Genomic DNA, 144,179 nt, shown 5'->3' with positions numbered 1-144,179 from the left:
AAGGACCTAAACCGCGATAGTTGGCTCTGTGGCACGTGGCAGACAACGCGTACATCATATAACCTCGATGATATTTGGATTTTCAGAACATCAAAATTAGCATTAGACTTTATTGGTGCGAATAAAGAAACATGAAACATAATATGTCCCTGATATATCGAACAACAATAGTCTCGAAAAAATTAGCATCCGCTTTGTTTTCATCGCATATTTCACAAACGCAGGATGTTGATGTCTTGACACGTTTATCGAAATATTCTTCCGTCGATGATCGTGGGTTCGAATCCCGGTTTGCCCCGATTATGTTTTTGGAAAGTATTATGAAAAGGATACATACTATATTTCATCCATAGTCGAGGGGCACAGGAGGCCCAATCGTCTGAGGCGCTGCAATTAGCTGTGCAGAGTTGCGTCCCTTGTGTACGCCAGAAACCTGTGATCGTTGGTTCGCTCCGATTATATTTCTAGGTTTGTCAGCACCATACCCGTGCTTGTGGGTTTGACCGAAGTGGTTAACGTCTAGACCTGCATCACTTCGGGATTTCCTCCCACATTAAGCTGACACGCCGTGATATAACTGGAGTACTCTGCGGCGTTAACCCAACTCACTCATTCACAGGTCATTCAATCAACGCTTTAATTCTCTAGATTGATCATACTTATTTATTGTACAATTACAGCTATATGACGGCGCCCTTTAAACAATCAAGTATGTACCATGCGTTTTCACACGCATCGATTGAAGTACTTATCATATTTATATCTTCATAAAATATTTATAGAATCCCATGCATTGTAAATTTGTTACTTAATTCAACACAATATTAACAATAACATATCTAAAATAATGCTGTTTAACATGACGCCTTTCCTGTCGGTTACCGGATGCGAAGGAATGGGTGACCGCTTTTTAACGGTTTTTACAGCAAAAACATCAAAATTACTAATTTGAAAATATTTAACAATTATTTCATACAAGCTCGTCATCAGCAGCCTCAACACAGACAGGTTTTATTTTTAAAATGTGCAGAAATAATGAATAAATACATAAATATGCATGGCACTTATTGCTTTCAACTGTAAATTCAACTATTTACCGTTATACAATGCTGAAGAAACAGACACTGTCTCCATGGATTGGTATGTAATAAGTCGGCGTTATAATGCGATATTATTTTAATAACATACTCGCTAAAAGCTGAATAGTGAGGCACTTTACACTCGCATGCCTCAAGCGATCAAGATTTGCTGTTGCATACAATGCCTACCGAATATTTCAATCGGGGATTTGAGCCGCCATATGCACACACTATTTCAGTGATTTAATTACGACAAAAAGACGTATTGAAGTAAAACGGTTGAGGTTTTCAACGCTCGGGAGCCATAACTGTATTTCCCAAGATGAGCTGGGGGTTCCATTCTGCTATAATGTTTCTCAAACATGCGATGCCTGAGGATTGGATTCTGGTTTCACAATCTCTAAGTATACGTCCCTGAATGCGTTTAGTCGGCTTGTTCTGGACGTATTGATGTGGTCATATATCGTACTGGCCACTTATGTGTGGTCGCGAGTAAAATAGCTCAAAATGAAACTGTTTTAATCCCAGTACTTCAAATTGCATGAATAATTGCAGCCCGACATAGGGTTCGCATTTTGAACGCTTCTCCAGGCATGAAATAATTATGTCTCTGAAGAATTCCAAGCTAGTATAAAACGTTCCGCTAAGCCACGAGGGTACAAGGCATAACCATATCTCCGTTGCCATAGCAACAGCGTGACTGACTGATGACGTCAATGAGCATACCCTGTGACCAGAGCCGTGTGTTGAGTATAGGAGCTCAGACTCGGGCTATACAATAACGGATGAATTATACATCTTGCGTATCGTATTAAAACCATTCTGTGTGTGTTGCAACACGTGATATCACCGGGATGCTGTGGAAGTTGTTGGTGTCGCACTAACTCCATCTTCACACCATTGCACACCGTCCCTGTATATATATATATATATATATATATATATATACACACACACACACACATATATATATATATATATATATATATATATATATAGTGGCACAAAGTGATATCACAATAAATAAATGAATAAATAAATAAATAAATAAATAAATAAATAAATAAATAAATAAATAAATAAATAAATATGACACTTCAGGTGCTCATGTTTATCATTTGAAATGTCCATAAGCGTAAAGAACAATTTTAATTTCTATTTCTAATTACAGTAATATTACATAAACATTTTTACATTTTTAAACATACTTGCAATTTTCGCCGCTGTTTTGCATTTTACGTTCAATTGAATATGTTTCGTTGGAAAATCGCGACTGGTTATTGTCTGTCATTGACGTCTTATTTTCACAGTTATCGAAATATCACGGGCTGCCGACAAAACATGTACTTTACAAAAGTCCCTATTGGGATTCTGGGTCAGAATTGGACGCTAGTACTCCTGTTTGTCGTATAAGACGATTGAAATGGGGTCGGTTTGTCAGTCTTAATTGCTTGTCACCGTAAACCCATGGTGTTGTTTATTGTTCGTGTTTTGAGTCACCCGTTTTCTTACTTCAGACTTGATTATTTGTAGGCCGGTGTGAAATAGGTGGCATATCATATGAATGTGATGTTTAACAGCATTCATTCACTCACTCATTCCCTCAAACATTAATTCTACGCTTGAAGATCCGGGGTAGAATAGGTCTTCAGCAACCCATGCTTGCTGTTAAAGGCGACTATGCTTGTAGTAAGAGGCGACTAAAGGGATTGGTTGGTCAGGCTCGCTGACTTGGTTGATGCAAGTCATCGTAAACATTGATATAAATAAGTCAGATACATTTAGCAACATTACATCAATATCACGGGGATTCGAACTCGGATTTGTTCGTACCGAACAAGGAATTAACACCTAAAAATCCCTTCCGTTACTTGGAGAATAAATATGTAGCTTTCAATATAGATATCAAAATCATATACTCTGGATAAAAAAACAGTCATGTTCGAGAAAAAACCCAAGTTATAATATTCGAGATAAGCATTGTGTTTAGAGAAAAAAAGTAAAAAAGATAAGCGAATGTTCGAAAAAGCAGTTATTAGATAAACTTTATAGACAAGGATGATAGTCACGTTTAACTTAATGTCGGAAAAGGTAGTAAAATAAAATAAGCGTTATGGTCGAAGAAAACAGATTCGGTCGAGAAAATCATTTGACAAGATAAGCGTAAGGTTAAAAAAGGAAGCTGTTAGATAACGTTATTGTCGATTAAAGCAATAGTCGAGATAAGTGATATATTTAAGGAAAACAGTAGTCAAAACGTACTGTTGGATATAGAAGAATACGGAGTCGACATTATTCAACACTAAGCAATGACAGTAAGACGACTTGCATCATCACAGCTCCCAGCATTAAATGCCCTTCCAGAATAGGGATCATATCAATTATTCACTCTTGCAGCAAAGCATCCTTCCTAAACACCAGCCTCGGTCTTTACAACATAGCTTTCACTCTGTCTCCATTGTACTTTCTCGGAGATCCAAGTTTAATGGTCAATGGCGCCGTTAAGCTAAACAGTTTACGTCACAGATACGAATTTTAAAATATAGATTTTTTATATTAGAGCTTGAATAATAAACTGATTCTGGCTCCTGAGCTCTGCTGCTGATGCTGAGGCGCCTAGGACCTGGATGAGCAGGAAGATGTTGTCCAAAGACATCACCTACAAACTGGAAATACAGTAATTTCCCTACAGATTTTACTGTCAAATGAATTATAATATATCAACAGTTGTGTTGATTCATTGTTGTTTTTCTGTTTGGCCTCTTTAAAATTCACTTTCCACAGTACAGAGCAATTATAGAGGAACGTTGTCTGTTGTCGCTTCTGTGGTGGTGTTTGTTGTAGTTGCGTCGTCCTCTCTATCGGAGGATGTAATTACCACTTGAGTTGTGCCATCTGCGTCCTATACTTTCACACACGGCTGCCGACACAGCCCCGGGGGCAGGTCTTGCTCCGGCCCTGGCGTCGCAGGTGATGAAACCAGAGTTGTGAAGGAAGAAGCTGTTTCACCTTGGTTATCCTGTAACTGTCCCTGATTAAACACGTGAACGGTGCGGTGTTGATTAAACAGATCGTTTACACCTACGTAACCAGGAGTAGGGAAGAAAAAGGCTGGGCGACCAGGTCTGTCATTAATCTGACCTGTATTGACCCGTCAGGGCATCGCCTTAATGGTGATTACACAAACGAGCATACTATGTATTGACCAGGTCCTTTTGGCAAAGCGGTAACGCTTTCATAAGACAAAGAAAAGGATTAAAATTCTGGGTTTTCTATGAGTGAGTTATTTGAGCAATATGTCAGTTAAATCACCGTGTGTCAGCTTTGCAGACGTTATTAGATCCTGGCGAAGCAAAGGGACGCAACACTATATAGCTTCCCGCTATTTGGTTCGCGGGTCATAATGCTGCGTCACCTCATTGGGATTTCAGGACAGAATAAGGTCCTGGTAACCTATGACCTAATATATCGAGAGGTGAGGCTCGGTCATTGCGTGTCTGCGTGGTCGATGGCTGGGGTGTTACAAACACACGCAAAGGCAGTCAATGGTTCAACTGAAAAACACGGGACCACAGGCAATAACATGACATTATCCTATCGGTGCCTCAACAACTCCAATTTGACATGGACGTTTTCCCTTTTAGCGCATTATTTAGCCAAAGACAATTCTCGTTCAAACTTTTCTAAATAACGCACAAAATGCCCATCACATCTAGTATCTCCATTTCATCACAATGGCTTCCTAACATTTCACTAGTTGCATTATTTCTCTCATAAACCATGAATCTGTTAAACACAAATGACAAATAGCATCTGTGGGACCGCAGCTATATCTGTCTTCATGGCGAACTGTCGAAAGGCCCCTCGCGACGGAGCTTCACCCTCGTAGCCTGTCCTACAAGTGATGTGTCCCCACCTTCAAGTCGTCCCTCGGGAGACCGACAGAAGACACGTGCCAGCGACTGGGACAAATTAAAGGCCAAAAAATTGATCGCGTTCCCCGAATGACGCAAGTCGACGCTCCCCGTGTCAATTCAATAAGTGACGTATATATCTTTTTAAGCTTCATGTAACTTGCCGTGACGTAGACGGTGGTAGGTGGGGAATGTAAACGCCTTGTTCTGTGTAGATATAAACTAAATATGATATATATTTATATATCCTAAACCATCTTATATAACCCACAATGAAAAATATATAGCATTTTGATAAAATGTTCTGATAAAGATTACCAAGCTATATAATTTACTCCAGTCAATATTTTGCCAATTTATTTTCTTTACATTTCATAAATCATTTAAAAAACCTTTCAAAATCTTCAAAATGTAATTTAAAGTCGTTTCTTTATGTCTACATTGGCGAACTCATTGTGATCCAATACAGCCTACATGTATCTTGTAACCATGTTAATCTCGAACATATTAGGCTTTAAGGAACTACTTATTGTTCGTCGGTAAGGAATTTAATCATGGACCAAAAGTATTTTCGGTCAATCTCGAAACGATGTTTAAACCGAACGATTGCCGTAAAAAAATACTGGTAAGTAGTTCATTATTCCTCTATCGGGAAAAACTTCATTGTTCACCTCCGTGATATTGCTGGAATATTGCTAAAAGCGGCGAAAAACCATACTCACTCACTCACCCCCCTCCATTGTGACCTTCGGCGTGAGCTATTGGGAATACAATGGCTTGAAGTTGAACTCCAGTGAAGAAATCAAACTGGTCAGTCCATGCATGCCTCCCTAATATGCTACTTATTGACGGTGCCCGGATGTCAAAAGATCATCTATCTATGATCTTAATCCAGCACTAAGCCAGGCCCGGTCCGCGTATCATATGCAGACATCTTCCATACTTCTCTCAATATGCTTCCGATGTCGCCTGATACCGGTATGCGTGTTCTAGAGCAATAGTGACTAATAAGTGCCTTAGTTTCTGATCAGTAGATATCAGTTAGCAATCCTGTGGATGATTCATCTAACCAGACGTGCAATCAGGTGCGCGAAGCAGCTGTAACTACAGATCTTGGGGCTTTCAATTAAGGGTCAGAAGACGGGATGCTGGTCCCGTCTCGATTGTTTTCAAACACACAACAGCAGCAGCTAAATCTTAAGCACTAAATAACAACAGCAAGAATCAGTCCAAATTGCTGTTCATGTGCTTGTAGGCAACAACGTCCATTATTGATGATGCACGCATGATAAAGGTAGGGAGCTGTCATTGAACAAGAAATGACGGTAGAAGCTGATAGAGAAGAGAGTGACTGAGGCTGTTAAATGATTGATCCCTTGGCACTAGAAGGGGTCTAAAATGGCGCGAGAACGTGCCGTACCATCAGAGGGAAGGGGAGTCAACCAGGCGGAGTCTGGGAGTGTTGCTAGTCTATTGTCCTTCAGCATGCCCTCGGTCTGAGATACAATACGACAAAAATAAGTATCCGCACACTGGAAGTTCTATCTCACTTCGGTAGTTAATTAACACCAGAGTGAGGGCGCTTGGATCGAGGGTATTATTTGGAGCATTGCTTTTGATTTGGCCGTTCCAAAGGTGACGAAAATAACACAATTTGAATATCGATGACTAGATTATAAAGTTTGGCATTAAACCACACGTTCTGCAAATGATGAAAGTTGACGGCAAACAGAAGGACATGATGTTATCGCGTTGAAATATGAAGAGGTGAGGCCTCTGTTAAATATTGAAATCCTCATCTTTGTAATGGCGCGACCGAGTGAGATGAACATGTGCTGGCATGTCCCAGTGGGAAAATGTCATATCTTACTGATAAGAAAATGGCCAATACTGAGTATTTTAGCTAAAATTTCGAAACTATATTTTGGTAATAGCGTACAATGCTCACAGAGAAGTAATTCATATTATCCTGTCAACGAAACCAAGAACACCAATCCCCCCCCCCCCCCCCCCCCCCCCCCCTCCCTCCCTGCATAACCAAAGTTTTTTACAAATTATAATTAAAAGAAAATATAAAATAACCATAAACTCTCGACAAAACAGTAAGCTAACGATGTTTTTACGTATTATTATAAAAATAAACAAATATGTCATCCCTTAGTGAAAAACCCAAAGAACTACTTGCACATATCCAATAAAAAATCAAGCGCCTAAGAGCTATAGACAAAAAGGTATATATATATAGGTCTTTTAAACAAAGATAAGCTAACAAAACGTTTCAAGTGGCAGGTTAAAAAAAACCTCGAAAACCATCTGACTTGAGATACATACTCCTTCGCAAGTAACATGTGAAAATGCCATGAAAAATTCATGGCGGTGGTTGTGCGTCCAGTAACGGCAACATATTTTATCGTAAATTCCGGATCCATGATTTAACACAGGTTTAAATTGTATACTTGAAGGTACTAACTTTGTTGTATACATGTATGTTATAAATAGCTGGTATTGATTTGGAAGTCGTGGCGCCCTTTGCCCGAAAAGAACCATTGATGTGTTTCCCAAATAAACTGACATAGGCCCCTGTCGGATCCAAGGTAAAGGTCACTGTCACCTGGTTAAGGTCACGTGATGTTGGCGTCACCTCTGCATCGACTAGGATGGTGGACTAGCGGAGGAGGTACCCATCTATAGCTCCCACGAGGTCATTGGTGCTAAAATCGATGGCCAAATCTACTTTTCTGTGTAAGCGTGCATCGCAACGGCAGAAAATGTACCATGGAACTAGAATGATTCAAGCATGTCACATGCGTACTCCACATGGCGACTGACAAACAGCGCCACGCCCGTCAAGAATACAAGCGAATTGCGTATATAAATTTATATATTTCACATTAATCATCTCAAATTAATCATTAACATCACATGGTTATCTGTTGATGTCGATGATTAGGTCTATAAATATACAGAAATTAAAAAAGCAAAATGTCCATTAATTATCTGCACAACACGGCACACCACGATAATGGCTCCAAACAAGACTGTTTTATCCATGACCATGCTATTCTATTATCTGAAGCCATTAATACCATTCGGACATCTTTGATGAAAGTCTTTAGAAAACTCCGCGTATCGCATTAGGGCAAAACTTGAAAGTAGTGGCAGCTGTTTGAATTCGTCTGTTATTACGAAGACGAGTCGTCCGTTGCTCGGATTGAGGATCAATTGATAACTAATTGACTAGAATTGACAGGATATGAAATCGAGGCCACGCCAGGCTTTGAGCACATAACGGCATTTGCACGGGTCACATGACCTTCTGGTGAAGGGTCAAGGTCGTGGAGAGAAATTGCAAATACGATGAAAATATTGGACTGGTTCAATCTGTGCATTAATCAATTGGGGTGGTGAAAGGAAATACAGGGTGCCTGTCCTCTCTTGGAGGAGCGTATACCACGATCGGTATTGCTTTCCTCATATACTCGTCTGTGAAATTTACTGCAATTGATCCCCCAACAAAGCCAGTATTGAACTGACAGCATGGGCCACGGCCGCCCCGCGGGGGCATCCTAAAGACGTGACTCTCAATACACTCTTTTCGTGAAAATCCAACATCACTGGTATAAAGCCGAATGTATTGACATTATGGAATTGCCTTTTAAAAACTGTTTCGAACACCGAACTAAATGTTCAGATATAATACGTGTTGTAGTTAAATGTGATGAAGGTAAATATTTTGAAATAGTACACACAGAACTAATGATTTATCATCATCATTATCATCATCATCATCATCATCATCATCATCATCATCAATCAATATTATGATTTTATCATTTTCATTGTACTTAACAGATTAAAATTAATAAATGCAGCAAAAAGGGTTTGGGTCATCAGGCTTGGGAGATTATATAATAATATACAGATTAAAATAAAAAATCGATGAAGAGGGTTTGGGTGATCCTGGCACAGTCAGGCTGGTTAGGCTCATCATCAGCTTAGGGCCCTTGCCCCCCTCTACACGCAGCCCAGACAACAAATAGGACTTCTCCCAGGAAGGGCTGCATTGTCAAACCCACCCAGAACTTTTCGGAGAATGTGAAGACTCCCCAACACTGCATTGCTCAGATTGTCAGAAGGGATGTATTTCTGGCAGCAAACCCGGGCACTCTCCCAATGTCAGTCAACAGATTGGGAGGTACCAAACCTAAGGCACCGAGAACAATGGGGATTCGGACAACCTGGTACTTGGGGTGCAAGCGTGACTTTGGATCTTTTGTTTAAGACCTTAGTGTGTCTCTGTTTGAGTTTGTCATTGGTTTAAATAGTTCTACAGAATAACAAAGACACACATGGCGCTCACGCAACTACGCGTGCCAGACAAGGCCCCTAGTACCGCCAGATTGGCGTAAAGCGACTTACAGTATGGATCAGTCAGTCACAATGTCTGTTTTGTATCAGTATTGCACCAAGAAAAACCGCTGCCCTGAGACCTGGCCGTTTGAGACTCGTGAAGATCCGGGTCACCCATGCTTGCCGTAAAAGGCGACTATGCTTGTCGTAAGAGGCGACTAACATGATCGGGTGGTCAAGTTCACTGACTTGGTTGATGCATGTCATCGTATCCCGATTGCGTGGATCGACGCTCATGATGTTAACCACTGGATTGTCTGGTTCAAACTCGATTATTTACAGACCGCCGTCATATAGCTGGAATATTGCTGAGTGCGGCTTGAACAAAAAAATCAACAACAACAAACAAACAAACAAACAAACAAACAAACAAACAAACACCAGGCTGTTTGAGTATCCTGTAATTCAGACTGGGCATCGTTGCTTACGCTCTAAGCCTCTGGCTTGTTCAGTACTGATTTGAATGCGCTGACTTACCCACGAAATCAAAATAAGTCAGTAAATCTCCTCCGGACATAACCTTTAGAAGTATATCAAATTAAATTCATGATTTAGTACAATGCATATAACAGTGTGACCATTGGGCGCGTGAATGATATCACGGGTATGTTAATGATGATGACGTGTAGACATTACAGAAAAGATTTAAAGACACATTTGCAACCTCTGTGGTCTGTAGCTAGTTTCAGACTGGTGCTGCAACAGAGGCCATTTTTCCTGTCGGTACCGGGATCAATACGAGACCAGGTTTCTATTGCACCGAACTGACTAATTGATTCCTGTCATGAATTTTTTAAACCTATGTGCACGGGGCTTGTCTATTCTAAACAAAATATTTTATCAAACGTTTCTAGTGCGGTGGAGAAAATGACAGTTTCCCAATGTGGCTGAAAACCATGGGTCCTTTAAAATTGAACAGAACAAGAAAGTAATATGACGTATGCATGAAACAAATGAGTGAGTGAGTTGGTTTAACGCCGCTTTTAACAGTATTCCAGTTATATCGCGGCGTGTCAGCTTAATGTGGGAGGAAAGCCCGAAGTGAGGCACTTACCACTTCGGTGAAACCCACGAGCAAACTGTTGCTGACAAACCTAGAAACATAATCGGGGCGAACCGGGATTCGAACCCAAAATCATAGGTTTCTGGCGTGCCCAAGGGACGCAACTCAGCACAGCGAATCGCGGCTCATTAGACCACTGGGCCACCCGTTCAAACATATGACATTAACATGACATATACTGGCCTAAAGAAGGTTAGGGGGTTAGGAAAATTTGCTTTATATGTCGGCGTCGACGTCACAATTAAATGAGCATCTCGAACGCATGCATTAAAATAAATTCTTAGATCCAAATCCAATTGCCTTTGCCCGTGAAGATCCGGGTTAGAATTAATCATCAACCCAGGCTTGTCGTAAGAGGCGACTAACGGGATCTGGAGGTCAGGCTCGCTGACTTGGTTTGATGCATGTCATCGTATCCCAATTGCCTAGGTCGATGCTCATGATGTGAATCACTGGATCGTCTGTTCTAGACACGATTATTTACGGAGCGCCGTCATATAGCTGGAATGTTGCAGCGTAAAGCAATAAGCAAACTATGAATATGTATGGACAGACGGGAATAACTTTACCAATGACAATCTACTTCACCGGTTGTACTCCTTATCAAATTTGAAGACAAAGAAACGTGTGATCATATCATTTTAAAATATCATATGCATCTATGATTCATGGTTAGTCGTTTGTGGTTTAACCGACTCGCCACAATGCCGTCGAGGTCATCTGTCGAAAACAAACATGACCATTGAGGACGTTTTAGAATTTCAATACCAATTTTCTCTGCCTCCATCTCGATAATCTGTCCCAGAAGAGGAGCAGCTTGGATTGTACAAAACATAACTGTGTTGTCTCAGTGTAAATTACCACAGCTAGCATGCCTTGAGCTTCCACAATAGCGCTATATTATGCTTGAGAATCTTTGCCTATTAAGAACTGCAACTCGAATCCCCCCATCGGTAGTTTAGGTTTATAATGTCCAACTTCTTTATATTTCAGAGACCCGTGAAGATCCGGGTTAGAATAGGTCTTCAGCAACCCATGCTCTCCGTAAAAGGCGACTATGCTTGTCGTAAGAGGCGACTAACGGGATCGGGGGGTCAGCCAATTTGGTTGATGTCATCGTATCCTAATAATGTGGATCGATGCTCATGATATCAATTACTGGATTGTCTGGTTCAGACTCGATTATTTACAGCCCGCTGTCATATAGCTGGAATATTGCTGAGTGCTGCGTTAAACAACAAACCAACAAATCAACACTTATATTTCAGACATTATAGCTCGTCACCTCCCATCCTTCATCCTGTCTCCATCAAAACTGCAACCGTCCACCTCCTCCCCCTCCTCAACTTCCCCCAAACCAAACATCGCACACTAGACTTGTACAAGTCTCTAAGGCAATAATTATTAGTTCAAATAATAATTTCTAGATTATGTAAATAATAAGAACAAGTTGTCCCTATAAGAGAGTTGAGTCCTTAGTACTGTCCACATATCTAGACTTGCCTATTAGGGAGATAGAATTACTACACATCCATGGACGTTTCTTTTAGTCCAGCCTTGGAGCAAGGCTAGTCGCACAACTACGCACACCATTCGTGACCAACTCGTGTTATTCCGGGACAGGTTACGGAAAGGCAACGAATGTAAGGGGGCGAGTCTTCTTTCAGGTTACGGAAAGGGGCGAGTGGTGACGAATGCTAAGAAAAGTCTCAAATGATGTGATTGCCTCGACGGCCGATGTATACCTATGCTTATCGTACGGGGCAACTGAATGAATCGAGTGATGGACGCTGCCAATAATATCAATCACAGCATTTTCTGGTCCAGAAGGACATAGCCATATACGGAATTACTGCGGCGTAAAACAACAAATAAACAATCGTATCACCGAAAAAATAACTTTACTGTATTAATAACGACCTTCGTTTATCCCAATCTGAACTCGAAGAGCCATTTGCGTTAGTTATATCCAGAGCTGGCTATGTTTATCCAGATCTAGTGTTCGATGACGCCAGTCAATATGTGAACAAATAGTTTATTTTTGTCCAATAAGAACCTGCTTTATCTGCCAATTCATGAGCTGGTTTACTACAGTTTCCATAGCAACCTTTGAGAGCGACTGTTTGACTGTCATCGTGCCTCGATATATCATTTTGATGGCTGAGACATTTCTACAAATCTCGTTTCTTAAATGAAGCTGTGGCACAGGGGTCGTAAGAAGTGTTTAAATAAAACCGATACATTTCTCTAGTTGCCTAATCTAGAACAAGCACTGTAAGGGGTAACTGAATATTGTGTTATCGCTATGGGCTTCAAGTATCACAATGTCCATTTGAAATTCGAATTTATGCGAATTAAAATTCGTTACTGGTTTATATATGAAATAAGCGCATATCGGGAGCTGTTTTCTCCCGCAACAATTTGATAAGAACATTTTATTTCATTATTTGACCACCGTCGCTGCTAAATCAATAATCTTCATATTACTAAAATCAGAGGAGCTAGTCTGTACTCTGTGTCCCACGCTGCTGGCGATATCGGTCGCCGTTCTTTAAAACTCCTTCATGAGGTCGTCTTCCGTTCACGTCCTCTACCATTACCGTTAGGCTTATTAGAACGAATACACTTCTTGATGATCAGGGACGTATGCTTGAATAAACACACGTGTCTGTATGTATGTCAGGAAAACTGGGTGAGACGGGAATAGCAAATGCAATTTTCTTGCAGGACGTTTCAACTCTCAACCATGACGCACTGGTTGCGGATTTCAAATCCTTACGATCACACAGTTTTGGTTTACGTTTATGGCATGCGGTTTAAATCTAGTTGTTATGTCTATAAGCATATTTCTTCAACATGCCTAGGTCTTTGATTTATGGATAATGTATGGTTCAGTGAAGCCCCGTTAATCCGGATGTTCCTTGTCCGGATTAACGAATTTCCATCTCTGCTATGTAAACTGACGGGCAAAAGAAAGTATACACCCATGTTTGATGGTAGCTTAAAATGAAACAAACAAGAAATGTTTATTCAGTGTATTTGGGTATACGGGTATCATAGTTGTGTTTTGGACATTGCATTTACAGTGTTTCGGCGACTGTTTTCAACCGTGTACCGTTTTGACAATGTTTGTATTAATATATTTTGGTCGGATCTACCTTAAATGTTTCCTTTTTTTTCCCCGGCAGTTTAATTTATTTTATATTGTTGATACAAACATAACGTAAATGAGTAAGTTGGTATGTGGGAAAAAAACAAACAAAGCATAGTGAAAAAGTAAAAATATCATTCTGACACCTTAACCAGTGTCAACATTTCTTATGTAATATAAGCAGTTCAGGCTTTGAATACTAACTTGTCCACCTGAAATATTATCTGCGTCGGGATATTAGGGAAGCTGATTTTTAACACTTCCTGTGCTAATCTGCGGATATACACTGCATACACTCCAGATATGACAAAGTTTGGCAAGCCAAATTTGTGGCTACAATGGCGGATAATGAACATCGGTTATCACGAACTGTTGTCACGGTTGTAGAGGGATCTGTGATGGCCCGGTGCCCCCTCTCTGTCTAGTTTCTGGCATTGTATTTAACACATTGAGTTAATATTACTGTACTTAAGGAAGCTTCCATTTCATTTGTAGGGGGTGAGGTGGGTATGATATATTTTTAAACAATCTGTTCCCCGCTGTATCCAACCAATTATTTATTTACTGACCACCATCATACATATTAACAAACTGTTGATGTGTGGGCATTTTCCACAAAACAAACTATTCATTGTTTTCACCATTGCCAAAAACTATTAATTTTGAGCATATTTCTGAACAATCTATTCATTTAAAATATATTCCCAACCACCCGATAGAAATCCTCACTTTGGTTGTCGCCCGTTGATTCCATTGGCGTTCTCGTCATAGTGTTATCCTTGTACATTAATTCCACCTTGCGTAAACATACCAGCGTGTATACATGAATCTATTCAATTTGCTTACCAAGTCCGTCCAAGAAACTGAGTTCTTCAGACGCGGACATTAGACCCATATCTTACTCAGTATTCGCCTTATGAAGGGGCAAGAAGTGGCCCTTAAACATCATTACAAACAATAAGGTTGTTGTTGTGCATAAAACGAACAACTAATAATGTTTGAGAAACTAGAATCAAATTGGCTCTGACTCCCACATAACCCGAGCCAAGTACCCCTTTAACACAATCCATCAACACCCACTTCTGACGAGAGACACCACGAAAATTGATCTGAAAATAACTTGTGTTCGCCTTTTATCTGTTTGTGAGCTGCCAACTGAAACATAGAGCATTTGTCATTAATTTCATTCGTGACAGTAAATTGACAAATCTTTGGCTGATCACGATTTTAACAATAATTACAGCAAGGGATGAATCGTGTTCATCGAAGACTTAATTCAATTTGTTCGAGCTGTCCTGGATAATTATAGACCCGCGCCCCTCGAAGCCCAGGGTTATGATTAGAGTTCTGTACGTCTCTAATTCAGATGTCCTGATTTTAAATAGGAAGACTTTAAATGTTCTTGTATTTTGATAGTTCAATCTTGTTCGTAGATTGTTTTTTATTGTGCTGTGTTACATCACGTCAGCCACATGAATGGAAAACCAAATGGGTGGATAAAGAAATGAATGGATAACTAAATTGATGGAAAATCTAATGGATGGATAACCAAATTGATGGATAAACGATTGGATTGATAAACGAATGGATGGATAACCAAACTAATGGATACCTAAGTGGATGGGTTACTAAATGAATGGCCATCTCTTACAACAAGCATGGGTACAGGGGACCCCTTTTGCCCCGGAATCACCACGAGGGAGACGAGCCTAGGGTACAGGGGATCTCTTCTGCCCTGGAATCCCCGCAAGGGAGACAAGCGTGGGTTACAAAGGACCTCTCCTGTCCCGAAATCCCCATAAGAGAGACAAGCATGGGACACACGGGACCCCTTTTGCCTCAGAGTGAGTGAGTGAGTATTGTTTTACGCCGCTTTTAGCAATATTCCAGCAATATCACGGCGGGGGACACCAGAAATGGGCTTCACACATTGTACCCATGTCGGGAATCGAACCCGGGACTTCGGCGTGACGAGCGAACGCTTTAACCACTAGGCTACCCGACCGCCCCCTTTTGCCTCAGAATCACCACGAGGGAGACAAGACTAGGGTACAGGGGATCTCTTCTGCCCTGGAATCCCCGCAAGGGAGACAAGCGTGGGTTACAAAGGACCTCTCCTGTCCCGAAATCCTCATAAGGGAGACAAGCATGGGGCACACGGGACCCTTTTGCCCCGGAATCACCACAAGGGAGACATGCTTAGGGTACAGGGGAGCTCTTCTGCCCCGAAATCCTCATAAGGGAGACAAGCATGGGGTACACGGGACCCCTTTTGCCCTGGAATCACCACAAGGGAGACAACAATGGATTACAGGGGACCTCTTCCCCGAAATCCACACAAGGGAGACAAGCATGGGACACAGGGACGTATTCTGCCCCGGAACCCACACAAGGGAGACAGGCATGGGATACAGGGGACCTACTCTGCCCCGGAATCCATACAAGGGAGACAAGCATATATCTACATACTTAGATCACTTACATCATGAATGTTTTTTTTGGGTATTTTGTTTATAAAATTGTGTGCTCATTCTTCACTACAAACAAATATTCATAATCCCAAACTACTTTGCTGAGTATATATGGGGGCGTTTCAGTTTGTGGCAGGTAAATTTGCTGCCATTGTAGTTTTATCCAGTTCCAACATGTTTGTGAATGAGTGAGTGAGGTTTGACGCCCTTTGTAAGCAGCATTGCAATATACCACTGCCCGTGGTTTAGGATGCAGAAGTGATTCTTGCCAGGCCGTTTACCCCTTGACCACAGCGAGCACGGGTACGGGAATGAAAGTGAAAGTGGATGAAATGTAAAGAGCATGAGACTTGACCTGATCTTCAGTGTCGATTCCCTGGTTATTTCAAGAAATGGACCAATCCAGATTGCAAGATGGCCGCCACAGCCACAAGGAGGCTATTAGCCTATCCCTTAATCATTTTTTTAAATCCGTTAAGTATGCTGGTTAAGTTTAAGGACTTAGTGACACAAAGTCTGCTTGACTATGTAATAATGAAGTATTCTTCTCATGTTAGAATGTAGTGCGGGTAATGAATCTTCTTGTTACCATTTTCCTGTCAAGAATAAAGGCGTGTCTTCACTTCAGTGGTGTGTTTGCCAAGTACCAGGAAATCCACGGTCAGAGAAGCATTTGAAAGCATACCGGGGGAGATAAGTGATTCGGAAGGATTCCCAGTCCGGATTCTCCACATGGACACTCTGTGTGAAACCCAACTCACTGGTCAACCACCTTAACATATTGTACATCCCCGTAGGGATTCCGCGTTAGAATTGGTCCCCAGCAACCTATGTTGGTCATAACTGGGGGACTTAATGGATCAGGTTTTCACGTTCAGTGACTTGGTTGATAGCGTGCCACTGTACCCCGACGGCGTGGATCGTTGTTCACAACATCAATCACTAGATTGCTTGGTCCAGGCTCAATTATTTAGAGGCCGCCGTCATATAGCTGCAATCCAGCGGTCGAAAGAGGTGGTTAAATTAAGATCGAGTGTGACTTGGCTGATTGCGTGTCATCGTACCCGATGGAGAAAATGCTGCAATGGGAACTTATCGCTGTTTCACTAAGGTCTCCTGTGAATAGTTCCTCTCTGTTTGACCCTGGTCACGTTGCTGTCATACATCCGTGCTGTTTGGTGCAGGTGGTCATACAGTATTCCTGTTTTAAGCAAGTGGTCATGTATCATTGCTGCTTGAAGCAAGTGGTCATAAATCATTGACGTTTGAAGCAAGTGGTCATATATCATTGACGTTTGAAGCATGTGGTCATATATCATTGCTGCTTGAAGCAAGTGGTCAAATATCATTGACGTTTGAAGCAAGTGGTCATATATCATTGACGTTTGAAGCAAGTGGTCATATATCATTGATGTTTGAAGCAAGTGGTCATATATCATTGCTGCTTGAAGCAAGTGGTCATATATCATTGACGTTTGAAGCAAGTGGCCATGCATTATTCCTTTTTAGAGTAAAGTTACCGTACCAGTTATCATTGCTGTTTGAAGCAAGTGGCCAAGCATTATTGCTTTTTGAAGTAAGGTTACCGTACCAGTTATCATTGCTGTTTGAAGCAAGTGGCCAAGCATTATTGCTTTTTGAAGTAAGGTTACCGTACCAGTTATCATTGCTGTTTGAAGCAAGTGTTCATGCATTATTGCTTTTTGAAGTAAGGTTACCGTACCAGTTATCATTGCTGTTTGAAGCAAGCGTTCATGCATTATTGCTTTTTGAAGTAAGGTTACCGTACCAGTTATCATTGCTGTTTAAAGCAAAGGGTCATGGATTATCCCTTTTTGAAGTAAGGTTACCGTACCAGTTATCATTGCTGTTTGAAGCAAAGGGTCATGCATTATCGCTTTTTGAAGTAAGGTTACCGTACCAGTTATCATTGCTGTTTGAAGCAAAGGGTCATGCATTATCGCTTTTTGAAGTAAGGTTACCGTACCAGTTATCATTACTGTTTGAAGCAAGTGTTTATGCATTATTGCTTTTTGAAGTAAGGTTACCGTACCAGTTATCGTTGCTGTTTGAAGCAAGTGTTCATGCATTATTGCTTTTTGAAGTAAGGTTACCGTACCAGTTATCATTGCTGTTTGAAGCAAGTGTTCATGCATTGTTGCTTTTTGAAGTAAGGTTACCGTACCAGTTATCATTGCTGTTTGAAGCAAGAGGGCCTACATCAGTACTGTTTAAAGCAGGTGGTTAGACATCATACAGCTATCTACATTATTTTGTTTAAAACGCATCGAATTGTTAAGAAGCTGTTAGCCTCCTATCTGAGAGCACACTGCGTCCTGGTCCCAATCCATAAGCCGACAACCCGTAAACGTGATAAACATTAGCCATATGTATATCTGCTCATATGGAGATATATACTAAGGTGGGTGAGTGAGTTGGGTTTAACGCCGCTTTTAACAGCGGACGCAACTCTGCACAGCGAATCGCGGCGCCTTAGACGACTGGGCCACCCGTGCCCCCGTTTGAATAGTGAATGTGTATATGTATGTGTTAGTGTTTGGGTGACTGGAGTGACTTCGTTATTGTTTAACCGCTGTTCTTGTCCATCAACCCTGAACTGTCAATAAAGAGGTTGTTATCCATATTTGCCACTTTGAGGAAACCCAAGGTTGTGATGGAAGAAAAACACGACCAGGGCCCTGTTCCACAAAGCGACCTTAGTGCTAAGTTGGTCGTAACTCCCATACTTTACCATAGGCTTACGATCAACGTAGCACTAAGATCGCTTTGTGGAACAGGGCCCTGAGCCTTGCCCGGCAAAGGGACATAACTCACATGCGGCAACTTCAAACAACATGCTTATCAACATGTTTGACGTGTAGTATTGTTTACGGATCGACAAGAGACCCGCGGAGCGTAACATCATGACACCGTGACGCTCGCTTTCCCAGGTGTAACGGTCGTGAAGAAACAAGGGAAGTACGAAGGTAGCAGGCGCTCAAATAGAGCGTGACGAGGTCTAGCTTTGTTAGAAGTTTGTCAGGTGTTGCCAGTCAGTCTAGTATTGCATCAATAATATATGACGACCCGTATTGTTTCAGCTTTTTAGCGTCACAGTAGCGGAAGCAATGTTTCTTCAGTAGGTGGGATCGCTTGCGGTTGAATACAACATGCTATTGATCTTGTTTATGACCCCATAAGAAGGATTGTAACTAAATAAGCATTACAGATCTACAAAGCTATCACCATTAGATGGATATATTGAAAAGAAAGATTGGCTTCTTTTCTTTGAAGTAAAATGTATTTTTACTGCCCTTTAACAGGTGCGGTGTACTTTTACTGTTATTTACTTAAACACTGTTTAATGAAAACAGAATTCAATTAATTTCGCAAAGGTTTAAACAATTTAAGTTTGTCAGTGTTTTTTGTTTGTTTATAAGTTTCTTGTCATTACAGAAATATACTATGGTTACATACAGTGGTTGTTTTGAGTGGGAAGACTATTTTCCTAAGTAGTTATATTTTCAATATTTTAGGGACATGTATAACACACACAATCATCAACCAACCATTATGCAACGACCCAAGCGTAACAGTCTTTATATACTCTCATATACCGGAGTAGTTACAGTATACAATGAGTGAGTGAGTGAGTGAGTGAGTGAGTGAGTGAGTGAGTGAGTGAGTGAGTGAGTGAGTGGGTGGGTGGGTGAGTGAGTGAGTGAGTGAGTGAGTGAGTGAGTGAGTGAGTGAGTGAGTGAGTGTGGGTGGGTGGGTGGGTTCTTGAGTGAGTTCTTGAATGAGTTCTTGAGTTCTTGAGTTATTGAGTTCTTGAGTGAGTGAGTTCTTGAGTGAGTTCTTGAGTGAGTTCTTGAGTGAGTGAGTTCTTGAGTGAGTGAGTGAGTTCTTGAGTGAGTGAGTTCTTGAGTGAGTGAGTGTGTGAGTGAGTGAATGAGTTTTTACGCCGCGTTTAGTAATATTCAAGCAATATCACGACGTGGGACACCATAAATGGGCTTCACACAATCTACCAATGTGGGGAATGGTCCTTCGCGTGCGCGTTAGAAGTCTGGGGATGTCGTCATGCACGACACTGAAAGTCCTCAAGTCGCCTCATCATGACAGGAGATGCACATGCAAATGAATGTTTTAGAAGACAAAGACAGGTCTTTACACAAGTGAGCGAGTGATTTTGGTTTAACGCCGCATTGAAGAGTATTTCGGCTTTATCACGGCGTATTAGCTTGATGTGGGAGGAAAGCTTGAAGTGATGCAGATCTCAGACTTCTACAAGTTTGGGCGATTCGCTGTGCAGAGTTGCGTCCCCTTTGGCACGCCAGAAACCTATGATTGTGGGTTCGAATCCCGGCTCGCCCCGATTATGTTTCTAGGTTTGTCAGCACCATACCCGTGCTCCTGGGTTTCACCGAAGTGGTAAACGTCTGAGACCTGCATCACTTCGGGTTTTCCTCCCACATTAAGCTGACACGCCGTGATATAACTGGAATACTGTTAAAAGCGGCGTTAAACCCAACTCACTCACTCACTCTACAAGTTTGGTGTGAACATCAAGCAGTTCATCATAATCATAATCTGGGATTCGAACCCACTGCGATAGGTTCTGGTACGCCTTGTACAGCTTGCCCACCCTCGAGACAGACAGGCAGACAGACAACAGTCAGACAGACTGACAGACAGAGAGAATTTTGTATTTACATCTCAGTCGCAATTATATAGGGAGCCACTTGTATTATACAGTAAACTACGGTCATAACTTACTCAAAGGGACCACTAATTTTAGTTCGTAATAACCGTAGTTCGTTATAAGCATATTTACAGCAAATATACAACAAATGTCGGGGACTAAAAGTAAGTTCGTTATATCGGTCAGTTCGTTATAAGCGTGTTCGTTAAAAACGTAGTACAAACATTCCAGTAAAACCTCATCGCGACCAATCACCACGAAGTTTATAAAAGATGAAAAAAACCCACTCATAGTCGTAACTGATAAATAGTTAATAAACATTATCAGAGCTATGACAAATGCGCAATAACGAAATTTATTTGTACATAAAAAAGTCTATGTTCTAAAATGTTGTTACATAAAAAAGCATGTCGTCATTCGAGAAAGGTAGGGCAAGTTGTTGACGTGTAGATCCCATTGAAATCCGGCCATTCGTAAAAACACATCCGCAAAACATATTCACGTAAAACGTATATAAAGGAGCCTCATGACAATTGACAATATATACAGTCAGAGGGGAGAAATGCATTGCCATGACTCACAATGGCTCTGTGTATGAGAAGAATACTTATCGCTCGCTTTGTGAAGATCCGGGTAGAACAGATCTTCAGGTACCCATGCATGTCGTAAAAGGCGACAAAGCTTGTCGCAAGAAGCGACTAACGGTATCGGGTGGTCAAGCTCGCTGACTTGGTTGATGCATGTCATCGTATCCCAATTGCGTGGATCGATGCTCATGACATCGATCACTGGATTGTCTGGTCCAGACTCAATTATTTACAGACAGCGGTCATATAGCTGGAATATTGCTGAGTGCGGCGTTAAACAACAAACAAACACAATCGCTCAGTTTGTTGGTAGAATACGTATTGTTTAAGAGTGATAGTATAGTGTAAAATGTTATTTTATTTAACCAAGAACATGGGTGGCTGAGCGAGTAACCCTTTGGTCTGAAAGCCTAACACGTATTGCACCAAGTATATTTACCGCACTTTTGATATTTTTTATCTTTTCATCATACACATTCTCCTAATACGCCAAGTGTATACTTTAATAGAATGACAGTATTTAATTTGTCCAATCATAAAGTGAGTAGTATTTAATAAACACGTCTCCGACTTGCATCACTCGAAGCTTATCTTCCACATTAAGGCAACACGCCCGATATAACCAGAAAGGGGCGTTAAAGCTAATTCACTCATTACAATGGAGTGGTTGTTTAAGACCATCACATTACTCGACATTTCACATAACAAACGTAATAAGAGAAAGTCAGAAATAACATCACATCAAAATAGGCTTTCAGATCGTTTATTAACTCAACCAGCGGTTCTTGCTGTTGTAACGAGTAAAGTGAGGATGGAATAGCGCGTGCGATGCGGTTTGTTTCAGTCATACCAAGATGATTTGCAGGGTATCCGGAAATGGTATTTGCAGACAGAATATAAATTTCTACAAATAACAGATTACATACGGGAACTTATCTTTAACACGAATTCATATAAACCCGGAAAAGACAAATTCTACGCACAATTAAGTGGTTGAAAGCACTTAGCCGTAGTCTGTATCTTTAAGTGCCATTTTAGCAGCTGTTGTATAAACGACGACTTGTTTCACTGGGTGTCTTCCTAGGAGACCGACACCTCAATCCCCGGATTTAAGTAATCTGTTTTGACAACGGATTATGGCATAGACGTCACCTCACACCCCTCAAACAGATCACGCAATTAAATTAACTATTATTACCAATAATTTATAGCGAACCTTTCTCATACCTATTTGCTTTAAAATGAACAATTTACGCAATTAAATTAATTATTTTGACCAATTATTGACAAATATCGTCACCAATTATTTCTCATATCTATTTGCAATAAAATTAAAATTAAAAATAACCTTTCCATCATTTAAAAATTGCAGATAGATGTAAGATTTCTTCCTTCCAGTAGAGAGGGGGTATTTAGTCAATGGAGGTTTTATATAGTCTAAATAAGACAAAACGTGACGGCGTTGTCAACTGGCTCTGCACCACCAAACACGGTACAGCCACAGCGACAACTGTAAACGACATTGTGTCAAGAACCGACGACAACCACAAGTCCACAAAGACATAAAGTTATATTTCACAATTGAAAAAGTGTTTTGAAATAAAAGAAATTTTAATAAAATGTTCAATACATAAATACATTATAACAAATTATTTAAAAAAAGCTGCATTTAAATTGTATACTTCACAATATTATTACTATTTTTTAGTTTTAAATTCTGCATTTGAATTGTGTGTTTCACATTTTTGTAAGTTTTAGATTCGAGAAACACATCTCTCTTTGAAGACTAAAGCTTAGACTTTACTACGCCCTACGCCCCACGCCTCCACGTCGTACAGATATTTGCTCTCTACATTCTAGCATTCATTCACCCGATGAAGGAGCAAACAGTAAACTACGGTTATAACAAACATGCTTATAACGAACTGACCGATATAACGAGCTTATTTTTTTGTCCCGGCCATTTCTTGTATATATGCTGTATATCTGCTTATAACGAACTACGGTTATAACAAACAAACATTAGGGGTCCCTTTGAGTTCGTTATAACCGTAGTTTAATGTACTAGGAAACTTGTGTGTTCCTCGCAATAAAGAAGATGGCATCCATACATTCTCTATCTCTCTCTTACGATTATTTAGATTTTATGCGTCCAGTCATATTGAAACCGTCCTTTTTAAGGGACGGTTTATGCCTAGAATTTCAATTGATAACAATGGCTTCTCAGATGTTGGTCAAATTATGCAAGTTTTGATGTGCTGACTTACTTAGTTAATTGTTTATTGGCTTGTCAGATGTGTCTGAATCTGGTCAGCCGGGTCTAGAATTTCAATAGCGCTAGCTGATTTAGCATCTGCCAGCTCGTTTGACTGGTTTCGACAGCTTGCATCTCCAAGCGTTACGTATTATGATAGGCGACCTGTAAATTATGTAGCGTTTACTGGCTTGGGAATGTGAAACTTAAATAGAAGAATATATTTGATTTTGATAAAACTTGAAGAAAAATATAATGATTTTCGCACTGTTATAATATGAACAGTCACGATTCTGATACTACTAGCGTCTAAGAACATTAACAACGGAATAATATATTGAGGGTATTTGACACTTTTTGTCATATAACAAGTTCACCCCATCTTGCGACGTGACAAACTAGATATTGTCATGAATAGAAGAGCCACGATGGACAAGGGCAATCTTCCCAGGTCAGAGATGAGAAAAACATATTATTTGAATACAACTTTCAATTATTATCTGTTACTGTTACTTACGATTTTACTCTAAAAAACATTATGTCATTGAAACAGACTGAAAGTAGTTCTGGCAAAATATGTATCGATCGATATATTCCGTCAAATATAACATTTACTTACAAAAAACGTAATAAATGTTTTTCACACGCGCGCGCGCATACAAACACACACACGCACGCACGAATACACACACACGAGCTCGCGCGCACACACGCACGCACGAATACACACAGGCGCGTGAGTGTTGTATTCGAAAGCGGCGAAACATCGAGTGATGTCATATCAGTTCGTAATATCCGTTGTAAAATAAGAATTCAGATTGGCGTGAATGTATCGTCGTACTTTGCATTCGTGACAATTTGGTTTCATTCCGTGACAAGCCAAATGACGACTCTAGTCCCTCTGGTGGCCATTTTATCAATCTGGTTCCGACTTCGCGCAAAAAGCTCAGCGATAAAAACAGTCACACCTGTTAAACCACATCAGACTTGCTGTGGACTTTTTTATGGATCTTTCTAAAAATATAACGGATGCCATTTAAAGCCACCTGATACTCAGTACTGTCAATTTGTTATACATGTATACAAATAGAGTTGTAAACGATAAGCATTAAGGATTTATTTAACCAAATTACCCATACGTGCATTCAGATAGTTTGTCGTATTTCCGAGTCTTTTGGAATGTTGCGGAAAGGGGCGAATGTTGCCGAACGAGAGGCTCTTGGGGAAAAATATTAAATCCAACAGGAAGATAAGCAGGGCTATTCTCACTATTTCTTGGGTATGAAAGTTACAGGAGAATTTTAATAATACCACATATTCGAGATAGGGGCATACATTTATGATCATATGAGACTTCGGGACACCGAGATAATTACGTTGGCGTAAAACGTGTATTCGATCGATGTGCACACTGATCCATGACTCGTGTTCTCGATCGCAGATATGAATACAGTATCAACTACCGGTCTATGGGAGACATCAATTTCGAGACAATTGGAGCGGACTTTGTGTTTATTCAACGGATTACAAATTACAATATAAAGAAATATGTCAGAGCAACCATAACACCATAAGTGGAGCCTGATCCTTCAGAACATATTATAATGACATTCTTACTATTGATAGAACATTCACTCGACATGGTGGCATAAACTCCGTGAGCATGGAAGTTCCTTTATAACAATATAATATCCTTTATAACAATATTATATATCCACTTGCACGCGTGTTTGATTGCCCACTGTGTTTAACTGTTGTGACACTGAATAGATCTTATGTAGCACGACCTATTCACCACATCATCAAGCTTCACAAGAAAGCCAGCTGTTGCCTTTATCGTTATGTTTAAATGTACGGACTTATATAAAGCCACACCTCCCTAATTGATCGCGCCCGACTTCCCGCTGGCTCATTAAATATATATTCACAAACAACCTATTGTTCTGTTATAATTATATTAAGTATGCGTTATATAGAGTCCTCTTGTTCTCTGTGCATATTAAATGTATATTAATGCCTTTGCAATGGAGAGGTCATACAACTGGCGCATACTGAAATTGTCATTCAGTTGTGAGGAGATTGTTAACATAACTTACGTAGTCATAACGTATTTCATTGCATAATTTGGTATAAAAGTGTTTCATATTGTAAATAATGACATTGTCCCTATCATTATTGCATCACATCAATTCTCACGTTCTTTCATTGCATAATTAGTTATAAAAGTGTTTTATATTGTAAATAATGAAATTGTCCCTATCATTATTGCATCACTTGAATTATCACGTTCTTTCATTGCATAATTCGTTATAAAAGTGTTTTATATTGTAAATAATGAAATTGTCCCTATCATTATTGCATCACTTGAATTCTCACGTTCTTTCATTGCATAATTAGTTATAAAAGTGTTTTATATTGTAAATAATGAAATTGTCCCTATCATTATTGCATCACTTGAATTATCACGTTCTTTCATTGCATAATTAGTTATAAAAGTGTTTTATGTTGTAAATAATGAAATTGTCCCTATCATTATTGCATCACTTTATTTATCGTGTTCTTTCATTGCATAATTTGGTATAAAAGTGCTTTATATATGTAAATAATGAAATTGTCCCTATCATTATTGCATCACTTTAATTATGATGTTCTTTCATTGCATAATTTGGTATAAAAATGCTTTATATATGTAAATAATGAAATTGTCCCTATCATTATTGCATCACTTTAATTATGATGTTCTTTCATTGCATAATTTGGTATAAAAGTGCTTTATATATGTAAATAATGAAATTGTCCCTATCATTATTGCATCACTTTAATTATCATGTTCTTTCATTGCATAATTAGTTATAAAAGTGTTTTATGTTGTAAATAATGAAATTGTCCCTATCATTATTGCATCACTTTATTTATCATGTTCTTTCATTGCATAATTTGGTATAAAAGTGTTTTATATTGTAAATAATGAAATTGTCCCTATCATTATTGCATCACTTTAATTATCATGTTCTTTCATTGCATAATTTGGTATAAAAGTGTTTTATTTATGTAAATAATGAAATTGTCCCTATCATTATTGCATCGCTTTAATTATCATGTTCTTTCATTGCATAATTTGGTATAAAAGTGTTTAATATATGTAAAGGTATGTTTCGAGTTATATTCATTCATATAACCATTTATTAATTAAATTTGCCTCATTCACTCATAATTATCTATCTGTTTATTTACGGAACATTTATCGAGGGTATTCAGCTTTTCTTGTCAAATACAGGATGTTAATCTCATCGTGTTGTTTGACAAAATCACTGAAAGTAGTCCCGGTTTAAAGCTAAGTCCCTCGAGTGAAATATCGAGGTAATATTTTCTGAAAATATTCTGTTTCTTCACTGATATATAGTAATAGTCAATACTCACCTTTAGATTTGCAGTCCTATGGGTCAGGGCGTGTACCTAGGCGTTTACGGTATTGATTGATAGTTGCCACCGTAACACTCCATCCCACTAAAGGAAACATGTTTAAGAAAAAATGTAGGTAATTTCAAGATTCTACGAACGGGTTGTGTTATTGTAGATCATAAGGTGCTATCATTTACCTACGTCATCCCTGGAATATATTAAAACTAGATACGATGCATATCATAAATTGATAAAAACTCGCCATGTTTGTAATTACTAAGTAAACAGCCAAACACCATATTCTGGTGTAGACGTGTCGTTTCATTGACCACGTCCCCACGTTAATTGTGTAGACGCTTATGTGGAGAATACAATATTCATTTAACTCGCTCGCTTTCATGGTTACACACATGCTCAATTCAAGCTAGGGATAAAATCCATATTGCAACATTCATTTATAATGCTGTCTGTCTGGCGTGGACTCTTTGTTTACAGGCCGCCGTCAAATGGCAGGGTGACTGCTGTGTGGCGTCATGTAACGAACAAACACCTTCTTACCCACATTGTGTGAATGGCAGATGCTACGGGTAGAGCCGGGTACCCTTATCGCGAACATCTGGTGTCCATTGATTATAAGTCCTCCATTCATATAATCTTCACGGTTATTTGGCCTGTTAGGCCCAATGGAATCTGTTTCGGCAAACAATCGAGACTGATTAGTCTCTGTCGTGGACGTTTAATATTTACTTGTATATTTATAATGCTTTAAACAATATGTCTAATTTTGTGCCTGTTAATTATTAGTGTACACATACACACACGTACACACAAATACACATTACATACACACATACACACATATACACATAAACACATACACACTTAAACACATACACATACACACATACACATACACACACATACACATAGCCACTTATATACATACACAAACACACTTATATACATACACATACACATACACACATACACATACACACATACACATACACACATACACATACACATACACACAAACACATACACAAACACACTTATATACATACACATACACACATACACACACATACGCACTTATATACATACACATACACATACACACATACACATACACACATACATATACACACATACATACATACACACATACACATACACATACACACAAACACATACACACACATACACATAGCCACTTATATACATACACATACACACTTATATACATACACATACACATACACATACACGAACACACATACACATACACACACATACACACAAATACACATTTACATACACACATACACATACACACTTATACACATACACATGCACACTTATATACATACACACACATACACATACACACATACACATACACACATACGCATACACATATACACATACACACTTAAACACATACACATACACATATACACATACACAGTTATATACATACACACATACACACATACACACATGCACACATATACATATACACATACACATACACATACACACTTATATACATACACACATACACACTTATACACATACACATACACATATACACATACACATACACATACACACTTATATACATACACACATACACATAAACATACACCTTTATACACATACACACTTATATACATACACACTTATATACATACACACATACACACACATACACATACACATACACACACATACACATACACACACATACACATACACATACACACACATAAACACTTATACACATACACACTTATATACATACACACATACACACATACACATACACACTTATATACATACACACATACACATACACATACACATACACATACACAAACACACTTATATACATACACACTTATACACATACACACTCATATACATACACACATACACACATACACACACATACACATACACACTTATACACATACACACCTATACACATACATAGAGGTTATCACGCGAGTGTGTTTGGGGATGGTAAAGATCCTGCATTAGGAATAAACATTGTATTTAGCGAGCCTTGGCGAGTTTTCCTGGAATGCACGCATTAATATTTATTACGTCACAGGGTAAGTGATGTGTCAGTCGGACAGTGACAGTAGCCAATATAGTTCCAACTGAAATCTGTTTCTTATACAGTGGGGAAGCAACATATACGCAAAACAACAATTGTTTTTAATTGCCTTTCGCGGCAATCCATCGGTCTGTCCGCTAGAGTAACTGCCCTTTGTCAAAGGGAAGCTACTCTAACCCTAGTCTATGAGACGTCACGGCCACGGTCAGACGTTGTTGACAGTCGGTCTGTCCTGTCATTACAATAAGAAGTGTAGTCAGATGTACACACAGCGACAAAACGAAACAAGGTAACAATTCAAACATATTTCCGCCAAATCCAACTAATTTGTGGAGGAGGTTTCAAGCCGCAGAGGTCTACAAGCACAGATATGGCTACTGATCCCGCTTGGCTAGGCCTCGTGCCCTCGCCAAATTGTTTCGAAATTTATATCTCCAAAGTTGACAAAACTTATAAAATGTCTTAACTACGTCACAGTTAGACACATATTTTCAGTATATTAGACTGTTCTTTTGATAATGATAGCAACTATCCCTGTAGTTTATCCAGATTCCCGATGGTTAATTCTGACTCGATCGTCGAATGACAAGGGCGACGCCATGTTTGTTTATAAACAGTGAAAGTAGTCCCTACTTGACCTTTGATATTTGCATCTCTATCCGCATATGACCCGGAAGGATATCGTTTTTATCCGTTGGCTTTATCCTGCCGAGAAACCTACCCATTATATGATAAACACTTATATACATACACACATACACATACACACTTATATACATACACACATACACACACATACACATGCACACTTATACACATACACATTTATACACATACACACTTATATACATACACACATACACACATACACACTTATACACATACACACTTATACACATACACACTTATATACATACACACATACACACACATACACATGCACACTTATACACATACACATTTATACACATACACACTTATATACATACACACATACACACATACACACACATACACACTTATACACATATACACTTATACACATACACACTTATATACATACACATACACACTTATATACATACACACATACACACACATACACATACACACTTATACACATACACACTTATATACATACACACATACACACACATACACATACACACATACACATACACACTTATATACATACACACATACACACACATACACACTTACATACATACGCACTTATACACATACACAAACACACATACACACACACACACACACACACACATACACACATACGAACATGCATGCACATCGCTATAAAAGTGTAATAATCTTGATTTTTGTTTGTTTGTTTGTTGTTTAACGTCGCACTCAGCAATATTACAGCTATATGACGGCGGTCTGTAAATAATCGAGTCTGGAAAAGACAATCCAGTGATTGATATCATGAGCATCGATCCACGCATTTGGGATACGATGACATGCATCAACCAAGTCAGCGAGCCTGAACACCCGATCCCGTTAGTTGCCTCTTACGACAAGCATAGTCACCTTTTACGGCGTAAAACCCCATTTCATCTCACATTGCTCAATCTCCCCTCCCCTACCCCCTGACACAGCAGCCTCAGTCATGTTACTCAAGAGGACCATCTCCAACACATACAACCTCACACCATGCCGTCCGTTAAATTGCAGAACAGAACGTTAGGCCCACAGAACCAGAGATCACGTAAACACACTTCTACCAGTACAAGGGGCGGTCGGGTAGCCTAGAGGTTAAAGCGTTCGCTCGTCACGCCAAAGACCCGGGTTCGATTCCCGACATGGGTACAATGTGTGAAGCCCATTTCTGGTGTCCCCCGCCGTGATATTGCTGGAATATTGCTAAAAGCGGCGTAAAACCATACTCACTCACTCACTCTACCAGTACAAGAAACACGGTGACGTCATCTCGTCGTAATGAAACTATACCGTTTAACATGCTGACAACGCTCAATGAAAATGGCTAAATTCTCTCCAAACGCCAACAGTTGAGGGTTGTATTCCAGTCGGATAATTCGTTTTAGGAAAATTTGCAGTTTTGCCAAGTACCTATTGTGAAACCTGCGTTTGAAAGTGCCAGTGTTGTGGATGCGGCGCTGGGATGATGACACGGAGAGGCATCTGGCAGGTATCCTTGGAGCTGTGGATAATTAGTAAATTACCACCTAACGGCCGCCATAACGACCAGAAAACGGAACAACGCGAGCAGATAACTGCTGACACAGGGTTTGACACGGGTTATATGACGTTGATAATTTCATTCTTTGAGTGGGCGAGAGAGGAGTGCTGTACGATGCTAGCAACTTACAATGGCTTCACGCAGTATGTCCATGTTAGGAATCGAACCCGGGTGTTAGGCGTGACGAGCAAACGCTTCAACCGCTAGACTAACCCGTCGTTACTCTTTCTTTGAAGCTAGATGACATTTGGGATGCGGGTCAAAATGTGAATTGTTTTTACGCTTTTTATTTTTTTTAATAATACAGCCATATCAAGCCTGGAACACCAGATATGGGCTTCCCATATTGTACCCATGTGTGTGGGGGTGAGTGGATGGGTGGGGGATCAAACCCGAGCCTCGAGGGTAATGGGCGAACACTTTAACCAATTGACTATCACACCGCCCCTTGCAGTATTATCGTTATCAGAAGGTGTTTGGCTTGTCTGGAAATGATAACTATCCTCAATATTTCACTAAAACATTTCTGTAGCGTTTCTGTTGCATGCGGAAGGTGGGGTAGCCGAGTGGTTAAGCCCTCGCTCGTCACATTGAAGCTCCGGGTTCGAGTCCATACATGGGTATAATGTGCGAAGCCGATTTCTGGTGTCCTCCGTCGTGATATTGCTGGACTATTGCTAAAAGCGTCGTTAAACCATCGTCGTATAAATACTATACTCACTCACTCACTCACTCACTCACTCACTCACTCACTCATTCACTCACTCTGCTGCATGTCTGACCAAGTGAGTGAGTGAGTGAGTGAGTGAGTGAGTGAGTATAGCAATAGTCCAGCAATTTCACGGCGGAGGACACCAGAAATCGGCTTCACACATTGTACCCATGTGGGGAATCGAACCCAGGTCTTCGGCGTGACGAGCGAATGGTTAACAACCAGGCAACCCACCGCCCCAGGTGATGAATGAATGGGATTAAACATATTTTTCTGGGTCATCCTCGTCCTCCATATCTCAGTTTTATGCATACTAATAAGGTGACTTGAAACAAACCAACGTGAAAATTCCGGGGTAGAATAGGTCTTTAGCAAACAATTCTTGCCGTAAGAGGCGGCTATGCTTGTCATAAGAGGCGACTAACGGGATCGCGTGGTCAGGCTCGCTGACTTGGTCGATGCATAGCATCGTATCCCAGTTGCGTAGATCAATGCTCGTGATGTCAATTTCTAGATTGCCTGGTCCCGATTCGATTATTTACAGACCGCCGTCATATAATATAAAAAAAACAGGTCAAAGAACGTATACACAGGAAAACTGGATCTGACCAAAGAAATAAAAAGGTTATCAAAACGTTACGAGGATGAAAACAGTCGCCGAAACATTGCAAAACTATTATCGGTACTAAACAAAAATACCTCCAACACATCCCCATCTTGTTTGTTTCATGTTTAGCCACTACCAAGCATGGGTGTATACTTTATTTTGCGCGGTAGTTGATTTGTTGAACGGCATTACAAAAGAAACACACAAACCATCAAACCCAATTATATGAAGGCTATTTCACACACACACACACACGCACGCACGCACGCACGCACGCACGCACGCACGCAAGCAAGCACGCAATGCCTCTGTCTCCTCGTCAGGCAACCGTGCCAACAATTCCTAACTGGCTAAAAATAAAATGTAATTTGAAATTTTAATCAATATTTGAAATATAAATATTTACACAACGTTTCATTATTCTATACATTAAGGCAGTGTATTTATTGACAGTGAGTCGTGAATATCAATTTATACAAAATTTGTGGTTTTATTTCCGATTTTATTCGATACACTTTTATTCGGCCATTTGTGAAACAAGTTGATTGTGTGTGCATGTAAATGTCCTCGATAGAATGAAAGTAGCCGGAATTCACAATGCCGACACAAATTCCTGTCATGAAACCGGTCTGTGTGGTATACTTCCCCCTCTTCCTCTATTATCATAATACGGATTACGGATATGCAAGGAAATTGCCGATCAAGAAATTCGATTTTGTGTTTGCCCCGCGCTTGATCAAACCCATGGAACAGAATGTTAAGCTTATTTTTTCTCCACTAGACTGTAATATCGTTTTGGCGTAATATTTCATCGATGATGCAATTAATGTCGCTGCCCTGATTACTCTCTAATAGCGAATCCCTCACAGCGTTAACGGTGTCCTAACAAACACCCTCTTTCATTGATTATTCGATTAAACTGTTTATCAATTCTTTTCATTGCGTATATTGTATTGCGAAAATATCCCGTTGCGGTGGATTCATAGGTCAGAGGTTCTGAATGTTTCATGAGGGATAGTGTATGAAACGAGTTTCATGGTTGTGTTGTTTTGAAACCATGCGTTGTGCCACGTTTGATGTGAAGAGGGAGCTTGTCATTTCGTTGTTTTGTTTGTATATGTGGTATGTATGATTATTGTTGTGTACATGTGTGGCCATATTGGATGTGTGTTATTGTGTCTTGCACTTTCAAATCACACATGTAAAACATCATGAGTGTACATGTGTCACTACAGGTCAATATATATGCATGTGTATTGTGTATTGTGTATTGACACACATTAGAACGTCACGTATTCACAAACATTACACACCACATCTACACATGGCATGCACTCTACTCATGGCACACTTTTCACACACATCACACATCTACACATGGCATATATTTCACACGCATACACATATAACAAATGAGTCAATCACATATACATATGACACAGTATTTCACTCACATACACATATGACACACACTTCACTCACATATACATATGACACACATTTCACTCACATATACATATGACACACATTTCACTCACATATACATATGACACACATTTCACTCACATATACATATGACACACATTTCAATCACATATACATATGACACACATTTATAACATATACACAAAAAAAGGTTTCAATCACAAATACATATGACACATATTTCACTCACGTATACACATTTCACTCACATATACATATGACACACATTTCAATCGCATATTCATATGACACACATTTCACTCACATACACATATAACAAACGTTTCAATCACATATACATATGACACATATTTCAATCACATATACACATGACACACATTTCAATCACATATACATATGACACACATTTCACTTACATATACATATGACACACATTTCACTCACATATACATATGACACACATTTCAATCACATAAACATATGACACACATTTCACTCACATATACAAACATTTCACACACATATACACATGACACACATTTCACACACATATACACATTACACATTTCACTCACATATACACATGACACACATTTCACTCACATATACACATGACACACATTTCACTCACATATACATGACACGCATTCCATTCACATATACACATGACACACATTTCACTCACATATACATGACACACATTCCATTCACATATACACATTTCACTCACATATACATGACACACATTCCATTCACATATACGTATGACACACTTTTCACTGGCATATACATATGACACACATGTCACTAACATATACATGACACACATTTCAATCATTTATACACATGACACATATTTCAGCCACATATTCACATGACATAATCATACACACATACACATGACACATATTTCAATCACGCATACACATGACACACAATTCACTCACATACACATGACACACAATTCACTCACATACACATGACACATTCTTCACTCACATATACACATGACACACATTTCACTCACATATACATATGACACACATTTCACTCACATATATATGACACACACTCCATTCACATATACACATGACACACATTTCACTCACATATACATATAGCACACATTTCACTCACATATACATGACACACATTCCTTTCACATATACATATGCCACACATTTCACTAACATACACATGACACACATTTCACTCACATATACACATGACACACATTTCACTCACATACACATGCCACATACTAAACTCACATATACACATGACACACATTTCATTCACATAAATTTCACTCACATATACACATAACACATATTTCAGTCACATATACACATGACACATACTTCACCCACATATTCACATGACACAATCATACACACATACACATGGCACGTATTTCAATCACACATACACATGACACACAATTCACTCACATATACATATGGCACACATTTCACTAACATACACATGACACACATTTCACTCACATACACACATTTCACTCCCACAATCGACATCCGATCGCTTCATATAATAGTAGTATTTCATTACAGTCTCTTCTATTGTCAACGATTTAATAATTTTTCAGTTTATAATTGCTATTCAATAAAAGGATTATAATGTTTGAGTAACATTTTTCCGACTTTTATATTTTTGTGGAGTTTTTTGTGTGTGTATGAATCCTTCACTTTTGTAATCAGATAGCGGTCAGATAAAATCTACGAGAGACCTGTATGTGTTTCGCCCACCTCGCACAATGGTGGCGCAATGGATTTCGATACTGTGTATTGAACGGAAACAGCTGTAAGAGGATGATGATAGATTTACTGTCACGCATTTTATATCACAGGTTACAATTAAAAAGGCATTTATTTTGCATCATTTGTTGAATGCAAAAGTCACATCAAGCCGGGACTGCTTTGAATTGAATGTCGACATTCTCAAAGTACGGTTAGTCTCCAATACTGAGTTGACCGTTGTATTCTTGCGCGGTTGTGCATAAAAGAAGTCCTGAACACAAGGTATGCGTTAATGGCACACAGCAGTTTCCACAAAATAATTGCAGCTCTGTGAAAGTCTCAGAGTGGATCATGATGTCCGAAATGTGCTTTCAGAAACAGACACGTATTCAGAGGTCAGAGGTCGGAGCATGGTGGCTGACATCGTATTGTGCGAGTGTAGACTGGACGCGCGGGGGTGAACATAATCTACCAAACACGTGAATTTTGGCGCATATTTGCCCCCAAACGTTATGTTTGGAAAGAAACCAAAGTCACTGTACCCACATTAATCCAGAAAGAATGTTCTCTGAACACTTTATATTCCTGACCTCTGTTAACCAAACATTAGCTCCAGCTCTTCCTAAATGTCCAGAGGGGAAAGAATTCAGTGGACGGGTTGCATAAATATAGGTTCACTTGGGTCACTATAGTGACGTGGGATAAATGCATGTTCATTATAATTATGTATCCAGTCTGAAGAAAAATAAATGCAAGTTCACTTTAGTGACGTATCCAGTCTGAAGCAGGATAAATGCAGGATAATTATATAGTGACTTATCCCACCTGTTGTGGGATAAATGCAGGTTCACTATAGTGACGAATCCCACCTGCTGTGGGATAAATGCAGGTTCACTTTAGTGGCGAATCAGTCTGAAGCAGGATAAATGCAGGTTCACTATAGTGACGAATCCCACCTGCTGTGGGATAAATGCAGGTTCACTATAGTGACGTATCAGTCTGAAGCAGGATAAATGCAGGTTCACTTTAGTGACGTATCCCACCTGCTGTGGGATAAATGTAGGTTCACTATAGTGACTAATCAGTCTGAAGCAGGATAAATGCAGGTTCACTATAGTGACGTATCCAGCCTGATGCAGGTTGACTATAGTGATGAATCCAGTCTGGTGTATGACAAATGCAGGTTCACTCTAGTGACGAATCCAGTCTGGTGTATGACAAATGTAGGTTCACTATAGTGACGAATCCAGTCTGATGTATGATAGATGTAGGTTCACTATAGTGACGTATCCCACCTGTTGTGGGATAAATGCAGGTTCACTATAGTGACGAATCCCACCTGCTGTGGGATAAATGCAGGTTCACTATAGTGACGAATCCTACCTGCTGTGGGATAAATGCAGGTTCACTATAGTGACTAATCAGTCTGAAGCAGGATGAATGCAGGTTCACTTTAGTGACGTATCCCACCTGCTGTGGGATAAATGTAGGTTCACTATAGTGACGTATCAGTCTGAAGCAGGATATAAGCAGGTTCACTTTAGTGACGTATCCCACCTGCTGTGGGATAAATGTAGGTTCACTATAGTGACTAATCAGTCTGAAGCAGGATAAATGCAGGTCCACTATAGTGACGTATCCAGCCTGATGCAGGTTGACTATAGTGATGAATCCAGTCTGGTGTATGACAAATGCAGGTTCACTCTAGTGACGAATCCAGTCTGGTGTATGACAAATGTAGGTTCACTACAGTGACGAATCCAGTCTGATGTATGATAGATGTAGGTTCACTATAGTGACGTATCCCACCTGTTGTGGGATAAATGCAGGTTCACACTAGTGACGAATCCCACCTGCTGTGGGATAAATGCAGGTTCACTATAGTGACGAATCCCACCTGCTGTGGGATGAATGCAGGTTCACTATAGTGACGAATCAGTCTGAAGCAGGATAAATGCAGGTTCACTATAGTGACGAATCAGTCTGAAGCAGGATAAATGCAGGTTCACTTTAGTGACGTATCCCACCTGTTGTGGGATAAATGCAGGTTCACTATAGTGACGAATCCCACCTGCTGTGGGATAAATGCAGGTTCACTATAGTGACGAATCAGTCTGAAGCAGGATAAATGCAGGTCCACTATAGTGACGTATCCAGCCTGATGCAGGTTGACTATAGTGATGAATCGAGTCTGGTGTATGACAAATGCAGGTTCACTCTAGTGACGAATCAAGTCTGGTGTATGACAAATGTAGGTTCAATACAGTGACGAATCCAGTCTGATGTATGATAGATGTAGGTTCACTATAGTGACGAATCCAGTCTGATATATGACAAATGAAGGTTCACTCTAGTGACGAATCCAGTCTGGTGTATGACAAATGTAGGTTCAATACAGTGACGAATCCAGTCTGCTGTATGACAAATGTAGGTTCACTCTAGAGACGAATTCAGTCTGATGTATAACAAATGTAGGTTCACTACAGTGACGAATCCAGTCTGGTGTATGGCAAATGCAGATTCACTCTAGTGACGAATCCAGTCTGATGTATGACAAATGCTTGTTCACTCTAGTGACGAATCTTGTCTGATGTATGACAAATGCATGTTCACTCTAGTGACGAATCAAGTCTGATGTATGACAAATGTAGGTTCAATACAGTGACGAATCCAGTCTGGTGTATGGCAAATGCAGATTCACTCTAGTGACGAATCCAGTCTGATGTATGACAAATGCTTGGTCACTCTAGTGACGAATCCAGTCTGGTGTATGACAAATGTAGGTTCAATACAGTGACGAATCTTGTCTGCTGTATGACAAATGTAGGTTCACTCTAGTGACGAATCCAGTCTGATGTATGACAAATGTAGGTTCACTCTAGTGACGAATTCAGTCTGATGTATGATAGATGTAGGTTCACTATAGTGACGAATCCAGTCTGATGTATGACAAATGCATGTTCACTCTAGTGACGAATCCAGTCTGGTGTATGACAAATGTAGGTTCACTACAGTGACGAATCCAGTCTGGTGTATGGCAAATGCAGATTCACTCTAGTGACGAATCTAGTCTGATGTATGACAAATGCTTGTTCACTCTAGTGACGAATCTTGTCTGATGTATGACAAATGCATGTTCACTCTAGTGACGAATCTAGTCTGATGTATGACAAATGCATGTTCACTCTAGTGACGAATTCAGTCTGATGTATGATAGATGTAGGTTCACTATCGTGAACTGAGAACGACATTCTTCGTGTGATGCATGGTGTTCACACCACAGCCTACTCTCTGGTAATGATGAAATCTGGATACGTACATTCTAAATAGTTGTTCAATCTTCTGATGATATATACATTTGTGAGAGTCCTTTAATAATATACAAATATGCGGCAACGTTTGATACCGAAGAACGTTGCCGAAGATTTGACTTTGTGAAGAGATCCTCCTCATCTTATCAAAATATATCACGAAGTTTATTCCGGTAATACTGATGGATGATAATTGTTTAACTATATGATTAGCATTCTGGTAAAAAAGAAAGCGTACAGCTTTATGGATAACAACTTCTCGTTTATTGCATATAGCAACGTTCCAACTTAAGAACGGTGTAAGAATCTACATCGAAACGTCGCTACTGCAATAAACAAGACGTTTTGTTATCCATTAAATTTTACGGGTTTTTTTAATTTCAAGAAAATCCGTTTATGATATTAAAAAAAAATCAATTTAAGGCAACACACGGAAGCAAGGTTTAACTGTGCGTTAATAATATCTTCAGTAATCCCGCTTCAAAGATCAAACATTAAAACTGAATTTGTTTTTTTATCACGTAGCATTTTGGGGTTGAAAAACATCGGTGTTATGTTATCTTTTGTCACAAATTACCAGCAGGATGGAATCCGCAAACTACCTGGGTAGCCTCCTTCAAACACAGCACCCCCAAGATACTTAAAACTTGATGATAGCTAGGTTCACTAAGTTTAATCCCCAAGGCGTGGGAAGCCAAACACAACCTGTTGCTATGAAGCATCTACTATGAGGTTACATCAGGGTGGATGGAGGTGATGTCGTGTAGAGTGCCAGGTCGTACTACCCTTCCATCAAAAACATTGTAATTTCTCCCGATTATGACACAACACACCACCTGGTCACGGGACACCCACGTCCAGGAGAATCCATGATGACTAAAACCTGTTGCTGCTGTGAGGTTCATTAGCTTCCTGGTTCTCCTGCTATGATCCGACAATTGAATGATGCAACGGCGCTATTTCCACGAAGGGGGCAGTCTGTCCACTCAAGATCCTATAACGCTGTGGCCATTACAACACAACCGACCTGTTGCTCGCAGAGGGGCCGCTAGTCCACTTGGGATTCCGTAACGGTCTGGATGTAATCTGTGTCTTAATGCTACCAGGCTCGGTACATCTCTGCCCGTCTCCACCGCTTCTTTGAGAGTAGAGGGGAATCCCTCACTAACTCCATATTGATCCGGTTTAAGAATGCACGGCCTGTATATCTCGACATCAGAATGCAATTGAGCGGTAACGACCAGAGACTAGCAATACCAAACCATTTTTCTGTGTGAGAGAACGCGCCACACTCTGACGTGCGCCGTCTCGCGAGGAAGCACGCGCCTGTCTTGAAAAACGATACACTTATACACGTGACGTAAATATGTATACTGTATGGGCCAAGACGAATGAAGCTACAGGGCCTACTACAAGACAGAATCTGGAGCTTCACCATAGCGGCGGGTATTGAATTTTGTATGAGAGAAAACTAATTATGCAAACATCTAGCACGCCAATGGCGAGTAGAGCCAGGATCGATACGGCCGCTCTGCACAGTGTACAACGAACGACTATGAAGCCTGTTCGCCTAGTGCTGCTGTAATACTCCTTGCCTCCCGCCTGACTGTACCGCCTCCGAAGCAATGGCGACCTGCTCGCTTCACTGGCAGACAGTCTCTTGCTAGCTCGGTCGGGTTGTGCTGGTTAAACATGCAGACGACAAAGATGTGAATGCCTGCGCGTGAACAAGTGTCGTCTGCTGGTCGTGGATAGCAGCCGGGGATGTTCATTAAGCTGAGGTTTTAGGACACAATGGACAGCCCAGATAATGTAACGCTGAAAGTGCCACTGTGAAGCTAGCTGGTCCACAGGAGGCAAGGCCATTGACTGTAAACCAGATCGACAGAATTTGTCGCCGTAGATCTGATCGGATATATATACTTACTGCTTCACCAATGCCGACGGAGTAAGGCGACGTGGTACCACTTTACTTTTTCTTTCTTCTTCACCCTTCACCCTGTTTGTCATTCTAACAATTCAAAATTGTTTTCCTAGAGGATACAGATCTTTTCTCTTCCAAGGGGAATACAATGGCGTCCGTGGCAGCGTGGCTCCCCTTTGCCCGGGCATCCGCCATAGGTTGGGTGCCCATTTCACAAAACCCGCTCCCCCCGCCACGGGTACAACCTGACCACAAGAGAGGGGACGAAAAGCTCAGCATCAATGTGAGCGGACGTCGCTTTGAAACTTGGAGGACTACACTCGAAAAATACCCAGACACCCTTCTGGGGTCAAACGAGAGGGAATTCTTCTTTGACGAGGAATGTAAGGAGTTTTTCTTTGACAGGGATCCCGATATATTTCGGCACATTCTAAGCTATTACCGAACAGGAAAACTTCATTACCCTAGGCACGAGTGCATCAGTGCCTATGATGATGAGCTCGCGTTCTTTGGAATTCTCCCGGACCTTATCGGCGACTGTTGTTACGAGGATTACAGGGATAGAAAGCGAGAAAATAGCGAACGTCTCATTGACGACAAGGGGTCTGAGAATGGTGATCCAATACCGGCCGGGAACCTCAGGGAACGTATGTGGAGGGCGTTTGAAAACCCTCATATAGGAACGGCGGCATTAGTGTTTTATTACGTGACAGGATTCTTCATTGCCGTGTCTGTTATTGCGAACGTCGTGGAGACGGTGCCGTGTGGCGTCGTCAAAGGGCAGAAGGAAAACCCTCCATGTGGGGACAAATTTCGTATAGCCTTCTTCTGCTTGGACACAGCATGTGTGATGATCTTCACTGCGGAGTACCTGCTTCGGTTGTATGCCGCCCCGGACAGATGTAAATTTATGCGTAGCGTAATGTCAATTATAGATGTTGTCGCCATCTTGCCGTACTACATAGGACTCGTCATCACCGACAACGACGACGTTAGTGGGGCTTTCGTCACTCTGAGAGTTTTTCGCGTATTCCGAATTTTTAAATTTTCCAGACACTCCCAGGGATTACGCATTCTTGGCTATACATTGAAAAGTTGTGCTAGCGAGCTTGGCTTCCTTTTGTTTTCGCTCACTATGGCAATCATAATTTTCGCTACTGTTATGTTTTATGCAGAAAAGAATGTGACAAACACGAAGTTCACAAGTATTCCAGCGGCTTTCTGGTACACCATCGTTACCATGACTACCTTAGGGTAAGTAGTTCTTGTTACTTGACCTGATTAATTCTTCACTAATACATGTCATTAATTATTATCCCCTTCAACAGCAAAACCCTTTACGGAACAGCTTACAGCCGCCATTGACGAGTCCACAGATATTCGAGTCAGGCCGGGGCCATTTGGCGGCAACCCGTGTCCAATTCTATGGTCAATTATACGTGTATCCCACAAAGCACACAGCTATCTTTTTATTTCACCAATCAATTTCCAGCCAATACAAGTATATTCAAGATGGCCCCCACTCACTGTCGCGGATGTTCTAAAAATAGTGTCGTGAAGGCCCTGAAAAAAATAGAAATAATGTTATTATCATATCTCATGTTTAGTGCCTAGTGAGACAGGCTCTTGACTATAGCATGTGCAGGATGGTGCATAACTCTCCAAACTCGAAAGTCATTACACGAAAGAAATGTCCCAGGCCCACGCTCTTGCTGCTGTCATCCCAACTAATTCTTCTCACCAGTCCTGCCGAAACTATCAACCATTACCCTTGTGAACAACCCACCAGTTACTTAACGCTAGCACAGCATCATTTTCTGTACCGTATGCGAATTTCTGTCTAAATAGGTCCCATTTTCAGCTCTATCATTAGGTCATACTAATCTTATGGCTGCTTGTAGTATTATCATTGTGGCACCGTAAGTGTCACAATCGATACGAGGTTTACTTGGAGGGCGCGAGCACATTGCTTGTTCTTCCAAATATGGCATTGTCTATATTTTGTATGTATGTATCGTCATGTACACTGCCAATGTGTGATGGAATATTGACCCACCCGGGCAATCATGTAGGCTAGGAGGGGGTGGTGGGGACTGTCACATATCGATGTTGAATATGTTCGTATGTATTAGTTATTCAGAAATGAAATGTCATATCCGTTCAATTCTCCTCCCTGGACCAATAATCCTGTCGATGGGAAGGGAGTAGCAGAGAGCAATTATCCCCACAATTCCTCAATACAATACACACGTGTGTGTTATTTTCAGAAAGTGCAAGGCAACATGAGGTTTTAATGCATTACAATGAGGGTGGCATGCTCCGGCCAAGTTTAAATTGATTATGCTATATTATCGTTACCGGTGTCGAACCAGGATGATGATGCTCTAATGAGTCGTGAAATTAAAAAATACCTTATTTAAACCATATTTAACTATGGTTACTGCATAAATGAATGACATTCAGTAGTTCGTGCTATAGATTTACTGCAACAGTGTTGAATGAAGGTGTGTAGTAGTCCCTGTTCGAGCGTCACACACGCAACAGCTGCAAACAGATCCTTACCAGAGTAATAATGTAGCTTACATATCATATAGAGCTGCACATGGCCCACTGACAGAGTCACGATACAACTTATATATCATAAAGATCTGCACATGACCTACTGGCAGAGTGACGATACAGCTTATATATCATATAGTGCCAAGCTGATCCCACTAGCAGAGTAACGATACAACTTATATATCTTACAGTGCCACACAGATCCCACCAGCAGAGTAACGATACAACTTATATATCATATAGTGCCACACAGATCCCACAAGCAGAGTGACGATGTAGCTTATATATCATACAGTGCCACACAGATCTCACTAGCAGAGTAACGATACAACTAAATACGAATCTTACAGTGCCACACAGATCTCACTAGCAGAGTAACGATACAACTTATATATCATATAGTGCCACACAGATCCCACAAGCAGAGTGACGATGTAGCTTATATATCATATAGTGCCACACAGATCTCACTAGCAGAGTAACGATACAACTTATATATCATATAGTGCCACACAGATCTCACCAGCAGAGTAACGATGTAGCTTATATATCATATAGTGCCACACAGATCTCACTAGCAGAGTGACGATACAACTTATATATCTTACACTGCCACACAGATCCCACCAGAAGAGTAACGATACAACTTATATATATTAAAGTGCCACACATATCTCACTAGAAGAGTAACGATACAACTTATATATCTTACAGTGCCACACATATCTCACTAGCAGAGTAACGATACAACTTATATATCTTACAGTGCCACACATATCTCACAAGCAGAATAACGATACAACTTATATATCTTACAGTGCCACACATATCCCACTAGCAGAGTAACGATAAAGCCTGCCCAACTTAATACTATATAGAGCTGCATAGACCTCGCTAACTTCTTGCCACGTCTTTGATCATCTCCATAGATACATGCATCGTATAACCCTGGTTATATGGCAGCTTAAAGAATCATGCACTGTGGAGTGGGATAAATAATTCATTACCTCTGTATCAGATATATCTTACATCTGGTTATGTAGGAGATGTTAACAATTATTCACTATTTAGTGCTTACGTATCTCATAACTTCATATCCATCTGTGTGAAACACATTGTGCAGTCAAATGTTTTTATTATAAACTATTCGTGCGAATTTTGCTTTTCGACTGAGCTTGTCATGTTTTGCTTGATATTTCCGCGAACGTGAACACCATAGGTGAAAGTACAGGTGTGTGTTTTTGACTTCAGCACTTTAGGGACAAATTGAGTCGCCAAATGCCAACCATCTTTATTTATTAGGAAAATTAAATAAGATGACATTTCATAATGAGTTGCAGAATACCGCCTACATCTCAAACACTAAGCCAGACGGACCATGGTTAATTAATCGAGTTAACCGTAGTTCGCAACAAACGGAGTGCCACTATAGGGCAATAGTGCAAATATCCTCACGAGATCATGAGGTCGGACAGTTTCAACTGGTTTATATAGTTAAAGGAGTTCGAGTTAACAAGGTTCCTTTGTATATACACTTGTATGACACACTGTACACATTATGTTACATCTTAAGGAGGAAAGCTTTTGTTAATCAATGGTAGCTGTCAACAACAGATGTTACGCTTAGTGGGTTAAGTAAACTGTAGCCAACCAAATTCAACATGGATGTCACATGACATTCACTGTATTCACACATCAAATCATAGCCGATATTTGCAACTAGAAATTGATATACATTATAACCTCTCTTATTGACTCAGTTTAAAACTATTATATCAAGAGAGTTATACATAGTCAGATAGACGTTTTTCTTCTAATTTTATAAAATGTACGATATATGTTCAAATGGACTAACTGTGATTATTTCGATTCAATGCCATCACGATTCTGGCAAAAATGCGATAAAGCAAATATCAAGCTCTGACAGCTTTAAGGGGTATATTCAATGGAAGTATGATGTATAATCCAGGGATTATACTACCTAATTTCACTTGTACCTTCTCATATATGGGGGGCACGGGTGGCCCAGTCGTCTAAGGCTCCGCGATTCGCTGTGCAGAGTTGCGTCCCTTGGGCACGCCAGAAACCTATGATTGTGGGTTCGAATCCCGGTTCCCCCCTATTATGTTTCTAGGTTTGTCAGCACCATACCCGTGCTCTTGGGTTTCACCGAAATTGTAAACGTCTGAGACCTGCGTCACTTCGGGCTTTCCTCCCACATTAAGCTGACACGCCGTGATATAACTGGAATACTGTAAAAAGCGGTGTTAAACCCAACTCACTCACTCACTCTCATATATATGACCCAGTTACATATTTTACCTTAGTGTACACAGTACCCTAATATACATCGTATCTTATTATACTTACATTATACTTTTATATTATACACACTACCTTATTCATATAACCTTTTTGTACAGTTGTACCTTACTGTAATACTACCTGTAGCATATATACAAATGTATCGCACCTAGGTGATATATGATTAATACATAACCCTTGAATGCTCTTCAATGCTGGAGCGGTTCTTGTCCTACAACCTTGTTTTGAGCAGCGCTCTACAGAGATGTTAGGGAGTGTATTAAGTACACCCTCCACACTGGAGTAGCTGTGTTTATTAACCACATGTTGCCAAATGTCGCAAAATGAGCAAAGCCAATCAATACTTTCATTGTTTCCATTTAGGTGCTCCTATGCCAAGACCATTACGCTGAATCCTATAGCCCATATTTTCAATCGAGTTATTTCACGTGCCTCGTTATGTGACTATTTGGCAGTATACTAGTCGTGGGTTATACCAAACTAAGCACATTGTAGTGATGTTAAGTGCCCCCTACCACAAAGTGATCTCAGTGCTGTCTGTCGTAAGTCTATGTTATGTATTGTAGTTACGATCGTCTTAGCCTAAGATCGCTTTGTGGAATTGGGCCTGAATTGTAATGGCCTGAGGTGTTGACGATACCGAGTAGAGTTAACTTTTGATATATTTCCTTATGGTTGGGTGTTATAGAAATATGTAGTTATGTTATCAGATCTTATGTTAATAGGTATTCATGATATGTGACTTGTGTATGTAGGTATTCATATGTTACTCATATATGTAGGTATTCATGATATGTAACATGTGTATGTAGGTATTCATGATGTTTTACTCATGTATGTAGGTATTCATGATTTTTTACTCATGTATGTAGATGTTCATGATATGTTACACATGTATGTACGTAATCATGATATGTTACACATGTATGTAGGTGTTCATGATATGTTACACATGTATGTAGGTAATCATGATATGTTACACATGTATGTAGGTAATCATGATATGTTACACATGTATGTAGGTAAAAATGATATGTTACACATGTATGTAGGTAATCATGATATGTTACACATGTATGTAGGTGTTCATGATATGTTACACATGTATGTAGGTAATCATGATATGTTACACATGGATGTAGGTGTTCATGATATGTTACACATGTATGTAGTGTTCATGATATGTTACACATGTATGTAGGTGTTCATTATATGTTACACATGTATGTAGGTGTTCATGATATGTTACACATGTATGTAGGTAATCATGATATGTTACACACGTATGTAGGTGTTCATGATATGTTACACATGTATGTAGTGTTCATGATATGTTACACATGTATGTAGGTGTTCATGATATGTTACACATGTATGTAGTGTTCATGATATGTTACACATGTATGTAGTGTTCATGATATGTTACACATGTATGTAGGTGTTCATGATATGTTACACATGTATGTAGTGTTCATGATATGTTACACATGTATGTAGGTGTTCATGATATGTTACACATGTATGTAGGTTATCATGATATGTTACACATGTATGTAGGTGTTCATGATATGTTACACATGTATGTAGGTTATCATGATATGTTACACATGTATGTAGTGTTCATGATATGTTACACATGTATGTAGGTAATCATGATATGTTACACATGGATGTAGGTGTTCATGATATGTTACACATGTATGTAGTGTTCATGATATGTTACACACGTATGTAGGTGTTCATGATATGTTACACATGTATGTAGGTGTTCATGATATGTTACACATGGATGTAGGTGTTCATGATATGTTACACATGTATGTAGGTAATTATGATATGTTACACATGGATGTAGGTATTCATGATATGTTACACATGGATGTAGGTGTTCATGATATGTTACACATGTATGTAGGTGTTCATGATATGTTACACATGGATGTAGGTGTTCATGATATGTAACACAACTATGTAGGTATTCATGATATGTTACACACGTATGTAGGTGTTCATGATATATTACTCATGTATGTAGGTACTCAGTATATGTAGGTTATAATTAGATGTTATATACATAGTAGGATATCTTATGATATATACAGAGGTTATCATGATATGATATATTTACAGGTAGGTTATCATGAGGTGTTATGGAAATGTAGGTTATCATGAGGTGTTATGGAAATGTAGGTTATCAGGATATGTTATTGAAATGTAGGTTATCAGGATATGTTATAGACATAGGTAGGTTGTCATGATATATAACATACATATGTTGGTTATCATGATATGTTATAGACATATGTAGGTTATCATGATACATATATAGGGAGATTTACTGTATAAAGAGTGTGCACAAAAATAATACTGTTTCCCGCCATGCCTAGAATCTCACTGCGTTTGTCGACTTGTAGTAGACTGAACTGCCTTCATAACTGCATTCAGAAAATTGCCATATGATAGTCTAAAATACCATCTCGTCAAACTTGCAGAGAAGCAGTTGTCATGGTGATTTGACGTTCTGAATTCTACACAGCAATGACGCCGAACAGAAAATCGTATTAAGCCATACCCATAGGCCAAATCAACTTATAGGAATTCGGTAACACTCGTTGTAACACAAGTATCATATCATAGCCTCCTACATTTATATTTGACTCGCAAATACCTCAAAAGTGTTTATGTGTCTCATGAACCTACGCCTTGTTCAAAACAAATTTTGTACACGAAGCGTCAGATACCTGGCGTGGGTTCTTGCATCGGCCATCATGCTAACACATGTTGCACGGGCTAATCGCTACCACGTGGCCAGGCAATTGTAATCAAATGTTTCATATAAAGGTCACGAAGGGAATGGATAAGCGAGTTTGAACATATCCTTACACCGGTGACCTGGGAATTAGTGACCGATATTATTGGATCCTCTGGGTTTTTTTTATGATTGATGGTGAAATGGGGAATATCGATTTTCATAGCAGCGTTTATTAAAAAATGTTAAGCATACACGTACAAAATGAAAACATAGATCTAAGGATCGTGTAGTGCAGAGTTATGAATTCAACACTCCGACGCTGAAGCATGACTGCACTGAAAGCTTTTATTGATCAGTTTATGCACTAAACATGATATTCAAAAGAATGTTTTGTGTGTTTTCTGTGGATTGTATTTTGGGAAACTTTAACATTTGTGCTCTCATTGTTTAATGTACTTTAACAAAAAAGTTAAATTTATTGGTACACATGTACTTTATAAACTCGTTCTTCTCTCAGCGCCGTCTATTCTCACCTATATATTATAACGATATCATTTACGACTAATACATTTTAATGTTCTAGGACATAACATAAAACAAGTATATATTATGCAGAAACGTTAATCAAACCCACTACAAAAATGAGTGATTTTAGTGTTATGGGGGCTATCTGTACTCAGAACGGTGTACAACAGAGCCATCGTTTGCTTCCTTCTCATCCACGAAATAAGTACAAATAGTAGTTGTGAAGTGAAGTCAGCATCTTACTTTATACCTGATAGTAGTTGTGAAGTCAGCAGTTTCTTACTTTATACCTGTAAGTAGTTGTGAAGTCAGAAGTTTCTTTCTTAATACCTGTTAGTAGTTGTGAAGTCAGCAGATTCTTACTTTATACCTGTTAGTAGTTGTGAAGTCAGCAGATTCTTACTTTATACCTATTAGTAGTTGTGAAGTCAGCAGTTTCTTACTTTATACCTATTAGTAGTTGTGAAGTCAGCAGTTTCTTACTTTATACCTGTAAGTAGTTGTGAAGTCAGCAGTTTCTTACTTTATACCTGTTAGTAGTTGTGAAGTCAGCAGTTTCTTACTGTATACCTGTTAGTAGTTGTGAAGTCAGCAGTTTCTTACTTTATACCTGTTAGTAGTTGTGAAGTCAGCAGTTTCTTACTTTATACCTGTAAGTAGTTGTGAAGTCAGCAGTTTCTTACTGTATACCTGTTAGTAGTTGTGAAGTCAGCAGTTTCTTACTGTATACCTGTTAGTAGTTGTGAAGTCAGCAGATTCTTACTTTATACCTATTAGTAGTTGTGAAGTCAGCAGTTTCTTACTTTATACCTGTAAGTAGTTGTGAAGTCAGCAGTTTCTTACTTTATACGTGTTAGTAGTTATGAAGTCAGCAGTTTCTTACTGTATACCTGTTAGTAGTTGTGAAGTCAGCAGTTTCTTACTTTATACCTGTTAGTAGTTGTGAAGTCAGCAGTTTCTTACTTTATACCTGTAAGTAGTTGTGATGTCAGCAGTTTCTTAGTGTACACTGGGGCGGTCAGGTAGCCTAGTGGTTAAAGCGTTCGTTCGTCACGTCGAAGACCCGGGTTCGATTCCCGACATGGGAACAATGTATGAAGCCAATTTGTGGTGTCCCCGCCGTGATATTGTTGGAATATTGCTAAAAGCGGCGTGAAACGATACCCACTCACTCACTCACTCACTCACTTAGTTTATACCTGTTAGTAGTTGTGAAGTCAGCAGTTTCTTAGTTTATACCTGTTAGTAGTCGTGAAGCCAACACTATCTTACCTTGTATTGATTGCTCAAAGGAAGCCGAGACGCCGTGTAAAATATGGATGACACCGAGGCCTTGTTGTCCGGGTTCAGTGGTCCGTAACGGCAAGGAAACACTTTGAAAGGAGCCTCGTTAATTTTGAATGTGCGTTTCTTACCATTGGCTGGATCGAGTTCCCATGGTTCAGTGGGCGAGACTGTATCATCGCCCGGGACCCCTCGTTTGTGGCTTGAGGTGCAATGGGGCATATCATTAGCATTGCAGAAGCACGATTGGTGTTCTCCATCTCGAAGTTGTCTTGAAGTAATGGGTTATCTCGAAGTAATATATAAATAAGCTGCAATAAACATTTTCATAGTGTTCCCCAATCGAAAGATCCGCTAACGCAGAGTCCATTATACGATTACGAATATATCATGAGCATGTGTTTATGAATCACTGTCAAAAAGGAGTATGGCTAACCGGTGTTCGAGAAAAGGTGAGCGTATCCTGTCCCACCTCGAACTTATGCATACCACGAATACATGTGGTCAGTGTCGTGTTGCTAACGAAGTCTTGGGGCCATCTTACATGTAGTTCGATACAAACGGAGTGACGACATAAGACCATATTTGAGATATTGGAGTTTGACTGAACAAGGTGTCGCTTTCAGCCGTTCAACTCGAGATAAACAGTTTTCTGATATGGAACAAAATCACAACAATTCCAGACCTGAACGCATGTCTGAAAGTCAAAACGTAAATGGACACAGACATTCATTTAATGCTATGTCATTGCCTGACATGTTCAACGGTTAATTTTTTCGTAATTTATATGTAAATGTATATGACAAGAGTCAAGGGAGAACATAAGAGGTGTGTGGGGTGGGGGGGGTGGGGGGGGGGGGGGGGGGGGGGGGGGGGGGGGGGTGGAGTTTGTTGTGTGTGATATGTAGATTACGACTGATATTAATTCACAGTCCTATTTCCAATTCGCAGCTGGTGCAGAATGCGTGCCACCTGTCACCACTCTGCGGAGGAATTCGGCCATGTCACGGCCTAATATTGTAGATAAATGTGAAATTAAAAGCATCCACGTGATCGATAGTTCTATTGTAATCTGTAGATGGGCCCACTTGCCGTAGGTCAAATGTATCGATCTTCATCTTCGATGAGTGATAGGGTGATCATTTTCACTTCATACGATGAGTGTGTTGTGTATCGTGTCTGACGTTACATCGAGATTGGTGTTTATAGTGTTACATGTCTGACGTTACAGCGAGGTTGGTGTTTAAAGTGTTACATGTCTGACGTTACAGCGAGGTTGGTGTTTATAGTGCTTCATGTCTGACGTGACATCGAGATTGGTGTTTATAGTGTTACATGTCTGACGTTACAGCGAGGTTGGTGTTTAAAGGGTTACATGGTCATGTTAACAAAATGTTGTATCCATATAATTAATACGTCACGTCGTGTTAACATAATGTTTTATCCATATATTGAATATATCAGGTCATGTTAACATAAGGGTTGTATCCATATATTCAATACTTGATGTCGTGTTAACATAATGTTTTATCCACATATTGAATATATCAGGTCATGTTAACATAAGGGTTGTATCCATATATTCAATACTTGATGTCGTGTTAACATAATGTTTTATCCACATATTGAATATGCCAGGTCATGATAATAAAAGGGTTGTATACATACATTCAATACATCGCGTCATGTTACAATAATGTTGTATCCATATTCAATACGTCAAGTCATGTTAACATGGGGTATATTCATATATTCAATATGTCAGGTCATGTTAACATGGGGTACATCCATATATTCAATACGTCAGGTCATGTTTACATAGCGTTGGATCCATATATTCAATAGGTCAGGCCATGTTAACATAGGGTATATCAAATATTTAATTCGCCGGGTCATGTTAACAAGGGGTATATCTATATATTTAATACTTCAGGTCATGTTAACACGGGGTATATCCAGATATTCAATACGTCAGGTCATGTTAACATGGGGTTTATCTGTATATTTAATACTTAAGGTCATATTAAAACGGGGTATATCCAGATATTCAATACTTCAGGTCATGTTAACATGGAGTATATCATGCTATTCAATATTTCAGGTCATGTTTACATAGAGGTATATCCAACTTTTTAATACTTCAGGTCATGTTAACACAGAGGTATATCCATATATTCAATACGTCAGGTCATGTTAACATGAGGTATATTCGTATATTCAATATGTCAGGCCATGTTAGCATGGGGTATATTCATATATTCAATATCTCAGGTCATGTTAACTTGGAGGTATATCCAGCTATTCGATACTTCAGGTCATGTTAACATGGAGGTGTATCCAGCTATTCAATATGCCAGGTCATGTTAACATAGAGGTATATCCAACTATTTAATACGTACGTCAGGTCATGTTAACATGGAGGTATATCCAGCTATTCAATATGTCAAGTCATGTTAACATAGAGGTATATCCAGCTATTTAATACGTCAGGTCATGTTAACATAGGTAGGCATCCATATATACAATACGGCAAGTAATCAACACGTTATCATTGCATGAACACCCTTTCATTCAACCCTACGCCACCACGCCGTTGACGTAATAAACACCCGCACAGAAAACGCATGCGAAAACCATAACAAATAGCTCACGTAAAGATGTAAAAGAACATTATGTAGGAAACGCGCATGGGGCTCGCGAGTTACCTTTGACACAGAAGGCAGGGGATATAGCATCTGAACACACATGGGGGGAACACCAAACATGTGCACAAAAGGGGGGGGGGGGGGGGGGCTGACGTCTGTGGGGTACAGCTTTACTCAGTGAGAGGGAAAGAGATGACCCACATAATGTATACATTACACCACCAGGTGGCGCTTGCTTCCTCCACAAACCACCTGTGAAGTATGTCTGATTGCCCCAAGTGAACCGTCCCCCAAGCTACCTAGTTTTACCTTTTTAAATTCTGTTACTTTTCATTTTTGAATCTAAATGAACTACCAACTTCCATAATTGGTAAATATGTAGCAATAAATAGGATTCGGAATGGTTGCAATCAAACTGGTGATGGTTTTATGAGTTCCAGCAAATCTCTTGATACCCTAAGTAGAATATGTTTAATCGTCTCTCACAAAGCATCAAATGATCCGTCATTAACATAATTGCTTATTATAAAATCATGGGCGTTTGGAGACAAGCTAAGTGGCTATATCAATCACGCTAAGTGAACCAACGTAGGTGGTTTATGTGAATTTTCCCTAGTGTTCTTTCGGCTGACGTGACAGTGGTACTGCAATGCCAATGAGTCCTATGGCCAGTCCGTCCTCACGGTATCATGCAGGTATTTGTGTGATTTATAAAACATGAGTCTCTAAGTAAAACCCTTTCAGCCGATGAAACAGTCCCAAAAGTAGGCTTTAGATAATACGGCAGCTAAATGCAAAGAATACCCACTGCATTGAACATGAAAAAGTCATTGAAAGCATTTTAACCTTAGCCATCTTTACTTATATGTTCGTCATATTGAGTCATGTTGTCCTTCCTCAGAAGCTCCAACACTAACGTTGAAATCCATATCATTAATCAAATCAATCTGCGTTGCCATCACCTCACCACCTCAGTCTGTGTCAGCAACTCTGAACAAGCTACGTGTGTCCTGCACCCAAGGTAAAGCAATCCCTGTTTCTGGAGATAAGATGATTACAGTGGAGGTTAATGCGCTAATTAATGACTCTGTAATGACCGTATTGACCAATCGCTACCGCTTGAGTAGCCTTTAACCGCCTCTGTCATTTGCCTGGCTCCACAATTAGCAAGTATCTTTCTAATGACAGTCGTAAATGCCATTTGCCTTTTTTGGCAATGGTCTTTGTAATAACGCTTAAGGCATGCACTAATTTTATTCATTATCAAACAATCAACATCGTAGAAATACCAGTTGTTATAATAACGTATGAATTAGCTGTGGTTCCGTGTAAGTATATGAAATGTATACGCACACTCATGTCCTAATAATGCCACAGCGGTGGTCCTTAGCATGGTCGCCATCTTGCAATGAAGAGTCGGAATGGCTGGTGCATTTGCGAGAAGAATGAAAGCATAGATCCACCGGCGAAAGAAATCGAACATGTTTTATGCATTAAACTGCACGTGGCACGTGCATCAATATGATGTAGATGATGTGAGCACATCTAAGCACACGTGCACATCAATCACGTTAAACACAGAGTATCATTTTACCTCCAGTTTACAAACAGTTGTGTATGTTATCGTTTATTGAAACCAACACAGACGGTTCATGAATTGGATTTTATCACTTGCTGTATTTCCATCGCTGCTTCTGTTGTCTGGGTCTCAAGTTTGCAATTGAAAAGTATTGATTTTTGGGAAAGAAAGGTTGGGGATGTGGGATATCTTTTGGCAATTTCACGGAAGTCATGCCACATGTAAACAAACTGCCTGAAGGATGCGCGGACTGTGTTGTACTACTGAGGAGAACCTCTCGGGAAAGCTGATTTTGGTTTATGCTTTCTGACATTCATCTATCCTGAATCCCGCATCGTCGGCTGGAGGCTGCTCCAGCATAGCTTCGTTCCCAGGGGGAATTCTGATGAGAAAAACCGGGAGCCCGGCTGGGACTTGTTCATTGGGAGGAAATCGTTCCATGAAACGTCGGCAACCTATGACGGTTGTGGTTTATGGAGGGTCGGTCCGTGCCAGGATCTCCTGGAGATATGTAACCCGAATATCTCGAGCTTTTGTCCACAAATACCCCAGAATCCATTTCGTTGTTGAACTCAAGCATCGTAATAGGTGTATGTTTATTCCAAGGAATTCGTAGCATGTTATTGTGTTACAGTGTTACGTTGTCTTGCGTTCATGACTGTCGATAAATGCTTTCAGTTGAATTGTAATAATTTTGTTATGTTCCGACGTTTGACTATGGCAGTGAATACTTGCAGATAAGTAGATGGTAATTATGCGTGTACTTAAGATTGTACAATGTCGATGAAGACTTTTAATAAAGTAGGCAGCCACTAAGCATACGTCCTTAACATTCAGAACGTTGCCTATGAACACATTTCAGTAGGGGATGACGTCAATGCCCACATAAATGAATAAACTCGCTGTCATGTTACACTGCTGCTTTATGTTCTAATAACATTGTGACGTTCAGAGCCACGTGTGCTCAGGCCCTATGCTTAATAACCTACAGTACAGAAGAGATAAATGCTTTGACTTTAGAACGTTTTCCGGGCAGATTATCAATGACCTTGAATTTCCCTCACGATGGCGGTACATGTTATATTCTCCTTATACACCAAAATATTCTCTTTATACACCAACACATTCTCCTTATACACCAACACATTCTCCTTATACACCAAAACATTCTCCTTATACACCAATACATTCTCCTTATACACCAATACATTCTTCTTATACACCAACACATTCTCCTTATACACCAACACATTCTCCTTATACACCAATACATTCTCCTTATACACCAACACATTCTCCTTATACACCAACACATTCTCCTTGTACACCAATACATTCTCCTTATACACCAATACATTCTCCTTATTCACCAACACATTCTCCTTATACACCAACACATTCTCCTTATACACCAATACATTCTCCTTATACACCAACACATTCTCCTTATACACCAACACATTCTCCTTGTACACCAATACATTCTCCTTATACACCAATACATTCTTCTTATACACCAATACATTCTTCTTATACACCAATACATTCTCTTTATACACCAATACATTCTTCTTATACACCAACACATTCTCTTTATACACCAATACATTCGCCCTATACACCAATACATTCTCCTTATACACCAATACATTCTCCTTATACACCAACACCCTCTCCTTATACACCAATACATTCTCCTTATACACAATACATCCTCCTTTTAGACCAACACATTCTCCTTATACATCAATACATTCTCCTTATACACCAAAACATTCTCCTTTTAGACCAACACATTCTTCTTATACACCAATACATTCTCCTTATACACCAACCCATTCTCTTTATACACCAACACATTCTCCTTATACACCAATACGTTCTCCTTATACACCAACACATTCTCTTTATACAACAACACATTCTCCTTATACACCAACACATTCTCTTTATACTCCAATACATTCTCCTTATACACCAACACATTCTCCTTATACACCAACACATTCTCCTTATACACCAACACATTCTCCTTATATGCCAATACATTCTCCTTATACACCGACACATTCTCCTTATACACCAACACATTCTCCTTATACACCAACACATTCTCCTTATACACCAATACATTCTCCTTATACACCGACACATTCTCCTTATACACCAATACATTCTCCTTATACACCAACACATTCTCCTTATACACCAACACGTTCTCCTTATACACCAATACATTCTCCTTATACACCGACACATTCTCCTTATACACCAAAACATTCTCCTTATACACCAACACATTCTCCTTATACACCAATACATTCTCCTTATTCACCAATACATTTTCCTTATACACCAACACATTCTCCTTATACACCAACACATTCTCCTTATACACCAATACATTCTCCTTATTCACCAATACATTTTCCTTATACACCAACACATTCTCCTTATACACCAATACATTCTCCTTATACACCAACACATTCTCCCTATACAACAATACATTCTCCTTATACACCAACACATTCTCCTTATACACCAACACATGTTCCTTATACACAATACATTCTCCTTATACACAATACATTCTCCTTATACACCAAAACATTCTCCTTATACACCAACACATTCTCCTTATACACCAATACATTCTCCTTATACACCAACACATTCTCCTTATACACCAATACATTCTCCTTATACACCAATACATTCTCCTTATACACCAACACATTCTCCTTATACACCAATACATTCTCCTTATACACCAACACATTCTCCCTATACACCAATACATTCTCCTTATACACCAACACATTCTCCTTATACACCAACACATGTTCCTTATACACAATACATTCTCCTTATACACAATACATTCTCCTTATACACCAATACATTCTCCCTATACACCAATACATTCTCCTTATACACCAACACATTCTCCTTATACACCAACACATGTTCCTTATACACAATACATTCTCCTTATACACAATACATTCTCCTTATACACCAAAACATTCTCCTTATACACCAACACATTCTCCTTATACACCAATACATTCTCCTTATACACCAACACATTCTCCTTATACACCAACACATTCTCCTTATACACCAATACATTCTCCTTATACACCAACACATTCTCCTTATACACCAACACACTCTCCCTATACACCAATGCATTCTCCTTATACACCAACACATGACGCCAGCATTGACGTTTCACAAAGTTTTGGGAATTAATTTTTAATTCATCGATGAAGCCCTTTGTATCCATGATTACAAGTCTGAATCCCTGAAAGATTTTTATGTTTTTTTAAAGAAATACCAAACCTGATGCAATCATCTTTGCGATCCGGCAGAGATACAATGTTTCACTCTTTAAGTTCTTCTGTTTGTCCATAAACCATAAACCGCAGTCGTTGAATATATAATATAATCCCTGGACGACGAGATATATTTATCGATAAATCGTGAGTCGCCAGATGTTACTTTAAATCTTGTTTCACGCATATTGCACACTCTGACTCATTATTACCCCAAACTAGCATTGCAACGCTTCAGCGTTTAAACAACGTTTTGTCCCAGTTCGTTGATTTCCACGCTAAGATACTAATCATGCATGTAGCGAGATGTACACATGAAGCAATGTTACCCAATCTCATCTTATAAGTTCGCGAACGTGTAAGATCCCTCTGGCTATAGATCGGATACGCCGCGTATGTTTGCTGGTACATAATCAATTCTTTACAACTGTTGGGACCTACCTAAACACAGGTCATTAACACAGGCATATAATTAACAGGTATTATGCAAGAAAAGCTCAATTTGCACCTATTGCTAGGCAACGCCATTAATGCGTGTGTAGGCACAGGAACTCTACATGATGCATTCAGTATATGCACTACACGGAACGCTTCGTTTTCATTACAATTTTAGCATTACACGAAATGGAAAAAATCGATAATGATATTTTGAATTCTGATATTGGAGTAGGGAAGCTGGGTGCACCTGTTGCAGGCCCGCACGCGGCCACAAGACAGATGTAGCTTACGCAGGATCGGACAGGAATTCCATGGGAATAATTGGCGAAATAATGGGGATATGCTTAGTAGCCGGTTCAGCATTGCAGCGGCCCTGGATGGGAAGCTAGTGTGCTGAGCGTTTGGGCAACTTTACGTCGTAACGTCTCAATATATTGCTTCTTTTCTTTCACGTCTTCCAGCCTTTACATAGTATATTTGTGGATGGGTATAGGTATGTAAGCCTCTCTTAAAAGCGATATTTAGATCAGGAATGTTCTAAGTTGTATAGGTCAAGGTCAACATTCCAGGTTGTGGTAAAGCTTTCAAAAAGTTTTGTGGTAGACATGCGCCGGCATTTTTAAATTTGACGCATCAGTGTCCAAAAGGATGTCTTTTGCAATTCCTTATTTCGATTTGTATCAGTAGATCATGTGAACAATTTACTTGCCTTTGCGTGTGTTTGTGGCTAGTACCACCGGTGGGGCAGGATACGAACGCCTGGTATTATTATTATTTGATATTGATTCATAAACACATGCATATGATATATTCGGAATCGTACAATGGGCTTTTAGCAGAGATTTCTTACGATTATGGAAAGGGTTCTGTAGCTTTTATTTATTTAGATAATTAAATCGGATGCCTTCACAGACACCACGTGCGCGTCTTATTAAAGTTGAAGAATAACTATATAAATTATGCTTTTACAAACTGTATTGCCCTGTTAAAGTAATGATGACAACGGATCATGTGTTTATTGAATATTCATTATTAAATGTATTCACAAACTGTATGTCCCCGTGAAAGTAATTATGACAAAATATGAATATGTTAAATATTAACTGAACGATTATGAGATGTACTATCTGTTTGTTCCTTTTAAGGCAATATGTTAGATGTGTTAATGTTAACGTAGGAAGCTCGTAACCAGAACACCACTCAAGCATACATAACTTGTATTCATGTACGTCCATCCTGTACGGTCATGTGTACCTAGATGTAGTGCGTGGCTACCTTAGTTCAAATTATTTAATAACATACCGGCCTATGAATCATTTAGTAGAACCAACCTGTCAGCACACACGGGATTTCAGAATACACTCAAGTACTTTCAGACCTTAACTATCTGTTATCGCGGAAATGCATCTCGGTGAGTCGGAGATGACAGTAGAATCCCTCCTCTGTTCTGGTGGAAGCTTCAGTTTTTAATTTTTATATGTCAAGAGTTTTGTCATATGCAGCAATGCATAATGCGTGTACCAGCTTCTTCATCAGTTACGGGGGCAACGATGCCAGTAACATCCTCGGAGCATGACAATGAACCACCATCCAGCTATCTCGGTAACAGGTTCTTCTCGAACTCTGAAGGTCAAAGGGGTCACTTGACAGTAGCAGCTTTAATCTATTGGTTCCAATACAGTTGTATTTAGAACTGAGTTTAGAGTCGTCTGGTTCACCGTAATCACATTATCTATAGTCCTAACACTAACACACTAGACGTATAAACCAATATGCTCCCTTCAAACGAATGGCTTCAGTAGTCACATTTACCGAAATACAAACAGTCTGTATAGCTAGTCATCTGTAAATATGGATATTTTTACAGCTAAAGCAAAACAAACAACAGATATTCTTTTATGTAACTATTTGAGCCTGATTTTTTAAAAGACAAAAACCTTGCAACACTATAATGCTTGAGGCAGGCAAATTTTGTTTAAAACTCTGAAGCACAATTATTTTTTTCAATACTTTTAGCGGACAGTTTCTTTTTTTCGATAAAATCCTAGGCCCCCAGAATATCAAATAGTCGGTTCCTAACAGTGTAAGTGATGTATCAGTTCATTAGCAGCTTCATATAGTACAGTTAGCCAGCATGCTGCATCACTCTGCAAGTAGTGATGCTAACATCGGAAACATATCAGACTTGCTATGCCATAGATCGTGCCGATTGTGTTTCACATTCCATTTATTGCATTATATGCGGTACAGTACTTTGTATGTTAGACGTAACATTGAGACTTAGACATATTATATTATATACCGTTATATACCATATAGTTCCCAAACTAAACATCCCCAGAATATTGGTCGTAAAGTTGTGTCTCGTCTTACATTTCTGGCATTATATGCAATATGATGCCTCTAGGTGAACATTCCCCAAGAACGTTGCGGGTCATACACCTACTGCATTCACTGTATGCCATATAGCAATACATTCCCTCTCTGTTTGATAATGTACAGCCGCGGAGGGACAAACAGATGGCGCGTTTGTAGTTGGTGATTGGTTAATCAGCATTAAGTTTAGCAAGAGGATGAGTATTCAGGTACTTTATTTGTATTGCTTGCATTGCGGCATCCTACAGTAAACTACGGTTATAACGAACACGCGTATAACGAACTGACCGATATAACGAACTTACTTGTTAGCCCCGGCCATGTGTTGCGTATATGCTGTATATATGCTTATAACGAACTACGGTTATTACGAACTAAAATGGGTGGTCTCTTTGAGTTCGTTATAACCGTAGTTTACTGTATTTAAAATTAGAAATAGGTCCGAAAGTGTTTGGGCACGTTATTAACAGTTGCCTATTTCCAATGCATGCTCAGTAAAATAAATATATTGATTATGCTTTATGCATATAAACAGGCGATGAATTGAGTTTTTGAAATATAATACGAAATAGGGAATACATATTTAAAAGTAATTCGAGAGCATATTTACCGTACCATATGGCTTTGAAAGAAAGGTGGTAGGAGTATCCTGGATGTGTGTTAAAGAGAGGAGTTGAGGGAGTGGTCATCCCACCGACAATGCTGCAATTGAAAAATCCCAAATTCCCAGTTCTCCCAACCCGCCCACACACGCATACATATGCATTGTCAATATTTACCTGATATCCAAAGCAGTAAATGATTTATGCCTAAACACATGTTTTGGGTGAAATCAATATTTTGAATAATATATGCATACTCTCTCGAGAGATTGTTCGGAGAAAACCAATCGACTGGACAAAAAAACAGAAAACATAGTGCAGACTGTAGTGGCACTAGCGTGTTTACACCGGCCTAGTTGCCAACGGGGCTGATGCCAATACTTTCTTGGCGCTTATTCTCTGCGACATTTGCTTGCATGCAAGCCTTATAATACGGAGCTGAGTATTTACAGCCTCAGTATATAGCCCGAAAATTCCGACCGTTAAGCGTGCTGTCTCTATGCATTAACAGCTTTATGTAATGCCAATGTGTAAAGGTTTTAAGTGACATGGCATTGTATCAGTGACATAACGTAGCTCCATCTCAAACATGTTACATGTGCTTCAGTGTGGAGCAGGGCATTAGCTTGGGGCAGGATCGAAGCCCTAAAAACTCTCATGAATCGAGCGGCTGGTCACCCATCCACCTACTCTCCGCAACCAACGTTGCTTACCTGGCTGATGAATGAATGGGAGCATTTACCCGAAGCATAGTAAACAAAATCAGCATCATTCGTTGCAATATACATTTGCGTCCTAATATGTCTTTGAAGGATGATGGACCCGTGAAGATCCGGGGTAGAATAGGTCTTCAGCAACCCATGCTTGCCGTAAAGGGTGACTATGCTTGTCGTAAGAGCCTACTAACGTGATCGGGTGGTCAGGCTCGCTGGCCTGGTTGATGCATCTCGTCAGATCGCAATTGCGTGGATCGATGCTCACTGTAATGTCTGGTCCAAACTCGATTATTTACAGATCGCCGTCATATAGATGGAATATTGCTGAGTGCGGCGTTAAACAACAAACAAACAAACAAACATAAAGGATGATGCGTATTGTTATTTAAGAACATGTGTTCAATGAAAAATGTTTGGAGCAAATAAGACTTCGTTTATCATATACATTACGGAGGCCTGACATTTCGTGCTATGTTGAATGAAAGATCCGACCCTCTGCCACCAAAACATTGCTTTGATGTGGCCCGAGTTAATTTTATCCGGGGCCAGAACCATCTGACATATATTGGGGTAACACCGACCACTTGCTTTCTTTGTAGACGATAAAAATATGCACAGCCACTATGATGTATGATGTCGGCTGTAAACACGGGGAACCTAAAGCGTTCATGTTATTAACAGACCTTTAAAAATGGAATCTTTCAGATGTTCTTGACGTCGTTTGAATAACAGGCGAAACATTTTGGAGGTTTGGGCGCATTTATAACATTGTTTACGGTTTGGGGCCTATTTCGCGCCTGCCAGAAATTCTGTTTTTATATATAGGTTTCTCAAACACAGGTAAAAGGTCATGTTATCGTTCCAGTGAACCAGATATACGCGTCCCCTGACATCACTGATATATAGGTGTGTTTGTTTCTGAACTGAAGGCCATAGTTTGTAGTACAATAGTTACGTCATTACATGTGATGGGGTGAGTGAGGACCTTTTTCCTTAACGATGCGTGATTGATAAACGATCTAAGGTATGCAATAAATTATAGTTACTTATTGACATAATAATTTCTTTTCGATGGATATTCAGAACAACTGCTTGTAAGGTAACGCGTTCGTAATCCTTTGTAATAATCGCTTCTCGGGGCATGGTATTCATCAAACTTTTGCCATTACAATATTTACATGTATATTCAATGTTGTTATATATACCCTCATAAAACGAAAGATCATAAGTAGCATCGAAACAGTGATAATGACGTTCTAGGTTTTCTTATATTTACACGGCGTAAGTATTTTTAACAATTAAAAAATCGTTTAAACATACGAATATGTACATTTGCTATTCATTAAATTTTCACTTATGTTTCCCGTGTTGGGGCCGTCTGTAAATATTACTCATTTTAAATCTGACAATAGCATATCAACATTCTGAATATCCTGGATATATATATATATATATAAAACAGTGATAATGACGTTCTAGGTTTTCTTATATTTACACTGCGTAAGTATTTTTAACAATTAAAAAATCGTTCAAACATACGAATATGTACATTTGCTATTCATTAAATGTTCACTTATGCTTCCCGTGTTGGGGCCGTCTGTAAATATTACTCATTTTAAATCTGACAATAGCATATCAACATTCTGAATATCCTGGATATATATATATAATATAATAATATATATAATAGTGTATATAATATGCTATTTTATCATCTCACGACAATATTTGAAGTTTTCTTATCTGTTCTTAACTAAGTAATGCCTATCAAACAATTTAAACTGTTGATTAATATGTTCTAGGAATTACGTCCAGTATGCATTTCTTTACAACTACTTTTCAATGCTCTGAAGCCAGGCAGCCACTTTCGCGAACGCTTCATTTGGCAAGGGGAGATTATGGAGCAAGTGTGACTGGAAGCAAAAAAGGGAATTGGTTTCTTTAATAATGAAAATCTATTCACAGATATGCCCTTAATTGACGCTTGAGCCATTTAATTTACCTTCTTACAAACAGAGTATTATCCCACCAATTCACAGCGTGGCCATTCTCCTACTGGCAGCTGATATGTGGAACCGGGAACTTGCAGGAATCTAATAATCAATTTTTGATTAGTGACCAAAAAGAGCCAAGAATGGCGCGAAACTAATTGGAAGCAGACGATAAGATTTGGTACTTGGATGGATACGTAACGCAGAGTTGATACATTTCATACGAATCTACGTGTTTCGTGTGCAAATACAAGTCTAGGGGGAGCTAAGTGCAATCTTATTACACAATGGACAGGAGGAAGTGCACCAGGAGTTATGGCTATGGTGGGATCTTTACAAGGATATTTATTGGAAAGGGTTTTCCAAGACCATCTACAACCAACCAGCAATCTCATCTCCGTGAGCCGTTGTTACAAGAACGCTGGCTTGTTCATTGCGTCTGTTGCTATTTTAGGGGTGAAGAAAAAATACCAGAGGTCAAAGCCCAAGGTCATGTACCGTTCAGCTTGTTGTCGACTGTTGGCACCCAATGTGAAAACATGCCCATCGTGATCTGCCCAACAAACTCCTCCTCCTGTGCTGAGTAGCAAGACTGGGATTGGATTTAATTACAGAATCCTCATGTGCCAACATGCATCGCTAAGGGTGTAGCACTACATTTGCCCCCTCTTCCCTTTTATCTAAGAACTCATTATTGAAGCATTGTAACGTACACTTTTCTGCGAATTATCTTCAACGGCTAACCAAGATATGCATCAGTGCTGTGTACCAGTCTCAATACATGTACATCAACAATTCTTAAGAAAATGTGTGTCAGTTCTTTAGTTCCAAATATAATCTGTTTCATCGGATAATCAAGACTGGTTATTCTCTTGCACTGACATTGCAGCAAAATAACATTATTCATGTTCGATCATGCTGTCACTTCATGCAAACTACCTTCAAAGGAAAATGTACAACCATGTTTGTTCGATGGTGGTTAAAAAAGAAGCAAACACGAAATGGTTATTCGATGGTGATTATTTGATGCGGATGTTATAGTTGTGTTTGGAGCCTCAAGGTTTCATTTTTTGGGCGACTGTTTCAAGCAGAGTAACGTTTTGACAACGTTTGTAATTATTTGGTCAAATTCAATTTTCAAGTGCAAACCTTCTTTTGCCTGTCAGTTTACAATATTTCAAGCCACTGAAAGTGATTCGATGTTTAAAACGTCCACCTATTACATATAGTAAATGTATACCAATTCTACCATTAGGTTAATCAGAGAATGAGAGCCCAGTTACTCTTCCTGAGCAGCTGAGCAACGGAATCCTTGTACCAATATCCCAGATGGAATTCCACGATCAATCAAGCATGGCTTGGCATGCATTCAGCATATACGAACACATGTATGTACGTCCGCACCGTCACTGTAGGCTTAAGATGGTGCGATGTAGTGTACATCAGTGTCATGTCTCCGACACAGGCAATCTCTCTACATACCTTGACAGTATATATAGACCACAGTGGTATTTCGCCACATGTGTTCAATCGCTATGACAGTATGTTAATGAAAGCCACACTGATCTTGGAAGGTACATGACAGCGGGCTATATGGAAAGGTACTACCCTTGTTGAGGACTCTCAATGAAAACCATGCTGTTCTTGGAAGGTACGTGACAGCGGGCTATATGGGAAGGTACTACCCTTGTCGATGACTCTCAATGAAAACGATGCTGTTCTTGGAAGGTACATGACAGCGGGCTATATGGAAAGGTACTACCCTTGTTGAGGACTCTCAATGAAAACCATGCTGTTCTTGGAAGGTACATGACAGCGGGCTATGTGGAAAGGTACTACCCTTGTCGAGGACTCTCAATGAAAACCATGCTGTTTTCCGATGTTGCTCGTTGCTCTTGGGTGCTCTCAGCTATTGGACTCTATGTTTATAGATCGTTCTAAATTGTAATAACGAGGGAGGTGTAAACACATTTGTAGATTGTGTATTTTGGACGTTATTTTAACAGCTTGGTCCCATCGCGTAGAGAGCAAGCCTGCTTGTATGATTTATTTACACGATAAGGCACTAACTTATCCGTCAATTTGGTCATGTTTGTTCTAATAATTATTTACAGGTTGATGAAAACAGTTTTTGTTTTTCTTAGCCTAGCGGCATTCTGAACCTCAAACCTTTATACTGAATCTAAACACATGCTCTCATGAACGATTCAACGTGAAAATCTTCTTGTATTTGTTCACGTATCGTTGTTAAAATATAACAGACGTTCATGACGAGTAAGAGGTAGAATGTTTGATTAATCAAGAAAAATAGATGAATTGTTTTGAACCATAATTGTCCATCCTTAAGAGAACATAATCACAATGCAATTTTATTTCTGGAATAATCACTCGAGTTATCCACATATGCTATTCCACAACAACAAGAGGACGTGATCATTAAAGGGAATCAGTCCAGCATTGGGTGCGGTCGTTCTTTGGTCAATATTTACTCAAATGAAACATTTTTATGTTTACAGTTGAGGTTTCGATGCTGATACCATTGGGATTTGGTTCATATGGTTCACACACATACACACAGACATATGCAGACACACACATACACACATAGACATACATAGACACACATACACACAGACATATGCAGACACACACATAGACATACATAGACACACATACACATACACAGACATGCACACACAGACACACATACAAACACATACACACACTGACACACAGACACACCAACACATACAGACACACATATACATACATAGACACACATACACACACTGACACACAGACACACCGACACATACATACACACATAGACACACATACAAACACTGACACACAAACACACCGATACATACAGACACACAGAGACAAGCATATACAGACACACACAGATACACACACGTACACACACATGCACACACACATACACACACAGACACATATACATATAGACAACGGAATTCATATTTTAAAATATTCTTTGAAAGCATGGCAATCGAAGTAGACATAGTGCTCCATCCATCCACCCATCCTTCCGTGAACGGCAATGAAAGCATTTTGTATTACTCAAACCCTTCATTTCAGACAGGTAATATAGAGGAATTGGCATATAATGAAGAGAGTGTCACTGTCTCATTTTAGGAATGAACACACAAGCGATGACATATTCCCCTTATTCTAATTTACTTTAAAAATGTTAGTACTTCAAAAACTGGCAGGACCCATCGGTCGGTGAACATCCCAGCCCCACGTGGGAGACAGGTCAGTGTCCCAGTGTTGAAATGACATGACTCTTGTATTGATACCATTTAACCAAAAGCATATTGATACCTTGCCCCCTGCTTACTCACTCACTCACTCACTGCATATATACATGTTCAACAACAAAAGAAGTAGATTAATGAGAAGCGTTTAATGATCGCGGCATGCACACACAAGGTGTTGCCAATTTGAAGCCATCTAACAGGTATCGTACAAATACTATCACATTGCATACCAATACTGTATGGCCTTCATAGGCAAGGTCACCCATTCACAACTAGCTCGCTAATTAAAACCTGAATTGATGAATCTCATGTCCCAAGCATCAATTAACGTTTCATTGTCTGCTTGAACGTACAAACACCAAGCGTGACTGTCATGGCCTACTGCGTATCTCAGATACCCAATAAACAAGACGAAATCGATGATCAAAACCATTAGTTGAATGCCGAGCAAGCAGATAAGCTCATTCTGTTCTGTATGTTGACAAGGAATTAAGATTATAGGACCAAGCCTCCTGTTGAGTCGATCTTACCGTAAAGTAACGACGGCTTTGTACTTACTGAAGGTCAAGGACGACGCTTTCACAACGTTGCGCTTTCCGTCTTATATCAATTCAGATTATGTTAAGCACTATTGTGCTCAAGAACCATGGTACCACATTTGTTCTGTGTGTAATTTAGTATATCGATATCGATGAGCTTTTATCCTACACACAATGTTGACTGAGCTTATTGGAAATTTTATGTGCAGCTGACGGTAAAGGTGAATAAGAGAAACAACTATTAGAAATTATTTGCCGGGAATTATAAGACATGAATATTTCATTTTATATTTAGTTGAATGTGCATTTACGTTTGTACTAACCGTGAAAATACTAAGTATAGAAATGGTACAGGCATTAAGTGTTGATACATAGGGAGCCTTTTAATCCAGACATATTGACATATGATGTTTCATAGGCATTGTCAATATCAGCAGTAGAATCGCATTCGATATATGCATTGGTATATTGACAACTAGGTCGTATGGTTAAGTGTTACTCCAATAAGCTTTGAAAGCCTATACACAGTTTTAGCCAGTGTTGTGTGTAATGTCCTATATATCTTTACTCGAGACAAACATGGCTTTTCAGAATGTGTACCATACATTCTTTTCTCCTTGTCCTTCATTTGCTGCATCTTAACGTTTGTGTATTTGACTATCAGAAGCTGATTCCATGAATAAGCAAGTGGTTTTTAATTTGTATCCAACCAAGCAGTATGGTAGCGACATTATCAGTGGAGCAAAACATCCAGGTTGAATTGCAAATCATTTTTATATGTCCTTCTATTAGTAAGAACGTTTGAGAGTTTGTGATGCATTTGTTATTTTTGTATTTTTGTCATGTATTGACACACCGTTATTTATCAGATAGGTATCAGGTTTCGGATTAGAATTAAATGTTTTATCAGTATCAGTTGTCCATTCAGTATCAGTTATTTCATCAGTATCAGTTGTCCATTCAGTATCAGTTATTTCATCAGTATCAGTTGTCCATTCAGTATCAGTTATTTCATCAGTATCAGTTGTCCATTCAGTATCAGTTATTTCATCAGTATCAGTTGTCCATTCAGTATCAGTTATTTCATCAGTATCAGTTGTCCATTCAGTATCAGTTATTTCATCAGTATCAGTTGTCCATTCAGTATCAGTTATTTCATCAGTATCAGTTGTCCATTCAGTATCAGTTATTTCATCAGTATCAGTTGTCCATTCAGTATCAGTTATTTCATCAGTATCAGTTGTCCATTCAGTATCAGTTATTTCATCAGTATCAGATGTTTTATCAGTATGAGTTTTCCATTCAGTATCAGTTATTTGATCAATGTCAGTTGCCCTTTCAGTATCAGTTATTTACTCAGTATCAGTTATTTCATCTGTGTCATTTATTTCATCGGTGTCAGTTATTTGATCAGTATGAGTTCTCCTTTCACTATCAGTTTTTTTAATGAATATCAATTGGCCATTCAGTATCAGATGTTTGATCAATGTCAGTTCTCCTTTCAGTATCAGTTATTTGATCAATGCCAGATGTTTATCAGTATGAGTTCTCCTTTCACTGTCAATGTTTTAATGAATATCAGTTGCCCATTCAGTATCAGATCTTTTATCAGTATCAGCTATTTTATCAGTGTCAGTTGTTTCAGCAACATCAGCATACCGGGCGTCGTTTAAAACACTGTTTCAGAACACTTTCGCAATGCCAACACAGAAATGATGCCATGGCAGCATGACCTTTAAGCAAGCCGAGTGATTGCAACATTGTGATCAACAGTGGTTTACACTAATGCCAGCATATCCCGCCTGCAGCCATTGCCCACTTCCCAGTGTTAGCATCTAATAGTAGAGCGTAAGTATGCAATGGCATGGTCATGTCACTGTGGATGGTCAGTAGGATGACCAGGCTGTGACTGTCGATGACAGGGAAATGTCACCGGTTCCCGGTCAGAAGGACAAACCCTACCCCAGGGCTGTGACTGTATAGTCTAATATCGTGATGGAAGGCGTGGGTGTTTTCAAGCATATTAGTTCCCAGGAAACAAAGGCCACAACCATTTAGCAAGATGAGACCGTTGTGTTTTGCACATACATGCTACGTGTTTGCTTATCGTAATAAATGCGACCAAACCCTTTCCTAAGTAAACAAGGAGGATGGAGATGCACAGCCTCTTGAAACAGGTTTCAAAAGATATAAGAAATCATAAAAAATCTTTAAGATCAGAGTCCATCGTACGACTCCAGCAATACCATAAGCCTATATCATGAATCACTATCAAATGAATATCTTTGTCATTGAGGCGTGGAGCTCTCCTAATTCATATTTTAAGGTTTTGAAGACAGTGGGACCTCGTTATTCCGGAACCCTGTCTCTCCAGACGACGGTTTTAAGAACATCATACACGAACAAACATTACTCGACACCGTAATTCGTTTATCCGGACATTTGAATATCCGGACAATCTCACTGTCCTGATTAACGAGGTCTCACTGTATCCAAGCACATGTTTAACATGTTCAGTCTGAAAGGTCACACGACATCACCTCGTGCATCTTTCACCAAGGTAGGAGTATTGACCAGCAGCTTGGCGTTAATCTGACAAAGCGTCTTCATTAAGTGTTAACTGTCATACATGACAATGGAGCGAAGCCAAGCACCAGCGTCGAGCTATGTTTACCCGACCGACTGGATGGCTTGGTCGAGTGAGGCATCCATACACATATCGACTGATAACTGTATTGCTGGCCGACAGTGTTTATATGATATTTTCAGCGACAAAACGCATTCATACACCTATCTGTCATTCACGCCACCCGTGCTTTGAAACCCGTGGTATCAATAATGAATGCAACGGTGACTGTTAATGTGACGCATAAGTTTGCTCAAAAACACTCGGCTGGTGCGCAAGTCTGTATCTTGGTAGCGTGCGTTACATATCATTAGTGATGGTGTGTGTTTATACAGGGAGATACGGCTTTGTTCGACCAGCGGACACTGTTTAATCATGTGCGCTTTGCTATTGACATTGGACATTACCTGACTATGAGGTGTTTACTATGCTCACTGTATTTTCCTAATAGGTACATCGATACATGTTTTAATTTAACTCGAGTGTGGATGTAGTATTGGTCAAGGTGCTTTGTTTCAGTGAAGGTGAGGATTATTTGCGCTTGTGTCAGTAAAATGTCATAAAAAAAATTCATGAAACTATGTAGCTATGAGAGAGGTGCATATTATTTTTCTTTGTAGTGCATTCGAATACCGTTGTCTCAAACTCGGAAGTGTCGCACCCTCGGTTGTATCGAACTCATAGTTCAGTCCCGGAAACGAACTATTTGAAAACGGCTGTGTCGAATCCCTTGTTGTCTGTAACTCAATATACAATCCAAAGAGATAAAAACAACATACACAATGTGGTACGTTGTTCTTTCGGTTGTATGATGGCTCGGTCAAACGGTAATATGGTCGATGTGTCGAACTATTACTCTGGTCCCCATGAGTTCTAGATTCCAAATATCAGGACTATTTGAAATGAATTGTAACCAGTATACCTTAGTGAACTGTATATCTAAGGATGCACATACTCATGTACCAGTTTGTCTTTTACAATATTTAGAGTCTTTATTACGAAAATAAGTGAAGAATAATGAGTATTTATAGAAATGAAAAGCTGTCGATCAGTCACCGCTTTAGCATATTTTAACAGCGATGTTACTGTTAAATAATTATACATTACGTCAATAATGACTTATGACGTCAAACCTAATGTTTGAATGACGTCACCATTCTTTATTATGCATAAAATCGTTATTACACAGGTGCTTCGTACGAATGTGTATTGACTCTGGTGTTTATATTGGTTTATATATAATTATATTTCCCCTTTGAGAAAGCATCGTATGGATCTATTCCAAGGAATCACGCTGATACCATCCAACTGTATTTTAAAATATCCTCGTATCAATGTATCCATCATGAAATCGCAGTGGGAACTGGTTCCAACTGTTCTGGGGAAAACTCATCAACGACACTAAACCCGCACCTTCAGCAGTTGATCATAAAGCGAGGTTAGCTTCATCCTTGGACGCAATCACTGCATGATGCCTGCATTGACCTTTGGCGTTCCAAGAACACTGACATGTTCATCAGGCCCAGAAAGGCAAATCAGCTTGTTACTTTGAGGAGTGTATTGCTGATGACAATGTTCTGTGATGAGGACCCCTTGTCGTCTCGATTTGCTATAAAGGAACTGACCACGACTGACCAGCACTGAAGCTGTAGTTATGTTTGCTTAGATCTTGAGATGTTTCATTGGCTTCCTGATCAGCGACTCTGGTCAGGCACTCTGGGAATATCCTTAAACCAACATGGAAATCACAAGTCCACGTCCCAAATTGAAAGATAATCAGTCGAATTGCTGTGTTGGAGTTGGACGTTCATTTAAGCAGACCCTGGATTCATTTGGCTTGGGAAAATAACCGCTAGCCGATGGCGAAGCTGTTGGTTTAACCTTGAAAGGTTAAAGTAGGTTTAATAATATGAATACGTCATTGAATTGTTTCTTATTATGTTTATTAGTATTGCTAAACGTTACGGGTTGCAAGTAGTGACGTTTATGCTCCGACGTATATTTTTACCATAGCGTTAAACAAACAAATCAAATAAACCACAGGGTATGTTGTGGTAGGAACAATGCGAGAAGTTTATTGCGATAGATACTATGGGAACAGCTTAAGTAATATATATAAGAAACGGCTGTAGAATGTTACATATATGTTCAATATTAAATGCTTCATTTGAACTAAACAAACAAACTGAGAGATGATCATCTTCGGGTAGACACCACATATCCTGAATGATAAATAGTTCTGTTTTTTATATCTGTCCATCGGTGTTGAAAGTAATGTTTTAACATTTGGACTTTCACTGATGCTCTTACTTCCAGATAACCTTCTTTTGTAGCAGCTACATAAATGGATACGTGATGTGACACGCTAGAATTCTGTATCACATTGAATGAATCTGTGAATCATTCAGGAGTATTCTAGGTGTGTGGCGGATGTTAATTATCGAATCTGGGCCAGGCACACCGGTAGATTAATTGCATTAAGCAAGGATCCAAGATCCGAACACCGGACATTTTTTTTGTTTGGCCCTTACCACAAATATTGAGTAATCCTGACCCGAGATCCTCACGAGGTAACCTCTGGTACACAGAATATTACTTATGTGTATTGAGTAACTATATCAAACCTGGAGAAAAATATCTATAAATGTCCATTAGCCTATTGACATGGTAGACATCCATGATTCACAATTGACTTTCCTTTGCATGTGTTTGTGAGAGGTGTCACCGTTGGATACGCTCACCTCTCCACGAACACCTGGTACCATCACCATTTGAATGTAATTCATTAACACATGTTCACAATAGAGTCGTAATCTGAACCCTGCTTTTAGTGGACATGACATGATTATAGGGGCGATAGTCTAGTGGTTAAAGCATTGGCTCGTCACGCCGACGACCCGGGTTCGGCTCCTACCATGGACACAATGTGGTAAGCCCATTTTCCGGTGTCCCCCGCCGTGATATTACTGGAATATTGCTAAAAGTGGCGCAAAACCACATTCACCCACTCACTTATGATCATGGAAATGTTTATTTTATCCTGTATTGCCATTTATTCAGCGTTGTATCGACAGGAAACGTGTTACAGAGATTGTGCATTTCATTCGTCAACAGAACAATGATTGTGTACAGGTTTTATATTTACAGACCGTTGCCAGTTTGGCAACAGCTGAAATAATAAAACGTGCTGAAATGAGAAACGACGGTTGGGCTATCGCGCGACCAATTCATCAATTTCAGAATCAGTGTTAAAAGATCATAAACATACTTCTTTCAATACCACAGCAATAAAACCATAAATAATAATCATATCTTATCGCCCCGGTGTTTAAATGTATTTACCTTATAACGACAGCTTCATATTTCTATAATTGAACGATCAATCTTTCTTACACATCAATATTCCAGTTTTTAGGCTTAAAATCCTAAACTAATATTTAATGCTCCCATTGAAGAAGATATTAGTAACATGTCGATCCCTTGGTGAATGTCATTATCAACTCGTTGGAAATCACGATGGACTTGCGCTAATGCTCCATTTGTGAGAACGTGAGTAGAATAGGTCAGGCAGCGTTATGGCACGAAATCAATGAATTCTTGTTGACAATTTCTGATGGCAAAATTTGGCGAAAAAATGTCAGTAAACATTCTTTTGACAGACTCGCTGATGGTAAACAATAGTTCCAAATACTGCATATTAACGAGTTGGTGGTAATGCAACTCGCAACATCTTCCTCTTTGGAGGCTGTTCCCTTTCAGTGAGGCTAGGATTTCTTCATTACGGTTTGTTTGGCTTATTTTGGTATGTTCTATTACAAATTTATCCCTCTGGGGGACTCATATTGTGACAGAGTTGGGGTGTACATGGCTCTTTGACTCTGAGGAAGATAAGGCAAACATGCTTCCCCGGAGTTTGGTATGTTTGGCTACATGTGATTCTTTAGTATGCTGGCTTGTGGTTACATATGTTTCCCTGGGTATGCTGGCTTGTGGGTACATATGTTTCCCTGGGTATGCTGGCTTGTGGTTACATATGCTTCTTTAGTATGCTGGCGTGTGGTTACATATGTTCCCTGGGTATGCTGGCTCGTGGTTACATATGCTTCTTTAGTATGCTGGCTTGTGGTTACATATGTTTCCCTGGGTATGCTGGCTTGTGGGTACATATGTTTCCCTGGGTATGCTGGCTTGTGGTTACATATGCTTCTTTAGTATGCTGGCGTGTGGTTACATATGTTCCCTGGGTATGCTGGCTCGTGGTTACATATGCTTCTTTAGTATGCTGGCTTGTGGTTACATATGATTCTTTAGTATGTTGGCGTGTGGTTACATATGTTTCCTTGGGTATGTTGGCATGTGGTTACATATGCTTCTTTAGTATGTTGGCGTGTGGTTACATATGATTCTTTAGTATGTTGGCGTGTGGTTACATATGTTTCCCTGGGTATGCTGGCGTGTGGTTACATGGGATTCTTCAGAACGTTGGCGTGTGGTTACATATGTTTCCCTGGGTATGCTGGCTTGTGGTTACATATGCTTCTTTAGTATGCTAGGTTGTGGTTACATATGTTTCCTTGGGTATGCTGGCTTGTGGTTACATATGTGTCCTTGGGTATGCTGGCGTGTGGTTACATATGTTTCCTTGGTAATGTTTCCTGATCATGATAGTGAATTTAGTTACATGTTTATATATTATATCATATGTATTAATTATACTGCACATGAGTTTTCGAAGGAATGCCACTTATAGAATACATTTGAATTAATTTGTACGTGCAGCTGTATAATGAGTTAGCAAGCTGTTATATTCAAATGGAGTGTATCACTAGACTTGGACTCTCTAGTTATGAGGGTATTATAGTAAGTAATGTTGGACTTTTGTTCATAAATAATGGGGTTTAAAGTACTAAGTGTATTACATTTAGCATAATGTGATGATGGTTGTGAATAATTTCTTCTGTTGGTGATGGGTAGCGAGGTATGAAATGTACGTCATGGCTTCTAACTGGAATATGTTTCAACTCTTGTAACATAACGTTCTACTTGGGATGATCACCACGCGCATTATTCAAATCCAATCCATACATGTGTTTTGTTCAATTCCGACCCCTCTGTATTGTTAGAAGTATATTCTGGTATAAATTAGGCTATATCTACAACACGGGACTGTTTTCACACAGACTATTATGAGGTTCTTGTGTTCTAGACGTTTATGTATCCATGTCGTAAGAGGAGACAAACGGGATCGGGTGGGGGGGGGGGGGGGTCAGGCTCGCTGACTTGATTGATGCATGTCATCGTATCCCAATTGCGTGGATCGATGCTAATGTCAACCCCTGGATTGTCTGGTCCAGACTCGATTATTTACAGACTGCCGTCATATACCTGGAATATTGCCGAGTGCGGCGTTAAACAACAAATAACCTAACCTAACCATGTGGTTCTTCAACAGAGCCAGTAAATAAAGATTTAACAAGATTGTTCTTTTCAGGGAACTAAACAAGACATGATATGTGCTACCTGCAGGGTGTGAGACGAGGCTGAAAGTATATATGACTCGTGGGACTTCACATTGTACATCACATCAGAAATGTACACTAGTGTATACATGTACATGTTTTTAGTCACCATAGACGTATTATTTTAGGAGTCTGTTTTCTGTTCAATGTGCGTGTAATAGCTGTCTTTTTTATCTATCAAACACAATACATATCCTATCAAAGTCTAGTAAGACGTTTTCAAATAAATTAGAAGCAACGTGTGCGCCCTAATCTGAAGGTGTGTGTTTTTCTAATGTTACCTATCGCATCGTGCGATAAGTGAGATATCTCGTGATAATAAAGTATATAAAATTGTTATCAACACTTGACGTAAGGTCAAATTTAGAAGGAGGCAGCCACTATCAGGTTACTCCTTGCATATCTCCATGTTAATACATTCTGTTATTGTCTCCCTTGTTTATAATACCGGTTATTCGACGGTGATGTATCATAATTGTGTTTTGGACCTTTCAGATATCTATTAAGTATGCTTCACAGGAAAATGAGTGGATGGATGGTTCGATGGATGAAATTTTAGATTTGCATTTAAAAATGGATCAATGTAAACATTGTTGTTCTACAGCATAGTAATGTAGCATGGATATGCGTGAGTGTGTGAGTTACAATTTAAAATTTAACGTCGCATCGGCATTATTTCAGCCATATAGCGATGCATTTGTACGTGGATTAATGCACGCATATAGGAGTTGTTCTTTTTGGATTAGTGAATCAGTCAATGTTCATTGTTTCAAACTGACCGGGGGGCACGGGTGGCCCAGTCGTCTAAGGCGCCGCGATTCGCTGTGCTGAGTTGCGTCCCTTGGGCACGCCAGAAACCTATGATTGTGGGTTCGAATCCCGGTTCGCCCCGATTATGTTTCTAGGTTTGTCAGCACCATACCCGTGCTCGTTGGTTTCACCGAAGTGGTAAACGTCTGAGACCTGCATCACTCCGGGCTTTCCTCCCACATTAAGCTGACACGCCGCGATATAACTGGAATACTGTTAAAAGCGGCGTAAAACCCAACTCACTCACTCACTCACTCAAACTGACCGATAATCCTCTCATTCATAATAGTAATTAAAATAGTTAATTAAAAATAACTGCTTTTAAAAAACCCATCATATACAATCATAGAGATGTACCACTTAATGTTATAAGTAACAAGTACACATGTTTGACTATGTTAATGAGATCTTTGGTAAGTTCATTTTTATAAATCAATGGACTATTCACTGTTAGGTGAATGTTCCAAATTTAACATGAAGGTAAAATTAGTTTTTAATGATACTATGCTTGTTCTACAGTGATTTAGTAAACAATCACGATCAATGCAACACAATGTTTATATTCCTAACATAGTATCCCATCACTAGGTCATGAAAGGTTCATTGCTTGTAATAGTTTAATAAGGAGCTGCATTAGCTAAATAAATCAGAGCAAGAAAGCATGACATGCAGTTACCAAAGTACGTTAAGTCTTCAACAGCTGTGAAAATATGTCTGTTTTGTATACTTACACAAAACCTTCATCATTTTCACATTTCCCGCCGCATCTTTTATCAGGCTCCCATTCACAATCAGGAAACAGCTCAAATTGAAAGTAACTGGTAAAACTATCATTTTTGTAGTTTTACACTGCCTCCTCTCTGACTGCTTCTGGCGTCTGATTGCACACGAAGGAAACTTTAGCATGGCTAATGTGATGCAAGAGGTGTGGGAGCTGTTTACGCTAGAACGTTACACGATATATTGTGTACAGGTTTTCAAAGAATGTTCTTGCAGGGTAAGTGAAGATGGGATCAGAAAGCAGAAGTGTTCTCGTTTTGGCAAGGGGCGACCAAAGGGTTTACGTAAACTTGTGGGTGTTTCAGCAGACAGACACGTGATCGATGGTCGATGTTTAGATACACGTTTCAATCGGCATTGCAGGTGCGGGAAGCTTATGAAAACACAGTAAATGACATACAAAATGCAGACGTTGCTCCAGCGAGGGTCACGGCTCTATTTAATGTTGTTTGCTTCGATCCCACTCTTCCTTGAACAATTTTAAGGTTATTTTGACTTATGTAAGTTAAGAAATGCGCACATTCTGAAACTACTTTATTAAATGTTACAGTTAAATGAGTTATCTTATCGTTGATCTTATCTTATCGTAGTAAGTGACCTTGACATTCATGAAATGAGCGCTGTCAAGCCATAATGGGAAAGCTACTATGTACCACTTATCTTGATTGATTAAAATAATGGTTCATTAGTAAATCATGATATGTACCTTGTTGTCAGTATGTAATATTGATCATTATCAAAACAGGGTTTTATAAATGACGTTACTAAGCAATCATGTTTACTTCTAGGCAGCTGGTGTGAATATGCCTCTTTTAACAGGTTCTTGTAATTCTTTATTGGTGATGCGTGGAATACGATATCTATACATGCAGTAAGTGAATGAATGAGTATGGTTTTACGCCGCTTTTAGCAATATTACAGCAATATCACGGCGGGGGACACCGGTAAATGGGCTTCACACATTGTACCAATGTTGGGATCGAACCGGGTCTTCTGCGTGACGAGCCAACGCTTTAACAACTAGGCTACGCCACCGCCCCTTATTTCAAGTGACACGCCCCTTAGATATGGAGGTGAGGTGAGGTGAAATAGGGTTTAACGTCGCGTCCAAGATTATTGCACTTTTATAGCGACGTGCATGCACGTGTATGTGTGTGTATGTGGCTGCTTGTACTAGTCCGGACTGATGCCGATTTATAGTGCTAGCTCACTGAGATACAATGCCGCAGTTTAATATGTATACCCCACTCAGACATTGTATACTGACTCCGAGCCGACCAGTCCTTGTTTTAGTCCCTTAATGCCGAGCGCCAGACAGGGTAACAACAAGTACCATCTTTTAACGTCTTTTGGTATGACGCGGTCGTGGATCGAACCATTAGACCACGGAGGCGGTCCTTAGATAGGGAGAAGCATAACAAGGCAAGGACACGATACACTTTCAGGTTAGATTATCGCAGACCAATGGACTCATTACAGTCACCGTTCTATCTGTAATAGTATTAGGTAAAGTTAGTTTTGTGATGAATAACCTGCACTGCCATTTGATATAGGTAACTAAGTTACACATCATCCAAATGTTATTAATTAATATAATTGTAGAATTATGCCAGAAACATATATCAATAATGTATCTGACAAGTTATTGATATGTCAGTGGTTGTATAATACAATTTATTGTGTGGGAGTAGTGCCATGAGATCCTTGTACACAGCTAACTTAATAGCGGGAATTTGTATCGATTTGGTATTAACTATAGAAGTAAAATCATGGCAAAGTTGTCACTAAGATGTTATCGTGGATTTATTGCATATGTTCAGGAAAGGCAATATTTGATTGATGTGTACTGCTTTTAATATATCAATTAATGATCGATTTGGATTCGTGGAAATAACGGATCGATTTTCGAAGGCATCACCTGTACTATGAATTCAGCTGTTGAGATGGTGTATATCGACGTTAGACAACGACAGGCAATGATGTAGTGGAGAGAGAAGTACCTGGTGCAACGGCTTGACGTTGGAAGACATTAATGTCGGTTATTATCTCATAACGTTATCAGATGAAACATTTAGTATGGAACATATGTTCATTATAGGAGATTTGTTGGAGATATATGTGATACTACTGACTATAATTATGCAATTCAAGCGGTATAAACGTGCTTTGTGCTACAGCGCAATAGACCTAGACACCAAAAGGAAGGCAACCGGGCACCCAATATTGCACCCAGTAGGACACCAAATAGGGCACCCCATTGGAATATATTTTCGCGAACACCAGGTGTCATTACTTATTTTCAGTGTTCCATTTATATATTTTCACAGCTATTTTGTCTTTTTCTCCGAGTGGATTCTGGTTCGGCAGACAGTCGGGACTGATTGCTCTCTTGCTCTGACATCTTGTCCTTCATTACGAAAGGACGACCAGAGTACTAACAGTGCTAATGGTCTTTCGTCCACTGCTGGTCACCATGGATAAGGGAATTTAGCTGACTAGACATTTAACCAGGTTATACATCTCGACACTTCCCTGTTTCAAGCGTGGGCTGATTTGGAGGGACATAGAGTTGTTCCCATACACTGTATATAACATATGAGCTCGTGAAAATCGATTTTAATTTATTTTAAATACTTGCCACACTTTGCAAATGTCGTTCGTCTCAAATTACGTTAGACAATACCAGCTTCTGTGCTTAAACGATCGTAGACACACGAACATCTGTATGTTGAGCTTGACCTTCATCCATGGCGGTGTTTGACCGGGCAGACACCACATGATTACCAATCGTCAACACCTGGTGTTAGTTTACAGTGACTCGTGAGCGTAAATTTACCTTTCCATTTGGGTTTCTATTCTTCTGCTCCCGTGATGTTCCGGGTTAGAATTCTTCAGCAACCCCTGCTTGTTAGTGGCGACTAATGGGATCGGGTGGTCAGGCTGGCTGGCTTGGTTGATGCATGTCATCGTATCCAAATTGCGTAGATCGATGCTCATGGTATCAACCCCTGGATTGCCTTTCCAGACTTGATTATTTACAGAACATCGTCAATATTGTTGAGTGCAGCCTTAAAAATATATATTCTGATATTGTGAAAGATCAAGATATAAATACCCTTGGCCATTAGCGTTTTGATATGCAGACCATATGCACAAGAACTGAAATGAATGGTATTGCTGGTATTAAATTAATCTACTGTTTCTACGTGATGTTATGATTGCCTCGTCGCTCCTGAAGCCCCTTGTGGTCATCCTGGTCGCATCCTCCCACCACATTGGCTCCCAGACCCTGCATGCAGTGATTGTGATTCCTCCTGCCACGGAGTGTACAATGTATGGACATTTGAACAAATGTCAAAGGTGGGACGGTAAATTGCAGGTACCGTTTGGAATGCCAAATCAGACAGTGGGTGGGGATATGTCTGACGAGACTGTGGCTGGGGATTGTTCTGGGAGATGTGGCCATTGACGTCACTGTCATCCCGTATCACGAGGACATGTCGAGGATCAGATGGCTGAGTGGACAGTAGTGTGTGTATGCATCTGGTGGAAGGTGACAGACGCGAGCCATTCTGGTGGAAACAGTTCATGATAAATACAGAGGGTCATATTAGGAAGGCTATATCAGTGTGTATTATTACACCAGGAATCACCGTAGATTTAATATGACCATAGAGCATCAATACCATGATTGCTTACCCACACTAGATGTAGAAATAGCTCGATCCTGGTACTATTAATACAACATCGGTAGTCAAGAGTTTAAATGCCATACAAGCAAATCTACAGCATACCGAAGCATAATGCGCTGTATAATGAGAGTTTATAAATATACAAGGAAACCTCGTTTATATCAACCCCGTTTATCCGGAAACCTCACCTTACTGTAAAAAGCCTTTATAACTTAAAGAGATCTTACCAGATCTAGATCTTTAGGGGTGGTGGGGTAACCTACTGGTTAAAGCGTTCGCTTGTCACGTCGAAGGTCCGGGTTCGATTCCTTACATATGTGAAGCTCATTTCTGGTGTCCCTCGCCGTACGTTGCTCGAATATTGCTTAAAGCGACTTAAAATTCAAATCACTCTCTCACATTTACTTTCTACGGTGTCGTCCGGATTAACGGGATTACACTGTAATGATATTCATTCGTGGCTATATATCTTGAAATACAAACAAGTAACGGGTTCACGTTTCTTTTCCATTTGTCTGAGTGAGTTGGGTTTAACGCCGCTTCTTACGGAATGTCAGCTTGATGTGGGAGGAAAGTTTACCACTTTGGTGAAACGAACGAGCACGGCATGGTGTTGAATCTAGGAATATAATCCAGGTGAACCGGGATTCAATCCCACGATGCCCATGGGCGTGCCCAAGGGACGCAACTCTGCACAACTAATTGCGGTGCCTACGACGACTGGGCCACCTGTGACCCCTAGAAAAGGATAAAGGATTAATGGGTCTATATTGGCCATACACATGCCCTTACCACACTGAGTGCTATAGCTCACACCATGTCAAGAATGTCACAAACCCAGAGTGGTTTTCTCTGCGACATGTCAATACTCATCAATAAGTCAAACAAGATCCATTAAGGATGGTCACATCGCTACTGTTATGAATGAAAGGCTTTCAAGTACGAACATGAAACATTTATCAAAGTCTATGGAATCTTACTGGGTATGGATGGTAGGTATTACAGTCTTCAACGAACTAAAACAAACATCAAACCTATGTTTGCATAGACGCCATCAACGGAAACTCAGGCAATAGGCTGTGACCACATTCCAAATTGAAAAAAAGGTTTACTTGACCAATGTTTCTTTCATATGCAGACGTAGAGTACAATCATCTTCATTCCTGTTACCTGGTAAATTAATCGTGAATTGAACCGGACTTCGGCGTGACGAGCCAACGCTTTAACCACGAGGCGACCCTCTTCCCTTCCTATTACCTAGATACATGTACGTCTATATCTTGTCATATTTACTTATATATATAAGTGCTAAATAGTTACAGCGTGAACTATGTGCTGATGTGCTCTGCAGTTCTTTTAATCTTTGGGGAAACAGGTGACCAATGGTTTAAGGTATCAGAATACACTGTGCAGATTTGCGTCCCCTTGTTGTGTCAGGATCTGGTGGTCGTGGTCTTATTCCAGATGATTATCTTTGGACTATCAGTACCATGGAAATTCTGAGGTATCATCAACATGGTCAACGTCTACGACCCTCGTCACATTGGCCCTTCCACACATGAAGGTGCAACGTCGTCATACAACTGAAATGCCGTTCAAAAAAGCGTTAACCAACTCACTCACTCCCCCTTGATATCTTAAGAGCTAATGTGGCCAGTATTTCCCACAGTGCTCGCGATCAGGCCGACATTAATCCCTCTTTTGCATTGCCATTACTATTGAGTAGTTGAAGCGTCAATGTGCAATGTCCACAAGGCTAATTTGCAATCACACAGCCAACGATTCCAATGCGCTAAATAAATGTACATGTTTCGCTAGGATTACATCCGCTGTTTGGAAATAATTTTACAGCTACTCCTGCTGTCGACGGCATTTGTTCAAGGTACACTCATGAACCCAGGACAATCGGTACATTTGTGTTCTGTCTGTAATGAGTATGCAGAATATCAAAGTATTGCTAAGTACCACTTGGATAATTTCCAGCGATTTACACGCACGGTTGAAATCGTACGTGGCAATAGGTTTAGCACCAGGTTGCGAGCCTTCGACATCAGATGCCAAACGTAGTGGCGTAACAGAAAGGCTGGCTTCCCGTTTCCCATCATAGCTTTTTTCGCATAGTTGACATTTCTTCAAATTGCTGGTATTACTCACAACCAACTATGATTATTTCTGATTCCTGGTGTGTTTCAATACACTTACCGTCATCAGCAGTTGACACGTTTCTCCACCCAGCAGGAATTACACAACATGGCAAACCATTTCACAACTTCATGTTGTGTTTGAATGTAAAGGAGCAGATGTTCGAAACTTGCCCAATTTTTTTTTATTGAGGGACACGCACGGCCCCGATGCCTCCATTTGCTGTACATGATTACTTCCCTTACTCGTGTCAGGATCCGTATCCAATTTGTCCTGACTGATATGTAGTCTCTGTGTGCATTTTGGTTTCACCAACATTGAAGAATTTGAATTTCTGATATAACTGATAAACTATTAACTTTCCCTCACACATATCTTATATAATAATTATTTATTTTATTTCTGAAATTACAAAATACCCACAACTACCAGCATTTGAGAACATATAAAACATAATTATGATATCAGTAAATCTGTATCACTTCATTAAAAGCTCTTCGATATATATGTGAAAATACGGATATCACAACAATTCGGGAAAGTGGGGTAGTCTTGTGTTTCAAGCGTTCTTGCGTCACACCGAAAGCCCGGATTCAAATTCTCAATAGGTTCTTCTTGTGAAGCTCTCTTCTGATGTCTCCCGCTGTGCTATTGCTTGAATATTGTTAATAGCTGCGTAAAAGGACCCTCATTCTCTTACTAAACATCTAGCCTAATAATGCCAAAAGCGTAAACAAGTGTACTTGACATTGGCCTGTAGAATATACTCTCAAGGCGCTTACGTTTATCCCGTTACATGGCTTACTCAACCCACCCTATAACACAAATCCCCAACCCCGCTCAAGATTGCATTTGTTCAAACATACAATTCTGCCACTTTGAGTAAATGGCCGGTTGGAGTTGTCAGTCACACTGACCAGTGGGCATTATCTCATTGTCCAGAACAGTTCCAGACTTAGCCAGCCCAATCAATAAATCGGACCAGGCCTTGTGATGACCAATGGCAACCCAGCCATGATGAAGCCTATCTATTGTCCAGTGCCTTGGTGTCCGAAGTTGTAATCAATCATGGACGTTCTCGGCCACCAGTGTCCACTGTATTGTCCAAGCAACAGTTGGGAATCTACCACCATATTGTCAAGTAATCCCCCAAGCTGATAAAGGAGATAGAGGGTTTCACGATCCGTGATTGGGCCTCATGTCCGAGGTAGATGCAGGGTCGTATTAGGTTATTGAGGGGATGATCTATGGTAATGTGTGGAACTAATCGCGTTTTACCATTAGGTTGAGAGTTCAGATATAGGACATTTGTTTTTGCTCCCGTTATTTTGTTAAGAATAAGAATATATGTGTACTTGATTTGAACATACAATAAAACAGTAAAACAGTGGTATTAGATCCAAAACTGTATTGGACTATATACGTGCTTTTTACATCATATAACGTATATAACATATATTATTAGTGGGTTAACTGCATGAAAGTAAGTGATAAGAGAGAAACGATATTTCCAGAAAGAAATATACTGTCAATGATGTCGTCTCGCGAACCCCAAATTCATTTCATGAAGAAGTAGAACCAATCCGATAACTATAAATATTCAACTATTAATTCTTCCAAAGACATGAACGTGGGGAATGGAATAAGCGCAGTCCTGGCACGTTGGTTATTTTTATCTCATAGGCAGCTGGTGAAGCTGAGTCTTCAATCACAGAACAAATCTGGTTCTGCAAACCCTTCGCAGAATTTGCTTGTTTTATGAGAAAAACAGGTCTTAACTTTTTTGAATAATGCAATGTCGAGATGACACGGATATGGGTTATTGTATTGGCTGTGTCATCCTGTACCAAAAACGGGGTCATCATTCTGAAATTGATTGATCACATGCTGCAAGGGTGCCATTTTAAATATGATTGGCGCATAAATCTTAATTGAAGCATAATCAAAATCACCCAGACTGTTATCGTAAAGTTTCTAATTGAAGATCTTGTCATTAGCCCCTACGGTTATCCTACGGTGTCTTTAAATGGTACCCATGGCACATGTGGTACCATCTAGGCCTTGCATTCTTGTAGAAAATGTTCTTGAGGGGAAATATCTATTCTTTTTACCAAGTGTGTAAAAATATATCCTGTTGCATAGGTTTAGCGTTGAAACATATGTGCGCTAAACTATCAATCTATTTAAAATATACTTTCTTATCCGGGGTTTTGCCTATTACACAATTTGAGATCTCTTGCTGTCATCACTATTCAAATTAGAACATTGGCATTAACCCCAGCCAGTCAGTGATATTCATTTTCTATTTCCAAAAATATTTGTTTTGCATTTGCAATTCGTTAGCTGGTGACGCATTCTGAAATACGATACTAGATGTTTCTATTCACGGTGAAAATTATAGGGCAAGTATTCTTCGATAAGGCCATGCTGAAATCGTTCAGTTGGTCATCGGAAGCTATCATGCTGAAGTAGGCCAATTTCAACACTAATCTCCGGGACAACATGCGAGAATGGTCTTCCAGTGCTTTCTGTGGCAAAGGTTTGTTATTTGATCAGAAGAATGGTTCGCGATACGCTGAGTGGTTCAATCAGCTGAAGACATGAGGAACGAGTCATACTGTGGCATCCAGATTGCTTTGTGGAGTCAGTTCCAGGTCAGCTGGCAGAGCTGATATTGTTTGACTGAGAAGCAGGTTTTGACGAGATCAATATCCTCGTGAATTAATATTACATACTGTCAGTTTATCCAATCAATAAGTACTTACTAGAAACTCATTGATGACAACACTAGGCTTCAACTGATAAAAAGTGCACATCTTCATCCATGGTTTATCGATGTTGAATGCAGCAGTCAGCAATATTCCATCTATATGACGGCGGTATGTCACTCATGGAATCTGGACCAGACAAACAAGTGATTGATATCATGAGCACCGATCCACTCCGTCGGGGTACGAGACACGCAATCACCCAGCCTGTCCACCCGATCCATTTGGTCACCTCTTAAGACCAGCATAAGTTGCTGAAGGGCAATTCCCACCCGGAACCCCAATGGGGTTTGCTATGCTGCGTGATTGAATTCATGTTCAGCATATTCCAGCTTTATCATATTTCGTGGCCACAAAAATGGTCCCAGATATTTAACCCATGTATCTTATCCAACACGGGGATTAATCCGGAGCGAATGCCTTAACCACCAGGCGAGCCAACTGCCCATACCTGTCATCATTCAAGTTCCTATCTACCACAACACAGTCTCGTAACTAAAACGAAACTGTGCATGCATAGGGTAATTGTATCAGTATGAAAGAAATTGCTCCTAATTTCCTAAAATACGAAGGTAAAATATTCCCCAGCGTTCATCTATCGACTTAATCTCAGGGATGTGGGAGAGACTTGATTTCCTGATGAAAAGTTCCTAGCGCGTGTCAGCTAGAAGCCCCAAATCTGTTTAAATAATCTTCATAAACGTGCCAATTAACCTCCTCTCTAAACAAATCTGCTGGTTTCCACGCTTACGCTCAGTGAATCCCCTCATAATGCACACAGGATGTAAGCACCGTCTTACAAGAGGATCCCCTTACATGTTAAAAGATTGGGTTGAAGATTCCCTTTTAAACTCAACTGCTGAGCCGAACCGGACTCAAACTACCCCCACCCCACCCCGAACACACACACGCACGCACGCATACACCCCCCCACCCCCCACCCCCACCCCCACCATACACGCATGCACGCCACACACGCACGCACGCATCCTTCCCTAGATCCTTCCCTTCTGATAGGAGCTAGGACTCGTGGCCAGGCTTAGTTTTTTTAAAACAGTGGTTTCATTGACAGGATAAAGGTTAATGATGACAATTGACAGTTTAAATATGCTAAAATATATATATATTTTTTTTAAATATGCACCATAATTTATTCCATCGTAGTTTTCGAGGTTTCAAGCGCCAGTTCAACGGTAAAATGGGTAAAACCTATCTTTTTATTTCCCAATCTGTAATATTATTGAAATATTGCTAAAAGCAACGTCAACCCATACTCGCTCCGTCGCTCGCTGACCAGAACAATGAAGGTTTACACGTGTAGACTGTGTTCTAAAACCAAATGTAGGTACACGTGTACAATGGATGAAGCCTATCTTCCCCATCTGTAATATCTGTAGATCCTCCGTAAATTATCCAGAATAAGAGGCCGGATTCACAAATCAGCATCCCATAAAGAATCTTGAGAGCTGTTGTTCTTTTCTGGAATAACGAAGTCCAGATTAATGAGGTACAACACTATGCAAGTGATGAGATAAAGCTTTTAAAACCAAGAACCTATGCTATAAACTAAAGCACAAACGTACTGGGCTAGACCACTATCCTGAATTACATGAATAGTCACAGCGAGTACCTAACCTAATAGTGAAACAATATATACACATTTAGTTCCCCAATGGCTAATGATAGCTGTATCCCCGCCATCAAGCGAAACACAATGACCTGTAAACTTGATGTAACCCTGGTTATATACCTCCATATACTGTAATTAATGATATTCTGAGTCGTCTTGAACGCCTGGGTCCCCAGGAATCTTCTAGCAATCCCATTTGTGGGCTTAAGCGTGTAGTAGATCTGTTTGAACAGATAGCCAAGGTTCCCCCCGTGTAATCAGTGTGGAAAATCAGCCCCGAAACACCATATGGCCGTAATTTGGATTGTAACTATGTATCCGAACCTCCATCTGAAACTCACTTAATTCACGAATCGGGGGTCTGAAGATGCTTGATTGATGGAAATGTCGTCGATGTGCAGCATTTAGTGCGAGAAAATTAAATTTTTGTAACGCCAGTGGTATTTCGTTGAGTACACGGTTATCAGGTGAATAAGGATCATTGGGGATTTACATGGGTCATCTGGATGTAGCACCAGTGCTAGTGAACAGTTGAGACTGTCCCAAGTCCCTCTACCAACTGGTACTTTCAACTGTGTAAGGTATTGTCGTAGTTATATTTTATTTTATTTTAACTAAAGGACTCGGGTAGATTGTTTGTTCAAATTTGGTGATAAAGTATCGTTATAAGATTTTGTTCGAAAAACCGTTTTTCAAGTAATAATAGTCCCTTTATTTCCCCATCAATTCCATAAGTAAAACCGTGGTGCCATCATCTCCTACATCAGCAACGTCATCCCCAACAACATCGGTCAGACTCCATTCATAAACCGTCCCTCCAGCATTTGCATCACCGCATCAGCAGAAAGAAACCACTACAATCATCATCATCATCATCATCATCATCTTCAACCTCAATCATACTCAATCAGATATGTCTTACACCTGGAATCTTTTTTGCAATATTTCTAAAGCTTATCAAGTAAATCATGTCGTTCTAGATTTTTGGGTGAAATGTTCACTTATATATATCTGTTGCGAAAGTGTTTCATCGATATTCTGCTACGAAAATGTTTCTTCAGAATTATTGATCAAACTCCTCCTTCAAAATTATTTGATCAATATGCTTCATCCGAAATCTGTGACGAACCGTCCTTCAAACACCCTTGATCCTGTTTCTTCGTGAGATTCTTTAATGAGATTGTTTGTCCAGAATTCTTTAACAAACCTGTTTTCTTCAGAATGGACACTTGAAACATTTTCAATCGTAGAATGGTGTGATACTTTCCGACAGCATTTTGAAACAGGCAAACTCTACAGGCAATTGTCTGTGGCATCCTTTACAAATCTTGAGGTCCAGGGATTATACCTCTAAATACCACCTCTAACCTTGGCATCCATCACTGCACTGACTCGGTGCTACTAGATCTACGCCACTTAAACTTGCTTCCAGATGAATTATTGAGGTTCAGCGGCGAGTTCATCGTAGATCCTACGACTTTAATAGATCTAGGCGCAAGAAGCGCCAGCTGTAGGGCTCAGATTGGATGCGAACAAAAGAGAAATTAATCAGTTGCGAGTTGCTGCTGCTGCTTTTTTTATCCTAGATAAAGGAATATTTTATTGCCTTTGCCGTGATAATACGAAAACTGTAAACAATATGAAACATTTAGGAGACTGTTGGCTGGAAGTGATGTTTTATGGCCAACGAACAGCGTTCATGTTATGTGGGACAAAGTGCACCTGACACTCAGAATAACTCTGTTTCAATATGATTCGATTTACACCTCAACCGTTGACCGGCTATGGATTTTTCATGGGATATTATAAGCTCATTTGGCTGTCTGCGGCATTTCGGATTGCAAGGTTATGTGATGAGGTGGTGGATGTGTGAGGCGACTTTTGGTACTTTGTTGTAGCATAATATCATAATCGCACGCGTTTGGTTCACCTGAAAATACAACAATTACAACGCACTGCCAGTAATGGTGTTATGTTTGAATACAGCAAACACTGTTAAACCGGACCCCGTTAATCCGGACCTCGCTTATCAGGACATCGTTAATCCGGACGATTAATATATGAGACGAAACGTATTTTGAGGGATAGCAATGAGTACCCGCTTTCACTGAGAACGATACCTTTTGTACGAGGACTCATGGTAAATATGTTTTTGTGCTCCTGTATCAGTGTTATTATTTAAAAATGTGTCATTTTCGTATCCAACTAATGCGTCATAAAATATAAAGTTATTCCTTGTCATACTTGCTTGCAAAATATTACTAAAACATTTATATATCTTCATATTGCCCACCACTTCAAGCAGCATGTACCTCATGATCCCAATGGCGTCTTCGACTTTCCAGGGTAATATATCTCCATTCTATTCCAACAAATACTTATCAAATATCTATAGTATAGGATGGATCCATTTGACTTTTATACACCTGAAAATCGAGGACTCTGGCATGTGAGACAATTGAGATGTTTTATTTGGAATATCTGTTGATGAAATCTATTTCTATTTTCAGTGACATTGTTTGTTGAAGTGGTGGCTTTAAGGACATTTATTATGTTAACTCTCACATACCATTAACTACTCATTAATAACGTATAGCCGGAGCCGTGGCATTATTCATTATTCATGCCCTGCTTCTGTTCTGGAATAGACGAATGTGGCGCTTTGTTAGTATCCTACCAGCTAGTAACAGGTCCGTAATCCTGTTTCTGAAAAGTCCTTTCTCCTTATGCCATGCTATTTAGGAGAAAAAACAATTTTGGAATTGAAATGACGTCAGTGTCTTTTTCGTGTTGTCTGGCAGGCGTCGTTCTCGGGACAAAGGAAGGTCGTGTCCATCTTGCATAATAGAACCAGTCTATAGCGTGTCCCCCCGTTAGCTGTTGGTCCCGAATGGCAACTCATTGATATGTGTGTCTCCGTAAATGATTTAGTGGTGAACCTTTTAGTGCCATTTGAATCCTGTTCCTGAGGAACGAATCTGTCATAGGTCCACAACAGGGCATACATATGTGTTGTGTGTGAAAATGTAAGGATTGGAGATATTATTGGACGTGGGCAATCAACAGTAGAGTTTCCACATCTGAGGAATGGTAGACCGTAAAGCTAGAGGGGTCATGATTTATTTTCCTTTTTCAATCAGACTTAGACTGTTTTGGTTTCAAATCAATCTATGTGTGTCTGGTATGCCGGTGCGGGTTCGTCACCCGGGCGTTGTTGGTCAGTGGGATATGTTTTTCACAGTCCAAGTTTTCCAGATTAGTTTCTGAAGCCACCACAGGATCGTGAATAAATAAAGCCTAATTCAGTAATTGGTTTGACAGCGCAATCTGCATATCGTTTGGCATCACAGTTCATTACAAATCTTAGTCTGAAACAGCTACAGCCTACCACCACTTCGCATTGCCTAATGTCAGAGTAGATTACCACCAGCTTGCAATCTGTAAACAATGGGCCATGGCAGACAGTATTCGCGGGGCTTCACAACACTTAACAACAGCTCACTGCTAGAAATTGCAACGTTATGCCGCTAGACAAAGGGTGATATATGTTTGCTCTTTTAATGACTCCGATTCCCGGCCTAATTCCGCCTACTCTCCCAGCGGTCATCTCACCTCCCGATGGAGAAGATATTGACATGAAATTCATGCCAACCCGCCTTGTTCTGTTTCAGTATCTCACAAAATATCCTCCCACCTGTTTTTATTCATCCAATCCTTTATTCTGTTCTTACCCACATCAGGATCCCATTCTACCTCCATCATTCCCAGTACGTACTTCATCAATAAACCCACCTACTCTCGTCTGTCCACACCCGAACCTAAACTACCCGCCCTGCCTATTTCTATACAACTATACTTTCTATGCTTCACCATTTCCACCCCATTCCTACCCTTACCCATCACTACCCCTCCCCAAAGCCTTCGCTTCCTCATTCATCACCATCACCTCAAGGGTCGACCAACCGTCTTAAGCGCCAGAACCTCCACAAACCAATGATCGTGGTTTCGAATGATTATGTTTCTTGGCTTGTCAGCACCATACCAGTGCTCCTGGCTTTCAGCAAAGTGGTACACGGGTAACATCTTCCATATGGACGTATTGTTTCTATTCAACCCAAAGACGAAGCTCCTTTCAATTCGACCACACCACCCTCTCCCTCCCGGCACCTCGGTACCCCACCCCATCGAACCCGAAGCAGGCAGACCATGTTGATCCAGGCAGCAAGGTCAATAGAACACAAGAAGACATACAATAGAACACAAGAAACACATACAATAGAACACAAGAAAGATTTACAAAAGAACCCAAGAAACACATATAATAGATCTCTGAGGCACATAATGCGTTTATGTGAAATATGACGACCCTTTGATCGTCCTATGACGTTCGCTCATGTCCAATCTTTACGATATATTGGCCAAGGTTTTGAGCAAAATTGCCTGACTGCTAAATATGTGCATATAACACGACCAGAGATGCCAAAGCCGATGTTCCTTTTCTCCTTAATGGTAATCTTCTCATTTCCATCTAGAATATCACATTTTGGTAGAGTTTGAATATGGATCGGATGAAACTTCGCATAGATCCTTTTAGAATGTATTCCATCTGTCACGATAGTACACTTATGCTGCCACTAATATTCATAAGATGATTTAGTTGGGAATACATATGCACATTTCACTAAGATCCGTTTGACACATTTTCAATTTTCTTTGATCAAAGCAACCAGTTATCTCTTCTTACGTGCCAATCGGTAATTAACAGGTAACTATAATGCTCTGTCTTGGAACACAGTTTATAATCATGTTGTTGTAAAGATAAAAAGGGGAAAAAAACTCCAAAAAACCTCCTACGTAATCAAAGTAGAAAGGTTTTTCTTATGTGGAATGCTTTTAATCAAACTACCTGCAGACGCATTGAAGCTTGGGACCTTGTGAACCAAAAACATGTATTTTAAGCACACAAGACTCGTTAAATGTGTTTTTGGAGAAGGTATAAGTGTTATGCGTTAACGATGGCAATAAGTTAACGCTGGTATGGGTTGAGCGTAACCTAATGATAGTGTTACCATGCGCAGTACAAAGTCCCATCAACGCCATAAGCTACTGATGCAATGTGCACAAGAACGGTTCCGGATGGTTCCGGCAACAGGTGCTGTGTATTGAGGGAATATGGTCTTGTTCTGTACAATGTAACAGTTCTCTTTCATGATCGATGGTGCTGATTGAGATGATCTATAGTTACACTTACTTTAATCATCCCTGTTAAAATGGACAGGTTCGTGCAGTCCATTGTCCATATTTATATGGTTTGGAAATACTTGTTTTAGATATAACGTTATGGTACAATTCTTTATGATTTGTATGAAGTGTAAAAACATGAATACTGTTATTACTGTCTCCAACAATATCTTTAATATTTTAACAATACATCATAATGAGAATAATAATGATTATGTCCGAGGGTTTTGACTTAAGATGTAAACGTCTACAGTCTGGGTCATTAGGACTCTCCCCACACACCCCAACCTGCATCATTAGAACCACCCCCACCCCCATTATAAGCTGCTGACACTCACTCACTCACTCACTCATTCACTCGGTATTATGTACAACAGGTATTTGCATTGTAAATGAAATCAGAAACTGCAACTGTCAATGGGTATTCCATTGACTACTTATACGCAATACTGCAAACACCATTGTGTGATTATACAGGTATGGCCATTGATTAAATAAAATCAATGACGCCTTGTCGGACTTAATTCGCATTTGGCGTTTCGACCGTTATAAATAATCCAAATTCTATACACAGCGAAACCACAATAATCCGGAGGTACCCTCCCAGCGAAATCGTCCATATTAACAAATGTCCGTATTAACGATTCACAAATACTTAGCTTTATTTATTTGTTGTTTGACGCCGCACTCCGAAATAGTCCAGCTATATGACGGCGGTCTGTAAATAATCGAATTTGGACCCAACATTCCAGTGATTTTCCTCAACTGCGCTTTACTCGGAGGGAACATAATTGGTTGAAAACCGGTTTGTCGATATAATGTTGCGCGCAGAACAGAACAGCCGTTCATATACCATCTTCCTGAGGCAAGGGTGTTAACTGACTTTCAAAGTCTCCATAATCTCCAGCCTAGTTAGGCACGGGTGAAAACTGGACTATTGTAATCAGTTAACACCCTTCCCTTGGATGATGTTCACACACAGCAGTCAGCTGTTACCCGGATGTCACAGGCGGTCATGTGATTCGCGGCGCCAGTTTTACTCTGTACTGACATTATGACGTCACTTCACCAGCCACCGCTTATACACAATAGGTACATTGCATATTGCCCGAACCAGCTTTAACGGTCGATATAAAATTGACTCATTTGTTGACATTGAGTTGTGACAAATTACATACGGATACAAAGCAGGTCAACCATAAAGGTTTTTTCTTTGTTTTTCTTTGAAAATTGGTTCCAAGGTACAATAAGTACAGTAAACTACGTTTATAACGAACACGCTTATAACGAACTGGCTGATATATCAAACTTATTTTTTACTCCAAGCCATGTGTTGTATATATGCTTATAACGAACTACGGTTATTACGAAATAAAATTAGTTGTCACTTTGAGTTCGTTATAACCGTAGTTGACTGTATATGCATTTAAGGGTATGACCGTGTTAACATAACTGAAGTTTTTGACCGAGTTATGGAGTCAATATTTATGTAACGGCTGTGCTGTATTTGAATGGATGGATAGGATCCGGACTGACATTGTTTCCACTTGTTGCACATATTGGTCCAATTCGAGAATAGTTTTGCCAATCAATACAGGTATTGTACGTCGTTGTAACTGCGTATTACATTTGAGGCTTCAGAAGTGAGTTTGGTTTAACGCCGCATTCAAGGTGGGGTAGCCTAGTGGTTAAAGTGTCAACTCACGCCGAAGACCCGGATTCGATTCCTCACATGGGTACAATGTGTGAAGCCCATTTCTGATGTCCCTCGCCGTGATATTGCTATAATGTTGCTAAAAGCGGCGTAAAACCAAACTCACTCACTCACGCCCCATGATGCATGGGGCTTGGAAACAAAGTAACAAGATGGGACAAGATCGATTATTTAACACATTGTACCACAGTCCATGAAGGTCATCATAATAATACGGCTGCAAATCAGATTCTGAATTTAATATCAAAACAGAATTCTCAGAGAATGACTAATACATTTACAGATTCACATATTCTGTTCACTCACGAGACCTGATCACTTTAATTTTGAATCGCCTGACCTTTGGCAGCGAATCTTACAGAGTCCTTTCTCGTGCTGTTTACCTCTGTGATGTCATTGTACCTTGTTAGTAAAGTGTACTGTTTAACAAAAGTTGTGACGATGACAAAGACCAGTGGCACCAAGACCGTTTTTAAGAACATCTGGTTAAATTCTCTGTCTGAAGTGAGCGTGGCCATGAGTAAAGCCTGATCTATGGGACACCGAACACTGTTCTAATTCGGTCTATGACTCTTTTCAATTACAACACGCAATCGGAAGGAATGGCAAAACAAATCGCAATCGGAAGGAATGGCAAAACAAATCTTCAGTCAGATCTTCTGGAACACCTAACACGCAAACACTAGTCTGACGTTTTCTTGTTTTAAAATCCTCTTCACCTGTTATAATGATCAGGATATGTTTTGCATGACATTTCGATATTTATAACGTATAGCCATTGTATAACGGTACAACGGTCTTTGTATATGTTTGAGAGCAGAGAATCTCGCCCACACAGTTAACAATAGGATGATATGTCGTAAGTTTTGTCGCTGTTCTGCTTGACTTCACTGGTATGTTAATACCACATCCAGTTGTCATATAATTGCTGCTTAATGATTCAACTTGACACCGTAAACTTATGCTGTAGATTGGGGGTATAGTGTGAACATATGTCGACATAGAACCAACACCAGCAGCAGGTCAGCGCCTCGGGGGATTTCGATTACAGCTTGGTAACCATGGCGTAATGGGTCATAGTCATTTGGTAATTTGAGAAATTCGTGTGATAGAGTTGGATAATGACAAGATGTTTCAAAAGCTATCTGATAATGAATCTCCATGCTATTTATGCCGCTACGGCTATTTATACCTCCTATTATGTGATCAATACACTACTGGCATTATTCAAAGACTCTAATGCGTTACTCATTAGCAGCTTACCGTGGAAACGGAGGCCATTAGCGGATTTTGATATGAAAACTAGTTTACCCTCGTAAATGCATTTCTCGTTATTTACAAAGTTGACACTCAACGTTGATAGGCATCCTACTACGATACGGAGATGTTTGTTTCAATTCATTTTTATTTTTGTATTTTATTAATTGTTTAGTGTTTGAGATATTAGAACCTTTATTTAAATTCTATATTTCATTAAAATATCTCCACCGTTGTGTGATGCATTTTCAACATGAAACAATCGCTCATTAAAAACAAATAGTACCATATGTTTTGTTATGATATGAATATGTTAATTCGTATATATTAATATTATTTCCAAATAAAATAAATGCTGTATGTTTGGATTTGAGTCAGCGTACTGCAATGCCAAAGAGAAGATACTATCGGATTCTATGAACATATGAGTTGCAATATATGCTGTTATCTTCTCATAACCTTGACATCTTCCTGTTTGCTAACTGCCATTTTATTTTTACAAAATGTCGTCATTGCATTTAGATCAACTTGTTTACTGTTGACTGATCACATTAATTACTAAATGGGCCCCAGGTGCACAGGCGAGTTTTTCATACATCCGTGAATGTGACTTGACTAATACTTTTATATGTAACATGTGGATTATCATGCATATGACTTAGGTATGAATTATGAAATCGTGCTGTATAAACATGATAATTTATTCCATTGCTCTAAAAACATGATTTCATCACACTTCGAGCAAACATAATTGATGATACCATATGTTACAAATAAATGTTCTCATCCAGTATTACCAAGCATTACCATTATTTCGTGTTGGTTGTTATCCTTAAATCATTTTAATAATATCAATGACAGGTTCAATATTTTCAAACTGTCACACGCTACAAATTTTACATATCGTGATGCTTTTGTTTTTCGTCCCCTTAACGACGGGATAAAGGTTGTATCAAAGATGCGCACATCTAACAGCGCCATTTTGTCCTTAAAACGGTGTATTTGTAACCAGGAAATGAATGTAGTTCCAGAATTGCAGTACACTGTGTATTTTCACTTCATAATTATTTGTTGAAACAATATGCTCGATAATTACCACCCAGTAGCCTACAAGTAGAGCAATGCTCTCATCCGAGAGCAGAACAATCATCAAACAGGTCAACCAGTCGTATGGCAAGTGTAACGCTGGCATCGGAATTGGCCAGCTGCAGACGCAGTGTCTTGTAACCTTGACGAGAAGGACTGCGATGCTGAAATAGTCGGAAAGGCTTCATTTGTTTGATCTACCACAGACTACGCCTTTGCAGAGGGATCTAGTGTCGTATTGATCGTGTGTTCCCACCCTGATCTGGTGTCTAGTTGTATCTAGTATCACATTCACAAGGGTTGGGGTGGGAGAGGATGGCTTTCATGCTTCAGGCTAATTAACGAAGGTCGATACCGTGGTTAGAATGGGCAGTTTGGGTACACAGTTTCATTTTTGGCTACACAATGAATATTTCATACTGTGATTGAAGTTATAGCCTGATCAATTTCCAATCTACAGTTTTTTTACAGGTGTACGTACATGCTTCACTGGTAGGGTGTTATATATCTGGCAAGGTGAACGCGATCAGGCCCACTTACACGGCGTGTTGTACCTTGTGACACAGTTGGGTACCAGTGTGATGAGATTATCATTGCACAGGCACAAGTTTGTTACTACTCAAAGGATGTACACAGAAGATGGTTTTTATCCATTGAGGAGTAAGAAGATTGTGTCTGTACCATGAACATCTCATCACGCATGGGATATGGGATCTAATATCGTTCAGTGCCCTTGTTTACATCAGGATACATCTGGAGTATATCCTACAATATATTCTATGAAATATTCTGAAAGATAATTTAATTTGATAATAAATAATGCCAGATGAGAAATGTTTCTATCGGTAGTGACTAAAGAACCTTAGAATGTGTTTCTCATGATGATGATGATGATGATAGTGGTGATGATGATGATGATGATGAGGAGGAGGAGGATGGTAGTGGTGATGATGATGATATCGATGAAATGTGTTTATAGGTGTTGATGAAATAACCTTAGAGATTGTTTCTAATGATGACGATGTTGATGTTTATGATGATGATAATAATGGCATATAATTACATCTTTGTGCTATTTATGTATAAGTACTAGATATACATTTTGCTACTGGTAAGGCCGTTCACATGAACTAATTACAGTTAGTCCTGTTAAGGTCGTTCACATGATATTGTCACAGTTAACTGTACATGACAATGTTCACCTTTCATACTCAATGCCTCATTAAGAACATATTCTACAAGTCTTCTGTCACTGAGGTCGTAACTCTCAAATCGAGACAGGAAATGTGTTACTCTTGATATTAATTCTGACATTTTGCTCTTAGAACCGGTGCCACTGCAAATGCACACATGAAATTAAGCTTAAAGACCCTTAATGGTAATTGAATATACCAATTCACTAATCTCCACTTGACATCTGAATGGAACGTTATTTCATATTTTAACGTCATTATGCATTTCCTGCCTAGTTATGACATTTACCGCGTATATGACGGAATGTTCCATCCAGTCTATAAACACGGCGTTGAGTTATTGGATTTAGATTCGTACCGCCTCAACAATTGTCAGTGGGAAGCAAGTATGGATGTTAAAGAGATTCAAGAACATGGGAATTGATCACCCCCTCGCTTCACATGTCATCATTTTCGCATCAATTCGCATCAAACTCAAATATATTAACCTAAAAGCCAGTCACAAGTACGATGAGAATCGGAAACATACCTCAATGGCTCGGAAACGCAAATGGTTCAAGTGCATATAATATCACAGTGCTGAATGCAAGGTTCTCACCTTGCAAACTCCTATGGATTTTATCAATATTTGCATATGATTTATCAATATGTATGTATATCGATTTATATTACCGGTAAGTTGTAGATGGGATGTGAACTGACCTTGACGTCAATGCCATTAGTCACTGGCGCTGTATAGATGTAAAGTAACTTTACATGTTAATAAGACTCGTGTTACGTGTGACCTTCATGAACAGCTAACCAACTTAAGGGTGTGTATAAACACGAAAGAACAAATTAATATTAATATGTTTTTGAGGAAAGTAAAACTACCCATTTAAATAGTATGGATTAGTTGATATATCCCTCTGACAAATGTTACTATTTCGCATAATTCTTCAAAGTACGGATATAATGACGTCAGTGTATTGATTGATAATGAGATAAACCTGGCTTGAAAGGAGTGTTCTACACAGCTGTGCCGTATTGGCGGCTAATTATCACTTCATATTCAGATGTTGCTGAGCTAGTTTCCATTTCAAACAATGGAACAGCTTTTTGGTGCTAATTACCTGAAGTCATGGAACATATGAGGTGGTCTTTTCAGCATTTCATAAATGTTAATAATTATATCCAACGGAGAACTGCATTTTCAAGAACGTTTTTTGTACATATTAAATAAATAAAAGGGCAAAAGTAGTTTAGTGTTTCGCTGTATTATTTGATTCGTAATATTAAAATATAACTGACAAAGCATTACCATAATAATAACAAATCTCTACTAAAAGCAGAGTCCATTGTACGAGTCCATGTGTTTATGAATCACTATCAAATAGGGTATGTACCAGGTTTTGTTGAAAAGGTGAGAGTATCCTAACCCAGCGGTGGCACCCGTCACAAACACATGCAAGGGCAAATGGTCTAAATTTTTGATTCCATACGTAGGGAAAAAATATGAAGTGTCGTTTTAAGACAAATAAGAAGCTGGGTATTTAATGCGTTGTTAAACAATTTTGTTGCAATGTCACGACCGATAACATTAACCTGGTTCCTCACATTGAACATACGCTGTTAGATTCGCGCTTACTGTATCACAATTAAAGATTTGTTTTTTATTGTATCGTTTTAAGATGTCTGCTTTTGCATTATGCTTATGGCCAGTGTTTCGTTCATTTTAGTAGCTCACGAATGTCAGAATCTCAAAATATGGCCATTACTGTTGTAATGGCGAAGGTATTATGTGTCCTTATATCCATGGCAACGGGAATGGGCATCGATCGGTTCTACCCATTTGTTAGGCAGCTACTGTTGACAGTCAACTTTGCAATATATTTATCTCCAACATTGCAGTTAGTGAAGGAAAAGGCAAAATATGCCCTTGTGTGTCATATGCGCCTGATTTCTGACCGAAGAATGCACATTGATAATAGAAATCCACAGAAATACAGGGGAACAATCCGTCTTTTGACATCCCGTCTTGCCATACGTCATAGTTACATATGCACTTAAAGTTTCAAAAGGTTTGCAAATGAAAAGCCCGGAAGTGATGAGGGCACCTTTGGCTTCTCTGTATTATACAAAGGAAAATGACGTACCAGAATACGAGTCCTTATACATGAATATACTACATACAAACATTCACAATCATAATATAAATGACATTCGATATCATGGTCACAATATGGCTTGCATACAAAACGCGTTATGTTACATTTCCGAATGAGTCAGTTTATACACATAATGCATACACATGCACATCATATCGCCGAAAAAGCCACTACAACTCTAACGATCCAATGCATAAATACCCAGAAGCAGAATACATTAAAACAAGGAGTGAGTTTTTTATTCTCTTTTTGTATTCTGCTATATCATGTAATGGGATAAAAGACAAGTCATAACAGGAACCAGATAACTAATACTATAAACAGTAGTAAAGGTTATACCAAATATGGCACTGTTGTTCTTAAAACCTCTTGCACTGTCCGGATAATTCAGGAGTTATTAACACGGCTAATTTAGCTGTTTAAACAATATTGTTTTCTTGTGCGTTAACAACACCCGACTTCATCCCTACTCTGGCACTGGCACTGGCACTGGCACGCTACTGTAGCATTGTGCTCTGCTAATGAAGCCCGCGGGCGTTCTTCTGTTGAGAACGAATCTGAAGATAAGTCGTGACGTTATCGCTTACCACAGATAATAGTTATTATATTGGTAGGCTGATGGACATAGGGATTTAATCCACGTGCCAGCGTTACCTGCTGGGCGCGTTATCATTGTGATATAGCGCCGCTGTCGTGACGTCAATGGGTGAATTAGAACATGGCATGCGGCCTGTGCGGTCATCAGGGCTCTGCGGCCATGTCAACCTTGAATAGCGCACAGACAGGTTTATGTCCCATGGGCATACTCCCAATATCGGAAATGCTGCAAATCTCGCATTTTCTTAAATTGATGTACTGGAAAAAACATTAACATGTATTTCTGTCACATGATCATAAATACAGTGTAGCTTGGCAGATACCATGCTCGTCCCATGCGTGAGTTCGGATTAATATCTAAATCGATTAACAACATGAGGTATTCAGAAACAATGTTCTTGATAGGACACTGGATAAAACAAGCATTTATCCCCCATTGTTTGGATATAGTATTCGCTTAATTATCTCCTATAATCATCATCCGCGATGTTAGTGACTCGGAGAGCCTGGTGGATTCATTACATTCGTGAGGCAATTGTTTTATGTAGTAATTACCTTCATTATAAAAGGCTGACAGTAGGTTATATTGGTGTCTTGTGATATCTCGTGTTTTTCCGTATGTGTACGTTATAAAGATACTGTAACAGTGTGTGTTGCTTTTGATTGGACGAAATACCATTTTGCATTTACATGAAAGAATAGTGTTGTCCACGTATATGATGACATGCGTTATAATCGCGTTCGGGAGTACTTTAGTTCTGAACGTCTTTGAGAGCATGTGGGTCAAGGTGAATTTGGTTAAGGCCACTTTCAACATTATTTCAGTTATATGACATCGTGTCAGCTTAATATGAGGAGAGAGTGATTCTGGTCCAAGACCTTTACCACTTTGGTGAAATCTTAAAGCACTGGAATGGTTCTGACAGACGAAAGAACATTATTAGAGAGCGAGTATGGTACATTATACTCAATAACATAAAGTTACAATAGGATAAATATATTTTGAACACGTATAGATTTCGAGAGCTAGCACGTTGAGAACGCATTTCATTTAATTCTCCATTACCTTGTTCGTTGCGTTAGAGAGGAATGTTTGCAGGACAGAAAGCCATTGTGGTACAAGAGACTGATTCATCTTTACACAGTGAGAATAAGTGCGTTTATACATTAAGACCTGATCAGTCGACAGACATGAATACGGAAAGCCATGACATATTACAGTTGAAAATTGATACATCAATAAAAAATAAATTGTACTATATTAATAGGTCAATATGCAGCTGTACATTTAAGACTTTTATTACACACACAATGGCGCGTGTGTATCAATCGAAATGTACTAAGGTTACAAGGTACCTGGCCTCTAACATAAAATCTTGATGATGATACATTTGTACATATATTAGTTTTCCATCATATGCAAAATATATTCAACAGCTTTTACAATATGTAGTTATACATCATTATAGATACTGTGATCGGAATTGCCATGGAAACAATCGATATTATGTTATTTGAAATGATACAAAAAAATCGTGAAATAGTTCATGAGATGCATTATTCGTTGTCATGTCACGGTTTGTACTGGTAGTGAGTTCTGGGGAAAATATTATTTTTCAGACAGACAGAAGTAGTGGATTTAAGTGTCACATGAATGTTAACAATATTGAAATGTTTACATACAGTGACCTGTCATCCAACCTGAATAGGCCTATGGGACACTGGCGATAACATGCATTATGTATACACACTCGGAAAGTAACACTGAAATAGAACATTAGTAAGTATTAAATATAAGGACACCTTGTCGAACCGATTAGTGTTATGTGACAATAGGTTACATCTCATATTTTCCTGAATTGGTGTATGTATATACATAATAATTATATATATATACAGTAAAGTACGGTTATAACGAACTCAAAGGGACTACTCATTTTAGTTCCTTATAACCGTAGTTCGTTATAAGCATATATACAGCATAACTACAGCAAATAGTCGGGACCAAAAGTAAGTTCGTTATATCCGTCAGTTCGTTATAAGCGTGTTCGTTATAACCGTAGTTTACTGTATATATATGTTTCAGTAACATCGATGCTTTTCTATATAAAGAACTACCAGAACTATCACAACTTGATTAATTTAAATGCCAGACAATATATTTGACCGGCACTTGAGAGACAAGTTGCTTGTGATGATTACACTGTCTTAGGGCTCTATGAATGTTCCGGTTTGAACTATAGCATTGCCACTGGTTGCCACCATTCTGAACTGCATTGAACTTATGTGCATGCTAGGAATTCTGTCTTAATAGCGAGACGTATTTACAGATGCCCTTTGTCGACATGTGGCGGAAGATTTCATTATTTTCGATGGAGTATTTTGAAATCCTGCATTTGTGGTTGATGGAAGAGATTGAAATTAAATCATGGACAAGGATTAATTCGATTTTAGATGCGGAGATATCCAGATATGGATGTATTGGTAAATTACAGCAACGTTCAATGTTATGTGTTCTTCTATTCAATTGACCTGCTCGTTCCTTTCACTTTATTTCTTGTAAAGTAAATACGTCTTGAACATCTATACCAGCAATTAATTATTTGTGGTAAAGTAAATAGTCTTTGAATATCGCACCAGCAGTGGATTCTACACTGATAGGTGTACAAGACGTATATAATTCAATGTGAATTGTTTTTACAAACCATCATGCGATATTTGTTTTTTTGAAGAGTATTACCATACTCGTGAACGGAGACAGCTTTCTTGTGTTGAACGTTCAATTGGGATCACCCTTCTTTGGTTTTAGCCATACTTTAATTAATCTCTGCAAAGTATTCCTTCAGTTCCTTTACATTTGTAAATACGCATTTGATCTGCAAACACACACACGCGCGCGCGCACGCACACGCACACGCACACACACACACACACACACGCACGCACGCACGCACGCACGCACACACACACACGCACACACACACACACACACGCACACACACACACACACACAGACATCAGTGAGCCATCCTGTTGTCCATTGATGCATTTCACATTAACAATACAAAATAATATGTAGAATAATGTTTCATTTTAAGTAAGTCGAATTAGGTAATGAAGATTGACACTATATGTAGTGACCCTCACAGTGGCACATATTTAAAGAAACTCATAATATAATCGCACGACACGAATTCTCCTACATGTTTCATTTATACCTTCAGGGACATGTCTATCTGTATATGTATACCAAGATGAAATAAGTAAATATGGACTGTTTGTGCCATATGCTTGTGTCATGTTTCACGTATTTGTGGCATTACGCAGAGAGCCTCCAAGTACATAAACAAAAGGTTCTTCGGAAGGGCTTCTTGAGACCTTTGTTTGTTGGTTAGCGGGGATTGAGTGAGATCAAAAAACCTCTACCCAGAGTGTAGCGATTAGTAATAACGAGAGACGAGACATCGCAGCATTGTATTTATACTTCATATGTGAAGTTAGAGGCGTGTTTGTAGCGGAGCGAGTCTTCCTTACCATCTGATCCAAATGGGAACATCTGCCTGCGTCCATTGTGAGATTGGGTAGCTCACTACCAGGAGAACATACAATATATGTTTCAAAGATGTTGAGAGTATATGTTTGAAGGAAATACAAGATTGCTTCTCTTCGCAATGCGGCGTTGCAAAGCTGTATCGCGGGATATAATTATAGTTCCCCAAAACGATAGACGATATGAGCTTATGAATGCTTATCTCGCTTAACAGGAACATCTGTTGTAGTTTGTTTGAACGAAATGTATTAAACAAATATCATCATTGGGTGTAAAAGGTTTCTTAAGAACTACCTCACTATGTCACAATGACAGCGCGTCGTAATACATTTACATCAAGTACAAGACGTCAAAATGGCCGACAAGATAAACGTGACGGAAGAGATTTCCGAATTTGTTAATGAACCTGTGGCGGTTAAATGTGTTAGTCATCATTGATCAGTTGGCCGATCACTGATAGATGATTGTAAAGATGCGTTAAATAGATACTAAGGTAACTTCATAGATTGATGTACACCGGAACTGTAGACATGGATCGATCAATACTACGATAGTGGATGTGCATTTCTACGTTTAGTTCACTAGGATTGGTTGTGGGAGGGATATTCGTGAACGATCATGCAGTCAAACCCTCTGAGCTTTCTCAATGTATGCTAAACCCTGAGTTTAAAATTAAGGGTCTAAATGATCAAAAACAAAGCTTATGTATGTATTCGTGCTAGGGAATTTCCAGGGTTTCATAGGATTGTGGAAGTAGTCCGTCAGTGTTTACGTCATTTCAAGAATACGGTGTCGGGAAAAACGTATGAACGTCAGTTTCGCGGTCATGTGACCTGCCTCTCTTCTGATGGAAAAGCCGTTTTTCGTGTGAACTTCAAATCATAAACATTATATGAGTATGTGCAGCGCGGTCAATGTAAACATCAATGGGGATCGTTCAACACCAGGATGATGTATTGTGATTTTATTTATTTAAAAAGATCTGGTTTACGCAGAGAGACGAAGAGTACACAATTCAATGGTGCTACTGCGACCAATGAAATCTATGATAATATATGACATGATAATACAGTGACATGATAATACAGTGACATGATAATACAGTGACATGATAATACAGTGACATGATAATACAGTGACATTGTGTAATGAAACCCAGCCAGACACAAACATTTCAAGGCGTAATACATTTGAAACAGCTGAAACGCAGTCAGCCAACACACCAATGACAGTTATTCAGGAAGTTGTATCTTGTTACTGAATATGTAAATTTAAATTGAAGTATTGCCGGGAGCATTGACAACATAAATGAATATTGAAATAATTTTTTGTTGATCGTTTAAAGTACCAAATTGAAATTCTGAATATGTGATATGAAAGTTATGTGTTGGAAACCTCTTTAATTTTCCGTAATTTGTCAAGACGTCACTGTTACAATTAACAAATATACATTAAGTAGAAATGTATTGGTGAAGAGGAAACCAAACCTATTTGCAAATACAAAATGAGGAAAATAAACCAAAAATGCATTAAATACTTCTTAAATATTGTCTTAGTTACATATTAGAATCTTCGAAAACAGACATCCATCGGTTTTTAACGATACCAAATACAATATAATCCATTTGCCAGTTCGGAATGAGAAAGAAATTAATCCATATCCTTTATAAGAAAAGCTTCCAAACAGCAACTGGATTCCAAATTAGCAAAACCGACACAAGGATATTTCTTTCTCGTGGGTGTAATGTGTTTCCACAAGCGCTTGTGGTGCATTCAAGGAGAAGAAAATCAGTTATCCTAGATTTGGAGACGGTCAACGCGCGAGGAGCTCAGTCTCATATTGGTGCTTCCTGCCTAGCGTAGATTTCGCTCTACAACTGTAAGACTGGCGTATTGATTTGTGTACGCTCGGGTTGTATTCTCCCCGGTTGCCTCTGTTTCAGAGTGCGGAGTTCAGATGCATCTGACAATGCATGGTAGTAAAAAAGGGACACTGGAGACGATGATTTATGTCCCTCTGAGGTTTTTGTGACGCAGGCAAAGGCTTCGGTTGGGAATTATTTGGGTAATTGGAATTTATGGCACTGATAGCCCTGTGATAGATGTACATTGTAGACGCTTTTAGTTTCAAAATATCCTCATTGATTATAATGTTATTATGATGCTTCCGAGCAGTTGGTGTTCTACGTATTACAATATTTAAGTATATTGCAAAGTTTATGATGCATTTAGTTATTCAACTCTGTCTGATGTAGGCTCGATGTATAGTTAGCTGTTTGAAATCCATAATTTACGTTTCGGATTCCAAGTTGCTAACGTGTCCAACTTTGTTTCCAGATACATTCCTGGGCCCTCTTGCCCAGAGCGATCTTAGCGCTAAGATGATCGTAACTCCCATACTTTAACATAGGCTTACAATAGTCTAAGCACTAAGATCGTTTTGTGCAAATGGGCCCTGGTGGCATAGGGATTGTGTTCACAGGTTTTGATTGTTTGTGGACCAACATTTGTAAATGACAGAAGCTGGTATATAGACCTTATAGACTCAAATGCTTCTACTCAAGGATAAGTATTAGCATTAATGTGAGATTTAAATAATATATCTGTGTATCTGTTTGAAAAAGGGTATGGCGTAGAGAGACCCTTCTCATGAGTGAGTGAGGCAGTGAGTATTGTTTTACGCCGTTTTTAGCAATTTTCCAGCAATATCACGGCGGGGGATACCAGAAATAGGCTTCACACATTGTACCCATGTCGGGAATCGAACCCCGGTCATCGGCGTGACGAGCGAACGCTTTAACCACTAGGCTACCCGACTGCTCCTCTCATGAGTAATGAAAACCTTTATACAGCGGGTTTTAGTCAAGTATGTATTAAGTGTAAAATCCTATCACATTTTCACACAATCATGAGAATCTGTTAAATTCGGGAATAGAATTTTAAATTCTTCTCCCAGAATCAACAGGTTCGGGTAATTTCTCTGACCTAAACCATGGCTGAAACATAATTTCTCTATAATTTTGCATGATGACCTATAGTTGCGTCACCTTTACTTGTTCAAACTGCACGTTCGGAATAGCCAGTGAATTCCTGGCATAGAATCAACTACAAGAACGATAACGTGACGTCATCATACTGGTTTGAGAAGTGAAAATTGCCCGATCATGGCTGTCTTGGCGAACGGTTGTCGGACACTGATGAACATAGACCACAGACCAAGCCATAGGGCATGATCAAGCATCCGACACTACAATACATGATTCCCCAAGGGAAAACCCATGATTTCCTTTAAAGATGAGCAGTTCGGAAAAAGAAGAAATAAATCTCAGATTCGTACATGGAACACGACAAGCCATGCAACTGCCTGATCGGAATAATTCAATAACCAGTTTTCCTTCATCGCTTTCAATCGGCGTTAGATGACTCCGTCTGATGACTTCAAACCTTTCTCTGGACACGTAGCCGCCGAGTTCGGCCAACTTCTAGGTCATTGCTGTCAGCACATTCGCTCTCTTCGCACAAAAACAAGCTCTGTTTGATCGAACAACAGGTCGTATTGGACTCCAGTGCAAACATTATTTGCTGCAGCAACAACCTACATGGTCGGCTTCCCATGCAGGGCCTTATGACCGCCAGAGCAGCCTCTTTGACTAAAGTGTCTATTGGATTGTACGTCGGGCATCTTGTCAACATGTTTTTTTAAGTTTTGCTTCAGCATCTCTTGGTGTGGGGATGTTATGGCCAAGCTTCCTCTCCGACAAGGGGTTTATAGTTTCATGGTTTTCTTTTTCAAACAAGTAGCGCTGTGACATTAACGGGTTGAGATGCGAGAGATCTGCATCTGAAGACTACCTCGTGTTGAGATGCAGTGGCAGAAAAGGGAAAGTCTACATTGACGATCAATGGTGCCGCAACATCCATCGTGTCAAACGTTGTTCTTTCAACAATCTGTGACGGGCAATATGCCAACTTGTTAGCTGGGTCTAAATCCGTCAAGGATAGCACAAACTATCCACCATAGTTGGTAGCATGCACAGATAATGTTCACAATGTTCCTTCTGTGAGAATTACTTTATACACGTCTATATAAAACAGAAGCAGACAAAAAGTAAACAATTGCAAGTCTGAAAATGCATCTGGAGTCTAGTTGTACATTAAGGAATCGTGTATTACGGCCTCAAACGCACAACCATTGCAATAGGTAAATATGTTGATGTGGTTAAATCCACATGCTTTAAAGAAAAAGATGCAAAACTCGGTGATCTTTAGGATCATCATCAATTATGTTTTAAGGATAGAAATATCAATACATATCATCGCAGAGCATTAGTATCCGGCAATATCTATAGATCCACGCCTCCCGATCCAACGCAGAATGTCTATAGTGTAGCACAATCTCCCTGTCATTTCCAGACTGGTATGTTTATACACATAATAACTATCGATTTTTAACGCCTTTGCTGTCCCTGCACGATGTCTTTACGCTGTTGTACGCCATCAATACAAAGTCTAGACTATATTTAACAGCATACATCCTTCACAGTTGCGGTGGGTGCGTAGGATCGGGTCATGGTCCAAGTGGTTCTGAAGGGGACACAGGCCTTGGAGGAAATGACCAATTCTAGGGGCTCCTTGGGGTAGTGTCTTGCTCAGGTTAAGCTCAATATTGGGTTGACGTGTTCATTTTTTTCTGTTCGTAAATCTTGCAATATGGATTGTTGTACTCTGTAAGACCATTCCCCAGATGCTGACTTTGGTTCCTGAGATGAGGAGAGGGGGATGCAAAAAAATGTGACCTTTCATGGTGTCACTTACACAGGAATTGGTAACACAAGAACTCGGGTTCTACGTATTATATGTCTGGTATTTCTTTTATTTCCTTCAGAAGCTCGGTTTTGTAAATGAAACATTTCTCTCCGGCTTTTCTCATGTTATGGATTTTGACAGTGTCACGGCGAGCATACTACCTCATACTAACGCGTATCAAGTCCTGCATATAATTCGTTTGATAATGAAATGCGTTATGTTGCCATTACGAGGTATACAGCATGCCCAGATAAGATTTCCATTCAGTGAATGTCCAGATAAGTTAAGCTGGTTCTTTTGAGAAAGAAACGTTTGCTACATATAGACAGTGTATGTTTGAGGGATCAGTGTTTCCAATTAATTACCTTGTTTTCTTGTGTTTGTTCTTTGTCAGCTGTTTAGCGTCATTAATCAGTTGCATTACTTCCAAGCAAGAGACCTGGGGGTTGGGTTTCCCGGCCTGGCACATGTTGCAATTAGCCGAGCGATGGCAATTCATCCATTGATCACCCAGACTGGAGAGAAACGCATGATGGAGGCCAGGTTTTCCCGCTAGAAATACGGCTTAGTTTACAAGACCTAACCAAGCTAATGATAGCAGTACTGCATCGGCATCAATGCTGCATGATAGATCTTATTTTCCTAGTTGGGAGGAGGGTTAAAACAAACCGGAAAAAAAATATATTAAGTGGGACATTGTATACGTCGGTTGTGTTTTGTTGCTGGCGTCTGAGCCTGTAGATTGATCATATGGTAATGAGAGATACAAATATCCAAATATCTCCCCATCAGATGGTTGGATCGTTGGCTCATCAATAGCCAAGCTTACTTGTTCATGCATTGTCTTTGTTCTTACCTTGCACCCAGCTTTGAAAACACAGCTAGTGAAATATTCTGGGAACTGCCCATAATTGGTACCAATGATTATGGTTATGTCAATACCTAACATAAAGTTCTAGATTTAAAACAAAATTAATCAGTTCGTAGAAGCAAGAAAGTCGTTATGTTGTGGTGGGGTAATGTACGTAATGTATGTGCTCTCATCTCAACCAGATGTCATTGTAGTGTGTAAATGTCGTTTTACGCCGCAATCAGAACTTTAGTTCTTCACGGTGGCGACCTGCAAGCGTTAGAGCCTGGGTCAGGAGAACCAGTGGTTGATATGAGGCCAGTCATTGTTTCGGGGTTCAGTTACCACATTGTAACTACCCGATCCTTATTTTATTTTATTTTTTTTGACGGAAAACTAGAACTGGGGAACCATTGACTGCGGACTGTCCACAGGTTTTGTGTAATTGTAATATTACATTTGTTAGTTCATTGCATCTGAAATTGAATATTGTACATCTGGAATTTGTTGATACATAGACATGAATATAAATACTTTTAAGGCACTGTTAGTTTTAAATATTATTGAAAGGGCTTCTTGTACATACATGTTACAAGTGCACTGGGAATGCCCATTGTTTGACATGACAATGCTTATTGTTATTCACCTGCAATAAATCGTTATCGTCAAAGATGCATCAACACATGCATCTGTAATATTAGAAATTACATGCTTTGGCTTAAGTCTATACCGTTACCATGGTTATTGTGGCACCTAATAATGGTATTTTTTATCCTGTGCAAAATTCCATTTGTTGTCGTTGCTTTCAGTCTACTCGGGCTGTGGCATCAATTATTGATGGTATTTACCGTTTCTCCGTACTCTCAAAGTAGAACATTTCTGTAATGTTAAAGTTGTATGTGTCATGAATTAACAGGCATTTGTGTAGAAGCAGGAGCCTATTACCTCCGATCCTTTTGTGGTATGAATGAGGCTGTGGTGCATTGAAATCAATGATGTTTTTTAAGGACTTGGACTGTTAATGTTTTACTCAAATGGCATTTCTGGTAGAGAGATGAACATGTAGGCGTTGAAAATAACTGTATGATATCACACCAATCATTATTTTCATAACTTTGTCTTTCACTCATCAACAGTGATTTGTTATGACAGCGCAAGTTTCACTAACACTCCTGGAATAGGTTCAAAGACTAGCGTCAGTTGAATTACTTTCGGGATAAGGTTATTTTTTTAAATTACCTCTTTTCATGTTTTCTTACAGACAGTAGTTTTCCCATAATCAAATCATTATCGTTTTATGGTTGCTATGGTAACCGTGTTTGGAGAAATTGATTACGCTGTAGATTTCTATAATCAGATGTCGGGATAGAGTGAACATTACAATCAAGACAGTGTCTCGTGTCTTGCCTTAAGCCATTGATACGTATGAATCTGTAAATTTTGCCAACAACAACAAGAACATCCATTGTTTTAGTAGATTTGTTTGACAAAAACGATAATAATATTTTTGGAAACGGTTGTTGCTATGCATATGGTTGGCTTTTACACTGTTACGTCGAAACATCAAGAAACAATACATGCTTGTGGAATTGAGGTGAGGTGAGGTGAAATGGGGTTAAACGTCGTGTCCAAGATTATTGCACTTATATTGCGATGTGCATGCATGTGTGTGTGTCTGTGTGGCTGCTTGTACTAGTTCCGGTTTTATAGTGCTAACCTACTGAGATACCAGGCCGCAGTTTAACACAATGCTTACTCAGACACAATATACTGACTCCGAGCCGACCAGTTCTTGTTTTAGTCCCGTAATGCCGAGCGCCAGGCAGGGTAACAACAAGTACCATTTGTTGACGTCTTTTGGTATGACGTGGCCGGGGATCGAACCCCAGACCGTACACCGGAACAATATTTTGTTTGTATAATAAGGTTATTGTGCTTCACCTGCCGTCGTATTGATAGGTTTAGCTGGCGTAATACGCTCCTCACTCATTCTCTTAACCTGATTATTTTGACTATCCGAAATATGGCCAATTGGGAGAAAGTATTCCGTACCGCGCTCATAATCCGTCTACCATATTGGCTGTATCTGATTGATATACACATGCATTAACTGTGTCCCCGAGATATCTCGGCAATATAACAACTCATTATCTGGTTCATATCCGACCATAGCTTATCAACATCGGCCTGCCCTTCACCAATCAAACACACGTAAAACACACTCATTCACCTTAATATCTAAATGATAGCAACAGAACACTTTCTGTAATTATAAGAAACCTTTGCACAGTGTCACTTGTCCGAATCCGACAATAACGAAAGCACATGTAATGCACTCTGAACAAATCACTACTTATCCGGGAAGGTCGGGTAGCCTAGTGGTTAAAGCGTTCGCTCGTCACGCCGAAGACCAGGGCTCGATTCCCGACATGGGTACAATGTGTGGAGCCCATTTCTGGTGTTCCCTCCGTGATTATTGGAATATTGCTAAAAGCGTCGTAAAACCAAACTCTCTCTCTCTCACACACACACATATACATGCGCATACAAATCTCAAATGCTGGCTCATTGGAAATAGATCAAATCATATCACAGATGGAACGTCATAGATCAAATCATATCACAGATGTAACGTCATAGATCAAATCATATCACAGATGGAACGTCATAGAATAAATCATATCACAGATGGAACGTCATAGATCAAATCACATCACAGATGGAACGTCATAGATCAAATCACATCACAGATGGAACGTTATAGATCGAATCATGTGGAACGTCATATGTTTACCTATTGCATGTACCAATAAATTACTATTCCCTATAACATTTTCACTAATCAGTTTCTGCTATTGTCACTCTTCGTATACTGAAACAAGGGCTACAAGCAGTAAACTTCATTGGGTGATTTGTTTTTTTATATGACGAATATATGGAACAACACTCAACTCCGTCCATGGCCAAATGTTTGTTTCTTGTAAAAAAGCAGCTCTCAGCAAAATTCCAGCTATATATCAGCGGTCTGTACAAAAATAAATCTGGACTAGTCAATCCAGGAGAGACATCAGGAGCATCGATTTGTAATTGGAATACGATGACATGCCTCACATGTATTCATGTTAATACTTTGGTCGTGTTTTCACGAATATAGTACAAGATATTTAATGCAAATAAAACATAACGAACGGAAGTAGTTGTCGGATAATATCACGTTTTGGAGATAGTTTTCCACATATCAAACAACCTTGGCAGTTATAAGTCGTTCGGAAGGGCTATTCACCATAAACGCCATTTGATGACAATCATTTGAGGAAGGTCGTTTTTTTTTTATTCGCTCGGTATATTTCCTCCAAATTGGCAGGATATGCCAGTTTGATGGCTTCACTAGGTACTATTGTTGAATTATTAATGAACTTATCATCATATGTGACTAAATGAGATTATCATTTGTGCGTGTAGTTGTTTTCAGAATGCATTACTGAGCTGAATGCCTTTCACGTATGCTCATTGTCCGAGTTTCTCTTCCAGTTATGGTGACATGGTGCCTAACACTATTACGGGGAAGATAGTTGGAGGTGTATGTTCTCTCAGTGGTGTGTTGGTGATCGCTCTGCCCGTTCCAGTTATAGTGTCCAACTTTAGTCGCATCTATCATCAAAATCAACGTGCCGATAAGAGGAAAGCTCAGAAGGTAAGTTCACTTTACCAAACCAGGGATATCAATATTAAACGCGATAAAACAATTTCTACATCATACAGACATCTCCACTGAAAGCAGAGTCCATTGTTCGATTCCTTATAAGCATGTGTTTTTGAATCACTATCAATTTGTGACAATACCAGGGGTTCGCGGAAAGGTAAGCATATCCTGCCCAATCGGTGTCACCCGTCACAAACACACGCAAGGCGAGGCAAGCGTTCATCTAAAAAACCCAAAACATTCAAAATAGGGAATTGAATCAAACATAATTTAGGTTCCTGACACTTCGCATTTGGAAATATCTACATGTCAACCACAAACTGTCTTACTATGCTGTAAACGTCGACAAACAACTTTTGTGCACCAGGCGTTTGCCGGTCTTTGAAATCTTCGCATTAACAGCAGGCTCGATTTTACCTCAAAAGTTTTGAAATGCCATCTGTCATTTTATAGTCTTGTGGATAGGATGATTACACTCTGATTATCTATGCGTGGACCTAAATGTATTATCTTCTATTTCTAATTCATGTGGGCATATCGGTGGAAGCGAATTGGCAATTTGAACACTATTGAACGATATAAGATTGTCATTAAATACTCGAAGCTTACGTTAAACGTCTTGACCATATTCCCTTGTTTTCATTTTGCCAATCGGACCAAATATTCTTATTCACATGTAGAAAGATACAGATCAGTGAGGTGGGAAGGGCATCTGATGCCCATGAGGATGCTGACCTCTTCCCTCAATGTACTAGCCCCATATTTTATCATACACATCCATGAGGAAGTCTACAACTTAGGAGGACATATGCTTTCATTTTTCACTTATTATCCCGAACCTTTGAGGTGAGGTGGTGGGGTGAAATGGGGTTTAACGTCGCGTCCAAGATTATTGCACTTATATAGCGACGTGCATGTACGTGTGTGTGTTTGTGTGGCTGCCTGTACTAGTCCGGACTTATGCCGATTTATAGTGCTAGCTCACTGAGATACCATGCTGCAGATTAACAAGAATACCCCACTCAGACACAGTATACTGACTCCGAGCCGACCAGTCCTTGTTTTAGCCCCTTAATGCCGAGCGCCAGACAGGGTAACAACAAGTACCATCTTTTAACGTCTTTTGGTATGACGCGGTTGGTGATCGAACCCCGGACCTTCCGCTCTCCTGGCGGACGCTCTACCACTAGACCACAGAGGCGGTCTGAGACAGGTTATTACCTGGCGTTAACGTGTTATATTTACGTCACTTTTGTCTTCCTCCCCCAAACGGCGTTAATCAAATAGTTACATTACTTTATGGAACCTGTCTCTTTGCTCGAGGGTTTAGGAGTAATAGTTTTACTGATCTGATTTGATGTTGATAAAGAGAAATGACGTCATCGTTGTATAACCATGTCACGTGATAACTTTATCGCATCATCAAAAACATTTTTTCAAACGTCAAACCCAGAATAGAGCTGACTATAGCCAGTAGTTTCTACCAGGGATCGGTTTGGATAATAAGTCTACTTTAAGGCGAAAGTATAACAAATTAAAATGTAGTAAAAACACAATCCCGAAGAATATGTCTATTTCTAAATGCATAGTATAATAAACACAATGTAAAGATAACAATTAAAATATAATATCTTACACATAAAAATATAATTATCAATCATTTTATCTTCTGGTGTTGTTGCTGGTATTCATTCAAAATACAAACAATATAAAGAAAGCTAGTCATAACTTGTTTTCGCTGAACGAATTAAAGAAGAAGAATTAACCAGTCCTTCCAGGAGTGAGCTAGGCCTGAAGAACGACCCAAAACGTATTTGTCATGATGGAAATCCCCGCCGCGCCGAAGATGAAAAATGCTCTGTTCATAAGATTAATTAGTATAATACAGACCATACACAATAGGGAGTTCTTAAAGACGGCAGATAACAGCGCCACCACTGCCACTTCATAGCCTCCAGGAACCTTTGGTTTCCAAGGATCCGGGGCTTGTCAGATGGTGCCAGCGCGGTAGCGAGACCGCCCCCAATCATGAAATTTTAAATCCTCGGAACAATTGGACGCAAACAAACATGTTTAGCAGAGTGTCGTGTTCATCGTGAATCGACTACCACAGAACAGCTTATAAATTATGTGACAGTTCCCCATGGGTTGCTGAAAGCGTACAATCGCCATGTCAGCGGATCTGGGAGTAACCCTTCACCTTGTTAATTCTCATTATTAAATCCGTTTCGCTTTACGTGGCATTGAGTGAACACGGAGAAGACACTTTTGTGGTATCATAACAAATCATATCTTTCAATTATGTTTTGTGATTGAGTTTAGTCAGTCGCTTGTTTCCTCCCTTTAAATTAAACAATTACTTGTCAATATATTTCGACTCTCATAATTGGGTTGCCGGTCCGTGTAGAATGCCTCTTACTCTCGAGGATTATAGTTTTCTGTGCACTAGATTACATTAGGCAGCAGCTCGTGTAAGTAAATGTCCACAGATGCGGATTTTATTAGCATCACATGCTCATACGCTGGTGGTAATTGCGTACGTTAAACGACTTCGATTCTCGGGGCATGGAGTAAGGGAGATAACCTATGTCCATATTTGTCCTATTGTAAATCCTTTGACTTAAGAACGCATGTTGACGTAACTATATTGTCAAACTTCTATTACTTTTCACGAATGGACAGTTATTCATACGTACCTTATCTAGACCCAATTTCAAATAGTTTACGCTTGAAATTAACGGAACTATTTCCTATTCTGACACTAAAATTGAATGATTTTCTCGGAAAACATGTCGCTAGCAAGGCTCGAATTCGTATTCTATAATTTGAGGTCGTGTAACCCAACCATAGCTACGTCGACACCACATAACAGAATGTTGTGAAATCAACAATTAAATATTTTCAAATATTGGTATCGTCTTTAAAAGCATATAAGATATCAATGTCAAATATAACATGTATAAAGCTGTATTAAATTATGTAAACTATAACGATTGTCGTCTTAAACTAATCAGATAACGTTGATGAAACAAATCTTTAAAAAAACAGTAGAAGCATATATGTCCTTCTCCGGGGCTCTAGTTTTCCTTTACCCCAATCAACTTGTACTAAAACGTACAAACGATTGATAAAATGTTCGTTTAGGTCCCCATTAAATACTGAAGAACCTTGAACCACGCATTATAAAGATCATCTCTCTACGGACTTCGTGCATCGTGATCGTCAACTGATTTATCGTGCAGCTAACGGAGGCAACTCACACAACATAAATACAGACTACAAACAGATCTGGTATATTTTTGAAATGTGTTCCACTAAAAATGTTTTGGTCAACGTCTAAACGTTTGGATATATTTTAAGGTTAGGAACTTAGGGCTGTATTTCATAATAAAGAACATTTTCGTAACTTTCGACTCGTGAATAAGAATCGCCTCATCCCTGTCCCACAGACATGACCGCCTCCGTGGTCTAGAGGTAGACCTTAATAGATGGTACTTGTTGTTACCCTGTCTGGCGCTCGGCAATAGGGGGCTGAAACAAGGACTGGTCGGCTCGGAGTCAGTGTCCTGAATGGGGTATTCATGTTAAACTGTGGCATGGTATCTCAGTGTGCTAGCACTATAAATTCATATCAGTCCGGCCTAGTACAAGCAGCCACTCACACGTGTATATACGTCGCCACGTAAGTGCAATAATCTTGGACGCGACGTTAAACCCTTTCACCTCACCTCACCCCATAGACGAGTATGTGCTCTGTAACACAACTGTTCTGTGGTGAAGGGACTTCAGGTAGTCTATTGGGTGGCTTGTTTGTTTGTACCAGGTTCAAGCTTTTTAATGTATTCTATAAAAGGTACATGACTATTGCCAACCTCGAAATAAATACAAGGTAAACAAAGACTATGTTTGTAGCTCAAAATGTTATAGCAATTACATCCATACACCAAGAGCAAATATTAAAATATTGATAAGCACCTTAACCGATTATCTCAAGGCCCAAGATAATTTCAAAATTACGTTGATGACATCTAATTGACTCGAAGTCTCCTGTTTGCTTCATACTGATCAAATGTGTTTCATATTATGGTTAGCAGAGGACGTATTTATAGAGCAGAATGCAGAATGTTGGAAGGATTGAAAGATTGAATGCGAATATGAGCACTTTATGATGAATATCAGCTGTAGGTGAACACTTGCCTTGTCTTTGCATGTGTTTGTGAAGGGCGCCGCCCGGAGGGCAGGATACGCTCACCTTTTCACGAACACCTGATATGATCACTATTTGATAGTGATTCATAAACACATGATATGATATAGACGGTATCGTCCAATGGACTTTGCAGTGGAAATATCGTATGATAATGATTATGTCATTACAAGACAAAGCAATAGGTTTATTTGGTATCAAGGCATCATGGCCAAGAGTACAAATGGTACATACAGCTTTGTTTGTGCTTGGTCAGGTCGAAAATATTTTACCCTATTAAACATCTAATCCTTATATTTCCTTTTAAGTATAGAGCAAGAGACGTTTTTATTTTTGCATTGTGTTTTGCTAGCAGTTGATTATATTTCGATACAGATGGATACACATGGAAAAAATGTTTTCTTTTTTCTGTTTCATAAGGACATATGCGGAAGCAATATTCACTTCTATGTTTACTATTACAGAAAGCCAGGTTGGCACGCATTCGAATGGCAAAGAATGCCAGCGGTGCTGCTTTCTTGAACAGCAAGAAACGAGCGGAGGAAATATTGATAGCAAGGGAAAGTGGATTAGAGTTAGACGAATACAAGGAGGACATATTTGAGATGCAGCATCACCATCTGTTAAGCTGTCTGGAGAAGACGACGGTAAGTTAAGCCTGCAGTATGCATAAGTCATATAGCTTCATGGTCTCCGTGTAAACTGCTTGTCCACTGTATCATCCTGCGCTTGTGTGTACTATCTGGTTTGGCTTGTGATACAGTCATTTCTGTCAGTCATGAAACAGGTATGTGTCTTTAATGTATACCATACCCACGTTATATTTACCCAATACAAACATGCTTTGTATCGTGTAAAAGAGGGCGAATCTAATTTAAAGGTCTTTTGTCGACATTGACTTTATTAGGACTAAAATGCTTTTGTGTTGGTATGGGGAACATGAAGACACATATCCATTTCAACGTGCCTGTGTAATGCACCGTACATATATTTATAGGGCTAGGTCTAGTTCATTGCAGTGCTTGAAGATTGTTTTAGCGTCCATACAGTATAGTATTGCACTAATCTGATATACTTCACAATAACGCTATTTACTCTCAGAGTGTTTGGATTTATTTTCGTTTTTGTAGATATTTTAATGTGACTAATTTCTTTTCTGTATTACACGATTCAACATAGAGTTGCGTTAGTAGCGCGGATTTCCGTATGTTTGACACAGAAATAGTTTTAGTTTACTCTGTGAAAGAATTTAATATGGATTGTTATTTTGGTATGCAACCATATAGATGCATTTTTTCATGTAAACGCATGTTAGTATTGCAGTCGATGAAAGTTTAGTCTTTGGAATGGAATGCAGTTTTAATACATAATGAAACCACGTATGTTTGAATAATTAAAAATAGGTTCTGTAATGCGTCATGATGTTATAAATAATATAATATAGTTATATATTATGAGCATATAACATAGCTTGAGTTTTAAGACACTTTGTAGTGTCAATATAATATATTTCATAGGCAATATATATCGTATATCCTCTCCTTGTGTGTGTCTATTCATGTAGCCCACAGTATATCGTATATACATGTACATGAATACTTGAAAATATCTTATCAGTGGAGTCACTGCGAAAACATAACCTACCGTGAACTATGTGTATAAACCATTCCTTTTATCATATCCTTTTAAACCTGCTCAGTACATTGAAAACGATATTTTCAAGTATTTGCATTATTCGTATAATCAGAATATATATATATATACATATATATATTTATATATATGTTTAATACTTGTCGTTCGTTTCAGCAATATAGTTTATATAGCTTATGTTAGACATGAATAGATCCCGCATGATCCCAACCCGTGTTAACATACTCGTGCATGATGTTGAAACATCAGACATGACCATACCCAACCAAGAACACCTCCACAGTTTAAAACGATCACAAAAGCTTTTTAAAATAACCCTGGGCCTTTATATACACATCATTTATTTATACATTGACTCGCAAGAGAATCTAGGAGCATAATACTACTTTGCTAAGTGGTCCAAGTATTTTTGTAGATAAAACTTACAAATACATAGAGATATCACACATGTACATAAATTTACAATTTTATTGACATTCGTATTTAATGTAATTTACAAAGAATAACTGAGACTATAGATACGACCTTTTTTGCGATATGTAATCATTTTATACACAAACCTATTGGTTCATTTGTAAAACAATGACACATGTCTACACTTAAAGACAACATGACAATCTTTAAGAGGCACAAATGAATAAAAGTTCAATGATAATTTATTCATTACCTTACCATAACCTCCGAATAACTCAGAACATTTTTATTTTGTGAACTATGAACTATGAAAAGAAGACATTAAAAAATTAATAAATGCATTATGCTTTACCCAGAGTGCAGTGAAATTGTTTTGGTAGAACAGTCCCATAGATACCCCATTTAACCTGAATATTCTACAAAATAATCGTTATTAGTTTTATTGCCCTTATCCGCTTGATTTAGTCCTTATACTGCCCTAAAACAATCAAGACTAGCTAATTGCACTAGATTCCTCTTTATATGTGTATTTCTTCCTTTCATCTTTATCCCTGCGTGAAGGCACTACACATAATATAGATATTTGACAATGCGCAACGTTGCAAACCTGTTGAACACGAAATTCATAAAATGACTTACAATTACCTGGTCACCATCGTGTTTACTTAAATCTTTAAATACATTATGCAAACGGTGGTAATACCGGTGAAATGTTTTAAAATATATGTCATTATAAGACACTATAATTTATTACAATATGTTTAATTATAACTAATTTAAGATTGACATTATGAACCTTTAAGAAAGGTTGACACATATTTGCACATATACAGCATAGGTGGTCCATATTCAAAATGCCAATGGAGTCACACCCACTAGAAGTGGCAATATGCACCTTTCCTCTCCCTCCTCTCTGTAGAACAATATCTTATCTGTTTTTCGTCACTGCATTGTGTACCTGACTGGAATCCATATGAAAGCTGTCTCTAATATTATCCATCATTCTCAGTGATATACGATTTACAAGCTTGTACATTTGTTCGCATTCTAAATGAGTATAGTAATCCTTGATTATCATTTCATATGAATAACATCAACTTTTAACCTGAATGCCATGTATCATAAAAACTTCTTAACTGTAATGTAATAACTGCTTTAGTTGCGAATGGTGTAGAAATGTATAAACATGCTGACCCGCTATTTATTTCATTCGAGACAGCTGTCATGCTTTGTAAATTTGCAATGTTGTAATAGCCTAAATGTGAGACTCTATGTGGAAAATGAAAAGACGTATTTCTAGAAAATATGTATTATACATATTTTTTCCCATAGAGTCTCATACGATATACATTGTCCTCTGTATTCAGTAGTCAGTTGTCCAGAGAGACATCCTGTCACGTGATAAATGTTTGAACAAAACACTAAACAAAAACTAAAGCTTCGCATTGTCGGTTGAAAATTTTGTTTTGCAGCCAGTTAGAAAATATGTTTGCAATAGAATAAGCTATTGCACACGCTAGTTTGGGTGTGACTCCCTGTCCCCGCCCTCCCCATCCCGACGCCTGCCGTGGAGAACTAAACGCTAGGGATAATTACGGTTTGAATCAACAGATTAGAAATAGTTATACACGTATTACACTGTTCACGTTTGTGCGTATGAGATGTTGTGCCTTGCAAACACCTGAATGAGTTGCACGCATTTAAACACATCGACATTATATGTTTACAGCTGTTTATTTCAATGTATTGGGAGTCTAGTTTAGGCAAGAAAAGAAATAAGAAAGGAACGAGTCGTCAGTTCTTTTACAAGTAAGAGAGTAAACAGTTTAGTTTTCAAGAAAGAAATATGAATTATAAAGAAAGCAAGTTTGAGATATTAGTTGTAACAATAAAATCATAGGAAAAGGGAGGAAAGAACATACGGATATGAGTTTTGATAAGAACAGGAAAAGGATTTGGAAATGCAACAATTTGGGGATTTTAGTTTGACAAGAACTGAAAAGCGAATAAGAAAGGAAACAATGTTTGATACTACGATTTTTACAGAAACTCAACGGAAATCAGAAACGAAATCTATTTAGTATTTTAGTTTGACACGTAAAAAGTAGGAATAATAACGAAAACAGATTTGGAATTTCATTTTTTAAGAGAAAAGGAATAAAAAAAGATATATAAGAGTATTTGGATTTTACTTTTGACACATTTGAAATAACAACGAAAAGAGTGTTTGGACTTCATTTTGACAAGACAAAGTCGGGAACAAGAAAGAAAATAGTTCAGGGGTTCTAATTGTTTGATAAAAAAAATATTCTTGAGAGTAAGAAAGGACAGTCATCGGATTTCATTGTTGACAGAAAAAGGAATACGAATAAGAAAGAGGAGATTATTTGAATTTTACTTTTGACAATAGAATGAAAAAGATTTAGAAAGGAAACAATCTTTGGATGCAACATTTTGACAGAAGCCGAAAGGGAATCAGAAAGGAAAACTTGGGATTTTAGTTTGACAAGAACTTAATAAGAAAGAAAGCAATACTGTGGTATTAGTTGTGAATGAAATAGGAACAAGAAAGAAAAAGTATGGGGATTTGAGTTTGACAAGAACAGGAAAAAGATTTAGATCTTGTGATTTTAGCTTGACAGAAACTTAAAAACGATTACGAAATTAAATAATGTTGGATACTACCTTTGACAGAAGTGAGTGAGTGAGTTGGGTTTAACGCCGCTTTTAACAGTATTCCAGTTACATCGCAGCGTGTCAGCTTAATGTGGGAGGAAAGCCCGAAGTGATGCAGGTCTCAGACGTTTACCACTTCGGTGAAACCCACGAGCATGGGTATGGTGCTGACAAACCTAGAAACATAATCGGGGCCAACCGGGATTCGAACCCACAATCATAGGTTTCTGGCGTGCCCAAGGGACGCAACTCTGCACAGCGAATCGCGGCGCCTTAGACGACTGGGCCACCCGTGCCCCCACCTTTGACAGAAACCCAAAAGGGAATCAGAAATGAAATATTGGGATTTTAGTGTGAAACGAAAAGAATCAGAATAACAAGAAAACAGTGTTGAGATGTCAAGTTTTCACAAGAAAAGGAATAAGAAAAAGATATATGGGAGTCTGGGGAATTTACTTTTGACACAAGAAATTGGAAATGACAGCGAAAAGAGTGTTTGGACTTCAGTTTTGACAAGACAATGGTATGGATAAGAAAGAAAATAGTTCAGGGATTCTAATTGTTTGATTGAAAAATAACGAATCTTGAGAGTGAGAAAGGACAGTCATCGGATTTCATTGTTTACAGAAAAAGGAATACGAATAAGAAACAGGAGATTATTTGAATTTTACTTTAGACAATAGAATAAAAACATCTAGACATGAAACAATCTTCGGATAGAACATTTTGACAGAAGACGAAAAGAAAACTTGGGATTTTAGTTTGACAAGAATTTAATAAGAAAGAAAGAAATGCTGTGGTATTAGTTGTGAAAAGAAATAAGAACAAGGAAGAAATAGTATAGGGATTCTAGTTTGACAAGAACAGGAAAAGATGAGGATCCTGGAATTTTAGCTTGACAAAAACTGAGTGTGTGGGTGAGTTGGGTTTAACGCCGCTTTAAACAGTAATCCAGTTATATTGCGGCGTGTCAGCTTAATGTTGGAAGAAAGCCCGAATTGATGCAGGTCTCAGACGTTTACCACTTCGGTGAAACCCACGAGCACGGGTATGGTGCTGTAAAAACCTAGAAGACAAAAACTGAAATACGAATACGAAAGGAAATAGTATTGGTTACTACTTTTGACCGAAATCCAACGGGAACAGAAATGAAATAAACGGATATTAGTGTGAGACGCAAAAAGATAACAAATAAAACAGTGTTTACACAAGAAAAGGATGTAAAAAGGTATTCGGGATTTACTTTTGGCCGAGACAATATGAATCACAACGGAAGGGTCTTTGGATTTTAGTATTGACAAGGCAAAGCTACGAATAAGAAGGAAGAAGTCTAGGTATTTCAATTATACACAGAAAACGTATTCTTAAGAGTAGGAAAGGACACTGACTGTCATCGGATTTTATTGTTGACAAGAAAAGGAATTCGAAAAAGAAACAAAAAGTATTTGAATTTTATTTATGGCATTAAAATGAATAAGATTCAGAAATGAAACAATCTTTGGATATTACATTTGACGGGAAACGATAACAGAGCTGTTATACACTGTTTTGAGTCCTTTCAAACAAGAAACGAAATATGAGAAGAGAAATATACGATGTATATGTTTGATAGAACAGAATTATGAATAGTTGAAACACTGTTAAGATATTTGTGATAACCAGAATAGAAATGTAAAAAAGAAATCATATGATATTGATTTTTTTGTTTTGACCAACAACGAAAAAAATAAAATAAAAAGCGACAAAAACCTTATCCATAATCATAAGAAATATTTACGAAAACAACAACTTGTTGTCATAAATGAAAAAGATACAGTCTAGGAGATTTAGTTTGAGCCAGAAAAGAATCATGAATAAGAAAGCAACAAGTCTTGGTTATATTTGGCTAGAAAATGAACGAGAACGAGTCTTGGGATTTCTTGAGAAGGGTAACGTCTTGAAGTTGTTGTTTCCAGAAGACAAGTAATTGAATCACACTTTTTATGAAGTGCAGTTCACCCTGAACATATATATGCATATTAGGTCGCCAGACACGGTACAATAACTTGCAATAGCGTTTCAAGTTTAGCAATTGGATGTAACGTAAGCACGTTGACTGTAAAGTAAACACTTAAAATACGGACCAATGACCTTATATACATACGTGATGTATTCAGATTAAGCCAATTATGGATCTACTGTCGGTAAAATATGAAACCCTGAAACACAAAATATAAAACGTCAACGACAGAAATAACCATTGGGCGTAAAAGCCTCACATGATCGAACACTCATTGTTAATATAACCCTGGTATAGCCTAATTTTCATCATCTTAGATTATTCAGTGTATTATATCTCCATTCTATTAGGATCAATACCCAGGACACAATCGCACCACAGCTTGTTTTGAGCCTGATAAAAGTAGCTGTCCAATCACGATACTCACAGACCTTCTGCTTTACGTCAGAGATGAAGATAATGAAGATGATGAAGAAGATGACGTATTTCCGAAACGATGCTATGGTGGCGAAATGGTCTACTTATATTATTGATCCCAACAGAATGGGGATGTAATACACTGGATAATCTAAAAACAAATCTACAAAGGACAAACTGCTGTGACAACTTAATGACTGCAGACAAAATCCAACATTAATACATAGCCTGTAGAACCTACCCTAAGTGCAGTTGTTGAGTTGAGCCTAGATAACCTTAGTGAAACAAAACCCTGCTCGGCGTGGCCACGATAAATACAAGTGACGAGAAGTTCTTCTGTCACTACAGGAACGGGAATTCACAGAACTGGAAATGACATTTAATGGAGCACCCACCAAGCCATCTGAGACCCCCCCTCCGTCTCCCGATCCCTCCCTGGCCTCGTTACAGAGACGGCGAACTACCGGTTGCTGCGCACGCAGGTTTTCACCACATCGAAGCTTTCTTGTAAATAAAGTAATTAAAATAAGAATAGATTTTTACGGTTTGCTTCAGTTACAACTTTGATTATACGCACGTCTTTACAAATTTCTCGCACAGTGATTCTTCTTTAATTTCTATAGTAAATATCAATCCATGTCAAATGTAGACCTAGATAGAATTTAGTTTCTAGTTTAGTTTGTTCCCAGTGAGAAGGTAAGTTCTTCTAAGTTAACTGGAATCTTGCTACAACGAATCTTGTTCAATCTGCATTCTGGATGATGATCTGAAATCTCAAAATTCATCTTCTATCCAAGAGATGCCCGTGAAGCATGCACGTTCTTAACATGTATTTTCTACATTATGCACAATATTGTGTATGTTTGCTCTTAATAACAATCTGAAACTACGTTCCTTTTCAGGGTCGAACACACGATAGACATGCCTTGGAGCAGGAAGAGCTGAACGACATTCAAATCCGACTTCCCACAATAAACCGATCATCTCGCTCAAGCCTGAATGCTGTTGAGTGTACAAATAGTAAATCTAACAATACTCTTACCGTGACAACAGCCATAGTGACACTCCCCACTCCAAGCACCACCTCAGAGACGGAATCATTAAAAACCCAGAGTACAAGTGGGACTATGTCTCCTCCCACGCAATCTCAGAACCCTGGAGTTGTGAGGATATCTACCTTGTAACAGCATTTCTGGGCATTCCCATGTAGAGTAGAAATTTTCAACCACCTTGTTTATTATGACATTTTTATCAACTTCAAGTTTATACGCGTGATTGTGATACAAGGCGAGTCACTGAATTTCTTGTGGATGGTAAGCATTATGACTTTTTCTTTAATTATCTTCCCATTGGTGATACTGTGTATCTTTTTGCTACCGAGGAGTAGTTGTAGATTTTATCAGCCAGACATGAGATCGGAAACAATTTGATTCCAAGCCATGATACAGCACTGAGCAAGGTGAATACATGATTTGAGTGAGGAGTATGACGATCTACCTATTCTTATCGACCATGCATATGTGTGTGGTTATGAGAAAGGAACGATTCTGGATCTGTGTTGATGGGTCGTACAAGATGTTTATTGCCTGAATACAATCCACTGAAAGGTCATGTGATTTGTACGCAACTAACCACGTGATACACCACAAAGATGGCTGTGCGTTTTACCACGTGGAAGTTTCAAAAGTGTATTTCATGCATTATCTACCCCGGATATTCCAGTGAGAGCTGCAATTTTCACAATCTTTGAACCTCGAGGAACGAGCACCGAAAATCCCAAAGTCGGATACCATTGGATAGAATGTCGAAGGGAGCGTTCAATTGTGATTGCGATACTTTTGATATTATGGGATGTTGGTTTACAAGTTCCTAACTCGCCTTCGTGGCGGTCCTCGGAGATGCAATGTTTAAGCTTTACAATGCTCCAGTACTTTGTTTGAACTGTTGAGTGTCCTGTACATATTTTCTAATTTATTTATTTTACAATTTTTGCATATCATTTTAATGTGTAACGCATCCTGATCTCAACGTCCTGGCGGTCCCTGCCAACACGAGTCTGTACCGTACAGTGTACGGAGTTTGTACCGTACAGTGTACGGAATTTGTGTCGTACAGTGTACAGAGTTTGTGCCGTACAGTGTACAGAGTTTGTACTGCACGGTGTACAGAGGTTGTGCCGTGCGGTGTAGAAGAGTGTGCCGTATGGTGGACAGAGCTTGTGCCGTACAGTTCACGGAGTTCGTACCATACAGTGTACGAAAGTTATACCTGAAGGTATAGAGGTAGAACCGTACAATATGCGATATGTACCGTAATTGTACATCATCTGTACCATGCAGGATACTTAATCTGTACCGTACAGTGTACAAATTCTGTTCTGTACAGTTTGCAGAGTCTGTACGTACAATGCAGGCCGTAGCCTCCCGGAAAAGCAGGAAATCTGTATCAAATATTTATGGTCGACAAACTGTTGTCAGAGCGTATACGAGATTTCAGGCTCTTATCAGAACTATTGCCGGTCGACAGAACCTTGGGGTCGTTACTGCTAAGACTAAAATCTATAGTTACAGCTAGTTTATCCATTGCTTTTGCTCACATAACATAGAATACAATTCTAGAATGTACGTTGAACTATTTTTTGTATATTTGTTGTAATCAGTGTAACACAAATTAAAAGGTTTGTAGCGTAGATTTTTAGATGTCTTTTATAAAACGTAGTGTACTTTCAACTTAATTGCAAATATATTTGATACAGATTTCCAAATGTATTGAGAGTATATGACATAGCAGAATCATATGTACAATGACACATTTCATTAAATGGAAACTTAAAGGGCAAGTTCACACGGAAATTAACCTATTTTTCTTGTACTTTTTCCACATTAAAAGTGTTAACCTAGAATTGTCATAGACAAAAATATAAAAATATCACAATTAATTAACATATTTTTCGCATTAAAACGATTTATATTTTTCACATTTACCGAGTGTTCTATTTCCACAACAAAAACACCATGGCTTATGCCCCTTGCAATATGACGTCATTGGTGCCAATTGATAAACATTATGACGTCATCATGCTTTGTTAGAGCCGCTTCACGTGGTGTAGGTCTAGGTGTGTGATTCTAGCGTCTCAGATGCCAGCCAGCATAGTGTTATGCTGAGTCACCACTGCGCCGGAGTGTGTCGTAGGCCATGTTGTTTTACCGCAAACTGGTACTTGATATCTTTTGCGTTGAGAATAGACAGGGACCCAGTTGAATTGGCACCAATTACGTCATAATCTAAGGGGGATAACTCAGGCCTGTTTAGCTCGAAAAACGAAGGCCTCATAACGGCATATCATTTTCACACTATTGTGAGCTTCCTACTTTCACTGTGAAAAAAATGAGTGTATATTTTCAAACACAGATACTAATTAATTCTAAAATTGCGTTTTGTTTAGAAAAAGAAAGAAAGTTATTTTTGCGTGTACACTTCCCCTTTAACACTGTACAGTAATGTGTAAATTTCCCTCATGTTTACATTTCCATTTTCGGAAACGTGTATATTGGTGGATGTAAGCAGTCATTTCAAGACACAAACCACAGGGAGTGTCCCTCGTTATAACATAATGAGAATCTATACGACTGTGCTTGTGCTAATATTGTTTTTATCCTTGATGGGGAGAGGTCTTTTCATAATATAATTAAGCAGTGGTTTCATCTTTGTTTCTTTGCTTGAGGAGTTTTCGATACCTAGTACCCCATATAGTATGCACCCGTCTGCGTCTATTTGTATTCACCTAGTTTTAACCACACCCAGTGTAGATATCACAAACAGTTTGAACATAGTGACAGATTTATATCATTTTGTTGTTAATTTTCATATTTTTTTTCATTTTCTTGACAAACATTGCATACCTCATTCTTTCTCATGAAACCACATCGTCTTATCTTCATCTGCCCGAAATCTGGCACGGGATTGTCAAAAAGGGGATTATATTATTAATCTTCCATTTCCACTACAAGCTATATTACTAACATTAACGTCCACACAACAAAAGGTAGAATTTGCAAACCTCTGGTATTCATGGAAACAAGTGCTCTTTCTTTCGAACAGCTTGCTTTGGTTCCAGAATATGTAATTCTAGACTAGTTTGCAAACTATACTTTTTGAGAAGTGACATTTAAATTTGAAATTGCTATTGAAGTTTTCTGGAAGAGTGTTGTTGCTCTGGAATGTTTCGTCCTAGGGGGTGTTAGAATCTAAGTTTACAAATACGTCCTTGCACCCACCTTGTCGCCATGGTAACCATGAATTCATTCAACGTCATACTCTTCATTTTGCTGTGTATGGCTGCGCCAACTGAACAAAATATGACAGATTAATCTCAGCTGTAATAATATGTGTTTATATTTCAAATCACATCAAGCATTTCAGATGGCTCAAAAGAATTTAATGACATTTTAAATATTAGTATGCTGACAATTTTGTATAAAATATGTCCTTCCCGTGTCTTGATATGAAGAAACATTCACGAGAACAACGTTGATAAATTAATACAAGTGGTTGCAACAACCTGGTATCTTTGGTTACAGAAATTTAAAAAAGTCTCACGCCTTTGTGTAATAACTAGTGGGTTTTGATACACATTGTCAGATTGTGGTTTCTAATAAATGAAATATGACAGATCTTTCCCTACTGAATGACCATTGTCACTTTGTTATAGATGAGATAGCTCTCTCATTTTACTGTTTAAGTCTAGCTCTAAACTGATATGATATAATGTTCTTAATGGTCATAATATGTATCCAGAACCAATCGGTATATGGTAATAACATACTGTAATTAAATTCGAAACAAAATTGTCAAAGTTAGTGAACCTTTGTAGGTTTCTGAGAAAATACTTATGTTCCATTTGATTTGTATGCAGCACCGTCCATTTCTTATGATTATATAGTTCCGACATAATTATGGTACTGATACCAAAATAAATGCTTTTTATTGCGTTATGATTTAAATGATATATTAGTTCACTCACAGTATGGTGTGACATGATATGTTATGGCAGAGATGGTAAAACGTACTATGTTTCAAGCGAGGTTTCTTCAAAGTGATATTCCTTATCATTCCATGTAAAACGTATTCTATATACTGTATTGTGTGCTACCTCCAGACCCGGCAGCTCATGGAAACCGTACTAATCAAAATATAGATATTCTGGAAAGCTTTAGATACCGAGGACATAAACTGGCCAATAGGTTCCTGAAACGTATTGCTTGCTTATTGATTGATACATTGATGTTTCGTGGTCGTAAACCCTTGAAAACCAAGAAGTATATAGCTCAACTCTATCTGTAAGTGGCATTGCTAGAGAAAGGTTTGAAAAGTAAATACATGGAAAAGACACGTTAGCGTTTACCTTCTGTTAGAAGCAAGTGCCTGTGTCACGAACATGCAAAGCAAGAAAGTTGAATTAATAACCGTGGTTGCTCAAATAAATTAACAAAACTCGAAAGAATGAAGAGAATTTTCCTAGTTTGAAAGATGCAAATATATATCTACCAAACAACCTGCAGGTATCTATCTTCAGAATATGCGTTTGAAAAGAGTTCCGTGTGTTTCTAAGTGAGGAACATTTAATTCTTGCCTCGACTAGGTTTGCATTGCACTGTGACTTATATTATTTCATAATAACCAGGTAAATAGAATATAGACAAAACATGCTGCCTCTCCAGGTGTAATTATGCCATATGAAGTCAGGCTAGACACCAATAGGACACTAAGGCCAGTTTGAACACCGTTGCAGGAGCCATAAAAATAACAACACTGTCCTTTACCATCTAAACATTTAACCGTGGGAACGACCGCGTGAAGGTGAATGGAGATAATTCCGTATGATTCCTTAATCCGGAAATGTGTTAATCCTGATTTGAATGGAAAAGCTACCCGATTAACGGGTTCCACTGTATATCTAAGTCGAGATTAAATTTGTGAAATGGGTATAACAGATGTACATCCTAAGTGTATAATAGAATTTCAAGACTGTTTGTTGAATATTTACGACACATTTTATCTCAGTGCGATGTAAAATCCCTTGTTGAGTTTTTCCACACATTTGTTGTATGAATTGTTGAAGTATTAGTGATGTTATGATGTCTTGGATGTGTGTTGAAAGTTGCTGGAATGAGAACAAAGGGTTTTCATAACCATAACTTACGTTAATGTAGATAAAGACAAATACGTGAAAGACGTTTTTGATATTTTCAAACCGCTCAATTTGCAGAGATGAGAAACGCATTGATTACACCTAGGGCTAGACAAATATTATATTACATATATAGACATTTTACTTGTACATGATAATTGAACAGTTGTATTGACACTTGCATAACAATTGAATGTTAAAGAGTTGAAATTTTATAATTATGGATTCTTTAAATAAGTCGTATGACTATTTCTACGAAATGGCATTTATTGAAATTATTTTTTCACTTATTTTAAGAAATGAAGACGTTATACAACTCCAGTGACATACTAATCCAACGTTCAAAGTGGTAAAAACTAGTAAACCATCAGGGAAAAAAAGTAAGGTTTCAAAGTATATTCTCATGGTATAATTGATCGAAGTTACCATTGGAACCATACAGACACTTATAAAATCGGCATGAGGCATTATTCAGTCCTCAACACCACTTGTGATACGAAAATTGTTAAGCAATAGAACACTACTGTAGTTAGAGGAAGACATCAAGCGAGTGATTAAGAGTGGAAGACACGTAACACGTGACCCAAATACGTCACCGTGGAATTCCTCACGCGTCACCAGTGTTACAACTACCAGTTTTAAACAACCAGAGACGCTCAAAATAACACTATGATCTAACGTGCAGCGCTTTTATTGGACGCTTGATAGCTGCCCTTAACAATCACGGATTTTAAAGTTATGGTTGCTTGATTACGCAAGTGTGTAACCTCTGCCAGTGAGTAAATTGTAATCAGTGTGTAATGGGCGTTGGTATCATTCTCATTTCATATATTTTGCATCATATTTTTAATACTCAGAAACATTTGTTCGGATTTTTTTTATTTTCTGGAATTTGATCGCCCCATGTTTGAATTGGAGCAAAACAGAATTTTTTTATATGCTTCTTGGTTTATATTTATTAAATTTGTTCATGGTTTATATCCATGCCAGCTTCATTTTTTATTGCTTTTATTAATCTTCTTGAACTCGTTTATTCTTTTTTTCGTACATTATGTTATATTGTAACCATCATTTTGAGACATTCAATATATCCTGTTAATTTCAGTGATGGTAGGGACAAAATATTCTCATTTCTTACATTGACCACCCGTATGTGTATCATAGAGAACGAAACACCCACCTACTTATGATTGAACAAAGTTTATCAATATATGATGAAATTATCCATTTTACATCAATGTTTTCTTTTAGCGTTTTTTTGCGTTTTGTACAAGAAATTACCATAACGATCAGAGTACAGTAACACCTTGTATAAAGTGACATTTTCACATACCCATAGCGAGGCTCCATCCTTTACAGTATATAAATGTGAGTATTTTTGTCAGAAGTAGTAACTTTTATTCGGATCACCTTTAATCTAATAAACGGTCGTAATGACTTTCGGTTCATCTTTACTGAACAAATCAGAAAGGGATCATGAATATTTTGGGGTATGTTTTTTCAGTATTGACGATTGAGCACAGAATTTCATAAAATTATCCCCCACAACATTCATGATCCTTAACTTGTGTTTGTTCAGTGTGTATAAACAAAGACATTCAATGACATGTTATGATTCATTGTCTAACAAACAAAATATTGTAGACTATTTGTGATTGCATATCTTTGTCTTCATGTACAAAGCGGTTATACCGACTAATGTTACCAATAGTTGATCAAGTGTTATTTAATGTTTATAACAGTTTTCAACTGGTCTTCACATACCATCATCCTTCATTCAAAGGTTTGCTTAGCAATTTTTCTAATTACAACAGTATCAAGTATAAGACCACTTGTTATATTGTAGGTGGTAGAGTGTTTTTCATGTTAACTAATGGAAAACTATGTTGTACCATTTTTACTGATATTACCACTGTGTATGTGTGGGATTGTCTCGCATCTTCATCCTCTCCCAGAGACGAATGCTACCAGCGTATGGGATGAAGTTATGGTCTGTATGGTAAGAATGGTTTATAAGATCTTAGCCTAATTTATACTGCTCCAACTCTTCCCCTTTAGCTAATTTAGAGTCTGCCAACCACGTGGGAAGACGATCATGTTCCGCTGTTGACCTTGACAGTAGTCTTAAGTGAAACATATACTTCTCATAAAATGCATTAAACTGTGAGTTTTTCTTTTTGTAGATTTGATATGTATTTGATTACATTTTGCACTTAATTGTCTTTCACAAAGTCTTTCATAAAGTAGCCTGGGAAATAAGGAATTATATTATGCACCTTACTGTTGTGAGTTTTTTTTTCTTCATGTTTTATCGTGGCTTCTGGTCGAGTCGGTTTTGTACTGAGTACTAGATGAAGTGTATACACAGTCTCCATCGTGGCTGATGAAGAAAACATCCTCCGTATCACCCCATGCTTCTGGTTGTATTTCAGTACAGGTCACGTGACTCTGACAATAATGGCCGCGACTGGACTAACATGATACCTTCTTATATTGGTGATTACTTCATTACAGCTGATCATTTTAACTCGTGTATCTCAGGATTTTGTCGGTAGTGTTAACTTTAGATTCCACATCCAGAATATATGCTTTTTGTTTGTCATTTTTTTAATTCACAGAATATTTGTTAATTTACTGGAGAATATCTGAGATTCGACTGGTAGTTTTTCTTAATTTTTAATCTTCTTTCTTCACACATTGTACATTAGGGTCGCTTAGTGTACTGCTCAGGCCAGACCACCCGGAGCCTTACAGTTCTGTCGACTTGCTATAGTGTTTATGGCATCCTTGTTTAAATTAACCACTTCATAAATCCCTCTCTTAGTATTACTACCTTAACACAGAAAATCCTACAAGGGAGATAAGTGTGTCTGACTGGCAGATATTCAGGGTACACCTGAAGGCCCATTCCCCACGTTTCATACTCGTGGGCATTCGGAGCCAAGGTTCTGGTGCTCTACAGAACTTCCACGTTTAATGAGCTACATTTTTATTCCAACATACATCTTTATTGAGCACTCTCGCTACCGCCCTCTCAGCTAGACATTGCTTGGTTGCTACTGGTGAACATTGTTATTCTACAATTTCCAGGTATTAATAAAAACCCTTAAAATTAACATGTTTGTTTTTATTTTGCCTGAGGATTATTTCGACAGCATCAGGGTCTTTGGTAATATTTATGTCGACACACCCCAAAATAAGTGAGTGAGTGAGTGAGATAACGTGGATATGCTGCTGAGAGGCCAAGCATCAACATTATGATGAAGATAAAAAGATCATGCTAACTTTAACTACCAAGATGTAACACAACGTAATTCTTTGAAATCTTTCATTCAACGCTGATGCGGCATTGAGCAATATTCACTCCCTCACTCTTCAGCTCTATACACCTGTATGCATTTTGAACATGTATGATGCATTAATAATAAAAACACCATCAGGTATAAAGGAGTAATGCAAACATGAACACTGTATATAGCAACCATGACAATTACTGTTCTCTGCCAATATTAATCTAACCAGGCCTGATTGAGTAGCTACGTGCAAATAATTGTAGAATTTAATAATAAGACGATTGGGGGCAGTAATATAACAGGTTTAAGTTGCTCCAATTTTGCTTATTCGCTAAATTCCAACGTTTTGACTTGTCGGTGTTACGAGGAGATTTCCATGTCGAAACGCAAAGATTAACGGTACGTAGAGAACTAAATCAGAAATCAGTAAATGGCCACACAAGATGAATGAATAATCAATAAATACATTGAAACACACAGATTTAGGTTTACAATCACCCAACAATGGGTCAAAGAAGAGGCATCAGTAGAACGTAGCCTGGTGCACCCACGTATGTTCAGAACTTGTGCCACTGTCTTGACACCAGAAGAATGTTGAAAGCTGGCATGAATTCGGTGTTGTCAAATAGGTTTCCAATCGCGCACTTCCCCAGCAGATAAGAATCAAGTCAGGTCGTAAAAGGCCTCGAATCGACCTCTCCTCGCTCTTATATAGGTACAGCCAGCTGTTCAGAAACTGTCCCATCCCGAATCGTCGCGAACGATCAAACCTGCCATTGTCGTTAACATAACCAGGGGCAGATAACTCTAATAATCGCTTCCGCCGACAGCTCTCGACATTTTACCAGCACATCAATCATTTGCTGCCACTGACATGTACTACAAATTAACTTACACCAGTCTTCACTGGGCAAAAGCCAAACGTCGGATGTCTAGATTCTTTCAATTGGGGAGTGGGGTGTTACCGGATGTGCAATATTCGCAAAAATCAGGTTTTCATGGCTATTGCAGGTAAAGTCAATTCACTGTTCTAATCGCCCACTGTTTTTGTGTTGGTGTTGCTCTCAATGGACGTGGGATTTTGGACATCAAACGTGTTGATGTTGTTGTGTTTACATGGACCTTGATCATTTATGAATATACAAATTCCATTGCTTGTACTTCATTCACATCTCGGAGTCGCTGGGTAGGAGATATGTTAGATATGTATAAGGATTTTTAAACTCGGTTAGTTGTGCACCAGTTCTGACGATTGGATTTCAAAGCATTTTCAGTAAATGTAGAGGAACGTGAACTATTTGGGGAAACTATTATTACCATAGGAATTGGAAAAAAGGACGTATGATGCTGATGCTTTTGTGTGCAATACAGAGCTCCACATAAGCTGCGTGTCTGCGTAAAATACGCATCAGAAATGCAGAAATATGCAGTAAAATAAAATCCAAGCGTATCAAATACGCAACGAACATTACAGATACGCTACAAAAATAAAACTTGTGCGTATCATCAAAATATTGTGAAGTAACCCTGCGTATTCGATTAGCAAATCAACAACTTATTTTGAAATTATAGACGGGCATTCCGCCAACCTTGCCCAACTCCACGATGACAGTTACATCATGATCATTTGCCATCACACTTTCTTGTGGAAGTATCTGGTATTTTTGAGTCCTATAAAGTTCTCGAACCCGCACGACACCAGTTTGCAGGGACTAGATGAATAGTGTTTTTAAATATTTAACTTAAATACCCACATGTGTAAAAACTAGTGGGTAACAGAAATTTGAATACCCAGATAGAATTACTGATACCCAATGATTTTAAAATGCATGGGTAAAATACCCACAGCACCAAAAGCTTATCTGGAGCTCTGGTGCAATAGTTGTACAGAGTTGATACTTGGCGTTCATTTGCCGAAAAATGTTGGCGCAACTGTCTTCAGAAGTATGCATGAATTATTAAATAAGAATCATTACATCTGAAATCAAAGCAGGATCAGATAAATTCAGTACAAGTATGGAGAGTTGAAGTCTTGTGACATTTTGTCATACTACCAGCTCATGAGATAGTCATTCCTGCAAGAACACAGTCACAGCAAGATATAAGACTTGTAGGATTGACAGAGCCAAAGTGTCATATCATGGAAAAGAAGGAAATCATGGCTGCCAAACTTCTAGCACAACCACGATAAAAAGTCAAAATTATTGGGTGAGCATTTAAACGGGTCTTCGAGTTTTCCTCACCCAATGGTACAAGGCAAACCACTTGGGGCTTTCCTCCGCAATTACGTTGACATGCGGTGACACAATTGAAACATTTAGGGACGCTAAAGCCATTTCACTTATTCACTCATTCACTCCAAACGAATAAATCCCGGCGGAGTTTTCAGATGTCGCGTCATTCCAAATGAATTTACTCATTTTAAAGAAATCATTCAACCAATAACTAAACACAATTTGTCACGGGAGAATACGTTTAGAATGTTGAGCTGCTCGGCCAAAGAAGCTCTTGGTACTGGTGTGTTGAATGTATGTACACTGTATGTTAATATGCTATGAATGTAATTGTACTAAACTGCTCAAAAGAAAGTGTTCAAACATGTTTGGTGGTGGATAAAAATTAAACAAACAAGAGGGTGGTGTATTTGATACGAGTATCACATTTGTGTTTTGGACCTTTTGTATACTGTGTTTTGGCTATTGTTTTAGCCCAGTAAAGTTTTGATAATGTTTGTAATTGTTGATGAAATTTTGTGTTGTATACTTTCTTTTGCCCGGAGGTTTACTAAATCACTGAACTTGTTCATACTAATTACATATTATGGAAAAAAATGTTTGTTTTTTGTTTAACGCCATACTCGGCAATATTTCAGCTATATGACGGCGGTCTATAAATAATCGAGTCTGGACCAGTCAATCCAGTGATTGACATCATGAGCATCCCACGCAATTGGGATACGATGACATGCATCAATCCAATCCCGTTAGTCGCCTCTTACGTCAAACATAGTTGCCTCTTACAGCAAGAATAGGTTGCTGGAGACCTATTCTAAACCGAATAGTCACGGATTTATAGAAGAAGTAATCCATTTAAAATTGATGTGATGGGATAGCCTGGTGTTTAAGCATTGCTTCGTCGTGCAGATTATCGGGTTCGATTCCGCACATAGGTACAATGTGTGAATCCCATTCTTGGTGTCAACACCATGATGTATTGGAACATTACCTAAACCAGATAGTCAATAGTGGGATGGGTTTTCAACATTTTAACCCACGATAATCTGGGACCCGAACTCACGATAACCGGATCCCGGCAGCCCTAAGGCCCGTAACTCTGCACAGCGGATTTCGACGCCGTGCCTCCCTTTAGACTTTAATACATGATGCATGATGAGAAAATTATTAGAAAACTGAACTCTCTTTTCTCCGTCATACCAACGTATTTAAAACGCAAAATAATCTATTTGTTCACAATCACAAGTTCGCGTACAAATTAAGTAGCAAACGTACATAACGTCAATGTCCAACTATATTTTCGTTAACACGATGTCACATTGTGCGAATAGGACGTTTATGTATTATTATAGAATAAGGCTTAAGTCTTTCGGATCCTTATTGTGTAAGTGGTCATCCCAGACATAGCCAATATAGACTTCAGAAAAGGTGCTAAGTAATATTACCCTTTTTAATCTCTGCCTCAGCCTGGCAATGACGTTAACACCGGTAATGTCATTAAGACTTGGCTGCTGGCAAAGGATGTCTGTATCATGGTATTATAGGACACTTGTTAGCGTATTCTGATTAACGACTGACTACATTAACCAGCTTCGGATAAAGAACATGTGGCAGATGCCATTTCCGATAACCAATTTAGCCGCTGATGTAAATAACATTAAAGATATGTGATCTGATCAAAGATGTTTCCATCTCTTGGTGCTGTTTGATTGGGTTTGGTTTCTTGTTGTCTTGGAGAGGTGGCAGTTATTATGTGTTATGGGATAGAGACAGGGACAGAGATAGACACAGAGAGTGACAGATAGACAGAGAGAGACAGAGAGAGAGAGAGAGAGAGAGAGAGAGAGTATGTTTTAACGCCGCTTTTTCAGCAATACCACGGCGGGTAACACCAGAAATGGGCTTTACACATTGTACCCATGTCGGGAATCGAAACCGGGTCTTCGGCGAGAGAGAGAGAGAGAAAGAGACAGAGACACACAGAGAGACAGAGACAGAGAGAGGGGGGAGAGAGAGACAGAGAGAGGCAAGCATACAGACAGACAGACAAGGGGGGAGATATGAAATACATCCCCATCGAATAACCGTTTCTTATATATTTTTATCCACCATCAAACATGGAAGTATACTTACTTTCCTTTGTTCTGCAGTTACATATATGTTGCACTCTGCCAATAAAGAGGTTGCACATTCAGACATAAAATACTGATTGATAACATGTATCTGTTTCCAGGCACCAAACAACACAAATAGTTCTATGTGAGTGAGAAACGGCTACCGGCGCGTGAACCCGTGATATGTAATCTAAGGGAGACAACTCTAACGAGACCACATTTAGTATTCTACTTTTAGGTGTCTAATACAAGTGTGCTCATCAGGCACCTTTTATCTATTGTGCTATTATTGTCTTTACATTTTAAGGCATTGCGATTTATAAATAGTGTAATCCCATGTACATGGAATATCAATAAAACAATTTGAAAAATATTAGACTTGATGTTATGTAAATAAACGGATATGAATGCACCCTGGGTATATTATGTCCAATGTAATGGTGTGTAATGTTAAAATGGATACTAAGATTTTGATTTAAATGTTCTTTGGTCAGAAAGAGTAAAACAATAAGTGTGTTTTAAACAAATACAGAAAGTGAATAAAATAGAGAAGCGCACATAATATACCCGTGAACTTTTGAACATATCAATATTGTTGAAGTCAAGGTTGTTGAGCGAGAGTCCATAACAACGGGGCATGGGATCACTCCGACAACAATACTGCTAGCTGCGTCAACACAGTCGCTACAGGACATTGTGACGTCATCGGTTACCATGATGTGACGTCATCGGTTACCATGATGTCACAATCAAATGTCATCGCTTCTGCTATTGAAGCTGTTCACCTGTGCGATTTTTTAATTACATCAAGGCCTAGTTTCCACCTTTGCCATTTCAAGCCTACTTTTCTAGGCTTGATCGTTCTGCCAACCTGTGTTGGACACGAGTTGTGTCCCTTTTGATGTCAGATCGCTATTCTTATTTCACATGGCTTTACAAAGACAATACCACAGCAGACGACCTAGTCGATCAGATAACGAAAAGAGTTGTGATGTATTCCCTGACAAACAAAATGGCAGATTCTACCATGAATTTGGAATTTACTCGATTCTGATTGGTCAATCAGAGGCTATTAAATCACAATAAACCCCCTCTGATTGAAACAGATGGTTTGACGGCCGCATCACCGCGGAAGCTAATATTCATAGAATAGTACTATTTTCAGTCATTGTCGGTAGGCATATTTAAATAACTATATCTACAATTACAGGTTACAAAATGCCCAGATGCCGTTACTACACTATTCAAAGGATGTGTGGCAATACATTTCGTGCAGAAAAACACGATAGAAATCAACAAAGGGAATGTATTTACGTTTTGGAGACAACAGAGAGCTTGGAATTTTGGCGCTTTTCTATACACGACTGTGACGTTATATCTTTTGCGTCACAATGAGCGATATGACGTCATAATGGTGACGTGCAATGTAGAGCGAAAGCCTTGCAAAACTTGCTTTGTTTTCTTTCGGGATGCCAACCTCATGTTAGCTTACCAAGTTGACGTGCTTATATGCTTTCAATGCCTGTCATATGTTCGAGTGAAGTATTACGGAGTAAACAAACTGCTTGAGTATATACAGCACCATATTTTGTTCGGTGATTCCGTAATTCAGATCGATAAACCCACTCAAAACACTGGACTCAACCCATGCCGATTCACTCAGTATATTTGCTAACACCAAAGAGTTCGCGTTTTATTTAGTCATGGTAGAATGGAGATAAACATACTGTGTTTTCAATGTAGAGCTAGGTTACCTGTAGATTTAACCGCGCTAAATTTAACATTTGAAACCTCACGCTGCGCGTTCTGTTCCAAATTCAATTTAGCGGGGTTAAATCTACAGGTAACCTAGCTCTACATTGAAAACACAGTATGTTTATCTCCTAATTAACACAGTGAAGATACTGCCGCTCTCCCTATCTAACAGGAATAGAGGCACGCACACGACGCAGTATCAAGTTACACTGTACATTGCGGTAACATGAAATGCTCAGCATGGGTCGTCTAAAAATAGCACTGCACCTCTGTCACTGCGATAAGCATTCAGTCGTTCGAGTTAAAAAAACAATGAAGTTTGCACTCAAATATATGAATAAGTATTAGTACTTCTTTGTCACGAGGAACACAAGGTTTTGGTGTATACACTTACTTCTTCACCTGATGAAAGAGTAAGCGTATACTTCGAAACGTAGTTTATTCTCATATTAAGAAATGACTAGTATGTTCATACCATATCACCAATGGGATGGCCTGGGTGAAAAATAGATGTTTCTGTCGGTAAATATACATGAGAGAGAGAGAGAGAGAGAGAGAGAGAGAGAGAGATAGAGAGAGAGAGAGAGAGAGAGAGAGAGAGTACGGTGAGAGAGAGAGAGAGAGAGAGCGGATCACGTCAGAACGACCTTTCATCCGACCAATGAAAGCGTTGCTTACCAGATCATGAAAGTGACAGTGACAATGTTTCTGTCAGTGTCCGTCTGATTATCCGCACGCCTTGTTAAATATTCTTGAGAGAGAGAGAGAGTGTGTGGTGAGAGAGAATGAGAGAGAGAATGAGAGAGAGAGAGAGAGAGAGAGAGAGAGAGAGAGAGAGAGAGAGAGAGAGAGAGAGAGAGTTGGTCACGTCAGAACGACCTTTCATCCGACCAATCAAAGCGTCGCTTACCAGACCAGATCATGAAAGTGGCAGTCGGAATGTGTTTTCTAATCATGCAACCTCGAAAACGTAAACACCGGGTATTCTGAACGACAGTTACGGCCATTGCGACTGATTCCGTCAAAATATCGTCTATCTCTCGCTTCCATGGGATAAACATTTGAATGGAGGAGGCGTTGCACAGTATGTGGGAAGCACTGCCATACTATCTCTACCATATATTCCAGAATGTTCGTTTGTTCAGTTTTCAAAATTTTAATCGAGAACTGTGTCAACATATTTTTCAAGCGAAGGCTGAAATGGAAGTCACCTGGTTGAAACGAGTGCCGTGAAGCTCAAGAAAGCTGCTTTCTAATTGGCGGATGTCGACTTCTTGTCAGTCATTTCAGTTGTCGGTCAGTTTCAGTTTGCGTCAGATTGTTCTGACGTGACCCCCAATGGGATGTCCTCAGATCTTTGTTTAGCGGTAGCGAGAACTTAGATCTGATTTTAATGAGACTGGAGAGAGAGGGAGGGGAAAGAGAGAGAGAAAAAGAGAGAGGGCGAGAGAGAGGGAGGGAGAGAGGAGAGGGAGAAAGAGAGAAAAAAGAGAGAGAGGGGGAGGGAGGGAGAGAGAGGGGAGAGAGAGAGAAAGAGAGAGAGAGGAAGAGTGAGAAAAAAGGGAGAGAGAAAAGAGAGAGAGTATCAAATTTAGAGCAGTTTCAAAAACGTGTTTTACTGTGCATTGTGTTGATCATCCGTCAAATAGTACTCACAAATACAATAAAGAATCACTACGTTTACAAACGGATACATTCACAATGCCCAAATACAAATGTATTAATGTTGACTGTATACATATTGACGTACGCTAAGCTATCAGCCTCACACCGTTATTGATATATATTTCACTGGCTGAGGATTATTGATCTGTAATGATAATTCAATGTACCGCGTTGCTTGTCAGTAGTATGCCGCCCCTTTGGGATCGATATATCGATCCCCGTCAGCCTACTGATCAATCGAATCACTACTGTTATTCAGACAGGTTCATTAGTTGCGTAATACCAAGTTGGCGTTATTTAATGTGGGTTTTTCTTGTTTTTGTCGTCAACGGGTTGCACAATCTGTTTTCATTTCCGGTAATCAGAAATGATGCATTGATATGCTATGAGTAAGTGAGTGTGGTTTTACGCCGCTTTTAGCAATATTCCAGCAATATCACGGCGGGGGACACCAGAAATGGGCTTCACACATTGTACCAATGTGGAGAATCGAACAGGGTCTTCGGCGTGACGAGCAAATGCTTTAACCGCTAGGCCACCCGACCGCCCTTTGATATGCTGAGTGAATATAATTTGAAGACAGCAGCAAGACGTCGACGCACAGTTCGACTGCTGATGGATCTTCTTCTGCCTCCGATAGTGTTGTTAGCAGTCAGTACAGCTGTCTGAAATCGACGTCGGAGGTGTTGCGATCCTGACGTTCTGTAGTCACCCGTTGAACGCCTGGGCGTGGCCGATCCTCCACCCTGCCTGTGACTTGGTAGCGCCTTCTGAGACGACTGACAGTTGACGGATGGAAATTAAAGTGTTGTGCAACTGTGGATGTTTCTTAATGGAGAGGAGTGAGTGAGTGAGCTAGGTTTCAAACTAGAACGGTATACACCTTGAGGAGGAAACATACACCGTATCCAGGTGGTTGACATGGGACACCTTGTTGACCCTTGTAGGCATTTCGGGTTTGACTAGTTCCAAAGCAACCTACGAGCGAGCGACGTAATGGATCGTAGGGTCAAACTGGGTGACTTGGTTGACTGTGTGTGTCACCGCATCCTGAAGGCGCGAGATGTTGCTATTAATATCATTCACTGGTTTGGCTGGTCTGGACTAGAATATCTGCAGTCATATAGCTGGAACAACAAACAAACAATGATGTCGAGAAATGCACAATGGCGGTAACGTACTGACGGACGAAGGGTCATAATCGTGGATAATCTGGGATTTGAACCCTCGATGACTTGTTTCCTGGTGCGACAAAGGGAGGGAACTCTTCACATTGAACACGGCGCTATAGACTTAATGGCTACCCGTGCCCGCAATGTTGCCTAGCGCCTATATGACAAATATTTATCGTGTGAACATTATTCC

At 39.2% G+C, this 144,179-nt stretch overlaps 1 protein-coding gene and 1 long non-coding RNA gene across 5 annotated transcripts; both read left to right on the top strand.

Annotated features, from left to right (window-relative positions):
* The first annotated feature begins 40,175 nt into the window (after positions 1-40,175).
* Positions 40,176-128,509, top strand: LOC124136034 (potassium voltage-gated channel protein Shal-like). 4 transcript variants are annotated; one of them, XM_046501787.2, is made up of 5 exons: positions 40,176-42,387; positions 114,026-114,188; positions 118,869-119,051; positions 125,912-126,045; positions 126,466-126,646. In XM_046501787.2, exons 1-5 carry the CDS (start codon positions 41,282-41,284, stop codon positions 126,506-126,508), a joined length of 1,629 nt encoding a protein of 542 aa, XP_046357743.1. In that variant the 5' UTR covers positions 40,176-41,281; the 3' UTR covers positions 126,509-126,646. The 4 variants fall into 4 exon arrangements, with proteins under 4 accessions (XP_046357743.1, XP_046357740.1, XP_046357739.1 ...); XM_046501784.2 differs by having other exon boundaries at positions 40,180-42,387; positions 125,912-126,070; positions 126,466-128,509; XM_046501783.2 differs by having other exon boundaries at positions 40,180-42,387; positions 125,912-126,079; positions 126,466-128,509.
* Positions 128,510-128,949: 440 nt separating this feature from the next.
* Positions 128,950-134,869, top strand: LOC124136033. Its single transcript, XR_006861294.2, has 2 exons — positions 128,950-131,173; positions 131,205-134,869. It is a non-coding gene; the product is annotated as an uncharacterized LOC124136033 (long non-coding RNA).
* The last annotated feature ends 9,310 nt before the right edge of the window (positions 134,870-144,179 follow it).

Source organism: Haliotis rufescens, unplaced genomic scaffold, assembly GCF_023055435.1.
Source record: "Haliotis rufescens isolate VD_foot unplaced genomic scaffold, xgHalRufe1.0.p SCAF_44, whole genome shotgun sequence".
In the NCBI taxonomy this organism is placed as follows: Eukaryota; Metazoa; Mollusca; class Gastropoda; order Lepetellida; family Haliotidae; genus Haliotis; species Haliotis rufescens.
The sequence above is the reverse complement of the archived record's forward strand: the minus strand, read 5'-3'. Positions and strand labels throughout refer to the sequence as shown.

Bases quoted from the DNA above. Each gene is read 5' to 3' on its own strand.
- LOC124136034 (XM_046501783.2), top strand. From the start codon at position 41,282: ATGGCGTCCGTGGCAGCGTGGCTCCCCTTTGCCCGGGCATCCGCCATA. The intron at 42,388-114,025 runs GTAAGTAGTTCT...TTTCTCTTCCAG, and splicing joins GTTACCATGACTACCTTAGG to TTATGGTGACATGGTGCCTA. The intron at 126,080-126,465 runs GTAATTAAAATA...GTTCCTTTTCAG, and splicing joins GAAGCTTTCTTGTAAATAAA to GGTCGAACACACGATAGACA.